General features: G+C 42.2%; 2 long non-coding RNA genes across 2 annotated transcripts; one reads left to right on the top strand and one right to left on the bottom strand.

Moving 5' to 3' along the window:
* Positions 1-36,249: 36,249 nt before the first annotated feature.
* On the bottom strand, positions 36,250-117,676 carry LOC109146094. Its single transcript, XR_005604641.1, has 6 exons — positions 117,368-117,676; positions 115,463-115,604; positions 109,400-109,509; positions 83,286-83,357; positions 42,153-42,611; positions 36,250-36,344 (listed from the first exon to the last, which is right to left on the bottom strand). It is a non-coding gene; the product is annotated as an uncharacterized LOC109146094 (long non-coding RNA).
* On the top strand, positions 84,815-89,077 carry LOC109146095. The gene is made up of 3 exons (XR_002047892.3): positions 84,815-84,900; positions 88,060-88,174; positions 88,516-89,077. It is a non-coding gene; the product is annotated as an uncharacterized LOC109146095 (long non-coding RNA).
* Positions 117,677-144,179: the final 26,503 nt, after the last annotated feature.

The following is a 144,179-nucleotide window of genomic DNA, read 5'->3' as shown; positions in this document are numbered from 1 at the left end:
AGCTCAGGGCCTGGGGTCAGGGGTCAGGTGTCATGGTCTAGGGTTGGGGGGTTATGCCTTTGGATAGGAGCTTAAACACCCATTCTGATGGGTTTTCTGTTTGCCAAAACAGAGATTGTGTTGCACAAACTATAGGCGATCATGGACCTCTCCACTTTGACCAACACTTGCCGAATTTCTCAGCTTGGAAAATTGCTCTGAAGAAAGTTCAACATCTACTGAACTGCATCTGAGAGACATCTAAACTAGCAGTGAGAGAAAGAGCCTAGCAGTTTATCCCAGCTTCCATTTGAGTCCATAGAAAGACTCACAGTGTCTTCACTGAGAAATGGCAAGAGGCTGAAGTCTTAAACACGGCCAGGGGCTCCCAGTAGAAAACCTTGGCTTTGGGACAGGCTCCTCTGGCATGTCACTAACATGTTTCCTTTGGGATAGCCATACCATGGTGCAGAGATCTCACTGATCACACATATCTTGTGTGTAAGGGGTGCTTACTCCCTTCTCCCTCCATGCACACCATGTTGTACTCGATGAGCCAGAGCATCAGGGACTCCCATGACACTGCACTGAACGTTTGTGCCTTCACTGCTCCTGTCTTGTTCCCTTGACCTTGTAAAGATGGGGATCCAGCTCTCTCCTGCCCCTTCAGAGTGAGACTCTGCAGCATTACAGGCTGATGATGGGAAGGAACACTCTGGTGGTCACTGCCTTAGGAGGCAAAATTCACTGCATGTTTGAAAAATGCTGCTGGAGCCAATTTTAGAAATGAAGCTCTTAATCATCCTTCTCCGCTCCATTCCCCTGTGATTAATCAAAAGAGACTCAACCTTTCTCTTTGCCTCTGCCATAGCTCCAGACAAAAGACTTGTAAATTTCCATCCATCTGCACTTGGAAAGAGTGGAAAGTGCCATTTTTGAAAGGGGTTAACAAAACCTCAAGCCGACAGGCCAGCAGAACATTGGAAACCTTTGCCAAATCCTTGCAGGACAGCTGAAACACAAGCTGTCCCAGGGAAGCATTTTTACTGCATCTCTTCACGTCAAATGAAACACACCTCTGGCTAAGCTTGTGTTTTGGTATTTTTAATAAGAGCAGATATTCTACCCCTGCTGAAGAAACCAGGATCGTGCATTTTGGAACAGACTGCCAGCAAAAGGACGGGAGATATTAACGGAATCCTCTTCAGGACAAAGATGGGGAAAACTTCATTGCAGGGAGAACTCTGGCAAATCTGGGAAAGGAATGGGACTCAGTGACTTGGGTGGTAGAAGTGGCAATCTTAGCCTAGAAATTCCCATGGGATTAGATTGGAATGGAAAATTAGAGAAACCTATTTCACTGGGTCTGAGAGACGATTTCTTTTTTCCTGACTTGCTCATTCATTTCCTGAAATGATTCTTGTCACCTTACCCAAAAGTGCAGAAGAAGGGAGCGCCAGAAAATCAGGAGCTGTGTCTTGGGATCTTGACATACAGAAATCCCTGAAAATCTTACATCAGCCATCTTTTATTCGTCCTCCTGAGATCTTCTGGGAACTTCAAGTAAACTAATTGAACTGGCCTTATTCCCAAACCAGTTCTCCTGTGCATTAATTCTCCTGTTTCTCTCGCAGCCATGTCTCCTTTCCCTCAGTAAATTCCTGAACTGATCCTAAAGATAGACCTCCATTTTGTAATTGTTTTTTGAGCACCCCCAGTTGTGAGATTTTAAAGCAGAAATGGTCATATGTCAGTAGTACAAAGAGATTAAAGAGCTGCTGGATCCAGACATGCTTCAGGTTGTGTCTGCCTGGAATGTGTGGAAAGAAGAGGATGGCGTGCAGGAAGATGTGGAAGGGCTGATGAGATGGGTGTGCATTCCCAAATCAGGGTCATAGGTTCCATTCTGAAAAAAGGGCTACTATGGAAAGGGGAAAGCTGTCCCAGCATGGGATGCAAATATAGTGTATGGAGATCAGTTGGAATATGCTCGGAGGTTAGATTGAAGCAGTGATCTAGCTGAAAGGCTATGGTTCATTTTTCATCCTAAAAAACCTGCTTGAAGATCTCCAAGTGGTCACCAGTTTTGCTTTTTCCTCCTCTAGTTTTGGATCCCCTGGATTCAAGACACAAAGAAGCAGCAGCACCTCAAGCTGCAATGCTGCTGCATGGAGTGTTGCAAACACTGTGCAGGGAAACAATTTGCCATTTGGTCCTGAAAATCCACTCCATGGAGGCTGGGCTTCTGGATATGTATAAGCTGTACACGAACCTTAGGGGCAAAATGATGGTTCTTCCACAAAAAAATGTGCCACGGGCCAGCAAGTCTCTCAGATTTTGAGAGATTTTGAGAGAAATCTTAGGGATTATTGAGGTTGTGCCTAAAAGCTTCTGATTTTGCAAAGCCGTTGTAGGAGTCAGATAACCACCAGAACATGGAAGTACACTGGCTGTGGTCCTGTTCCCCCAGGAATTCCTCCTGCTCCAGCCGCACTGGAGAAGGCACAGTGCCACTGAGTCCTTGGGAAGTCGAATGAGCTTTGCCATGAGCAGAGCCTGTAAAATGAGTTGAAAACATTCCCAATTATGTCAATCCCTTAGCAACAGATTTTAAGTATTTGCCATTTTTTTCTACAGTATTTTAACAAAACTGGGAAGATTGCAGAATTCCCTTTCAAATGCATTTTTCATGACTGTGTGAAAAAGCCACAGTTAGTGTGGTGTTCATATTTTTATAGTAATGAGGGTACTGTTAAAGCCTGCCTGTCCCAAAGGAGCAGAGTGATCATCAGGCTCATTATTCAGAGCAAGACAATAGCAATATTAATGAGGCTCAGACATCTGTCAAATTAATCTGTAGTTTCAAGTTTAAGGAACAAAGGCAGGATTTAGATTTTCTAGCTGTGATTTCCCATTTCTGTCAAAATCGGAGTGGCTGTGAGTGGCTATACAGAGATTAATCTCTATTTGTCAGCTGTTTATACAACCCCAATAACGAGAGACCTTGGAAAGTTGATAGAGCAGGTCTTTAAAGAAAACTCCCCTTTATCTTGCCAGTGCAATTGGGAAACTGGGAGCAGCTCAAGCAGCAGAAGTTGCAGCAGAAATGAGGGAACTTGATTTCCATGGACATGCACTGGGTGTGTAGTAAAAACTCACACATATTCCAATCCAAGGGATGTGCCCTCTTCCTTTCCCACAAACAGGGAGTCTTCTCTTGCCATTCTACCAGACCTGTCACTCTGTCCTCTTGCCAGCACTCAGACCACTGCTAGGTGACAAGAAGAGCCTGGGACTCACTGCACAGTGATGGAGGAAAAATCAGAATGTTGTGGAGGAAGCAAGGCATGCTGAGGTGGTTTTTGCCTCACTCACACTCCAAGGTTTTCTTCTCTTCCCCGTGTTTATGTAAGTGTCCATCCTGAAGGAAGGGAGGATCAAGTTGTCTCCAGGGCCAGGAGAGGCTGCTGCGATGCACATTAGCACTGCCCAGAGTAGCCTGGGGCACTTGGAGCCAAAGGATGCTCCTGTGATCCCCCAGCAGTCTTCTCACAGCCTCCTGGGGAACAAGCTGCCTGTGCAGTAAAGGGATGTATGAATCCCGTCCCACTTGAGAACTTAGGGGGGAGATGGCTTGGAAATGGGTTGTGTGCATGGAGCAGGTCCCGTGCTTTGCTTGGAAGATTTGTGGCTGCCCTTTGTTTGCTGTTTCCTGGGCAGGGTCTGTCGGGTGTCGGGAGCAGCAGGGGCCGTCATCCCTTGGGAGAGGGGAAAGTTACCGTGGGTGGGTTATGGGCAGCGTGCCTGGTGTGAGCGGTGCCCTGCTCTACCCAGCACACACCAAGATGAAGCCATAATCCCTGTGGGCTTTGGAAAGCTCTCTCTTCTGCCTGGATAAAAATAATGGGTTTACCTTAAGGTCCAGATATTTAGAAAGAGCAATGCCTTGAACAGTGAATGGGATTGGGGAAGCTAAGAAACCAATGGGCAGCTTCTCATTGTACAAAAGATGCTTCCCTCTCCAACTCTTCTCTCCTCCAGTGCTGAGTACCCAAAACAGCAGTGTGCACTAAATCAACAAGCCTTTGAAAACACTCCCTTTGCTGGTAGGCATCAATCCACAAATGATGAGAATAGTGCCTGTTTCAATAAGCAGCAGTAAGGATATCCATACAGGAACTTCTGTGTTCAGCACTGGAGGAGTTGACCTTGCATGCACCAATTCCTCCAGCTTGTACCACCAACATCCGCAGCAGCACTTGAAGAATGCTTTAATGTCAGGCCGGTTGTGATGACTGTCAGTGCAGTATCTGCCTCTTTTTCAGCCCTACTCCTACTGTGGTTCATCTACCAAAGCCTATGGAGAGCAGTAAGTAACTCCAGGCCACAAGAGCATTTTGTATATATAAGGAATTCTGTAAAAAGACATCAACTAATTGTCTAAACTAATTAAAAATAACATAAAAATAATCTAACATTCATAGGAGCTTGAGGACTGCAATATTTACAATCAGATACAGGACCACCAGTTAAAAATAAACTAATTATCTTTCTTAGTTTTTAGGTGCTTTTGTACACTGAGATCACCTGCTCTACTTCAGCATGATTTACTGAAGAGAGACACCATTTTTACACCTTTCCCAGCTCAAGAAACAGTTTAAATGTAATCCTCCTGATAAGCCAAAAGGCATAAAAATAACTCCTGGCTTACAGAGTTGTTGCCAGCAATCAGTAGCCTTGCCTCGACTTGGCAGTCAACACAGTTATTACTTTAACCTCCTCTTTAGCATATGCCCAGCTCCAGTTTTACCCTGTAAATGGCATTAAAAGTTGCATGTTTATCATATTTTTCTTCACAGAAATTATTTTTTAAAACACTCATTTCACAACCAGGACAAGTGGATCCACCAGTGAACCTATGATTTAATTACAAAACCAGCTAAATAAGGATCCAATAATTTTGCAGTAGGAAGTGATCACCTTAGAGCAACATTTACATGATTTTCCTGGAACGAAATCCTCAGTGTTTCTGAAAGTTTTGTCAGAAAAGAGGAGTTGTGCCCTGGATCCACACTTCATAAAGTGGGATCTGGCTTTGCATAAATTTCCCCAATAGCTTTAATGTATCCTGAAATATGAACTAGATAAGCCTACTTGTAGGTAGAGACATTTTCAGGAAAATTCAAACCAGGACAGCAGTGTTTCTGCTGTATTTTGAAATATTTAAATATTTAGCTGCTGTAGTAACAATGTTTGAGCCAAGATGATGCAAGGAGATAAACAAGGTAAAGTTTGTGGGAAGGGACATTAGGCTATTGCCTCTCTCTCTGGACCTTGCTCTGTTGAAAGGTTTTCACTTCTGAGTTGTTCCCATACAAGCACATCAGGCATAACCCATCCTCAAAAAGACGTCTGTACAGCTATCGGATGACACAGCCAGAAGACTCCACTAATATCCCTCTGCCCTAAATCATATTGTCTTCCACACCACCCTACAAAGGATCATCTGTCACTGGCTTTTTTCTGCTGTAAGTCTGTACCAACAGGTTAAGAAAGTTGCATTCAAGTGCCTAGAGACCTAAGGAAAAGTGCAAGTAGCTTTCCCAGTGAAAGTAGGTATTTTCAGCATCAGGCACACAGACGGGACTTAGTTCCAAGCACAACATGCTTTGTTTTCTCCATCCATGTTATTTCATTTTAGCAGAAGTCTTTTTATTTCCCACTCCTGTGACATCCAAGTTGCTGCCGGTTGGCATCTACATGCCACATACCTTTGTGGCACAATGCAAGAGCTTTTTTTAAGAGTCCGAGGTCATGATTCATCTCAAGGAGTTGCCTGTGTGCAGGGAGTCATCAGCCAATCACACCAGAGGAACTGGGCACATACAGCTCTGGTGCATGGGGAATTTCTTGCTACCTGCACTATTAAGGCAGATGCAAGGGGTTTCATCATTTGGCCATTTGATAATCTGAGGATCAAAATGGAAGACAGAGTTTTCCAAATATGTCTTTTTGTCCTCCTTTCTCCACAACCTACAAAAGTAACAAGGGAGCACAGTTCTTAGGGACTCGCAAGGAGGTTTGTGCCCGTATGCCACTAAGGGGCAGATCCACACAGAAAATGCTTTTGTGACGCTTGTTCCCAGTGAGTTTTGATATGTCTCCCTCCATCTGTGTCCTTCAGAGATCCTTGGACACTTAAAAACTGAACTGGATCATGAGCTCTTTGGTGTCATCTATCTTGCTAATCACTGTGATGAGGTGTCCTCATCCTCGCTCCCTACGGTGACTCCACAGTTGCTTGTTTTCTATGTGACCTTCTTGGATGTGTCCCACAATCCTGCAGGCTGACTCCCACGGGGCTTCAAAGTAAACATGCAGGAATGGGCACCGTGATTTATAGAGTGCTGCTTCGATTCCAGGACTACTGGCAAATGACTAAGCAAGTCTGTTGCAGAGGGAGAACAGAGGCAGGGCAGGGGAATAGGCTTATGACCCTCGGGCAATGTGTCATGACCTATGCTTTAAGAGCTTCTGTCTTAAAATATCACTGGAATCCACAAGGTCTCAGTAGGTATGTTAGAAGAGATAGAATGTAGTAACATGTTGGCAACAGGGAAAGCAGACATTATCTCACACAGGAAAACATATTGAAAAGAGGTAAGACCACACCTACATGCACTGCAACTGCTTTTGCTTCTTGAAGCTGTCTTCAAGACTTCTGTTGCCCTGGGTGAGCTTTGGAACAGGTTCTTCAATAAGGAGATGAACCCCAAGAGCTCAAGGAGAAAGAAAAGGAATATTAGGACGCATGACATTCTGAAAAGTTTGAATACTGGGGGGAAAAAATTAAAATTCTGTGGTGATTGTACTGACTAGAGATGAGGGTTTTCTAGAATGGCAACAGCAATTCCTTAATTGTATATGCCATCCTGAACTTTGGTATTGTCTGTGTCTGGCTTTGAACTCTACAGCCCAGGGGAATTTCCAATTGCAGGGATCCAATGGTTTCAGTGAAAACACATCCACCTACTGCTCAAAGTGGAGAATGTAGCAGATCTTCATTGAACTGATGTGGAGGATTGGAATCTGCATGGGATGTCTGTGGGATGAATATATATTCAAGCAGCAACTAGCCTAAGTGCATGAGGAGAATCTTGTGAGGTTGAGGTTTGGAATTAAAGACTATGATAGATCCATTTCTTGTTTTACCTTCTACCTTCCTGTGTATTTCAAATGGGGAATCCAAGGGCAAAAAATATCAGGGATCCACAGATGATCACAATTTTTCTGTGCTGGCTAAAGAAAGCTTTCGTTCTCGCAATCAAATGCAGTGGCCTTAAGCCGGCTTGGTACTGTGTCATGAATTTCCTTTGAACTTCCAGAGGCAGTATTATACTGACATTGATACCAATTTCTGGTTTTGGTTTTATATTTTTGTATTATCATCAGGGCAATTTGCTAGAAATAGGACAAAAGTTCTTTGGACTGTGAAAGACTGAATTAATATTCCCTTTCTTTACCTCTGGACAGACTGTAACATCCACATCCAATTATGTAGTGTTAAAGTGCTTCTGTAATTAGTTTGTAATTTACTTTTGGGTTTCTAATGCCTTTGTTTTAAATTATTTTCTTTCTCACAGAATTTGCAAGTCTGCCATAGTTCTCTAAGCATAGCTAATAAGCAAGTTTCAAAGAGCCATGAGAAATTCTGTGGAAATACACAAAAGCATACCGTAAGTAGTAATTGCATTGATATCAACCAAAAGGATTTTTTTTTTTTGCAATGGATCTTCTTTGCATAGCTTAGTGAGAATGTCTCCAGCAATTTTTATTGTATTTTGTGCTTTGTACTTCCTGTGGCACCTCATTTTTTGGCCTCTTGCCAACCTAATGGAAGTTGAATTTTTCCATATAAGAATACATGGAAATTGAATTGAGGTAAAAATGCACAAATATACATTTATTCATGTTTCCCCAGCCATGAAAAAAAGCTCTGGTTACTGTCTGTGCACAGAGATGCATTTAGAGTTATTCTTTCTTGAAATGGAGCATCTGCACTGTGAGAATGATCTAATTTGAAGCTCACCTAGACTGAGGAATGATTCCATCCACTAACATGGATTTTAAACCAGCAGCCTCCACACCCTCTACTTTCCATTTCTCTGCTAGCCTTATGCCGGATTTCCTCTTTGTGAAATCACCATCTCTGGTGTCTCCAGAGCAACGCCGATTGCCCTTCTGCTGGGTCTGCTTAACTCCAGCATGGTTAACTATGCAGAACATTGTGCTAAACAGGAACTCAAGTGACAGGATCCATATAGTTTCATTGAATTTTGAACTTAAAAATATTCACTTTACAGTATTCATTCATCAGAAAAATCGCATCTCTGGAAGCCTAAGAACCTAGTAATTAATCCTAATGAGATATACTTCCGATTATTTATTTTAGGTTTCTGGACCTAGCCACACTTTGATGTATTTTATTAGAAATGCCATTACTCAGAGAATCAGGAAACACATTTTCATGATGCATTTGATACCCACGGTGAGCAAGAAAAATCTGTCTCATTCCCCGTACATTTTCCGAAGACGACAGTTTCGCATCACCATGTGCAGTGGGCCAAACTGCTTATATTAAACATGTAGGAAAATAACATTAAGATGTATTTTTCAGCTACATGACAGCAAAAAATACCTTCAAAGAACCCTTCCTGGAGTTTCTGGTTTTATCAGGGCATTTGGTCTCTCTGGTTCAGTGCCTAGTAAAAATAGTCCAGCTTTAATAAAGCACAGATGTTGACATATTCACTCACCTTCATCATTGCATGGATGCATTTCATACTGAATTTCACCTAAGGAATTTCAGACTTTACAGATAAAAATCAAAAACACGTCTTGCTTCCCATTGGGATCATTGCTGTTTTTTCAGATCAAAGATGCCCCATCAACATAATGACTTGAGATGGAAAGTTGTGATCTTTTTTTATGTACTAATGGAAAGATTATTGTGGCTTAAGTATGGTAAGTTTAGCACCTTTGTCCCTTAACCTTGTTTAGCACTTATGCCACTAGAACATATTTTTGCAATTCTTTCCTTAAATCCTTCTTTGTCCTTTGCTATCAGCAAGGGTAGTCATCTATAATAAGGTTAGGATTCAGTTTCAATATAATTAAATATATTTTCTGGCTGAATACATTCCCAGCATTCCTTGGAAATACTTCCTTTTTCATGTCGAGAAAGCCCAGTATGTTTGAATTTCAAACAGTACCATTAGTGCCCAACGCAGTACTTTCTTTCTAATGATACATCAGATCTGGAAATTCCTCAGCCAGTTCAAGACAGGCAAAGGGGCAAGTGTTCAAAGTAGCAAGCTGGAGGTACAGCCTCAAAATCCATGTAATGGTTAGCAGATTTTTATACTTCAGTCTGAAGATTTATCCCTTTCATACTGAGCATACTCTGTAGACCATAACAGATTGTTAGCACTGATTAAAAATAAATCCTTTTCCAAAAGCTTACTTACCTTTAGAAGGAAGAATGGTTTCGTGTGGATATTTTAATGGACAACTCTGTGAGGAATATCTGGAAAGATAAAAAGAAATTATCCACTTCTTGAATGATGAGAGATTTGGATGTTTTACTCTCTGTTCTATTAATCCCTTGCAATGCCTACATACTGAATTAGAGGAATACCCACGAGACAGTGGAACAAAGGAATAAATACGTTAATGACTTAAGGGTGTGGACGTGGGTGTTCAACCAAAAATAAAGTGGACAGTGAAAATATTTTACAAATGTGTATTTGTAAAAAAGTGTGTGTGTGTGTGCATGAAAGGAGCAGCACTGGTGGAGTGTTCTGTTCTGGTTTACCTGTGGACAGAGTGGTTTTGAAGGAAGCCACAGCTGCAGCACTGATGCTATCACTACCATTTCTCACTGGAGCATATGACAACTTTGCTCATTTTCATTCTTTATTGCTGTTTTTACAAAATTAATAGGCTCTACTGACTATTTCTTGGCTCCTTACAAAACATGTTATGTTCTGTGCAGCATTAGGTTTGTAATGCAGGAGACCACAGAGCCATGAAAGCTCAGGAAACTTTACCATAGGAACATGGAGATTTTCTTTCTCTCATGCACATTTATTGCAGAGACCATGAAGGATCCAGAGAGTCTTGAACAGACAGAGATTCTTTTTTAAAAAGCAATTCTCTTCTTCTTTCGCAATTTTGCTGATGTGAGGAATGAGACAACTCTTAGAAAAATTAAAATAATTTATTAAAACCAGAAAAATTGAAAAATTATAAAACTTAGAAAGATATAAAAATTTGGGATCCTAGTGGCCCAAGAGGTATGCCCCAGGAGCGCAGGGATTTGAGATCTTCAGGCTTAGACAGCACTGGACCTCTGGTGGAAGAACTTGCAGAGCTGGGCTGACTTTTAGCTAATCCAAAAGTCAAGAAAAATTATTATTAAAGGCTCCTTAACAGGAGTAAGGCTTAAGTACTCAGCACAGCCACCCACGACAGCTAAATCTGCAGTGGTCTGTGCGACGCTGAAGCTTGTTCTTTTATAGTGCCTTTGCTCCGCCCCAGTCCGCCCACAGCCTGCCCACAGCCCACCCCTTTGGTTCAAAGTGATTGGTACTTTCCCTTTGACAGATCATCTCTGTCTACCAATAGCTCGTCGTTGTCGGGGGGTAGTAACAGCTGAAACAAGGGTGGTAACATGCCCTCATTAAGATTCAGGTTGCCAAGGAGCTTGCCTGCAGCATAAGGGTGATGGGTCTAAAAAGAGCTGTTGGCTGTTAGAAACTGGGGTTTTGGAGTTGGTCCTGGGTCTAAGGCGCAAAGTAGAAACCCTTAAAAAAATATTAAAATACGTCTAATACATCTTAAAACATTTGTAAAAGTAGACAATGAACATGGGAGAAACAACTCTTACAGTGTTCAAGTGGTTTAAAGTTTGAAAAGGGATTTTTAACTGGGAAACTTTTAACTGGGGGATTTTAACTGGAACTAGTGCAAATAAACTGCTTTGAACCATTTAGAACACTAATAACAGAACTTGATTTCTGTTATGGGCTGATGGGTTAATTTTAACATTCAATTAAAATATATTTAACTCAAAATTAACTACTTAAAGCACTTAACATGCAAAGACCAAGCTAATTAGGGATTTCATGTATGACAGCTGATTAGGAGTAAAGATTAGTAGTTCCACAACTAGGTGAAAGTTGACTTTATGACATTACAATTGAGAATGTATCATTAAGTAGAATCTTCATAGGTCACAATGTTACATGGACTTCTCTACATATAACAAGACAGGTAGACCCTAGCACTAAATGCAAGACTCAAGTCTACCTTCACTGTACCAATGCTTGACCAATGCAATATCCTTAAAATAAAGAGACAGATATTGTCATTTTCAGACGTTGGTTTCTCTCATATGCTTTCTTTAATTTTTCTTTTGTAGGCTGAAATACAAAGTAAAACAAAACAAAGGTCTCAGCCTTCAAACTATTGGCGTTGAAGGGTCTGACACAACTTCCGGTTAATGGAGTTCTTTGGGATCAGTCTGGAAGTGTGGTATTTCATTTGTTTTACTTATTATAAATTTTTTCTGCCTGTCAGCAAGGTCCTACCACTGCTATGGCATCGCCTCAGCAGAACCAAGAAAGCATTTGGATGGCATACTTTTAATAGCATGCAGCATTGACTCCAAGTATATTCAAGTAGCAGTAGTAATGACAAAGAGTAAAGGCTATTATCCAGCATATGAAGTTCAAATAAATTAAAAGAGTAATAAAAAAACTCTACAGATCACATGATCTTAGAAGATAGAGTTGTGAGTGCCCTTGGGAGGTCTCCTTGCTCATCTCTCCACCTGTGGCATGATCAAGCTCTTCTCAAAAACCTGTGCAGAAAAATACTCCTCATGTTTTCTTGCAGGCAGTTCCAATGCTCTGCTACCTTTCCATGAGAGAACCCACGCCAAGGTCTGATCTGATTTTGTTGCTGCAGCTTAAGCCTGCTGCATCTTGGTTTAGTATTGTTGGAAATGGAGAATGGGCTTATCCCTCCTGTCACACCATAGTCTTTCACATAGTTGAAGGCTGTTGACTCGTAGTATCCTAGTCTGCCATCCCCTTCCCACAGTTCTCATTTCTTTATATGAATTATATTTAGACTAATGACTTTTGTAGCTTTCCTGTGGACTCCAAAATTTATCTGTATCTTCCTTTAAGTGTAGTGCCTAAAACTGGACAGAAGAACCCTTCTGGGTCTTCCCAGTGCCAAGTAGAGTAGAAGAATTCCATCCTGCACCTTGAATCAGAATATTCTTTTTTTTGGTGTTCCTTGTAATTGATTTCTTCCATTATTTTGACAACTGAACAAAACAAAATCTATATCCATTTTTTTCTCCTTAAGGAGTAGGAAACTTCTAATGAACTATTAAAGGTTCACATGCAAGAAAATTTAATAGCCATACTCTGTTCCCAGAAAAGTCTTTAGAAAATTAAATATTGTCTATAATGTGAACAAGATTTGGCCCCGAGTAGACATTAGTGCTTGATAAAATAAATTAGTTCCAAACTCTGTAATTAATTGAAGTGCACAGCAGTTTGCAGGCTCATGTCTAACCTTTTGTCTTATTCCCCAAGAAGAAATTGAAGTGGGATGTGAATATGTAGCTCACAATAGCATGCAAGTCTTGGAAGAAATGCCTTCCTTCTAGGAAAATTAGAATAGGTCTGTTTGAGAACCAGTCATTTCTGCTTTGCAAGGAAAATCCTAGCCGTGGATCTATAGGCTGTCCCTTGCAAAGAAGCTTAAATTTCCCTGACTGTGTAGTCCTTTACTTTGATCATGTTCCATGTGTACAAGACAATCCAACCGATCTGTCATTTGCGACTTAAACCTTGAGTGTTATAAATAAATGCTGTGCAACCGCTGGCTAAAGGACAAATCAGAACATTAGGACGATTAAGAGAAAGCAAAGCATCAGTCCAACTACAATAAAGCTAATATCATTCAGTCCACTGTAATTTAAACCAGCTGTCAGCTAGTCCTGGCTTGTGATATAACAGGCCAAATTCTTGGACACTGAGTTATTCTTAGAAATATGCATACAAGCATTGGCAACTCACGCTGCAAATTGCCTGTTGCCAGCACCCTGTCAGTTATATGTGCCAACAGATATAAAAGCTATTGTTCTAACTCATGAAAAAGAACTTAAAGTTTTTAATTTCAAATTACCCAACGATTTTGGGGACATGGGAGCCAATGAATTTTAAACTAAACCTCACACAAATGAGAACTAATTTCGCATTGTTGTTCAATTCACCCCAAAAGGTAAAGGAGATTCTGCTCACTCCTTGCAATCAGCAGTGTGACCCACTGCCTGGCAACATCAAGTGAGGGATGGGATAAAAAGAGAGAATAGGACAAAGCCGCATGCCCCAAGAAAGAAAGAAAAAGAAAATCAGTGCAAAATAAGTACGAATCATGGTTTTCATAAAAGTCATAATACATGTTATTTTAAGTCTTATATGTTGAAATGTACACTCTCACCTATTTCATCTACCCTCTGTTTCAAAGATCCATGCAGCTACCGGCATTTCCTGTGTAATATCACTTAGGAAAGTGAAAACATAAGTGGAATTTTCAATAAAAATGTTGTTTGATATGAAGCTCAGTTATTTCCACATTAGACCACGCTTTTAGCCTCAAGAGCAGAACCACTGCCCTATTGAAAATTTGTATTAGGGGTTGGAACTTGTGGAATATACTATTCTTCTGTTCATGGAAATGTGTGATTCTCACCTTTCTCTCTTTTCTTTACTTTTCCCCTTCTCTCCTGTTCCTTAATTGGATGCCCATACTTTCACAGATGGTGAATAATGTAGTTAATTTTGGAAAGAAGGATGGCAGGAACATATATCATCATAATGTTCACAGGGCATGTTGATGAAGTAACCCTCTATTCAGGAACATTGCAGCTTTTATTGAATTTTACATGTAAGATGGAATGGAAAACTGCACTGGTTGTTAAAAAAATAATTTGTTATCGCATTTTGTGAGGAGTTCAGACCTCTTGCTTATGTTAGGAGTTCCAAAACTGCTCAACCTTATCCTTTCAATAAACAGAAGAACACAACAGGATCTTTAGGTGTGCAGCAGATGGAGTGGAACTCAGTCCTGTCAAGGTTGTGACACCCAAGTGCATGTATGGGAAAGTCTTAGCTCAGAATCTGCGGGGCTGTTGAAGTTTAGCCACCTTCCTGGTAGGCAGTGACTGATCTGTGGTTTTAGGGGTGCATTTTACATGCCTAAGTCCTCCTTTGTTGCTATGTCTAAATGCCAATTGAGTTGTAATAAAATTCTTATGTCAAAGTAAATAAATGGTTTAAAAATTATTTTCAGTGTATCTAAAAGTTGGTGGTTTTTTGCACAGGTTTGTAATTACTTCATGCTTTGATTGCTTTGGTGATTTCTTTGCTCAGAGTTGATGAAAAGCTTATCTTTTGTTTTCATCTGTTTTGATCAAGGTTTTAGTTTGAGCACTAGACTTGAACAAAACAACTCACTTGTTTAATTTCATCTGCTCTTGTCTTCTGATGGAAATATTTCGTACCCCAGTGGTTCTGCAAGAGTCATAAGCGAGTTTGTGAGTTATAGTACTGTCAGGCTAAGAAGAAGAATCCTCTTGTGGATGACTCAAAAGTCAGGTACAAATCAATTAGTTGCTCCTATTGTGCTCATTTTATGGGGCTCCATCAGAGGCCTTTGGTTCCTTACAAACTGCAGTACAACATACCAGGGGTCACAAAGAAGCTTATTTTTCAAAAGGAAAGAATTTTTCTAGATGTAGAGCTTGTGATTGAGCAAGATCTATTTGGAGGTGGAACAAATGTTAGCAGAAGTTGAGTTATTTCTATTTTATAATAGGACTGACAATTAGTAAATGGCCATTTACACCACTGCCCTGGGGAGCCTTACTGCTTCACAAGTGTCTGAAATAAGGCTCATAGCATAAGGTATTGCTCCTGTTTTGCAGATGGAAGAAACTGGGGGTAGGGAAGTGCTCCCACAGGAAGCCTTTGGCAGACCCAAATAATGAGACTTGATTCATGGCCTGTGCTATGGTTGCTTGATTGCGTTTTCCTTTTCTTCTTTCCTTGTTTGCTAGTGAATCATGATAGTGGGTGACCCCAATTCATACTGCAGATGGTAACATTTAAATCTCATGGAAGTCTTGATCTAGTGAACCTTTCTTTTCAGCCTCATAATATCTTTTTACAGAGTTTTAACTGAAAAATAAGGAACTTCTGTGGAGAGTATTAGGATCTACTAGTTTTACAGTTTGAGCTTGGCTAAAAGAAAAAGCTGGTTTTAGAAGTCAAGAGTGGGTTTTTTCATTAAGTTTTGTTGGTTTGTTTGTTTGGGGTTTTAACCCTCCCCCCCCCCCCATGATTGTTCCTCCAGCCTTTGTTTTCATTCTCAATTTTTCATATGGAAACCAGAATTATGGTCAGCTTGTGCTCTGCCCATGTAATGTTTTAACACTGAATTGCCCAATTCATTTTAAAATCATTTTCGTTCAGTTAACAAGAGGATCTTGCGATCGCCTTTAAGGATTTGTCTCTTTTTTTCCTCAGCTATTGGTGTAGTAACAGTGAACTCTATTTTAACTTCCAGTCTGGTGGATTCAGCACTATTGATGACAATTACTCTGATTTATAACTCCTAGGTGAGAAATAGTTTTTTCATAACCTGTGAGTAGCAGGATGGTATCGGAGCTGATTCAGACTGGATCTAAACAACAAACAATGCTTACTACCAAGATGGAAGTGCACTCACACCGTGGATGCTTCCTATGAAGAGTGCAGGCTACTTCATGTTCTTGCTATCAAAATCCTCTGGTTTTCTTTGGTAAAAAAGGGGGCTGTCTATTTACTTTATAAAACCTATGAACTTATTGCAAAGAGAAAACAAATGATCAGTGTGGAATATTTCTCAATAACTTAGCTGGAGAGAGTTTTTCCTCCACAAAAATGTTTTTTTTTTATGGAAATCTGCAAGCCCGATTGCAACATAACCACAGCGTGGAGCTAGTCTGTGGGAATGCTAATTGTTAGCACCATTCAAACAAGGTGTTGTTTTGTCCTTACAGTCTTTCTGAGACATGAGGATAAGTTCTTGTTTACTGGGTGTCTGAAAAGCCAAATGAGCATATTGGCTGAACCAGAGCCATGGGGCACAGGAGGGTTTAAAAGGAGAGGGGCCGCTCTGAAATTACTGTTAATTAGGAAATTCCCTGAGATAAAATGACCATCCACTCGCTTTCTCAGTTCTTGTTAAATTCACAACCTGATGGAGAGAACAGTGGACATTGGGACATTGACCTTTACTGTGCCAAAACTCTGCTTCTGAGTGCAGAAGATGGGAAATATTCTGGGGAAAGAGAATTTCCAAGGAAACCTCTGGGCTGGGGACACAGTTTGTATGGAGGAGCACTTTTTGGTGAGGAACAGAAAGAGAGCAGGAATCATTTCTCCTCTGTGCCCTTGCAGCCAAGAATTTTAATCGTGACAGGCCTGACTCAGATTAGACACCAGACAAAACTCTCCAAAGGCCAAGAGACCATGACAGGGGAATAGGTTGCCCGGGGGTGTTGTGGAATCCTGTCTGGAGGATTTTTGAGCTGTTAGACAAGCCTCCGTTAGGAGTGACAGTAAGCTTAGCTGATGCTGCCTTGGGGCAGAGGGATGGGTTAGCTGACCTCTCAAGGTCCTTTCCAGCCCACGTGGTTGTGATTGAGAGGAAGGTCCAATTACTTATGATGAGAGTGACAGAGTGAGTTGACAGCAGAGGAAATGCATGATGAATGGTACCTTATCTGGTTCCCTTACTGCTTTCTCTGCCTGCAGGCATTTCAGTACAGTGTGATTATACATTTGATTGTAGTGCTTTATTCAGCCACCATAGTTCTCTTTGTTTTACATAATCAAACAGAAAAAGTCACCTACTTTATTTTTTCTGTAGGTTTTGGGGTCATGTTTTACTTTCTATGCTAAACATCTTCCGCTGCAGCTGATGTATCATTTACTTTGAAACTCTGTTCCTTGAGGCTGTTAGTCGGGGGCCTACAGAAATGTACAAATTTGTAGTAGCTGATCAATGACACTGAAAACTTTAATAGTTTTCCTAATCCAAATAAGTGTAAAATTAATTTGAAGACATTTATTTTATTTCTCTGAAGTTATTAATAAACAAGAAAAAGACATCTAAAAACCAGGCTTTGCTCTGTAACTTTCCTTAAAACTTCTCTGAAACACAGTGTGCTTGAGAAAGAGAAATCTCTCTCTTAAAAGAAATATTTTTCCAGCATTTGCAAGATGTCATAAACTGTTTTATGAAGAGAGAAAAATGGAACATCTGTGCCATTCATATTTATTTTCCCAACATAACTTACCAGAAAATAAAAGAGAAGGGGGAGGGTTTATTTTGCAATTTCTGTGCAGCTGTTTGTATGACTGTCAAGGGCTGCCAAAAAGGAAACTAAAAGAAACAATCAAATAACTTCTAAGATTTAAACAAAATGGAGAAAAATAATTTAGAAAGGAGAAGCCAACATTTGTTTTCTAACTTCTTGTGTGATTTATCAGAGTGACTGCACAAGCCAGCTTAACTGTCTGTAGCACTTTCTGATGGAGTGTGGAGAGCAATTCTGAGGAAGGTCTCCAAAGAGATGACTGAGTGACCTTGGACCTGCAGATTAATTTCTAATGTTCCCACATGAAAGAATTGTCAGCTTAGTCTTCCCCATGCTCCCCGAGCCCTCACACCTGTGATAACTCTATTACAGGGTTGTGGTGAGACAGTGCCCTCCTTGAAGATTCCTCAAGCCTTTTGATGTTAACTGAAAGGATTCACTGAATTATTCAGCAATGAGATCATCAAGGCAGAACTCATGTTGTGTTTGGCAGTTATATGTGCTGTCCATGGGAAAGTCCTGCTTGCACAGTGACCTAATTCCAACCTGATGGCTCTTGTGTCCACTTTCACACTGTCTTGCTAAGGCCTCAGAGAAGTGAAGCTCTTATTATTAGCTCTATAGCAAACTGTGGCCTTCGGTTTAGAGCTGGACTCATCCCATCACATGGAGGAGAAGTCTCTGACTTCTTCTTGCTGGGTACGGGCAGGTGAGAAACTGGCTGGTGTGAATCCCACCCCCAAGCCAGAGCTGGCTGGAAAGGAAGTGGCCTCCAGCATCAGCCCTTTGTTCAGTGGCTGGACAGTGGGACCATGAACACACACTGGAATAGCTTTAGTTGACAAAGGACAGAAGCTGGAACTGTATGACAAACCAGCCCTGAGCAGGCATGTCTCTTGCACATCTGTAACTTTACACCTATTTTCTTTCCAGGTAAGAGCAAAGGCAGCATTTATGTGGGGTGGGAAATGGCTATTAGATGTATTTCTGAACCTTACCTAAGTAATCTTACCAACAGTTCAGGAGCTGATTTTGCATCCAATAACACAATAACATTCCTGAAGTCTAAAATAGATAATCTTAGAGAATGACTCACTATGTCCTCTTGTGTAAAAATTGAAGAATAAAATAAACATGCCTTGAGAAAGAAAACAGCACCTCCTCAGGGGCACACCAAGAAGGAGGAGAGGTGGACAGTGTAGAGTCCAGACCTAGAAAACCAGAGGTGGTAAGAAATAGCAGCAAAAGAAGCTTGCTTAGCCCAAGCTAGCGTAAATTTTCAGGAACAGAGAAAGAATGAGGTGACAAGACTGGAAACTGAGAAGCCAAAGTGGGAGCGAGAGGTTGTTTCTGCTGTGACTGAAGAAAAGAGTTGTGGTGACATCAGTGACTAAAAAATTGCAACGGGCAGGAGGGGAGAAAATGAAGTAACAGGAGTTATTTTAAATTACTCAGAAATGGGAGAAATTAGTGGAAATGTGGAGGCCAGATGCAGCTGTACTGCAAAGAAACGCTCGTAAAAATGACTTTTTGGTGCATTAAGGCACCATTCAGTACTCTAGCTGGCAACAACATCATGGATTCAGGCTTCTCCCCGAGGTAAGTATCTGCCTGAACTGGTCTGGTTAACTGGTATTTTATTAGAAAATACTGTGTTTCTGAGGCTGACATCCTGAGGGTGAGGCTTTATATACTGAGCTTCATACAGCCCTTCTCCAGGGGCATAAGGGAGGCATAAGGTGGAAAGTAAAATTGAAATTTGGCATTCTGTTTTGTTGATCTCAGTGACAAATTTCTGTTAAAAGTGGGATTTGTGAGAAACTTCAAGGATCTCGTTTGTTTTTAGGACAGATGGTGGGATACACAAGCCAGCAGGTGTGGAGCATATGCATGAAGCACCATTGCTGCCTGCATCAGCTGCTCCAGGTGCAGGGATGCATAAAAAGGAGGCCGCATCACCCATGGGTGGCCAAGTTTCCTGTATCCAGAGGCAGAAGAGGGATGGAGAAGAGAGAAGTAACTGTTTTCTGTTCCCACGTTGCACAGACCACTGTAAGAGAGTTGGAGCACCCCGGGTGAGGTGGCCCTTGCACTGTCAGGCACAGGTCTGGTACGGTGATTATTCCTCTCCAAGCAAAGAGCAAAAGCAGGTGCCTCTGGCTGCACTGCTGGCTGCTCAGTCTTTCCCTGGACACTGCAATGCCCAGGGCTTCAGGCAAAGCCACACGGTAGCCCCAGCTGTGCCAGCCTGTTTGCCCTTTGTTTTCATGGGATCTTCACACAGGTAAAGAATCACATCAGATGATGCTCTCTACAGATCTGGTGGTGCTTTGTCTTTCTGTGTGGTAACCTGCATGTTTAGACAAAAAGTCTTAAAGAAATAGACAATTTTCTTCTCTAAAAGCTTTAGTAATAGGTCCTAGATATTTCTGAGTGATTAAGAAACTTTCTGCTGCACTGTAAGGACAGGAATAGTGTGAAGCATTTTACAGCACCGGGCAAAACCAAGGTCCCAGCCTTGTAGCTGGGGTTCCAACACTCATGTGGCTCTGTGAGCTCACAGAGAGGACCAATGGCTTCAGGCCGGTCTCTGGGCAGGGAGTGGATGTCTGCTCTGCCACAGGGCAAAATTTGGCTTCATTTCTCTGCCTTAAGAAGACTGAAATGAGGGCCAAGATGAAGATGATGTAAAGGAAGCTGAACCCACAAGCTGTGTTGATTGAAGTCCAGGGACTGATAGGAAAGGAAGCGTCTGATAGGAGTGGGAACATCAGCAATGGGAAGAATAAATAATCTGATCACAGCAAGGCTGGGATCTGCAAACCACACCCAGCCATTCATTCAATCGTTTTCATTAAAGGGTAATTTCCATTTTCGTTTTCTGAACACAAACCTCACCAAGGCTGGTCATCAGCAGAGTCCTGAGGGGGAATATGTGTCACAGGCAGAGGAGCGGGAATGGTTTGGTTCCCACACAAGGCCAACAGCACCAAGGGGGTCTGACCCCACTCCTCAGCCTTACCTGTCTTAAAATTCAACTTAATTTCTCTGAGGACAGCTTGAAAAGAAACCCAGCAAGAGGTTTTAGCGCTGTGTCATTCAGCCTTTCAGCTGTTTAGTTTTCAGAAATTATTGCATGAGGAAGGGGGAGATTAGGTACTGGCAGTCAGCCCTCACCCTGACACAAAAATGTTGTTATCAGTGCTTTTAAGGAGGCTAATTGATCACTTGTTAACAGTGGCCCTGACCATCAAGGTCTGGGAGGGGCAAACTTGTTAAAATGCTGGCTGCTGTTTGAATTTTTAAATTTTGGTAGATAAAGCCAATTTGCCCATGACACGGGTTTAACATCATATTGTTTTGAGAAGCGCTGCGGGATTATTGGTGACCTCCAGGGGTCAGACCATGGTCATTTTTTCATGTCATCTGACAGGGACAGACCTCATTAACACACAGTCCAGGCAGCTTCTACCAGCATGTTAAATTAATGATGATATGAAGGCATGGTGCGATCTGCAAAAGGCACGTTGTCATTTCCTCAGACTTGTAGTTTCCTTTGCCATTGCCTTCACAATTTTCTTTAGCCTGCACACATGTAGCAGAATCTGCAGAGGATTTTTTGAAGTTGGGTTTGCACTCTTGTGCTGTCCCTTTGTGAAGTTTAAGGAAGATTGACAGTTGGGGGACTGCAATAACTGGTGGTTTTCTCCTCTTCCCTCACCACTTCTAATTATCTGAATTGTCAAGTTTGGGATCCTTCAGTCTGGCAGAAGTGATGATCGGAGGGGAGAGGCTTAACAACTTGCTTACATTTAGCTCTCCAGGCATAATCAAATGTTGGGTTTGCTGTATCTTTTACATGTTATTGTTTTACCCAAAACAGTGGTCATTTAAGTTGAAAGCGGTGGCTTGAAAACAAATAGAAAATAAGAGCTGTAAACTGACCTAAACTCCTCCTCTTGACTCCTGGGTCATCCCACCAGCCTCCAGGTGCCATGGGCTGTTTACGTTAGACTTAAAAAATGAAGGCGAGAGCTTGCGGGGCCCTATCTTTGCATCTGCAGCAGTGTTTGACCCAGTCTGCAGCCTCTGTTCCCGGGGTCAGACAAAGGAGAGTGTTTAGTAACACTAGCAGTGGGCTTACATTGCTGTGCCTGTGTGACAGTGTCTGAAAAACACTAAAAGCTTGACAGGATTATACTCAGATGAATCTTACCATAACAGAGGCCAAGTAGTCGTTCTCCTGCAGTCACCACTGTCAGTTGTATACAGAGTTTGATTTTTATGCTTGAAGAGGGAAGGTGAGAGGCACGGGGCAGGGGTGAATATGCAGAAGTCTGTCCTGTGGTTTCAGGAGCTGGTGAGAAGTGCACAATTTGGGGTCAGTGGCCCTCCTTCTCAGCTGCTGCTGGCTACACAGATGTGATGCAACAGAAACTTCTCACCTCTCTCAAAGCCTCATGGAGCCTAAATCAAGGAGGAAAGTAACTAACACAATTACAGAAAGGACAAAGGACTCACCTGTGGAGTAGGAAGAGCAGGAAAAGGCAAATCAGTTATCATATGGGTGAGGGGAGAGAAGGGAGCGTGTGACTGGTGTTGGGGGCTGGGATATGGCAAGGAGGGAGGTGGAGGCAAGATGGGATGGGAGGTGAGATGGAGAAAGAGCAGAGTAAAGAAGAGATCAAGCTTAGGTGGACCAGAAGCAGAAAAGTCAGCATCTGTGGGCCTTGTTCTCTGTTGCAAGCTTATCCACCAAAGGAAAAGAAGCTCAGCAGCACCCTGCTGCTTCACAGCAAGGGACAGCACAAAGAGCCTGGCTACTCCCCTGCTGATGACTCACTTAAAGGTCACAGTGATTCCACCTCCAAATGTAACAGGCCTGAGAGGTTATCTGGACCATCCCTCATGCTCTGGCTGGAATTCATTGGTATGCCTGTTTTCTCAGATAGTGTTTTAAAAGCTCTGTTAAATGCACACCACATATCCATTAGAGGAATGCTGTGTTTGCTGAACTGTGCTCTTTTAAATGAGTCAGTTATTACCAATCTGCAGCCTGAGTGCAGATCTGGGGGAGACATTCTGATGCAGTCTGTACCTACAAGATCATAGAGGTGCCAGTTGGGTTTTTGGGGGTTTTCTTTTGTATTGTTAAAAAATTCTAGCTTGCAAATCCAGGGCCATGGCCAGAAACTCAAGCCATGTCCCAAAATACAAATGCTTTAAAGCTAGTTTCAATTACATGGTACAAAAGGGTACACAAAAAATATTAATATACAGAATAAATAAGTGCACTTCCCTCTGCCAGGCTGATTGTGTGTCTCATGTCTCTCACGTCAGTACATAAACAGTCCTGCATGGAAACATGGGCTCCTTTTTCAATAGGGGACTTCCCACCAGAGCTCTGCAAGACTGTGTGTCCTTGTAGTGCTCTTTCTGAACAAGGACTGGCAACAACAGTTGCTAGCAAGCTTGGACAGCTTTGTTAAGGGCAGGTATTTATGCTGCAACCCTTAAAAAGAAAAATGTTACTGCAATGTATGGGAAAAAAACGTTGCAATTATTCTGTCAAACTTGCGCTCACTCTATGGACCATATCAGTGAACTAAGAACCAGGCTATATTCCTGCACCATGTCTCAGCTTGATCTCTTGTATGTGCTGGTCCCAATAAAACTTGTGCCTCTGTCAGATATAATAACAGCCTTTGCCTTCTAAGCTTACTGGGTAATCATTGCAAGACTGAATCTCTTGGGAATCCACAGTAAAGCTTTGCAGTGTCTCCTTTCTCCTCTGGATTGTCCAGCTGTGGAGAAAGCAGGGAGGAAGTGCTGAACTCACCCTTCTGAGATCTTGAAATGGCCTGCTGTGGGTTAAAGTACAACTTTAGGGAACAGCAACCCAGAAGAGGTGCCAGTGATAACCCACACAAAAATAAAGGCTGACTTATAAGCAAATCTGCTAGTGAGTATCAAATGTCTGGGACATGTGAAATGCCAGGCCTTAAAAAAACGAATCAAGCCAGGAGTGTTTAGTAAGATACGCACTCTGGTAAGATAGGTAGGCAATGAAACCTTCATTGAAATGTCCATCCAGGTTTGGATGGGCGGTTTGGATGGGGTTTTGAGCACCTGGTCTAGTGGAAGGTGTCCCTGCCTGTGGTGGAAGGGGTGTAACTAGGTAATCTCTACAATGCCTTCCAACACAAACCATCCTGTGATTCTGTGATTGAACCTGCAGGGTATTTCAAGATGCAGTAACTGTTTCCTTGCTTCTGGAAGACTGGTTGTTATCTTTCTAGTTCACTGACTTAAACACAGATATTAAATGGACCAAAACCAGAGAAATGCAGACACTCTGGAGACCAGGACATCCCAGTCACTAACGTGCCATTAAGAAATGTAGATGGTAACTACAATACTTGCTTTGGTGAATATATGCTCATTATAGTCCATTACGTGATTTCTGTGTCTCACTGGGCTTCATGACAAGTGCTGGGTATTTGAAGTCTTTTAGGAAGCTCATAAATCACTGAATGCTGTATTGTACTTGTGAGTCAGCTCTTACCATTGTGCCCCCAGGCCCATCATTATACCTTTGGAAAGACAGGTTCTTCCTTCCAAAGTCATGTACTTAACCTTTTGTTTAGCATGTCCAAACACTTCAGCATCACAGTGCTTTTACATTTTGGGAAGGGTTATTTATAGCTCTCCAAACTGGGCAAATCTTTCCCTGTCTGACAGCTAATATTTGTATTTATTTTCATTAAGGAAACATGCTCACAACCAGCTGAATGATGTATGAACAGCAAAGAACCTTCTCTACATGTAGATAGAAGCCAAGCTCAGATCTGCTAGTGCAAGTTTTTTCTCTGGACAATCACCTCCCTCTTGCTTGAACTTTCCTGAGCTCTGTCTCCTGCTTAACACAAATGGTCCCTGAACCTCTTGCGGCAGTAAAGCTGCTGCCCTTCATCCTTCTGATAACAGTTTTTAGGGAAAGAGGAGGATATGACTGGAGGTGCAAGGAGGTGGTAATGCTGCAACCTTCTTCTATCTCCTCATTTGATGACTGCAGTCACTCACAGAGTCCTAGAGTCACTGAAGTTGGAAAAGATCATTGAACCCAATGATAAACTTAAGATGGCCAAGTCCACCACTAAACCTAAGCACCACATCTACATAAATACCTCCAGTGACTCAACCACTCAAGGTCTCAGCGTGACAGAAGAAAGAACATTTCTATTCTCTTTTGTATGTCCTTAATTTTGTGGAGATGAAATTATGATTCCTACCCTACTTGAAGGTATCACAAGGGGGATACTTGCAGCTAACTTCACACAGGCCTCCTTCAAACTAACCTCTAACCATGGATTTCCTTGCAGAGAACAGTCTTCTGTTTCGCTGAGGACAATTATGCGGCCCTGCTTGGAGAGGAGGGTGGAAGGTTCTGCTGTCCTTGCTACAGTCTGCTACTCAGGGATGACCTTAATAGGGATGTTGCAGGGATTAAAACATGAAAGGATAGCTCTAACTGAGACACTGATAGAAGCAGACAGCAGTCTGAAGGGGTGACAGAGAGGCAGAAGGTCAGTCAATGGAGCAGAGATTTAGGAGAATTCCCATTAGGGTTGGGAGGACGTTACAATTTAAAATGAGGAATAATGTGGTGATGCAGCTATCAGCTGAAACTAGTTCTGGTACAGTGATCAGGACAGCTCTATCAGTAGATCTGTCATGGTTCAGGGTAAGGAACTGCTGTGAGAGTGAGGATGTAAGGTGATGTCTTGAGCAAGAATGGAGATAGAAGAAATCATCTGTGTGATGATATCTCTTCTCATCCAAAAATCTCTTCTGAGAGACTTTCATGGTCAAAGTCACTGGCTCACTAGTGAAAACTTGGTAAAAACATTGGAGAACAATAATGGATGAAGGGAGAATTAGCCTGGATCAAGAACAATGTTCGTAAAGAAGAATGAGGGCGGGAAGTATTTAAAATTAATTCCAGCAGAACATCTCCTATGAGCCTGGAGGTTAACTGTGCTGCATCCTTGTGGGAGATTCAGGTGGATCTTTCATGACTGAGTGGTCCAGTTTTGTTCCACTTTCTGGTGTTTCTTAAGGTATCTTTAAACTCAGAATTTATGGAATTTATGGCAATGTAAGTGACCCTTGCAAATAGTGTGTGGAACACTTCTAGCAGCCTGTCAGACAGAGCTTCATTCTCAGCTGGTGCAGCTCTGCTGGGCGGGAGGCTGCTCTAGAGGTGGGATAGCTGGAGAAGTTACCTGTGGAATTTCTTAAGTTTTACAGTGGAGGTCAGATTATGGGCTTTCAGTGCATTTTTTAAACCCTCCATTTGACTGAAAGGTCTTTGTTTTCAGAATAGCTAAATGGAGAAATAGGGAGTGCAGACAACAACTTTTGGTTGCCTCTGGTTAAGTGGCACATGTAGAACTTTAATGAGGGCTTTTGGGGGGGCACACCCCTCCTTGTTTCAGCTTCAGATGAGTTTATGACTGCAACTGCTCAAGTGAAAAACAATTAGGCAGTTGAGAAAAATTTTCCTTGTATTATATATGAGACCTCAGTAAAGATTATTCTGTCTTCCTAATTTTTGATGCTTTAGGTAGATTTGCACTGCTCTCATCCATCTGAGCATGGCCGTGTGCCTTCTCCAGCACAGCAGCTTACACACAGCAGCCTGTCCTCTGATCCTGCAAGGTTCTCAGAGGCCTGCTGAGAGAGAAAAGGACTTGTGACTACTTTTGCTCACAACTACCAGTGCACAGTTAGGCCTACAAAGCTGACAAAACGAGTATCCTCCCCCTTCTCAGGATGGTGCCTGAACTCGGTGATGTTTGAGGAGCACAATTTGACAGAGACCAGCTGAGTTACCGCAGACTTCTTGTGACTGTCAGCAAGATCAACATCTCGAGCTCGGTTGATAATCTGTTGTGCTTTGCCTTACTTGTCATTTTCAGTTATCTGTACCAACAACTGATGAGAGCACTCAAAGAGCCTGTTTGGCAAACTGATAGTGTATCTCAGAGGAAGCACTTACGAAATGTGGTATCCTGGCAGAGATCCTGGGATAAGCAGTTCCAGTAAAACATATCCCTCCTTGACATCAAGCAATGGATACATGGCAGGCCTGGATTTTGCCCACTGGTTTCCTTAAGTGCCATATAAGATTTCAGGGTGAATTCTAGGTTTTGTTCTTGTGGTGATTTAGCCAGTAAATTGCAATTTGAGGGTCTTGCAGAGATGGAAAAGAGAAGTCTGCTACTAACAGAAAGCAGTCAGACAGACTCCTGTGACTTCCCTGTGCATTTCCCAGGTAAGACTGAAGGGGCCAGTCTATGTCTCACTCAAAGCTGGCAGAGCTAACACCTCACTCACAGGGAAGAAACAGTCCTAAATCAGTATCTTTATGTAAAAAGTCCCCACCCCACCTCATTTAGCTGTCAAAAGTTTTTACAATCCTCCTCGAGTGTGAACTGCAAGAGCCAGTTCATGTCTATCCATTAGTTAGTCAAAGGAAATGGGGTGTATTTTAGAGTTTCCATTGTCCTTCATTCCTGCATTAATTTGTCTTCCTCTGCAAAGCCCTGGAAGTGATGGATAGCTTGTTGACTTCTGAACTTGAAGATAACTTTTTGAGTTGTACCTCATGTTGGAGGAAAAGCATGTGAAGGGGAGCAGAAGAGTTCAAAGACTTTGTGCAGTGGAGGTTAGCAGCAAACCATTAATTACATGCAAAGGAATTATTAACAGATAGATAGGCTTTTAATTTTATATTATTTTTCTCCCAAGTTGAGTTATTGATCTGAAATTAATAGTTTCTGCAGAATAATTGCAACCCACGTAACCAACTAAGATTTTACAGTCTTTGTACAAAGGTATTTTAAAAGATTGACACAGCTCTGGCAGGATACATTAGTATGCTGGGATAACAAGGCTCCTTGGAAAGTTTTGGAAACTTCTTCCCAAGCCCCCATCAAATTACCTCCAAATTCTTATTACTTACAGAGCACATTAAGCACATGCTATGCATTGTAACAAAGCTGTGGTCCCTGCCCTGAAGATTTTACAAGTCTGAGACTTTGACCTAGTACCTATTTAAACCTGTGGGAGTCTTTGCCTTGATATCAGTGTGGGTTGAGTCAGATCCTCATACAGCACTTAATGAGGATTAGCAACTGTTCTTGTTATGTTCACTCACAGCAAATTCATGAGCAGTTCCCTGCAATGGCCCTGATAAATTCAATGGGGATCTTCACTTGTGAGTGAGTGAGCACCTACCACCTGGGCGAATGCAGCCCTGCTGGGTGGGAGCACAAAGACCGGAAGGACAGAGGTAACCATGCTGGTTTGCTCCTGGCTTTTTAGCATCAGGAGCAGCATGCATGGCTGAAAACCACACTAGGCTAAAATTCCTTACCCATGCTCTCTGCCTGAGCACGACCGGTGCAGCCAGCCCCTGTGGAAAATCTCTGAGGATGTGATTCCCTCCACATTCTGCCACAGCCACCTTCCAAGTGAAAGCTGTGCATACACAGTCTTTGTCCCAACTTAGTTAACTACTTTGACTCACTCCAGCTTACCAGGGTGAGGGGAATTTAGAGCCCCTTTTCAGCTACCACAGCACCAGGCCTGCCAGCATTCAGCCTGTTGTGGATGCCTCTGTGTTCTTGTTTGGAAAGGCTGCTTGTGTGTAGTTTTGCTTCAATGCAAATGCTTTAGGCCTCAGTGCAGCGAAGTAATCAAGAATATGCTTGACTTTAAGTCCATGAATGATCTCTGAATCTGGGCCTTTGTACTCAGAACAAAACCCGTTAAATAAAGGAATAGCTTGAATGCCAGCAGCCCAGCTGTTTTTGAACAACCCTCCAATAGGAAACCCAAGAGCATTTGCATTGGTAGAAACAAAAGTTGGATAAGGAGGCTGATTCACTGTCTGGCTTCTGGAGACATTTTATAAATAGCTGCAAGAAAAACACAGGAGTTTTTTTTTATTATTATTAGTTGATAAAACATGTTGACAGAATCCTTTTCAGGATTGTAACTTGGGGGCAGCATGTCTTTTTGGACAGCAGACACATGGCAAACAATTTATTTGCTGAAGAAAGCCAGATGCTCTGTGTCCTTGGCAGGCGATTTGTAAGATTAAGGAAAATCAAGCTTGTGACTAGAGTGTGGCAAATAAGTAAAATAAATAAATAAAGCAGTCACACTGCCCACAAGAAGCTCTTCTGTAGTTTTTGGCAGGACAGCTGGTTTTCAGCTACTTCTCCCCATGATGTGTGACTGACAAGGAAGAGCAGGCCACCTGAGGGGAGAAGTGGTTCTTGTTTGTCAGCCACTGCCCTTTCAGCACTGTGCTGCTGCATGAACAAGCTCAGATGCCTCTGTGGACTTTCACAGCATGTCCCAGGCAACATTTATGGTCACAGTGATGATCGGCTGAGAGGGTGAAAGACACACATGAAAGTGAGTACAAGGGAACATACGTGTTGAGCATCCTCCATCCAGCAGTTGCCCAGCCTGCCTTTGAAGCTGTTATGCAGCAAGCAGACACCTCTGGCAAACCTACGATGGATAATAACCCAGAGACCAAGGGCTGGAAAACAGGAAGTACAGTACGTCTCTTACTTGTAGGGCTTGATCCATAGCTGACGCAGATCAGCGTCGTGCCATTGGGAGAAGACTCTTTGTATAGACTGAGACCAGCTGAACATGAGAATTTTCAATAAAATAAAGTAGTTCTGTGAATAAACAAAATATTAGTGGAGGAAAAAACAGACATGATAAAGTTTGTGTTGTTTATCCTTCACACAGCTGGTCTTTTCTTAATTTTTCTTCAGCAGATGTTTGTGACGGCACAACTTAGAGATCAAAATATTGTACTGCTTTCAAGCCATATCAGGGAGAGGGCAGGAGTGCTATAAAATATCCCCATGGCCATTAGAGTTTATGAACCAATGAGCTAGAGAGACCATGCAGTAGATTTTTGAATGTCAGTCTGAAGCCTCTGAATTCCATATGCTCTTACCCCCACTGTGCCTCCAGGTATAACATTACTCCTTCTTTCATTAGGCTTACTCCTCAATCGAAATACTGACACTACTTCGAATACCATTTGGATAATTCCTCTAAAATGAGGAACATGGGGAGGATGCCCCCATTTGCTGTTCTCTCCTATGTACACTTTATAGGTGACAGTGTCCAAACACCTTCCAGTAATGCACTGTGATGTGCATGTGCATGTGCATGTGTAGTGTCTGTTACTCAGAGTTATTCTCTCTCCTTCACTCCCACAAGAGACTTGTGGGTGCAGTGAAGGTGTAAAAGCAAGTGAGAGGACTCAAGGTAAAAGGAAAACTGTCCCCTGTCATGGGGCAGCTTGTTCATACTAGTCTTCCTTCCCTTCTGTGCTAGTACAGGCAGCAAGGAGAAATGAATTACCTTAGTGTCATCACATGAAGGTAAATCAGAAATATTTTTATAATTGTTGTTATTATTTAAATGACATGTAGGGGACCCTGAAACATTTTTGATTTAAACAAAGAATTCCCTTTCCTGCCCAGACAGCTAAAGCCTATATGGACAAAAGAGAGAGTGACGTGTACCATGCATTACATGGTGAGCAGCAGAGTTGCTCAATGCTGCCTAAATTTCCCTAAAGCACAGGAATTCGGAAGAAAAACGTAGGTGGCCATACCAATGTGAGTTGAGCCTCTTTCTCAGGAAGCTCAGACTCCCTCCACCTCCTCAAATAAGAGGTGTAATCTGACATTCCTCCTGTGTGTGGGTGGAGACCTCCCTGTACCTCTTCTGGTCTGGCAGGGTCAATGTGCGACCTCTCGCAGCTTGAGGATGACAACACATGAGTAAAGGCAATGAGTGTACGAATGTGTGGGAGGGAGAGGCCAGTGGCTGAAGCCCTTGGAAAGACCTTCATTTTTTGAAAGTTTATTTTTAATGACTGTAATATTCTATTAATATTCCGGGGAGATATAATTAGGACATTGTTTCTATTTTGAAATTGTTTTTGTCTGAGTATTGGTTTGGACTGCAAACCAGCTCTTTGGCAAGCTCCTGCTTTTGTGTGTTGTGAGGCAGCAGTCCTTGGCTGTACCTAACGAGATTAGAGTCAGCACTGACTGGACATGCTCACCCCGTCAGCTCCAACTGGACACTTGGTGGGATTTTGGGGAGGCTGAAACCATTTTGTCTGAGGCTCAAGTGTTTTCAGTTGCTGGAACTTAAGGCTAGGGATTATGCAGCATCAGATAAAAGAATACAAATAGTCAGATGTTGGGATTTTGAAGTGTGCTTAACGCAACACTTTAAAAAACGTGTATGCTATTTCATAGTTTTCTCTGATTTGTCCAAGACTAATCTGGTGTGGGCAGTGTTTTCTTTAACTGTCTCCCAATAAAACCACCCTACATAATCACACACCAGACTATTTATTCCTGGGAATGGCTTGCATCACACATGAAAGAATTTAATAATGACACTTGGATGGAGTACTGTTATTTATGGAGGAAAAGGTCATGTTCTGTGCCTGCACCAGCAGTGGGTGGCTGCAGCCTTGGGTAGCACAGTGTTCGATCACTGTGCTGCCAGCAGATAGGGGAGTGTGCCTGACAGCCAGCTGCTTTTGTCATTGGTGCAGAGCTGGGGCATCATGCTCCTCAGTTCAGGCTTTGTTATTTTTATCACTCTGTAAACAAAACTCCTGCCTTTTCCTTCTGATAAATAGTGAAGAAGCCAGTGCAAGCTAACATGAATGGGGAAGTGAGTGTATCATACTGTTGATATATATGGTATCCCCACATCCTCTGTTATGCAAGGGAGAAATTGGTGGCTGTTTTTTGTTTTTATTTCTGGAAAGTGATTGTTTTTAATCCCCAGTCTTTCTCCCTTTGCACCCAGCTCCCATATTACTTGCCAAGTTTTCCTTTCAGATGTTCTAGGAACACCCTCCCGGCTGCAGGAAACTGCAGGGCTGCCAGCCATGCTGTGCCTCGTGCCCAGCTGGGAGCTCATCTTCCCCCACCCTGCTCAGCTGGGTGCTCCCTGGCTCTGCAAAGCAAAACAAGGATGTTCTGCTCCTCCTGCCTCTGCATCTCTTTCTACCTAATGCTTTCTCAAACTAACACTGTGATTCCATTTCCTTTTGGCATGGGCCTCTAAACTGAACTTCAGCCTTTTCATTTGACTATTCCATGCATGTAAATTTATAACATAGGGTATCTGACACAAATAGCCTTGTAGAGGCACACCATCTCTTTCCTCGTGGCTATTTTTAATTGATTTTTTTTTTTTTTTAAGGAAATGAGGAAACAATATCAAAGGAGATATCGTGCAATTTAATCTTCAGGGAAAGTTCAGGTAGCAAGAAGAAAAGAGAGCTCAGTCTTAAAAAAAAGAAAAAGAGAAAATATTTGCCCTTCTAGAAGTGCTATATATGTCAGTTATGCTGTGCTGTGGACAGAACAGCAGGTCTTCTGGAAAAAAAAATAGCCATGTGGGGTTCTGTGTTTACAGGGCATTGCCAAGCCTGGATTAAATGTGGTAAATGGAGAAGGGTAGAGGATTTCTGTTTCATTCCCTATGCTCACTCCTGTCACTGCCAGTCGTGTTGGCAGAGCGTTGCCACTGACAGTAAGGAGTCTGCTGGTCCCAGTCTTTTCTTGGTTCCAAACCCCTTTTCTTTGGATTTTTGGAATTGACTGTCATAACTCCATTGGCTGTCCAGGGCTAACAACAGCAAAACTTAATGCACATATGGTTGCTGGGGTAAGAATGGTAGGTACTGAATGTTCAGGGAAAGCAGATTTTTTACAAATTCACTCTTCTAAGTGAAAGGGAACTTCTAGGGGAGAATTGATCCTCCCAGTTGTCAGCTGTGGGGATGAAAAAGTCCATGCTTGGTCTTGAGCTCTGAACTGACTCATGCATTTGTGTGTGTGTGTGTGTGGTCTAGACTCTCCTGCAATTTAGTCATAGCCTAGCCCTGATTTTCCCATTGTTTTACATTAAAGGCATGCTCAGAGCTTTCCAATCTTTTTGCCTTTCCTCAGCAATATTTGTAACTTACCACCTAAAAAAATGATAAAGATTTTAGAGTTTTCAGTTTTCATCTTTCCTTCACTTCTAGGTGACCTGATGGAGTACAGCCTTGCCATCACCTTATAAATCAGGTGTTTGAGAGGGGGGAAAAGGGACTCTGTAGATAATTACTCTGAAAAACTTGAAATGATCTATGCCTGAAGCAGCTGGGAAGACTGTTAACATGCAGTAGAATATTTTGTGCAAGAGAAGCAGTGAAGGGTTACACATATCCTTCCTCCTCTTCCCAAACACTTGCGGATGCTTGTCAATACAGAAAAGACATCTTGGAGTTGTCGTGCATCCGCGTGGGGCCACTGGCCACTGACAAGTCCTCTGAAGTGTGACAGTCCTTAGGAAACCCCAGGCAGGGGAGGAGTGCCCCTTTGGGCCCAGTTGTTACAGCTTTTCAAGGTAACAAACCCCATCTGGCCCAAGCCCCATGTGGGAGTGGTGGGGCAGTGTCTGGGTCTGCCTGGCACGCCATCCCTGTGCCCAGCTCCATGTGCTGCCCCACTGCTTCACTTTGAACTTCGATCCTACTTTCTCTTTATTTTCTCAGTGATTGAGTTAAGGGCAAGGATTTAAGCTAGTTGATTTAAATTCAAGCCATATGAGACAGAAGTGATTTTCTTGGACAGGAAAAATAATCTTGGGGAGTTTATAGGACTTACAATTGCTCTGTATTTTCATGGAGTATGAACACAATTTGTCTCTCTACTTCTCAATCTCAATGTCTTATTGGATCTTATTGGATTAGCTTGTTGTTCTTGGAATTTCCATGTACTGGCATGGGCTCAGCAAGCCTTTTTTCACATTTGGTTAGCCTGGAGATTGCAGCCTTTCTTCAAAAATGTGAAATTGCTTGTACAGATGATCCCTGCTCATGTCTTTCTCCTAACTGTATTCAATACATGTCTCTCCATCCATGCTTCAGTCCTTCTTGGACCTGGGCTGACCTAAGCTAAAATCCTGGTACAAACCAAGCACAACCAACCAGAGGAAGACTCCTGTCATTTGCTTACAAGCTGCAGTTCCACAAAGAACTGGACATTGGCAAGTAAAGAGCATGCCAAAATCAAGAACAGTGTGGTAGTGTGACTCTTTGGGATTTTTATGAAGAATTAAGAAGAAGCCTCTGAAGAACCTTTCTGCTTTCCAGGTATCATGGTGAAGAAGCATCTGATCATCATACTAGAAAATTCCATGCTCTTATATTCCATACCTTGAGTGAGACACCAGTCCTGCACGACTGCATCACCATCCTCCCCCCATGCCTGCACAGCAGAGTGCCTGTAATTCTTTGCACAGAAGTCAGACCCTTCTAAAACCCAGACATTCATATTCCCATCAAAATCTGAACAGTGGGGTTTTTCCATCAACAGTTTCGGGCTATCAGCCTCAGCTGTGAATGAAAAATTCATCAGGCAAAGGCTAAAGAAGTCACACCTGTCAGCCTGACACACTGTTTATCTCGAAGACTTTACCTCAGAAAATATAAACAGTAGAATATTTATTTTCCTTCCTGCCATCTATGAGGTTATTCAGCAATTTGAGTGTACTCACGCACAGCTTTCATGAGCCAACCTTAATTGCACAGCAATGTGCCATAAAAACAAAGATTAGGCATTATTATCTAGGAACCAATTTTACATTTTTCTCCTCTGACTTGAACTGTTTAAAATATAGGGCACTATCTCATTTTGGCTGTACATAAATATCTCAGTTGTCAAACTGCCCTTACTCAACCAGCCAACTTTTCTTGGTGGTTGAAAATCATAGTGTTTAATTGTGTCAACCAACGTGAAAAATGTTATTGGTTCACCACCTGGCTGCACCATATAGTTAAAAAACACTTAAGGAACTGAGTGTGGAATTTAAGGGACTGCAAAAATTTTTTACCCATTAAGAAATGAGTATGATGCAAGGACAGAGGGAAGAAAATAAACAGATGATGTGTTTCTTTATCCAGGTGCATTCTTGCTTTCTCCTTACTAGCTGACTTTGAATCTTCCAAAGGGTGTGTATATAAATAGGGTGTGATAGGGGCCCAAGGCACCTGGAAGAGGCTTCTGCCAGATTTGTATAAGCTTTCAATTAGTCTGTGACTTTACAGTCTTGAAATTGTTCAACAGTCACTGTCACCTACACGAGCAGAATTGACAGGTAAAAAGCATGATGGATCAGCATGAAATTCAGTTTTTCTGGGCTCCGTATTTACTGTAATTCTGGTGACCTCATCTGTCTTACAACTGAGAGGAAAGGTGTTCAGTGTAGAAATTCATAGCACATTCCTTGGGTGCAGGGTAAAAAAATCACATATTAATTTTTAGCATCCACTGAATGCTCTCCATGCTGGACAAAAATTTTGGCAAGCAGTGTAAGCCATCTGCTCCTAGGAATAGGTTCCAAGGAGGTGGTTTATGGTTCATGGTATTTGAAATCCCTTTTGTGTAACTCTTCATCAATGAAGAGTGCAACTGTGGCATTAGCTTCCCGATCGGAATCTTGCTGAGAGAAAGCTTGGAGGGGAACACTGTCCTGTATCAACTATCATTTACAGACAATTGATTACCTTCTGTGTCATGCACATATAATGTGATGGTGCTTTTATCAGGACAAAAGCTACTGAGGATTTTTTGCTAGCTGAGCTACCTGAAATCTCTCTCCTTTATCCCACATAAATGTAACCAGATGTGCAGGATCTAGCAAGTATAAGGTGAAAAGACAGAATTAGATAGATCCATTAGCCTCCTCTCCTGCATAGTGTAGGGTATGAGGTTTTCACTCAGTACCTCACACTCTAAACCAAATACTTGTCTTGAACAAAAACAAAAAGCCTCTTTTATGTGGGAGGCAAATGGTGGGATGGACTGAACTAAGTACAACTTGCATTAACTTGTACATAGGTGGATGAAGTGCATCCACATCTTCTTCACAGTCTCTTTGTTTAGGTGGGAACACTGCTGGCTCCTTAGGAAATTTTCAAATGTGAACCAAGAAGGCAGTTATCAGGATGCAAGGTAAGGAAAGAGAGCTGTGATAAGCAATCCTTTGGCCAAGGAACGAGATTTAAGGAGCAAACATTGATTCCCAGCCCCTGTCAAAAGTTTGCAGTGAGGCTCAGCTCTGGATCTCAGAAGAGGGTGAGACACCAGGTATAAGAGAAATCCTTACAGGAAGGTGCAGAGCTCACTGATCCAAGCTAAGTAGCCTTTGATCTGTTCAGAGACACTTTTATTTGAGGCCAGTGGAGAAAAAGGATGTGGAGACTATGGATTGACATGAGGGTGGCACTCTTTATCTCCTGACCTTTATTTTTCTCTAGAATCCACTTAGACACTCCCTATTTTGCCCAAGAGCTGTGGGCACTGCTGAGGTGGCATTCTGAGAGTGCTGGCCATACTTTGTGAGTCCAGGTTCTCAGTGGACACCAGCCTGTGAGCTTTGCTCACAGCTGCCCTCTCCTACCAGAGGCTTGTCTGTGGGAGGGGCCTGCCGCAGTGGTCCAGTCAACCAGAAGGGTTTGCCATGGCTTGAGTGTGCCAGCAGATAACCTGGTAATGTGCAGGGGCAGAGTTATAGTCCCAACTCTCTTATTTTGTAAAAGAAAACCACTTTCGTTTGCATTCTCTGACCTCTCCTTGGTAAATTCCTCTTCTCTTCCTGCCTGTGTCGTATGCTGTGTGCCAGCCCAGTGGAACAGAAATCTTGTTTTCCAGTCCTAAGGCAAGTTTTGCTGCGAAATGAAAAAGAGATTGCCCAGCTTTAATTTCAGCATAATGTGCTAGTAACAATTCTCTGAACTCTGGCATTCTGCTTGGTCAAAGAGCATTTCCTGCCCTCCCTCCTCCCTCCTTTCCTTCCTCCCTCCCTCCCTCCCTGCATCCCCACTAGCCTCTTATGAAATTAATAAACATAGGGTGTTTGTTGACTGGGTGGAGAAATTGCATTCAGATCACATAATGTCTGAGGCCTGGCAAGTCTTGGTGAATCTGTTCTGGTCTTTGCTAAATGGAGCAGGGTGCCCTCCAGTCTAGTAGCAAATATCTTAGGGGGGAAAGAAAAAGGCAAAGAAAACTCCACTTTGTATTGCTAGAGAACCAGGTCAGTATGATTTACAGACCCTTGACCCTTCTCATTTTTTATTTTTATTTTTTTGGATAAGAGATTGTGGTCCTCATCATGGCAGAAATATAAAGTCTGTGGTTGGAACCACATTACATAATACTCACCAAAACCTGGCACTTCTACAGGTCATTGTAATGTGATAAATATGTCTGGGCAGGAATTTTCTAGGGTCTTATGGGTATGCACATATCACCCATCTCCCTTCTCAGGGAGAGATGAATGCATCTGAACACAGATGGGCTCCCAGGCCAAAAGATAGAAGCTGTAACAGCTCCAAATATGTATCTCTCTCAGCCACTGTGAAAACTTGCAACCTTCTGCTTCTCCCATAGGAGATCTTGAGCTGTTTAATGTGTCTGGGCTCTCTCCCCAGGCCTTGCCCCCTACATTTGTTGTGAAGGCAGTGCTGTGCTACTGTACTGGATCAGGTTTCTCTAAGACTTGTCTGTCAGGGCACCATCCTCAGTAGGCCTGACAGGTTATGTCTAAGCAGATGCCCGGTTTGCTGCTTCTACCAAATCACACCATTTCCCTTGGGCTGCTATCAGACTTCAGCAGCACATGCCTTCCTGTTTTTTATTTGTGTGTGTGTGTGTGCTTGTGTGTGGCTCTTCTAAACACGGACAGGAATTTCCTTTCCTGAGTCTAGACATCAGCCACTCACTATTTCTGTAGCTTGCTAACAGACTGTCTGCTGCCCTGGGCGCTTTGATTTTTCCCATGAGAGCAGCAAATTCGCACTGGGCTGATAGAGGAGGCCTTGTGTGATACTCTGGGTGTGCAGCCTGTTTTTTGCTGGTGGTGTTTTAACTGCACTAACAATCACTGTAAACCAAACCTGGCACCTCGTGGGGGTTGTTTCTCTGCCTCCTGCTTCAAGGTCTGTCCTTGCTACCCTGGTGTTGCCAGAGCACTTCTGCCTCAGGGAGAAAGAGTGATGGGGTGATCCCAGCCCAGACTGGTGTGGCTGTGAGGCGCTTGGCCAGATCCACGCTCTGGAAAACCCATTGTGCAGGCAAGTCAAGGTGAAGCTCTTCCCAGGCTGACAGAACTGTCGCCTTCCCACTGACTGGAATCCCCTCAGTGGCACCCTGGGGCTTTCTGCACTGATTTTCAGCTGCAGCAACTCTGGGGCTGTGCTTAGTGTAGTATGGTCCCAAATGAAGCTCTTGGGATGCTTTCTGGGTTTGCAGACTCACAGGGTGTGAGCTGCTTCAGACGAATCTCTCACAGATTTCAGTGGTCTTTTAGAGCAAATTAAGCCTGTCAGTACTTTCCTGAGACTTGCTGAGAGCAACAGATGGAGCCTGGGTACACTAAGCAGTCACTTTTTTGTAGCTTTTCTCAATGGTTCCTCTTACATGAATTTACCAGGACAATAAATCTTTCTAGAAGAGTGACTACCAGAAGGATAAAAAAGCTGGTAGGGTTTGTCTCAGTGTGCATCAAGGGTGAGCAGCCAGCAACTTCACAGCAGAGATTGTAAAGTAGAGGAGAAAAGATTGGTAAGGTGACTGAGAGCAAACTCCCACAAGACAAATTATTTATCTCCTTCCCTTTTTAGTTTGTGACTGTCCATCTGTGTGAGTGTCTGCCTGCCTGTGTGTCATTCCTCCTCCTCTCAGAAACTTTTGAAGTGGTTGACTTATTTCAGCTGAAGTAGCTGAAGGATAAACACCTCAGCATTGCTAAGGTCCTGGGATTATCTGGAAAGCAGACATCTGATTTGGAGCAGGAGACTCTGCCAGTGCTCCTCATCTGGAGGAGAGGGTGCAGGACTAGATGAATATGACATTTTGTGGGGTTACTGTGGGTCCACAGGCAGGCAGGATGGCAGAAAACCAGGCTTTAGTGCTCCCAGTTTTCAGATATGCTTATTTGTGCATCCACAGGAGCCTGCTACAAATACAGGTTATATCACACTGCAGGATGAAAGAAAAGTAAATGTCTGCATGTGAATACAGTCACTGCTGATGTGCTATAGCTTTGTCATAGCCATGCCTGTGCTTCCCCTGTGAAACATGCCTGTGAAGGTCACATCCCAATGACTCTGGGAGCCTGTGGAGCCAGTCAATATGGAGTTTTTGAGAAGTCTGTCTTTGGACTCCATTTTCCAGCCAGAGCCTCTCAAGGAACATAAGGAATTAACAGAAATAAGGACATGAGGATGTTGACAGAAATAAGAATTCATTACTGTAAGCTTTCTCTTGTAACAGAGAATATACTAAGCTTCCAGGTGAAGTGGCATTTCCTGGGAAAATACATAGCCAAAATTATATCCAGAGTGGCAAAACCGTGCTATCCAGGAAGCCCAGTGGTGAAAAACCACGCTTTTTAAGAGGAGGAATGAGAGATTAGGCAGACGAGGAACAAACACTGCAGACTGGGTGAGGAAGTAGTGTGTCCTGGGAAGTGGTGACAAGGTGCCACCAGGCAGAACAGTGACCAAAGTGGTCTGAGGTGGCAGTGGGGCCAGGGCAGTGAGACAGGCCTGGGTTGTGTCCAAGAAGAACTGCTCAGGAGCAAATGTGTCCCACCCTCCCCAGTTCTACTGCCTGCTGTACTGGTTTCTACCCTCAGACCAAAGGCTGAGAACCTGTGGAGATGTCAGAGAGGAGTTATCAGAGAGAATTTGGTGTTAAATCCAGTTCTGACAGCTGAGGATGTGAGCAGCTCTAGGTGGTGTGTTTATCTGAGTAGGAGACAGAGAGGCCTCCTGGGTTTTGCATGGCATGAAGGATATTAAAGAGACTTCACTGTGCCTTGAACACAGCAGGACAGAAGAAAGGTGAAAAATCAGAAAAATCCAAATTGCAAATGTCCTAACCATGAAGGCAACATATGACTGGAATGGATGACCAAGGATGTGGTAAATTCTCCAGAGCTTGGAATCAAAAAAAAAGATACCCTGGAATTCCCACAAGGTACAAGGCTTGATTCAGAGATCAGAGAGTGAAATGCTGTGGTGCATGTTATGCAAGAGGCCAGACCAGATGATCATTCTGGCTTGCTCCAGCCTTCAGAAATATGAAGCATTGTTGTAGCAAGGATCTAGGAGAATTACCATGAGACAAGAAACAGAATAATTAAATAACCACGGTATTTTCAAGGGCACATATCAAAGAGTGGACCTTTTTTTTAAGCAGCAGCAGAGACTGGGGGAAGATCATGGGGAGTAAGGACGTTGCTTTGTTTTCCTATTTGGAAACTTGCCCACTGCATGGCTTCGACCCCAGAGATAAAGTTGGTCTTCTGGAGGTTCATGAGCTCATTCACAGACAACATTTACTGGAAGATTAGTGGAGTTTCAATGTGGACTTATCCTAAAGTATTACTGGCTTCCAAAATGCATTCATCAGTCTTCAGGGTGCAGTAAGGCATGTCTTGCACAGAACAGATTTACACAAATGGCTTATTAGCAAAATCAGGATTAGGGCCAAACAGATGTCAGTATGACTGATTAGCTCAAAATAAACACAGTTGTGAGATAAGAAATAGCTGTGTTTTTGCTTCATCTTCTTGTGGTTGCGTATTCAATAGATGATGGGAAATGACATGTTAGGTATGAGGTAAAATGACTTACCACTGCTACAACTCATAGAAGGCCAAACAGAAGAATCCAGGAATTTTCAGTCTATGGGTATAAAATAAACAATGGCACTGATCCAGGAAACTCTGCCATGGACATGAATCCCCCCAAGGTGTGCAGCCTTCCTTTCTCAGAATTGTGCAGGTGTGAGTTTTTATTTTGGCAGCTGAATCTCCCTAAGCACAGAAATTACTATAATTTTCATCATGCCACATGCATTAAAGTTCTGATAGGCAAAAATACTAGAAAAGAAGTAACAGTTGTTCTCTCATGAGATCTTAAATATTAATTGATTTGGCCAAATGAGGAATACAAACACTTTTAATGGCTTCTCAGTGAGAGGAGAGATCTGTGTTACCTTGCTTGGTCCATGTCATCAGCATGTGAAGTACCAGGAGATGTACAGACCAAATCTAGTGCTAGAGGTCAGAGAACTGTATTAAACATGAACTGGCCACATTCTTCCATGCACATTGAAAACTGTTGATCAAGTTCATTTGCTACACTGCTTTTCAGAGAACAAGGAAGTCAGACATGAGGCATGGAGATGTAAATGGCAGCAAGAATTCTTTTTTGGCACTCCTTTTTGTGCAAAAAGTGATGTCTTGCTCAAACATGGAAGAAATTCCCCATTTTCTAATGTTCTTAATGAAAAACTGGGATTTGCATTACAAAGTACTCTGCTTTGATAACTGTACAGATCCATGAAAGCAATTTCTAGTCATTCAAGCAATTGTATTATTTTACCATTTGATAAGTGAAGTATTTGGATTTTTCAGATGGATTTTCAGTGCTAATTTTTCACTTCAGTAATTTAAGAAGTTAATTATCCAAACCATTGCTGAACAAACCATTGTAGTCAACCTAATAAAATCATTTCTCTTCTCAACATCCACTTTTCATTGTGAAAGTGAAGCAGCTAGGGAGAAGGAAGAACTGTTTCTGATCAATTTGAAATTAAAGTATTCTTGATTAATACTTTTTACAATTTCTGTTACCAGTAGGTGAAGACATCAACACAGCAAAAGCTCTACACCTGGGCTTCTTTGAAAACCTGATGCTGTTTTTTGTGGCTTGCATTCTAAATAATTTAATTAGCCTTTCAAAACCCTGCTAGGATCACTTTGCATCTTATTTTATTCATTTCCAGGCTGAAGATGACTCTGTTTGTGCTACAGGAGCATTGGGAGAATAACATTCTCTCTTGTGTCTAGTGGTGTGATTCCTCATGTTATCCAAGCAAAGACACATGCAGTAATAATTCTCCTCCTGCCCTACCCTGATCTGTGGTCTGGCTCAACTACTAACTAATCTCCAAAATCAAGGGAAAGGCTTTGTGTATTTTTTGCCCCTCTCAGTCTTGGTCTCTGCCCTTTTACCACAGTGCAGCCTCTGCTTTCCCTCTCTGCTTTTAGTCGATAGCAAGTGTTAAGAAAAAAGTTCATTATTAAGCATGCTCCCACTTCTCATTCTCCTTGGGACCTCTAAACATTTTCATATCATGCAGATGTTACTGAGAAGCATTTAAATCTAATCTAGGTTCCCAGAAATGCATGGGGTTATTTTTACATATTTACACCGCTTTTTATAAAATAGTCTTTCCTACGAGTCTGATCTTTGAGTTGGGGAAGATCTGCTTTCTTAGCAAGAATGTAAGCAGTCTTGAGGGGATGGGAAGAGAGGATTTAGTAGGATTAGGTTGTAATTATCTCATCCCCTCTTTAGATATCAAGCTGAAGTGTTTAATTTAAGCAACTTGTTGCTCTAAAGTCCTATCAAATCAAGAGGGATGAAAACAGAACATTCAACAGATAGTTCACTTCTTACCTTGACTCAATACCATCATTTCAAAAAGTAGTAGCTTGGAATGCACCTCCTTAGCCAGGTCTCCAGCTGATGCAAATGGTGGGTACCTCTCTCAAGGCTGGTGGAATTGTATCAGCTTTTGCAACTCAGGCTCTGTCCTTGCAAACTTTGCTGTGGATGAGATTGGTCCTCCTCATTTTTACTCTTCTCAGTCAGGGTGTTTTTGCTCCACCGATGCAATTTTCCCTCTCATGTATGGTATTCCACATTATGATATTCCAAATTCCCAAGTGTCCCTGAACCTGACAAAAGTCTAGGGTAACGGCTCTCCTTCGTGTGCCATGACCAGATTTCACACACCTGCTGGAAAAGGCTGAGGCAAACTCGGTGGCAGCAGAGGCTTGTTTAGCCCATGAAGGTGAGGGGCTTTGGGTGCAGTTAGGGCTAAGACTCAGTCTTGAGGTTCTCCTTCACAGGGTGCTGTCAGAGAGGAGATAAAAGTCACTATATGCAGGGCAGAAAAAAAAATGAAAGGCCTCTGAAAAGAATTTGTCACAACTTTGCAACCAGCAGTGGTAATGGTTTTTGGTCAGGGATTATCTCCATAGTTCTGTAAGTGAAGGCAAATTTTCCTTTCAAGGCACTGTATATTTCGTTATTTAATCAGGCGAAATCATTCCTTCGCTCCTCACCCACAGTTAGATCATGGCACAAAATTAAGCACAGCCTTTAATTCCACCTTTTCTTGCCTCTCTGTTTGACCTAGACTTTGGGGAGCCATTAAGTTGTCTGAGATATTGATTTAATAAAGGCAGGAGAATTAAAAAGGGCAAAGAGACACCTGACTAATTGGCATTTCCAAGAGTTTTTTGCAATCAGCCAGTGGGGGTTTTATAAGGTATGAAGTACTTGCTCTCACATAAATTTCTTCCACATTCTTTCTCTTATGTTTGCTTGGTAAACATTCTGGAATAAAGTTCACATCTTCTTCTTTGTAAGCTTTATACTTGGGAGGTAATTGAGTTGGCTCTTTGTTATGAGAGCATGTACTCATTTAATTGCACATATGTGTCTGTGAACACACTATCCCTGCTTCTCCCCTAAATTTGATTTGGAATGAATCCCACAAAAGGCTGTTTTCCAGCATTAATGGATAAAAGGTCTTTACCAAGGGGAAAAGTATTCAAACACTAAATTTAATAAAGTTACGTTTAAAAGTTGTTTCTTCGCAGGAATTCTCTTTGAAAATACGCAGTTTCAAGAATAATTATTTTGTCCCCACTGTGATTCAAGTATCTTCTATTGATTTTGTGATTTGTAACCAGTCAGTTCTTATTTTGGAAATATGGCATAATAAGATAGCAACTGAGTGACATATCAGTGACACATTTGTACTGTTGTCAGAGTTACTTGTTACATCCTGCCCTGCCAGGCTGTGTAGTAATGCAAAACCTTGGGAAGATAAGATCCTTACAGGAGATGAAAACAAACACTGTGGTAATCTTTTTCCCATTTCTGGACTTAAGGTGCTGGTCTTAAGGTGGTGACTCAAGCAAGTATTCATCTTCAGCATGCTGCTCTCAGGAATAGCAGAGCAAAGTGCTAGGAGGGAGGTGATATGAGGGCCTGCAGATCTGTCCCTTAGGCTGAGTAGTCACATTACTCAAAACATGTTAAACAGCATAGATAAGGTAAACTATACTTTGCAATGCAGTGCGTCAGTTTGATAGATGACTGTCCTGTGGGCTTTTTATCATTTTCCATTAATTTGGATTTTATTGTATGCCAAGACTTAGCAACTTATTGTTATGAGCTGACAACCTGATCTTTTTATTCAATTTCTGCTTCGCATTTGTTTAACACTAAGTCAGATAAAATTGCCAAGAACTGAGTTCTGCTTGAAAAAGGACGTCAAGATTAGGGTCAGCTGATTTCTTTGTTATTCCCTGGCTGTTAAAAAAATGCACTGTTCCATTTTCTGGAGAATTCAGTGTCATTCAATCAAAGACCAGTCTCTTCAAGAGCAGCACATTTCCACGTTTTCCATGTCTCAGGTCACCAATAAACTGGTTGCTAGTTGGAATTAATTAATTAAATAATTGGAAAGTGGTATTTTTTGAAGAAGATGAGGATCATCTTTTATAGTAGTCTGCTCTGGGTTATAACTATAGGATAGGCTATAAGGAGAAAAATGTTTATTCGTGTCTCTCTTTCAAGGTGTTGGGATTTATGTGCTAGACTAGATTCATGCCTTCTTTGAATCCTGGCTTACATCTGAGTTCTGTATCCATGGTCACAAAATGGCTACTGCTGAGGTATGAGTAATAAAGCAATGGCACAGGTTTCTTTTTTCAAGGTTTATCCAGGTGGAACCTATCAAAATTTTGCTTTATAACTTCCAACTTTGACAAAGAATTGGAGTTTCTGCAATATTTCACCACCTCTAAAGTGTCTACTGTATATGGAAGTGGTTTTAATATTTTTTTGCTCAGAAGTAAACTGGAAACCGACATTTTCAGTCAAAGATGATGTCACAAAGTGCAAGTGCTCTGAGTTGTATCACAAAACAGGTTTCTTTCCTCCTGAATTATTTTCTATGACCACATTTCTGGTTTAATTTGCTGATAAATTTTTGATATGCATAACAAAGAGCAATATCAGCCAGCTGACCTATACATGGACCTGGCACAATTCGGGAAATCAGTTTGGGAATCACTGCCTTGCCTAGACAGAGAAAAAAAATTAGAATTGTGATTTTATACCCCACCTGAGCAGCCCTGGGATGGCATAACCTCAGGACAGCAGGAGAGGCAATAGAGCCCTCCAGAACTCATCTCAAGGCTGCAGGGTCTTTTCTTTCTCCGGGACTCATTTTCATAAGCTTGATAAAGCTGTTAATAGTGATCTTGTGTCAACTGGCCATGGCTCTGTTTTGTCAGAGGAGGCATCCAAAGAACAAGATTTGTTCTTCCCATCTACAGTGACTGCAGAAGGGCCAAGACAATCCAAACTAACAGTGACAGCTTAATTACAGAGAATATCAGACCTTCAGGTTCCTGAAACCCAACAGTTTTCATCCAGAGAGTTCTGAAGATGGGAAAGATGCTTAGAGAGGGAAAATCCACAGTGCATCACTGATTTTGACGGATCAATGTCAATTCACGTCAGCGAAGAATCTCGATCTTGTTCAGTGCTATCAGTACCAACATGGGCATACAGTAAGGACTGACAATTCAGAACACAAGGCAAACAGAGGGTCTGCTTATCTGCTAGGCAGTGCACACCTTGTAATTTATGCAGTGCAAAGCCCAGTAACAGAGCTGGGGAGCCAAGTACTTCCTGATAACCGCGCCTCCTGGAATTGTGCAGTGCCGCGGATAATAAATCTCAGTGATGGCACAAAGCTAAGCTGGGAAAAAATTAAACCAGCCACTCGGGCAGCTGAACAGCCATCTCAACTGTGCTGATTCACCCAGAATGATGCACTCCACGGGGTTTTCACCGCCTAAACAGATGTTCCCCTAGTACAGGATGCTTTCCATTTTTGTATTGTTCATGCTGGATTTGTGTGTTGCAGATCAGACCTTCAGCTGCTGTAACCAGACCTGTCTAGTCAAAGGCTGTCAGGACAAGGCTGATGCTCCCAGACCCCGTCTCCTGCTTCCGTCTGCGGTGTGGGCTCCCCAGCTGCTGGGGCTCTGCCAGCTGCATGGCGGCCCCAAGCTGGAGCAGGGCCACGGCGCTGTGCAGCATGTGGCACTGTGTCTCCAGACAAGCTTTGCTGGGAGGCGTGTCCCAGGTGTCAGGAACATTCCCCCAGCTGCTGATACCCACTGCTGGTGACGGTGGGGTTGCACAGCTGATTCCATGTGGCCTTGGTGCCCTGAAAGTCAGTGTAGCCCTGGGGGTGGGACAGTGAGAAACACCCTTTGCAATACATCCATGCAGATATTGCTGCCTAAGCATCTGCTAGTTTTATTATTTTGGCTCTCCAACACCCAAGTTGATCATGCCCAGACAGTCTTTTGCCCTGCTTAGCTCTGCAAAGAAGACATAGTCTTTTTTAAATTTTTTTTTTAACAAGTGGGCAAGCGGGGCATGCTGAAACAGAAGAGAATGAAAAGGGAGGGCAACAAAATTACTGGGCAGGTGATATTGCTATGGCTCATTGAATTTATCCTACATAATCTTTAACTTTCTCTTCATCTCATGAGAATGATTTTGTATTTCAAAATTTCACAGAACAGCCTGATATTTTCCCTTCACAGATACTATGTTGGATCATTACTGAGAGGTGGACGGAGTAGAAGAAGATCATGAAGTTTAAATTTTAATGCAAGTGTGAGACTACAATGCCAAGTATGCTGAAATACTAATTCCTGTGTGAGATTACCACTGCAATACAATAAATAGCATCAGTCTTTACTCAGTAGCAATTCCAGATTTCTGTCCATTTAGGAGCAATGCCTTTTAAATCAATAGTATAGTCTCTTCTTGCTTTGGACTGTTCTGCTAGATATTAGAGAGGTCTAGTCTGCTACACTAGAGATTAGAGAGAGTTAGGTCTGTTAGGTCCACCATAGCCCTATACAGAGCATGTGGGCAAATATAACCTTCTGTTAGTGGAAAGTGCCAGGCACAAATTCTGAACAAAATGTGAAAGTGCTGTTCTTAAACTTGGCAAAACATACTGGAAGGTATTATATGTGTGAAGCCAAATGAAGATCTATATGCTTAATTTTGGAAGTCAGCTGAAATGCAAGCTGAAGTCTCACCCCTGAGTTTCAGTGTCATGAGAAGAAGGATATGCCACTTATATCATATAGAAGAAAGGCTGAAGTCTACACTGAAGTGACACTATGAATAGTCAGTATTTAGTAGCGGCTATCATACAGTGAGAGATACTGGGATTTTCCCTAGTCTAGATATGGGAGCTAGGAGGACTTAAGAGAGAAGTAAGTGGAGCCTCTTAGAGCACCCTGATCACTGGCAGATGCTGCCTCAGCTGGTTGCCACTGTAGCACTAAATGCAAGCTGTCAGCGTCCTGTCCAGGGGACTAATGTGCCAGCATGGCATTTGTTATGAGGCCAAGGATTTTGCTAATGAGATCAAGGTATGAAGTTACTGTAAGATGAGGATTAGACCATTGACACCTCTGCTTCTGCTTTGATTATTAAACCATAGGGAGGGGTACTGTGGGGGAAATTTCTTGCACACAGTATCAGTGGAAAGTCTCTCTTCCCCCCTACTGCATTAGATACCTTTCTGGCTTCAATGAATCCTGAAACTCAAAGAAAGACCTGACCACAACTGCAAGGACACATCTGCTCTGTACTGGAAGCCAAGGAAAGCCATTAATCATTCAAGATTTGCTGAAGTGTTTATGAACTGAGCACTCCTGAACCAGAACAGGCTTTCTAGAGAAAGGTAAGTTTTCTTTTGTTGCCTTCTTTATGGAAGTTTTTTTGCACTAACATCCAATTTATGTAAGTTCTTGATGCTCAGCCTTTCTGTAGCCATCTCCTACAGAAAATGGAACCTCCTCCTACTGTGTAGTGATAACAGTAAGGGTAGCACTTGATGGTACCTACAAGACTGATGAAACGAACAGTGAATAACAGTATCTATGAGTTTCCTTCATGTCCCTTATTGATGTGACTGGCATATAAAATGTTCAAAAGGGATATTGGTCTTTATAAAAGACAGCCTTTTTCTGTGAGAGTTCTTGTAGTCTCCTTTTGGTTTAAAGAAAAACATAGAACTTCTTTATTAGTTGGAGGAGAAAGTAAAAATCATCATAGTCCACTCAAGTGAATATTCTGGAGAACCAAAGTTTCCATGTTATTATAGGAAGATAAGCAATGTCTTTCTGCAGTGTGCAGCAGGACTCTTATTTAACTTACAATAATAGAACTAAAGCTCCTTAGAAGTTATTTTTAGCAGTGGATATTTAACAAGGTTCTTCTTACATAATTATATACCTAAGCTGTCCAACACTGACAGATGCTGACACGTAGGAAATTATATAGTAAAGCCAGTGACCATCTTCCATTAGAAAGGCAATTATAGCTATACATTCAGAGATTTTTAAACCCAGGATAGGTTATGGTTATCCTCTAGTCCAACCTCCTGTGTGACACATCTACAAATTTTATTGCAGTACCTCATGAATTTTCCTGTCCATAATAAAGGACAGCTTTTAGTCTTTCTGTAACTACTGTGAGATAGACAATTCAGTTCATTGTATTCAATCCTTATGTCCTTCACAGTTTAGAGAAAATATATGCCCCAAACTTGAATTTTGTCCAGCTTTGGCTTCTACCTAGTGGATTTTATTATGCCTTTTACACTAGATATGACACCTACAGTTACAATTTTCTTTCTCATAGTTGTAATAGTTACTCTACCATCTGGGTGCCTGTGAGCTGTGATCATATTACTTCTTAAACTTCTCTGGGATAAATCAGATTAAACTTCTTTAGTCTCAGTCTGATTTCCAGACCACAGATCATTCTTGTAGCTCTTTTCTGAATCCTTTCCAAATTTTGAATGCGTTTTGTAAAGTTTGGATGCCAGAACTGCATGTGGTATTTCAGCAATATTCTCACTAGAGCTATTCACTGACTCTTTCAAACTCCCCTGCTTATTTATCTAAGGATCAGAATTGCTCTGGAGGGTCATGTTCAACTGATTATCTAATGTGACCATGAAGTTTTTGCAAAGTTAATTGTATCTGAATCGCTGGTTGTAGCTTAAAGTGTGACATAAAGCTTTTGTTGCAAGATGTATGACTCACATTTGGTTCTGAAAATGCAATTAATAGAAATGACAAGGAATTAATCCTTATAACAAAGTTGTTTCCCCATCACTTTTATCATCCTACATCCCTTTTGTGTTGTCTCAAACTTCTACCACGGTTGTTTTGGTTTTGTCTACACTGTTGGTATGTGACAGAAGTAGCCGACACAAAGAATAGAACCCCCTCTAGACTCCAGATGGAACACCTCGCTGAATGAGAGTGATTCTGCTTAAAATACTTCTAGAAACACGTTCATTAGACAGCTTTTAAGCCATTTAACACTAATGGATTGTTATGTGGGAGGGAGTTAAACACCTTATAAGATCTAAATATTTTTCCTTTTTGCATCTACTCCTGTCAGCCAAGCTGGCAATCTTCACCAAGACAGTAATCAAGTCCTGCAGGTTTACAAATGTTATTAACGACTGCTGTTTAACATCATCGCTAATTGCCAGTGGAACAGTAACTATCAAGTGAGACTGAATATATCGTCTTGCTTCCTTCTGAATCTAAACCAGAAACATTTGTCAAGTACTTCTCCATTTCCCGCATTATGAATGATAATTTTGCTATTCTTTACTAGTATTGGATCTGTCCCATACAATCCAAAACCAGCTCTTCCACCTGAAAATGATGCTTCTCTGGAACTTGTTGAGAGAATGTATCTGTTTCAACTGTAACATTGGCAGAAAACCTTCCTAGTTTGGTAGGGGAATTGCAGGGAAGGAGAAAGCGAGTCCTACTCTGGAGATGCCTGATGTCAACTTCTCAGCTTTCTCCAATTCTGGTGGGAGACTGTCTGTGTGGGGGCTTCCATGGTGGGGTGAGGCGAACAGACATGCTTGTACATCGGTTCACATGATGATTCTAGCACATTGGCTGGATATGTGCCTTCCGATGGGTTTCCTTTCAGAGCAAAGGCCCCAGATGAGGCAGCTCCCCCAGAACTGGCTGAGTGCTTCAGCCTCCGTCCCACGCCTGCGTCACGTGCGAGAGCTGATCGATCTGCCAGTGCTTAGGAGGTTTCCCTGGGAAGTGCATCCCCAGGTTCAAGTCCTTGCTCTGATTTGGAGTGGTTCCCTGGCCGCCAAGCTGCACCGGCCATTTCTCTTTCTTCCAATGAATACTTAATTGAAATCAGCTTCAAATCAGACAGAGCAAGAACTTGAATCTGCAGCTCCCTTTTATCTCCCAGGAACTTCCTAACCACTGGACTGCATACTCTCATTCTCTGTAGCTTGGTTTATATGTAATTATTTACATGAAGTGGAGAGGTTCCAAGGAGATGGGGGCAGAACTGAGAGAGAGTTAACTAAAGGAGTGTGGGGGGCAGGGAGAAAACCTGGCCATCCCTGGCCTTCTGGTGGAGGAGTCCAAGTTGCTGTCCCTCTCCTGTCTGGCTGGGAGCCAAGTTTTCCCCTCCAGAGGGGAATCACCGAGGCACTGGCCTATTTGTTGCTTGGCCCCTATTGTCTTTCCTTTCTGGGCCTTATGTGTGAAAGTTTTGGAAATACAGTGGTTTTGTTCTGGTATGTAATGAAAACAGATTTTAAAAACTTAAAATAAAAACCTCTTTCTTATTTCTCCTTCTGAATTATGAAACAAAAATTCTTGTTTCATGGCCAGCCCCGAGTATCAAATCTGAGAGGCAGAACTTGCAGCAGAAAGACCTATGAAGTCAAACCTGACAAAACCTGATTATGCATTCCTTTGCCATTTGTCAGCAGGCTCTTCTCCCTAATAGACAGAGACTTTTTGGACTATGCTCATGCTTAGGTTGAGGTATATTCTTTCATTCATCCCCTTTAATCGTGCTGTGGAAACACGGCTTCTATCATTTCAGCCCAGTCTACTTCCACACCTCCATGTTCCCAGCCTTGTGCCCGGTCTCTTGCTGAAGGATAGATCAGAATATATCACAGAGAGTTGTTTAATGAAACACAAATCAAATCTGGCCCTTCTGTATGTTCACTATGCACCAACCATCTGGTTCAGACATGCACTTTCTATTTGGAAGTGCTACTTTTAGGAATCTCTCTGTAGGTTGTGGGGGACAATGCTGCAGGAGGAGACACAAGATGTGGAAGAGAAACAGCTTGAGGACACCATTCTTCCCATTGATGGGTGTTGGCAGGCCAGGCCTGTGGTGCATATTCACAGCTTTGATGCACTAAGGCAGGTCAGCTCGGCCCAAAGGTGAGCCACCAGCTCCAAAGCCACTGACTGGGATGCTGAGTAAGCACCCATGGTGCAGCACTTTTCACATCACCATTGCAGCTCTTGATGTAGTGAAGTTGGATTTGCACAGTGAAGAAAGAGTTCCTATTGCCAGAAACTTGAAAAAGGATATTTGAGGGTCTCTCAAAGCAACACAAACCATCCTATGCAGTGGCTTCACTGACTTTTGGGACTTTTCATTGTAGGTTACAACTTTCATGTTTCACACTGCAGTAACCATTAAGGCTGCAAGTCTATTCCTGTCTCTCTGTATTTTGAAGAATACCAAAGGTTTTCAAAGGTATTCAGAGTGCTGACAGCGCTGCTCTACCTTGCCTATAGCAGAGACTGAATCACTGTGCTGAAAAACTTATCATACAGAGGTGCCCAGCAGCAAATATCTGCAATAGGAGCTGCATCAGTTCTTTCGTTTTGATTTTCCCCCCTGCTTTATTCCTTCCCCAGAGTCTCTACTCTCTTCCCAAATGCATTCTTCTTGCTTATCCTTGTTCTACTAAATTGACTTGTATTAGTCTATTTAACTGAATTTTCAGTACCACACACACCTTTTGAACACTTACTTTAACTATGTCAAAAGATATTTTTCTCATAAAAATACTTCTTTTATTTTACATGGCTGATAAGGGTATAGAAATAAAATTGCTGAGTCAACCTTGACAAGATGAGTTAAACGGAGTTTTGAGTCTACTGTGAAGAAGCTGCACTAAAAAGGAAAAGTTGTAAGATCATATTTCTTAACTGCAGGGCCATTTTCACTCACTGAAAGAACTAGATGGAGTTTTCAGTTTGCACTAAATAAAGATGGTTACAGTGAATTCACTGTAACTCAGTATCATGGAGTAGGGAGATTGCCATGGATGACCTACACTGTTAATCTTGAGGGACTCTTTTTCCTTCATAGTTATTGTAGCAATGCCATAAATCTGGCATTGCTTTGAATAAATGCTGGTATAATGCTCTGGGCACAGTAGGTGGTGTGCATGATCCTTGGTGACAGGGGTGATATTATCGTGAAATCCATCTTGTCTGGGCCTGTCTCACATCCCTAAACTTTCAGGACTGGTAGCAGGTTTTGCTTGGAGACAGTTATTTTAGCAGCAACATAGAAGGGTTGCCTTGTGAAAGCTGCCCTTATTCTCAATGTCTCCATGCACCTTCAGTATAGTGAGTGAGTTATGCTGCATCCAATGCAGAACGACTGGAAATCAAACCAAACAACTCAGACTTGGAGGCTGATGATTTGGTTCCAGGCATTGTTTTATTACAGAGGAAGAAGCAAATGAAAATTTCACTTTTGTGCTGAAGGCATCCTGTAGCCTGGTTAGTAGAAACCTTCAGTGCATAAATCAAAGCTTAGCTCAAGCAGAAGGTTAGCTTTGCTATTGAGTTTTAATATTTATAAATGCTTTTTGCAGCTTAAATTATGTCAGCCTCAATATTTATGGAACTGTGGAAGTGCTGAGTCAAAAGCATTCACATTAATAAGGAAGTGCTGGGAACCACTGGGCTGATGCCAGTGTCGACCAGTGTTATTAAGCTAAGAAGTTCTTTGGCATGGCTGAGCTAGGGAAGATATAACCAAATTTATCTCTTGTGGATAGTCATTTGATTCATGGCTTCTGATTCATGTCTTTGTCTTGGACTGAAACTACCAACTTTCTTATCAACCAGCTAAGAAAAACTGATTTTTTTAGAAAGGTTTGACCATATTTTCAAGAAGGGCCACTCATTTATCAGGAATGTATCTTAGTAGCAGCCAGTGCCTTACTGATACGTTACTGGTTTGCATCTTGCTGGACACACCTCCTCTGACTGGTGAGAGTTTAAATAGTGAGATTTATTTCTCTGAGGCCCTGCACAGATTAGTGAAGCACTACAGCTGCACTCTTGTACTAGGGGGTACCTGGTAGAGATTGAGTGGTCACAACTCTGCCTTTTTTCCATGTGGTGCTGCTGTGAAGATTTGGGATCCTGGGCAAGTACAACAGTTAATTTGCTTTGCATGTCCCCAGGTGGTGCACTAAGAGAAAGATGTCTCCCATGTATCTTTGGCATTTCCTCATCAGAAAAACATAAGAATATGAAGAGAAGTGGTTTCACCAGCGTAGCTTTATGTAAAATAAAAATTTTAAACATAAAAAGTGACCCTTTTTCATTGTTGCTGGTGATTAATATGGGATTTCTTCCTTGGCATGGGAGATGTCTATTTACTTATTAGGGTTGCTATAAAGCAGCTGCAGTTTCTGGGTGACAGGCAACTTACTGCTCCCTTTTGGATGCACCTCCATCATTGCCCACATGTGTTTTTCAGCAGTCACAAAGCTTTGTGGCAGGATGCAGTAGAAGGTATTATTATTGCAATTTTGTAACGCAACTATGGTCACACATGACTGGGACAGATGGAAGCTCTCTGAGGTTTTTCTATTAGTGTTTTGAAGGTGGTATACTCCCTAACCTAACATACTCTGCATGTCTCAGCCAGAAACATCCAAATGAGAAATTAGGAATATCAGTTTTACCTACCAAAGCTAACTGAACAACCATTTAAAGCAAGTCTTACTGGTAACCACATGGATATGTCTAGAAAACCACATTCACAAGACGACCCTGAAAGGCTCACTAAAACCTCAGGGGTTTGTGTTTGTTTTCTTTTTCCCCAGTGGTACACAGCATTTGGCTGAAGAGGCTTGAAAACACTGTGGGTTTGGGCCTTCTTTACACTTAATACATCCTCGGGTCCCTCCACCCTGCCAGGAAGTTCCTGGGCAAATAAACTGTGTGTCAGATGAGCAGGGAAAGAGCATAAACTTTATTGTTATAACTTTTAAGCAGAGATTTGTTTGGGAAGGGAGGAAGCCCAGTGTTCTGGGGAGAACAAAAAAGAAGTTTTGGTGAAGTGGTATTTGCCACAATTACCAGGGAAGACTTCTGGGGTTGGATTCAGCTGTTGCGTGGATGGGTGCAAGTACAGGCTAACTGCTGATTACAGCAGAGTCGTGCCAGATGTGTATCAGCCTATGAGAATATGCAGTTTCACTTACAGCCTTTTTATTCCTGCTCATGGCAGGCTGCTTTTTCTCTTCTTTCAGCTTTCTCTTGCTAATGTTTGTGATGAACAGTCGTCTGCTCCTTGTAATTGGAAGGCCATTACAAGCCATGGATGCCATTGTTGCGGTAAACCACTTCCTTCTCATGGCTCTTACGTCCTTGCTTTGTAAGAACCGAATAAGCTCTATTTGGCATCTGAGAATAGGATAACATCAAGCTTCTGCATCTGTCCAACTGAGCATCTGCAGGGTTTATTGTGCAGATGCATTTAACCTGGCCTGGCACCAGGAACATTATCTCTGTCCCTAGAATGGCCTGGGATGCAATTGGATGTCAAATCCCCATACATTACACAGACTCAAGCAGACTACTGCAGTTTGCCACAAGCTTGGATTGTCTACTCACTTTAAAAAGAAATGCTAGGATTTTGCTTTGTGAAACTCATCACACCCCTTACAATGCAAATCATACAACAGAAACATAGAACGGGCTGGGTTGGAAGGGACCTTAAAGATGATCTAGTTCCAACTCCCCTGCCATAGACAGGGACACCTTCCACTAGATGAGGTAGCTCAAAACCCCATTCAACCAGTGTTGCAGTGGCTAAGTCCACTTTACACCACCCAAGTTACCCTAAAAGTGATCTCTCCCTACAACGCTGTGCTAGAAAGTTCTCCCTTTGTCTAGATTCTGCTGGTCACTGGCCCTCTCCCCCTGCCCATTCCTTCTCCCATTGGCCCTGTTATGTCACTCAACCTTGCCTCTGCCCCCTAGCCCTTAGACTATTGGTTTTGGATGCTCTGCCCGCCTTTGGGAGCTTTCGGGATAAAACTGGCACGGGCGTTCAGTTCTTGGTTCTTCTTGCCTCCGTTCCCTTCGGGGGTGCTGCCATTAAACGCCTCGGAATTGCACGCAGAGAACCCCTCTCGCCTCTCTGTCTCCAGTTCGTGCACAGACTGTGTGTGTGAGCGGCTGTTCATGACCACCTGCGAAGGTGAGACTGTGTGCACACGTAGGTGCTGGCAGAGTGTTGCCTAAGCGGTCCACGAGGGACCCAGCAGGGACAAACATGCCCTCCAAACATGTCCACCAAAGCTCTCATTCAATAAACCAGGCCTTGAACACTTCCAGGGGTGTGGCATTCACCACTTCCCTGGACAGCCTGCTCCCATGCTTGACAACCCTTTTGGCGAAGAAATTTTTCCTAATACCCAAACTGAATCTCCCCCAGTGTGACTTGAGGCCATTTTCTCTTATCCTATTTTCTGTTACTTGGCAGAAGAGACTGAACCTCACGTCACTAAAACCCCCTTTCAGGTCCTTGTAGATGAGCCATGCTGTGAGCTCTGTGCTGACAACCAAACAACCCAGTACACAAATGCATCAGAAGAGAGCACATCAGCTCCCTGGCCCTTCAAAGCATGGGCACAAGCCCTTGAACAGAGTTTGCAGTGACACAGGGACTCACCCAGCAATTATAAGCCCATTTTACTGAGTTGCTCAATAGAACTTCAAAACATTAAACTGTCTTCTAAAGACTCTTTAAGAGCAGTTATGGGCTGCTCATGTGGTCCACAGATCACAGCACAAAAGCTGTGCTGCTAAGATAATATTTCAGTTCCCCAAAACACAAGTGACAGGGATACATCAACCTGCTGAAGGCTGGTCAAGCCTCAAAGACCATTCGAGTGAAATTAAATGACACTAACGCTTTGCTTTGGTTCTCGGCAGGGTTTATCTCACCTCCCTGATTTGTGGAAGGGTTGCATGAGTAAGGAAATGAGGCTGACATAAATGGAAGATCTGTCCCTGGGTCCCAGTCAGTGTTAACTATGTTGCCCGCACTTGAGTTTCTCCCTTCCGGTTCATCCATCTTGAGTGTCACCTTAGGCCAGGCAGTGAGGTGTCCCTCTCCTTCATCACATGGCACCCCTGGGGCTCACTCTCTCTTTCTAAATCCTGGGAGAGCTGAATCACACTACTGATTCCCTGTAGAGCATGGAAAAGTGTTCCTGCTAGTGCTGGGCACACAGGGAGAGCCCTGGCAAGACAAGACAGGGCTGCTAGCACTGGAATGGCATTTGTGCGTGTGCACCTTCTGACAAGGGTATATTGTAAGGTGATGAGTGGCCCTTAAGTGAGCAGGACCCTGGACCAGTCATCCGTAGCTAAACCACAACTGATTATAACTTACAGAATGCAGTTTAGAGGTAGCACTTAATTTAATGGCATGTGCTAATTGTTAGTCATGTTGACTTTACAATGCAGGCAACATTTCATTGATGCTCTTAAAAAGAAGGGTAAATAAAAGGCAAGCATAAAGCCCAATGTAGCAAGACTAATTCTGCAGAATGGGTGCTGGCTTTTTCATTTCACCAGTGGAAGTCTCTAAAATAAACAGAACAACCAATTTAAAGCAGATGCATGGAAGAACAATCAGGTTTCGTCTCTGGTTTTAATCTTTTTAAACCACAGTGTTTGGTTCTCAGAGCTCAAAGGAACTGCAGACTGAATCAGAAGTTTGCTATAAGTTAGCAGCTTGGAGGAAGCAGATTTGTGGCTGTATAACAGGGAGAGATGAAACATCCCTGTTTAAATAGCTAAATTATAATAAAATATGCAAGTGATGGAATCTGGAGACAAATGAACATCCAGAGTTCCTGGTTGTGAACTTGTTATCAGCTACAGCTTGGGGACAATAGAGCAAAGCAGTAAATGGCGAGCTCAAGCACTGCTTCTTAAGTGATGAAACAGTAAATTCACAATTTTTTTTGGTAGTTCCTATCCTGTGTGCCACAAAAAATGAAATGTGGAGTAAATCAATGTTGTGTGAAAACAGGGTTTTATGACTGAGGAGTAGTATGATCACATTTTTACTTCTCTTGGTGATTTTTGGGAGGGACTACATAACAAAGTAGCAGATACAAAAAAAGCCCTCTGGAAAGCCACATGGGTCTGATTTCCCATTTCCCTGCCCACTGTGTCATCATTTACCTCAGAGGCTTTGCATAACTGTGTGTGACTACCCACAGCTTCTGATCTCGTGAGACTGAAGTCATTCTTCAAACAGCAGTCAGCTTTTAAGGACTTGGTGGAGGGGGAAATGATGCTGGGCAGGACAGCTAAGCTAAGACAAAGAAATGTTTTTCAGACAGGGGAGAGAATGCTAGAAATTCTCTGGGGACCGGTCTTGTGACACTGCTGCAGACAAGTTTTCAAAGCTGTGGGTGAGGTGGGTGCCTCTTGCCAGCCTTGCTCAGACAAGCAAAGCAAAGCAATGCAGGGGTGCTTACCTGTGTGTGTTTGCACAGGGTTACCAGGACACTTGCTGAGAGCATAAAAAACCCAAAATGGGGCTGGAGGGAAGTTTCACAAACTTATTGCAACCTCGGTAGGGTCATCTGTTTTGGTTTGGTTTTCTTTCATGCAGCTTGAAGTGAAAACTTAGACATTTCCCCACTGGCAAGTGTGAGCTTCAAAATCTTTAAGACTAAATCACCCTTGGTCCCAGGCTTCATTGCAGAAGGGCTGTGACATCCCATTGCTTGGTGTGAGGGTGACCAACCACCTGTGCTGAGGAGAGCACCATGGGCAGAGGGGAGACAGAGATCAGGCTGTGCCCACAGGTGTTGCCCTCAGCAGCAGTGCCCGTATGGATTTGGAAAGGCAGGTTATTTTACCTCTCTTTGCCATGTTTTGTGTTGCTGATGCGGAATCTCCCAGATACAGGGGGAGATATGAACGAGAGAGGCGATGTTGTGGCTGCAGCAGGCAGGGAGGGATGCAGCTCAGGAGAACATGCCTAATGCAATGATAAGGATTGGAGTGCTTTGTTTTAAGGTAGGGTCTAATCCATTACTTAGCAAAAGTGTTTTCTCTCATTTTGCAGTCTTCCTCATGTTTCTGCTTCCTTCTTTGCCTTTTTTTCCCATTATGAGTTATTTATCTTTAAGTAATTTCTCTTAAGGGCCCCTGTAAGTAGGCATTATGTAGCAGTAGAATCTGCAGGCATCTATGGCATGGTGCCTGGTGAACCACCACTAGAGCTCAGAAAAGACATCTACCTTGTCATGTTCACTGAAGGCTTGTATCCTAATGCAAAAGATCCGACTGATCTTTTTTCTCCTTGGATTTACAGTTCCAGACTGTGAGATCACAGGACAGCCTGATATTTGTTAAAATTTCCAAATGTGGAGAGAGTACCTCCCTCCCCCTCTTGCTACTCACATATGTGTAATTAATTTGTGTTCACAGCTTCCCATTCTGATCTCCAGCCATTTTTTACAACGGCCGTCCTCCTCCCCCTTCTCCACTCCTTATGTGTAGCTTCAGCATGCTTTGGTCTATTTCTGTGTAAAAACACTCAAAAACAGCACCAGAAATTATGAAACCACTTAAGCCTTCAGATAAAAAAAAATCCAGAACTGTTTATATTCACAAATGTCACCTATTTAAACAGTTTTTGCAACTATTGCTTCCTCTGGTAGCAAGTTTAATTTAAAAAATTTTGAATTTAATTCCAGAAGGATAAATAGGACAGCAGATATTTACAGAAGAATTGGACTGTTGTTATGAAAAGAGAATTTTCTCCACAGCCTTCCAAATGGGATCTAAACAACATCTTACAAAAGACTAAAACAAAATCTATCAGTCCAGCACAGAAAAAACAGAACCCCAAGCATTCTTGTAATAACAAAACACTACCGATAAACAGACTAAAGACTGCAGGGCCATTTTTCTACCCTCTATTTCTGCTGTATCCTATTAAGCTCTTTCTGCAGCACAATGAGAGTCAGTGTTATAAAATGGGCAACTAAATTCTGCATAATATATGTTTAAATGCATTAATTAAGAAAATACATGTGCTTTGCTGGTAGAAAAGAATCTTAGTCCCTAAGAAGCATAGAAGAAAGGTGAAAATGTGGGATGATGAGCAAGTTGTCCAGCCCAGAGCTTGCATGCTGCAAGCCTGTCCCTGTAGGCTCCCTTTGAAACAGCAGAAAATGCTCCAGTGCTGGCAGGAGGCAAGCAGCCATGTGGATGTTTGCATATTTTGATGGACGTGATGACAGCCTTGGCAAATGATAGGAGCTTTACCCTGAGTCCTGCTGAGAAATACCAGTAGTGAAGGACTACAGTATTCAGATGCTACATGAATTCATTTCTCATCTTCTTTAGAAGCAATTAATGCAACTAAAGACAAGCCTGTCTTCCTGGTTAGGTAAAATTGGAAGGAGAGTAAAAGTCATCACAACTTCCAAAGCAATGGGGTGCAAAAGCAGTTTGCACCTTTTCCTGGCTACAGCAAACTGCAATGATTTATTGATGGATTCCACCCCCATATTTCAATGTTAAATTCAGTTTTCTGCTTGTTTTCCTTCTCTAGGAACTGAAGTATCAGACTGATTAAAATATGAGAAAATATACAAGAGATGTTTTATTTAGGCAGCTCTTCTATCAGGAGAGAAATAAATGGAAAAGAAAAACAGTAAAAAGTCTGACAATTTATCATCACACAACTATGAGCACGATGATACATAAAAATAGTTTGACAAAAATTAAAATGCCCTTTTATCCCTGGTGATTTTGACCACTTGCAAAGTCTTTAGGCATCCATAAAGTGTGGCCTTGTCATTAACCCAATGTGCCTTTGACAGAGAGAGGAGTGTCTTCATTGTAAAGGCATTTGACCATCTTACACTCAGGGCTGATCCTTGTTGCACCTCATGACATCATTCCAAATGTTTTAGTGGTTACCAACTGTTTTGCTGGACAGTAAAGGAAGCTGATCAAAGCTCAGCTCCACAGACATGTTGATGATATCTACTTTTTGTAGAGCTTCCCCCTAACCAAGCCCTGCATTCTCCTCCAGAATCAACACGGGCATATGCGCCACAGGTCTGCAAAAGGAAATGGCTTTGGATTATTTTTTTTCCAAGGAACTACCTTGCTCTGAACATATCTTTGTCCTAAGCACAAGAACTAAGTGCTAAATATTGCAGCATGACACCCTGCTTCTGCTGGAACAGACTTCACAAAGGGAAAGGAGGGCCTTGGCATTCTGTGCATTCCTTGTTTGCAGTCAGGTCAGCTTAAAAAGATAAAGTGCAATCTGCTGCTTGCTATCCGTCATGAGAAATGAAGCCTGATAACTTCAGAGTGATGTTTAGCTTGTCATTCTTGGGGCATTACACTGAGTTAGGAGTGCTAGAAGAAGGGATTTATTTCCTTCTCTCTCTCTTACCGTAATAAGTCTCAGATTAATAATGCTGCAGGCTTCAAAGTCTGTTTTGTTCATGGCTGCTGGCTGGGGAACGGGCAAAAACAAAGATCAGATTTACAATGATCTGGGCATTAAATCCCTTCAAAAAGTGTCTTTTGGCACCATGGTGAAGAGCTATTAATGGCATTCCTGGATGACTGCAGAAAAATAACAAGTTTTTATAAATGGCTATAACATCTTGGATTAGCTACCTGACAAATAGGTGTTTTCAGTTGATTTAGGTCCCAGATCTCCCTTCTGCCATGGCCTTTTTCCATTGCTGCTTTATAGGAGCATAAAAGGGAATCAGGACCCAGTTTAAATGGGAATGAGGCTTTTGGGATGCAGCCGCCTTCTTGGAAAATAAGGCAGTGTGGATCAACCATGCCCAGAAATAAATGGGAACCAGCAGGTGCAACATTTGATTGCATCTGCAAATACAGCACATTAAAAAAAAGAAAAAAAAACAAAAAAAAAATGCCAAAAAAGTTAAAAATTCTAGAGAAAAAAATAGTAGGTGAAGCTGGGGACTCTGGCTGGCTCAGAGTAAAAAATATCTCTCAGGTGTGAGTATCCGAAGTATAGGAGCAGGCTGCTGTGTTAACCTCACCACTTGCTAATGGCTGACCTTCCTGGAAGAGGACCACTCGCTGCTTTTCCCAGATCAGTCAGACAGAGTTTTAAAAATCATCCTGGAGGTTTCATTTTCAAGCTTGCTTGAGTTCTTTTAACTTTAGAGACATCATTCCTTGTGTCTAAATATAGGGAAGTGTGTTGCAACATCAAGAACCGTTTGCTGAAGCTTTTCCTGTGACTCACACGTGTGCTGTTTAGGTTACTACATTCATTGCAAGTGCCTGCTCCAGACAGAAACGGCAACGAGGGTTGCTTAAACCAATTCAAACTTTTCAGCTTTGCAGAACATCATCCAGCGTGTTGCTGGGGTGTTAGGTGCTGACTCTGGGAAGCATCACTCCCTGCTAACAGGGCAGTGAGGGCAGTACTAGGTATGCCGGTAGTAGTTTTCTGAGTAGACAGATATTGAGAGCAAGCAAGAGAAGTGGGTAGGGAATGAGCTGTCTCAGAATTTAAACCTTTCCTTTTATGTTTTGCAGCATCCAGAGATTTCAAAGCCCTCGGGGATAACCAAAAAGGAAGAGGGAGCAATATCATGCAACTCCTTCCTTTTTTTTTTTTTAAATTCCCAAATGATGCTGGCCAGGCAGAGCAACCTTTTCATTACAGGAAAAACTGAATTTTTGAATGTGATCTGTGTACATGCAGTGAAACAATTTATTACCAAAAAGCACATGTGGTCCAACAAGCCAATTATTTCAGCAGAGGACACATAGCAGACCAGAGTAGTCACGGGAATTAGGAAATTAGGACACAGTTCAGAGGGGAAGTTCTGGTATTGCCCGTGGCTGAGTGACAGCAACTGGGAAGAGCAGCCTAAGGTCACAGAATGGTCAGTTTTCTAAAGAAGGACATGCCAGAAGCACAAAGCCAGACAAGACTTACTGAGTGCACCCTCAAAAGATTCTCTGCTGCAGGAATTCTTAGTGGGGGGTAAGAAATTTCTTGCCTCGTCTTACTGGAAAAGGTGGGAAGCAAGGACGTTTGTGGGAATAAAATGCACTGCCTTGATCTGATCATTCCCTCATGTCACTTGTGGGTCCTGTCTAATCCTTTTCTCTGGCAATATTGTTGTCCATCTGTGTTTATTTCTACTCTGAGTGTCCCATCGGCTTTTAAATTTGTGGATGTGCTCCAGATTCAGTGATGAATTTGGACTTTATGATATTTATATCTCCACCCTTCCTTGACTGTTGCATAAGATTTCATGCTGGAAATTTTAACCCCAGGTTTTTAAAGAGTTGTCATTGATTTAGGGGAGGAAAAAAAAAGAGAGCTTGCTTTCTTTTAAAAATGTAGAGAGGAATAAAGTTTAGGAGGTGATTAACTTTTAACTGTTTTCAAGAGAGCTCACAGACTGTGAGATCTGTGAAGTATGACAGGATGAAAACATTTTCCTATGAAAGTAAGTTGTTGCAATCAGGAAAAGAAGTGTGAAACAAACCCCAAAGGAACATGATCCTGAATTGGGGGAAGCAAATCTTTGACCCATTCCTAGCAAATAAAAATTCTGGAGCTGGTCTGTTGTTTGTATATTAGGTAGCAGAAGAGAAGAGAAAGTGAATGGAGATGGTGTTTTCCAGATGAAGTATGTCCATGTGCCAAGACAGTCTCTCTTCTGACCTCAGCTGCCCTGCAAGGACACAGTCCGTCCCAAGCAATTTGTGCTACTGCCAGCCATGACTGCTCCAGGGCCCTTGGCAGCTTCCCTGAGATACAGGTGGAGTGGGGTTGCCCAAAAGGAGACTATCTCCCTTTCCTTGCAGCTCCCACTGCACCCTCTGTGCTCCTGGTCCTTTGGTGGCGTCCCACACCCCTGCAGTAGCAGCTGCACATCCTCCCCCCTACCACCCACCCCAGGGCTGCAGTCCCGGTTCTCCTCCCTGAGCAATCAGGGGAATGAGCTTTTACTCCTGCAGGACCATTAATCATTTCTTGCACTGAAGATAGATTTAGGAGATGAAACCATGACTAGCAGTTACAAACTTCTGACTGAATGTTTTCATTCTTAGGCTGTCACAGACCTCTATTTTTAGTCAGCTGGAATAGTGGCAGGATTATTAGCATCAGTAATTTCTGGTGTTTGTGATGCATTTTCAGAATCTTACCCAAAAGGAAGAATTCCCAAATGTTTTATTTAATCTATTAAAATAATTTAGTGAAGTTGACCTTTCATTTTTAATTTTTATGATGTTAAATTGCCAAAGCCAAGAAAACCACCAGCAATATTTATTTGGTTGCGCTTTTTTTGGTGGTTTTTTTTGGGTTTTTTTGTTATAGTAGAATATTGCAAGAATCAGACTGATCAACAGCAAAGAACAGGACTTTTTTTTTTTTAACAGTACTGAGCAAGTTGCACAATAGTTGGCATCCTTAAAGGGACTGAGCATACTTCATCTGTTAAAGAAATTAATGAAGTTTAGAGCTTAACAGTACTTTTGAGGATCAGACCTTGTATCTCTCTGCTTTAGTTTCCTTGAAGTTAGTTGCACTTTGATTAAACTCTGGGGTTTCTTGAACTTGACTACATCCTAGGGGCATTACAGGAATTCCTCTGGGATGCAAAACACCTGATTGCTTTTCCCTGAACAGGGGCTGACTGGCGAACAGGGGGTGAGGAGCAAAACAAGCAGCTCCACATGGCATCAGCTTTCCTACACAGGGTTTTTGTGATTACTCACCTTTGTGCAATACATGGTGTTTTACAAATGGTAAACACTCTGCAAGAAACAGATTTTTGTTGTTATCTATAAAGGCAGAAAGAGAAAAATGGCTACATAAGTAAGAATTAAGGATTGAATTATTGCAGCCAGATTTAATGAGAATTTGGGTCTCTATCCTCAAACATATTATTTAGTTGGATCTAATTCTTAGCTCCAGCTGGATGAAACTGTGTTTCTCCTATAAAGCTCCACATTAATTTAAACTCTGGTATAATCATACCATTTTTTGAACATTTGGTCTGGCCCAGTGGATAGTCAGTTGAAAACTCCCATTGAATCCTAAGAAATCTTGAAGAGATGGTAAGATTTGCAGTGAGAAAATGATGACTAATTGACACCCAAGTCAGGTAATCTGTTATTTACTAGAAAAATAACATAATTAAAAGGAAAAAGCACAAGAGAGCACAAGTGTGAACATGTGGACATGAGTCTGCACTTGATATTGGAGTGTTTGTAACTTCCCCATCATTTTTCATATGATTTCCAAAGCAGAATAATTATACTTAGTGAACTAGACACAAGGAAAATATGATGCAAAACACAACAAGCAAATATTTTAAGTTAAAACTGCTTTTGCTTGATGTCTCATTTTGCTCTCAGTATGGCAAAATGTTAGACAAGGCAGCTGTCAGTAACAAAATCCTTGCTCATAAAATGGACCGATTTTCCTCTGACTGATGACTGATGTGTATTTCATGCCATTAAAATTCCTTCTCTCTCACTTTTTACTTTTTTGGCTGACTTTTTTTTTTTTTTTTTTTTAGATATTCTACCATGCTAGAATCTCTGCAGTTCATTCATTTCAGCTGCAAAGACACAATGTGATTGTCATGTGCACTCCTCTGTGGCTGGTTGCAGGTGCACAGCCTTTCTCCAGTAACTGTAAGCAAGGACATATTTATTACAAAGCAAGACTAAGTTATTCAAGGAACTCCAGTAAAAACATTAGTGACTAGCTCAAAACCACTTGAAAAGATATGTGATTATGAGTAGATGCCTTTTCTGGAGCCACAACTTCAAGAACAGTTTTGACATAACTTGTGCCATGTGGCAGCATTTACTACAGGCAGAAGGCATTAGAGGCAACATTCTTGAAAGTAAATCCAGAAGTTCCTTCCAAAGAGTCCCCTTCCAACCCCACTGATTAGGGGGGTAAATTCTCATCACACACTTTGCATTGACACCCCACACTGTTGCTTTCACTTAGATGTGCAGCCAGCGCTTTGCATTGATTGCATTTCTGCAAAGTGCTTTGCTGGGAATGGCAGAAGTAAAAACCCAGCAAATCTGGAGAAGGAGCCAGGCTATTGAAGAGTATGGGCTAATGTCAAAATTATTTTCTATGGCTGCCCCTCCCTCTTTGAGGGAAATATAAAGTAGCAGCAGTAAAATTCGAAGAATCAGCAGCAACACATAGGTGCATACCAGCAGCATGGGTATTTGTCATCTATACATCAGGTGCTTAAAATACCACAAGAGACAATGCAGAAAACAATGCAGAGGGCTCACTGTTAATCCAGACTGTGGCTTCTTCACAGTTCACTGGCACTGAAAGGAGCAGCAGAAATGCCGAGGAAAATGTTGTCCACTAGAATCACAGCTTCTGTTTTACAGCCCAGGGTTTATGGGTTGCAAAACAGGCACAAAATTTCTAGCAGCAATTCAAATCACTTAGAAGTCGTTACAACATTCATACCAAAAATAATATGGGCTGGTCTACTTGGAATTTAGTTAAGCGAAATAGAGTTTTCATTCCACACAGATTTTTAACAGCGGTTTCAGAAGTCTTTCATCAGGCAGGTCCACCCCACAAAGCAGGGCACAGAGCCCTGGTCAACTTCTGAAACTCTGATCTGACTCCATAGAGCAGCATAGGGATGCATGAGGGTACTGGCTCCTGTCCCAGATGCAATATAGATGGCTGCACCCTTTTTTGAAGCAAGGCCAGTTACTAATTATATAGCATTCAGCTCTGGAAATAGGTGTCTCAGGGCTCTTTGCCTCAGTACTCCCTGCTGGGTGTAGACAAGTCTTAAATCACAGCAGAACACTGAAAAGGCACTGACTCTTGTGTTGTTTTTTTAAGTTACCTTTGAAATCATGATGGGTGTGTGTATCCTTCAGTTTATTTAATTTTCCATTGAAATATATTGCTTGAGGTCCTTCATCTTATCACATTGTCCCTGTCCAACAGATGAGTCATCAAGGCTTCCTGTCTAGGAAGCAAATGGAACTCTCCTGATTCACAGGCACCCTGATGTTGCAACGAGGCACATAGGCAGGTGAGCCATCACAATAGCAGATCCAAGAAGGAGCAAGGCCACCCAGGTAGGAGAGGAGAAGCAGGGCAATTTGCTCCCAGTTCCCTCTTTTCAAGGTTAGAGAAGGGACCAGTTCCTTTTGCTGCAAACCACCCTCATATAAAGCATGACCCAGTTTCAACTTTTGCTCTAGGCCTCTGCACGCTTTCCTTCTCTGTAGTTGTTTCCCCATTTTTATTTTTTTTTCTGATTTCCCCAGGCCATCAGCACACCCACCTCAAGAAGGAGGTCTGTGGGCTGGCTGAGAGAAGCAGTGCTCGTTGCCAATGCTGCGTTAAGCTGTGCTGCAGGGCTGGGGAGGGTCCTGCCTCAGCCCCCAAAGGCTGGGAGCTGGCTCAGCTCTTGACATCTGTTCCTTTTCCGCAGTAATCACTGGGAGGGGCCTTTGCATGTCAGGTCCCCTGTTACTGCTTGCAGTTTTGCAGTGTTCCCACACACATAAGCTATCTGATTATTTTAAGGGCATTCACACATGCAGTTCCTACATTGTCTTTTATAGTGTGAACTTTTAGTCTAAGGGAATAATCTGTCTAAAATTGCTCTCAGCTTTTTACCAGTGGAGCTGAAAATACTCCTTGTGTAATTGACTGAAAGATGCTACATTTTCTGCCATTGTATTTTGCTTTCATTGGTAAAATGGCAAAATTATCTTGATTCTAGTTACACAGTTACTGCTGCCACAACATTGGCTTTGCTCCATTGATTTTACTTATTTATTCCTATGCCAATTGTTTTGGGATTCTGTTCAGTCAACAAATTTCTGACACTGAATTTCTGGTCATTTCTGCATAGTTTACTACTGAGTGTTCTTCACTAGCAGCTTTTGAAATTGCTGTTTCTATTGTTGAAGCTGTTTAGATGGGAGTTTTCTCCTTCCCAGCCAGTGTTCTCCCTCAGCTCAGTGATACAGGGAACTCCTAATCCCGTGTCTCTGTCTCTGACATCACAGCCCATTGCCATGGCAATGTCTGAGAGCTGTGCAGCCAACAACCTGGTTTTCTGCAGGAACTATGTATGTGAAAGGATGAAATCAGAGGGAGCATTAACGCTCATGGGCTGTGCACTCATGCAAATGTATGAAAAAAAAAAAGAACTGTGGAAGAATGCAAAAGCCAGAAACCCAAAAGTTACTTGGGTTTTGTATTTAAGGTGTGGGCTTGAAGCCGAGAAAAATTCTACTTTGTGTCTATCCTAAATTCCTAGCTCTTGGTCTTGTGCTGGACCTGGGTAGCATGACTTTATCCAGCCAGCATACTGCCAGTGCCTTCTCTTCATGGATATTAAACTGCTGGTTGGCTTGGTTTGAGGTTGTTGTTATTCATGACTTTCCCGTGCTTTTCCCAGATTTAGATAGCTGAAAGCCAAGAGAACAAGGCTCAGAACAAGGCTCCTTGTCTTTTCCCCTCTAGATGTTCTGTGGCCTTAATTTTCTAGCAAACAGAAGAAATCACTAGCCTCTGGAATGGTTTGTTCAAATGATATTGCACTTTACCTTTCTTCAAGCTTTCTTCAGGTTCCCACTGAATTGAAAATATTCTGTAATGTACTCTGATTTTTAAGATAATTTATTTTACGCTGCACTTAAGTGTCCTTGTCTGAAAAGCACTATCTGTCATCTAAGGCAAAATGCTTTTGCTGAAACCTGCCCTGTTAGAACAGAATTTCCTTTGTTAAACTGCACTGATTTAATTGACTGTGCTTAAATGAAACCTATTGCAATTAGCAACATCTCATCCATAGTTAATTTATAGAAGGAAAGTCTTTAGTCACTTGTCATTTGGACATACATTATGATAGTGGAGCTGATTATGTATTACGGTTTCCTGATTCACAATACAAACTAATGTGCAATCTTTGAAAAAATTATACTTTATTTTTGCACTTGTGAAGAAGTCTTTGCCTCTAGGAAGCTATGGAAAAGGGCAAGAAAACACTCTATACTTTTAACTCTCTTATCATGACCAATGTGATCCTATTTGACACTGATATTTGAGTGAATCTCCTGAAAATGAAGGGTTGGAGTACATGACCTGATGTAAGACAGTTGCATAAAATACACCTGGACACAGCAAAACTGATTTCTCCTTAAATAAAAAGCCAACCTGCAAAATGTGCTTTCATCTGGTAGGGCAGCCTACTCTGCTGCAGGAATTAAATGCACAACTTCCTTGATGACAACATTTTGTTTAAGGTGGTGAATTACTCTCTGCTTTGCCAATTTATGACACTATTTCCCTCTGGGCATCCCTTTAGGCTTATCTGCTTCTGCCAAGATATGTGAATTGAATCATCTGGTAGTACTTGAGCTGCACATCTCACCCCAATAACTGGCCGATGGTCAAGCTGACTCAGCTGCTGCTGTGTGTTATACCCCTAAGCTTGTTACATTTACTTAATTAATTCATTCCTGCTTTCAGACTTTGGAAGCTGATAAGGGAAGGTTGGCCTTAGCTCAGTTACTATTTCTTAACTTAAACATTTGATTAAATGTAATAATAAAATTACATTAGTCCTTTGAACTCATATCTACCCATGATTCAGAGGATTAGAAGAAGTTAATCCTATCCTTTAAGGAGGTTTTTGAAGTTTTGAGATTATCTTTTATCTCAGGGACACACATTGTTGTGTTAGCCCCCTTTCTTTGTCATTTTCTGAAGGTCACCGCTAGCTTTGCAAGGCTGGAGGGAACGGCAGCCACCTCATCTGCCAGCTGCCTGTCTCAGGTCCTTGAGCTGAGCTTGCCCATGGGTTCCCACATTGGAGGGGCTCATTCTGCCTTTCTTTTTAAGGAGTCCTCCAACAAAGCCCCTGCAAAAGAGCTGTGCTGTGGAAGACAAATATATCATGTGCTTCTTCTTGCTTATGTTCTCTTTCACTCCAGTGGACTGACAACCGTCAATAAGCCCTGCACCTCCGTCCAGTCCACAGATGCCACCGAGGTCATATTGTGTTGGCGAAGCACAAGAGGTTGAATATCCCTAAATTCCTCAGATGCCTGATGAATTAACACAGACAATTGACAAAAGAGAGACCTTTCCCTTCTCCCACCAAAAGTCACTTCAAAACCTGCACCTGGCCTAATCTTTTCTACTTGAACTAATTGCTATTTGCAGTGGCATATAGTTAAAGGCTCCTTTGCCCAATAGTCATATTTCAGGCTACAAAGACATTTCATATTACTTGTTCATTTTGGGGACTGCCTACACATTGCAATGACTTTCCTTTGCAGGAACTGTGGTACTCAAAAAAAGAAAAGAGAACAAATAGCAAGTGACTCTGAGAAAGCAAGGGAATTTTCATATTTAAAGCTTCCTGAGAGAAGGACCAGAGAACATCACACTTTGCTCATCTTCTTGAGTAATTCACATATACTTGCACAAAAATCTGAAGGAGTTTCTAGTCTATGTGGGCAGTGTGTAAAAGTGGAAGCTTTATTTATTTTTAAGTAGACTTGTCAAATTGAATTTCCTTTTGATACACACAGTATGTGATGTTGTTAATATTTTACCAATAAGCTTTGAGAAGACATTTGACTGCTGTCATGGCCACTAGGCATCAATGCTATCAGCCTCTCAGAAGCCTGGTGTAGCATAAATTGTTAATCTGGAAAATTATGCAAAGAGGGAAGTAAAATCTCCAAAAATGTTCATACAGTGACTTATTATGCTTATGAATGGTTACGAAACCATTCAATCTTTCCATGAAGATACAAGGAAATCATGAATTTATCTTTATAATACCCTAAAAAGTGCTGTTTGTGGCTGTTGTAAAACAGAATTTACCATGCTTTCCTTACCCTAACATTCACCTGCTTTTTTTAGAGAAGCAGATTCCTGTCCTTGTTCATGAACAGCTTGGAGATAGCAGGTCTTAGCAAGGAACATCCAAGTCACTCCAGATGGTATTTGGCCCTGCAGCTCTCATCTCCTGGACAGAGACTCTGACCCGCATTTGAGCTGTAACAATCACAGTGTCCTTTGTGGATACATGACAGTGTGGGACATAAAAGTTCCACTTTGTGTAGACAAATTCAGGGGTTAGTGGATTAGAGGCAACCTCTCCTCTTCTCTAATGTGGCTTTGGTGTTTTTTTCAGGAATTGACTTGGGTGGGAGATTGGAAATCCCTCTTCTCCTCATCCATTGGAGCTATAACACCATGGGGATATAGGGAGCCTCCTGCTGTGCCCAGCCACTGTTGAAATAGTTAAGGAAAATAAGACAGGTCTGAGAAAAGGGGTAGGCAGAGCCTCACATGCAATGGTTGCATGATGGGAGTGCTCACCCAGGGAGGTGGGTAGCATGCACGCTAATGTCCCCAGGCAGATGCTGGAGCTGTACCTGTTCCCTACAGGAACAGAGATTAGATGTGTGCCAGGGTCATGGTTAAAAAGCAAGCAGGATTTTTGCCTATCTTTTGAAAGACAAAAGCAGCTTTGTTTTGTGAAATCGAAGAGCCAAAGTCAGCAATCACTAGCAAAGATGGGCACTTCCCTGTGATTTGGTTCGAGCTGGCCAAACACAAACAGTGGGGCTTGCTTGTCAGGTCTTCGTTCCACACAGGCAAGAGAGGTTAGCATCATAGTGCTGCACTTTCTATAACTCCCTCTACAGGAGTGTAACTATAGGGGCATCTCTTGGAGTTGGTGGTTATGGTTTCCTCAGTGCAGAGCTCTTCACTTTTTCTCTGTATATGGTGTCTATCTATCCCAGGGAGAAAACACCGATTTGTGAGAAGCAAGCTTGCATGGTGAGCTATGCTGCTGGCACCACACCCTGCTGTGTAATGCACCCTGCCACTGGCTCACCCAAGAGGGACAGTGGCACAAGGGAACACAACAAACCATGCCATAATCCCTTTTTCTGCATTATGTGGTCTAAAAAGCCTCTTCCAAGTCAAATTGCTCTGAATAAACACGCACACAACCAAACCCTGCTCTTCATCCTGGGTGCATGCCTCTCCCACATGGAACACTGGACACCCATCTCATGGCATCCCACCAGATTGCCTTCTCTCTGCTGAGCTCTACATCTCTTACCTACCTCAAGTAAACTTTGACTGGCCAGCTCTCAGAGGCCTTTTTATACAGAGATAAGAAGGGAGAGAAGGGCAGAAAGTTTATCCCTCCAGCTTCGCCCTGGATTCCCTCCCAAGCAGGATATCTGTCCCCTCTGCACATTGGAACAATTTGAGTTTAAAAGGCTGAAGTATCCCTTGTTGTGCAGCTAATGTCAAGGCTGACATTACATACAGTACAGTACGACATACAGTACAACTAATATGCCTTTTTGATGTAAAACAGATTAGTCTGATTTAATTTCCCACCTTCATTACAACGGCTGTCCAACCACCACACAGCACTCCTGCATGGCGCCTGAAATCCTTGCTGTAGTAATTACATACAGCAGTGACTGGATCAAATTTGCTATTCCTATGATTCACCTGTAACAATGATCTTTGCCAGTGCTTTCTTTTTGAGTAGATACATCATTTAAAGCATTACCTAGGCCATTTGACCTGCAGAGAAAGAATACTTGTCATCATTAAGTTACTATCAAAAGGGGAGGGCTGATAATATAAAGATTATAGATATATCTTTGTGGATTAGGGCTTAATAGAAAAAAGATCACAGAATTCCTCACTTGTTCCATCCCCAGTCACTAAGCAAAGGCACTAAGCAAGACCGTATCTTGTGGAAATTGCTCTGCACAGGAAAAACGGGAGACAATTTAGAAAGCTTTGGCACACAGCTCAGTTGAGTGTCTGAAAGGGAATGGGATAGGCTTAGTGGGGCTAAAGAAGCAGCAGAAGAATTCTGGTAAGCTCATGATCCACAAAGAGATGGGGAATTAACATGTTTTAGAGGTAGGTCTTTAAATCCCATTTGAGTATTACACCATGGGTGCTGTTTTTGTTCAATGCCCAGTGGATCAAAAGGAAAGGTTTTTACTGACCTCACTGGGCCTTTAATGAGGGGTATAACCATTGGATATCTTTGATGCCTTCTTTCCCTGCCTGAAAACTGTATTTATTAATGGCAGCTTCTTTTGCTCTCTTTTGTAAATATAAATGTGATGATTGAAATAGGTTCGTATATAACAGCGAGCCCAGAGGCCCAAAGACTGATAAAGAGAAAAAAGAAGGCGCTGTGAATCCTGCTACAAACCTGTTTTCTGAATGATTTACGTATCCTATGGCAGCTGTGGAAAGCTAAGACAATCTTAGAAACTCTGGTTTGATAAAGCATTTGTATGAAGAATAGTTCTTACAGTGTTTGTAGAAGATTGTCATGGCTTAAAAATGTAGTGGCAGCCCAAGAAGTAGATTTCAGTGTAAGCATGAGAATCCCTCTGTTTAAAACACCAATGGCTGTGCATGAGGAACAAGGCCAAAAAGCATCCAAAATAGTAATTTGAATAACAGCAGGTTAGAAATGAGATCAGATTAGAGATAAGGAGGAAATAAACACAGGGTGAAGAGTAAAAACAGAGGAATTCAGAGGAGGCATCCAGCAAAAGAAACTTCATTTTAGCAGGATGTCACCTTTTGGTCTGAGGGTTATCTGAGGTAAGTGCAGCCACTATGCACTGTGATTGCACGTGCATAACTTTCTACAAACTATGAAAATAATTCTTTGCATATTTCTTTCTAAATCTATTTCACTGGAAAAGTATTGTTTTCTGGGTTTCTTTCAAAAAAAAGTAAGACTGAGGACAGCAGTTTTATGTTGGAAGTTTAGTCTTGTGTCACCCAGTAGCTACATGCATCCTTCCACGGACCTTGGCTGATCAGACTGAAATAAGTAACGAAACAAGAGTACACAGCAGATACTGTGCAGGCAGACACCCAAAGGCCCCGGTCTCTATAGCATCCACAGATGTGCTGGTGTTGTCTTTCCTTCCAGCTCAGCAGCATTTCAAAATCACATGTTTCTGTCTGGTCAATTCCCTTTGAGGTAGCACTTTGGAATTCCTTTAAAATATCTCATTCAACATCAAGCTCCATGCAAAGACAAAAGATATTGCTTTTTGAAGGAAACAGTTTTTCACTAGGGGATTATATGACTGCTGTTATTACCTCTCCTCCTACAGCTCTTTCCCAACATCATATTTCTTGTAATGTTTTAAGGGGCCTGAAATGCTAGTTTCCACTTTGACGTATTTGCAAAAAAAGTTGATGCTATAAATCTTTGTTCACGAATAATGAGATCATGAGACCTAGAGAGGTACTCCTATGAAAATGTCAGATAAGATCAAGGAGATCTACGGGACCTGATTTTGGAACATTTTTCTTCCTCTTTTTAACAAGGTTAAAACCAACAGAAGTTAAAATTTGACACAAACTCCGAGGAGTTAGTGTAAGGCATCAACTGGCAATAAAAAAAGAAAAATCTCTCTCTCTGGCAAAGACCTGGTATATATAAATTGGGTGAAATCAACAGACAATTGAAACCAAACGTGTTGTACATAGTTTCCACTGGGTTTTTATGACTGAACTAGCAGCACAGCTGAGTTCAGAAGTGAAAAAGCTTGAAAAACTTAGTATCTGCCCTCACAGATTCTTTTTAAAAGACATTGTGCAATCATCACAGTCTCCTATAGCATCTTTATGAAAGAATCGTTGACGGGGTTTGGAAAGAATTACCTGGCAAAATATTACTGCAAAATAATATCATTACACTCACTAAAAAAAGAGAACTTTATGTTCCACTAGAAAGTTCATGTTGTCTACTGAACATGTTAGCAGGACCCTTCTTGCTTTCACCATCATCCTGGTGCCTACAAAGCACCAGACCTTACCTCAGACCTGCTAAAAGAGTTCCTGCAGCCAGTTTCAGTGTTATCTGAACACAAAAATCCATCTTTCAACATTTCACTGTGATGCTTTGCGGATGGTAGGGAAGCATTGCAAGCCAGTTGATACCTAGCTGCTGAGAGATGGAATGGTCTTGCCACCAGAACAGGGCTGTGCTCTCAGAAGGAAATGTCATTCTGTTAAGCAGTTGGGTTTTCTGTGTTCTTTTAACAGAGTTAATGGGAATTGAACACCACCCCCTTTTCAATAGAAAGATAAATGGGCCAACAGCTCATGGCCACTGTCATGTGGGAGTGAGCATACACGAGGCAGACATTTACAAATGATATTTGTAAAAGTTATTACACGGGAAAAATATTTTTCTTCATAGTTCTAGACTGGTCAGTGTTGTTTCCTTCCCTTTCTTCCTCTCAACAAGGACTTTACTTCAAACACAGATGGCACATGTGTGTCTATATGGCTTTAGCAGTGACCTATCTTTCCATGTAAATCAGCAATGCTTTGAGTCAGATCACATAGTTACAGTTGGATTTTTTTACTCAAAACTAGTTATTCCTGGAAAAGCTGTTGGTAACCAATAATCAGGCATTCCTCTTTTTCAAGCCATAGAAGCTGAGAACTGCCATAAATCAGAGGCATCAGCTTTTATCTGAAACCGCCTCCACTCTGAAAAGCCATGATAGTTTATTCCAAATGTAGGCTTGTCACCATAGAGATAAGATGAATTCAAGGATTTAAGACTTGCCAGAAAATATCATGTACCATATTTAAGATAAAGCTTTGTTTGCTTAAATCAGCAGTGGAAGCTGAAACTGCAAACCAGCATCTAACAAAGACTGGCCAAAGCAAAGAAAGGATTCATATTCTTTAAATAAAAACTATCTGTTTCTAACTAAGAAGAGTGTAGGTACTGAAGCTATGTTTGTCCTCAGACCTCTTTAACAGCTATAGTTACTGTGTATTTTAGTGACTGAGACACGTAAGTATTTGATTTTTTGGGCATTTCTTTCTTCCTTTTTCTCCACCTTCAAAAATAAATGTTCATCTTTGTTTTATTTTAATTTATCCCTTAACATATTAAAATCTATCTGGCCTTTTTCTCAGGAGCAAATGAAACCTAATCAGTTCTTTCTGATGATATATAAGGTGTTGTTTGAGATGGTTTTTTGGATGTAACAGTCCCTCTGTTCCTAGAAATTACTTTACTGCACCCAGATTTGAGCTAAGTATCCCTAAATCATAGATATACTTCTCTCTCCCCTATTACCCATGAAAGAACAGCTAGAGTTTTCAGACATGCCTTGGGAACTGAGACACTGCTGTAACTGTGACTCATGTTTTTGAAGCCTATTCATGGCTAAAACATTTTTGAAAATGAGCTTTCTTTTTTAAATGATGCTTCTGAGGAAATTCGGTGCTCTGGAAAATGTTGCATCATATTGTCATGAGGCATGCTGCCCCTCAAAGTTGAGAAGAAGCTTTAATGCAACATTCCCAAGGAGGATCTGGGAGAGAGAGAGACAGCACCATCTGTCCACCACAAGAAACCTCTGGTACCCCCCAAAAAGCCACTGCGCTCAGTGGGGATTGCTGCAGGCTGAGAAAAGGTCAGCTGCCCTTGCAGACGCTGCCTGTGGCCACACCAATTGCTGCTTGCCTACACACAGAAGAAAATTAGGGCGTCCTGGAGCCAGTCCCCTCTGTCCCGGGCTCTTGACACAGTATTTGGAGATTGCCCATCACCCCCAGCACCAACTGCTTGGCCAGAGTTATGGAGAAGGGCTGCAAAGTGAGCGGGCTCACAAGGGGGGCTTCTGGGCTCACAGGGCTTGCTTGCTTGGTGTTACTGTTACAAGTTAATAGTATCAAAATTAATAACAATAACAAAAGGAATTCAAATTTGTATTTTTAGCGGTTACTCATGCCACAGATACTATAGCACCCAACACCAAGTATGATGAAGTCCCCACATCAGAACTAGGGGCTCCCTTTTTAATCACAGTAAAGCCGTTTTAACAACCTTTGGCAAGCTCAGCAGCAATGCAAATACTCCAAGTGGTGCAATATGTGTTTAGGAGAGGAGAGAAAGAGCTTAAAATTCATTTAAATTGAAAAACAGCAGTCATGCATTTCTCTAAATGATTGTTTTCAGTACCATAAGCCACATCCTTTCAAATTTCCTCTGCTTGGCCACATTATTGGAATGAAGTGTCATACTTGGTTAAGTCACTTTGACATCATCCTGATGATGTGTCAAGCACAGGAAATTTGAGAGGACAGGGCTCAGTAAGGTCTTACTCTAACTTGCCTTCTTTTGACAATTCCTCTCTCCAACCCCACACCCTCCCTGCTCCTTTTTTCAAATTCAGTGTTTCTGAGATTGGTTAACTCTTAAAATCCCTATGGTGAGGCTAATACTGTCAAAAGTGCGGAAACAGCACTCTGCAGGTCTCCCACCTTCCTTTCAAAGCCAGCATTTTCAAGGTGTTTCAAATACTTATGATGATGGGTCATAAAATGCATCAGTTACATTGAATTTGTCAGAAAAAAACTGCAAGTGAACCTCAGCTGTGAAGATGCGTGTGGCTGCAGCTCTAGAGAGTAGGAGTGGAAGAGATCCTGCAGGCTGTGAGCCTTCAGGCCAGATACATCAGGCAGCTGGTGGAAGTAGAGTTAATTGCATAAACTGATTCATAACAAGCTAGTGAGGTTTTTTCCTTCAAATACAGCTAGTGGGAAACTGCTCCAAAAATTCACATTTCTGTGTAGGAAGCAGTGTACACAGCTCTTGTGCCAGAACTGTCCGTCAGCTCTAACAGCTCTGATGCTCTGGTTTCCTCTCCACACCCACAGTGTACTTAGGGGAAACAATCCCACCTCTTCTCCAGCTTCACCTTGATGACCTAAGTGAGCCTCGTTACATTTGCTCGGGAAGTAGTCTCTCCACCCTTTTGAGAAACCATTCATTTAATTATTATCAGTTTCAGTGCTTCTTTCTTGATAATAGATGAGCAGGAAAGAAAAGAGTATTCCCTGTTTCTGAAGGTTCAAACTAGCCAGACAGATGGAGGCAGACCTGTGTCTTTGCTCCCTCTGTGCAAGGGTGTTGCTCTCAGTTCTGTTACACATGATCTCACTTCTAGTGCACCAGTCCCCAAGGTTATCTATTTCTTTCTTTCCAATTCTTTTAATGCTTTCCAGTTTTATGTCATCAGTAAATATCTCTCATTTGCTACTTTTTTCCATGCCAAGGTCACTAATGAAACTATTAAGTGAATAGGTCTTAAGGTCAATCCATCAAACAATAGATTTCCTCCCACCTGATAATTTCCTTTTCAACAGAAGCTGTTGAGAGGTGCCCTTTAGGCAGTTCCCTGTTGACTTACAGTTATTATACTTATTCTCAGCTTCTGCACATAATGTAACCTTTTTCCCTACGGCTTCATATCAAATGTTTACCTGAAATTCAGATTAAATGCTGCATTTCCTTTGTCTACAAAAGCATTTTTATCATCTAAGAAATATACTTGCTTGTTCTTTCATGATTCAGTTTTGTTAAAGCCATGCTCCATTTTCTATTGATTTATATTTCTCTCGACTTATACTTCCTTTCAAATTCGTACCTATGTTTTGTACTCTACTGAAGTCGAGTTAGTTGTCAATGGGCTACTTCCATCTTTTCACAAAGACTGCATTAGCTATGCTCAACTGCAATGCATGATGCCAATCCAGTGTAACCAATACAAACATTAATACTCAACCCTCAGTTTCTTGTGCCAGGTCTTTCACAGTTACAGGAGAGAGATTGTCTGGTTTGGAGATTTCTGCTTCAACATCAGCTGTGTGTATTTTCAGCTTGAGGCTCTCACTTCCATTATCCACCCTACTCCATTTCACTGTTTTTCTTAAAAACAAGGCAGAGTTTGGAAACTTTACCTGAATTACCATTGATTTCTCTACCATCTTCACTCCAGTAGGGCTTTACTTTTTCTTCAATATTATACATGTAGTTAAACAGCTTTTTGCTTGTTGTCTCAAGTTTTTTTCCCCAAGGTGTAATTCAGATTGAATTTCACTGATTCTCACTTCACCTGTGTGTTTCCTGACATCTAATGTAGCTCATTTTGCTGATCATTCAATTTCCCATCCTGAGAAGACTTTTTTAAAAACCTCAATATATTCTTCAAGGTGGATATTTACCACTTTCTGTCCAGAGTGCTTCCTCACAAATTTACAAAGATTTTTCCTTTGCTTATGATACAGAGTCCAGATAGGCTTCATCCCTTTGACTTTGAGTAATTCTATGTTTCCTCTGCATTCAGGTCCTTGATTTCTTTTGGATAGCTCACTAATGAGGTACCTTCATTTCTGAGCCTTTATCCATTTGAAATCTAAAACCTTAATTACAAAACTGCCTTTGTTTACAGTTAAATTGTATTTAAACTGAATCAACCCACGATCCACCTGAAACAAGTTTTTATTTCTTATCACTTATAAAAACAAAGTGTAATTAAGGGTGCCCTCTTGTTCAATGAAGTTTATCTTAATTGATAAAGAAAATTGTCTACTATCATAGTCAGGAAAACATGGACCTTACCCTTAATATTAATATTTATTTTTCATCCTATATTTTGGCATAGCGTAACAGACTGTACATGTACTCCAAATAATTTTATCCATGCTTTGTGAATGCTTACTCCTTTCTGGTCTCTTACAGTATAGCATATAATGTTACTCCATCTCAGGTTTGTCCAAAAATATATATTTTATCACAAGCACTTCAATATCCCTGTTCTCTCATCCTTGACAAACCATCTTAGATTTTTGGTGAAAGGTGATTTACGATCCTCAGCTACATATTCTGTTTTCCTTTTTTTCAGGAACAACTTGGACATTTGAGTTATCCCTTAATTTTCACTGGTCTAGCAAGTGAGCGAGAAGCTGTCCTTTCTCTAACAGTGCCATCATTCATGTGATTGCTTTCAGTATGAACTTCCTAATTTTCCTCCTTTCCATTTTCTCCTTCAGAGGCTGGGGAAGGTTGCTGAGTATCTTTCCATTTTTACAACCATGGTCTTTAGGCCTGGGTGCTCAGAAACAATGGGCCTGTAGCACATAGAGCATTTTTCTCTTGTTATCAGCACTCCTCAGCTCAGCTCCATGGCCACCTCAGGGTTTCAAACAAGTGACTCCCCCTGGGCTTGCTCTCATCCTGCACTGATCCACTGCTGCTGTGTTCTGCTCCAGACTGGCATTCACTGACCATGTATAATCCCATCCTTCTGGGTTTATATCCACGTACCAGCTGGCTTTTCTTCAATGGTTGACTGCATCTACCATCAGCTCAGCAGAGTACCCAAAACAGCCCTGACTCAAGGACCTTTCCAGACACAACCAAGTGGAAGATACCACCTACACCACCTTCAATGCAAGAGATGGACAGTGGACCAAAAGATACCTTTTTTTTCCTACTATTTTCTACTCTTTACACCACTAGTTATTTGTAATTTTCACCAGTGTGAGAGGTTAGTCAGGGCCAGTGTTTTCAGACCTGACGAGAGACACTGCAGACTCTAGTTAGAAGTAAGAGATACCTCTAGTGTAGCTTACCTCTCTTTCTCTAATTATTACTAATTACACTGTTAAATAATTTTGTTAAGCAGGCTACATTCAGCTCCTATATTCAAAGTGCCCTCTGCCTGAACCCTTCAAACCTGGCACAGAAATTTCTAGTAAAGTTTACAATACAAATGGTTTATGGAAATAAAGTGGCACTAGGAATGTTTTGACTAACTGTGCCAGTTCAAACCCACATAAGTCATACAATGAATCGTTATGGTTTGAAAAGAGCTGTTTGCATTTTATTTTTTTGAAGCATTAATTAAATGATATATAAAGCTACCAACATCTTAGGTCAGGGAGAGTGCCAAAATGGACATTATAAAAATGTTCACTTTGGTATTAATTCTGTGTTTATGGGGCGTCTCATGTCTCTAAAACCTCCCTAGACCGCTATTAATCATAACATATCAAGTACATTCATCACATATTTTTCCTGTCACACACTAAAGAATGTCTTATTAATTAAAGGGGTGAAAAATTGGAAAGGTTCCTTTTCTCCCCTATTGTTTTGTAGAAGAGGAAATGATAAAGTTCAAACCGTAATTCTGCTCCTTTCCAGAAAAATGTTCTTATTGGGAACGCAGACTTTTGTCACATTAAAAGCAAAAGAGTTTTGCAAAGTTTGGCCCAAATCTGGCTTGGGTTGCTTGCTCATCTAGTTCTTCTGAACTCAACTCACTGCAAAAGCAGGATTTGGCCTTATAGCACTTGTGCTGCAAAACCCATGACTGTTATTAAAGGCATTTTAATTAAACCCAGCATTAAAACTACATTTTTCTTTCAAACCATCTATAACCAACAATTAGCAGCAAGGGGTTTTTCAAACCTCAAAAGAAATTGTTTGGGTGATATGCTACACATGGTTTATAGATTTAAAATCCCTGGGGTTTTGTTTTCTGGGAAAGAGAAGACAAATCTCCGTCTTAGAGTTAAATGGGTTGAGTTTTCTGTTCATTCCCTACTGGACAGTTGTCCACGTCTCAAAAGCTGAATGTAACCTTAATTCATGACAGCTGTTTTCTTTACAATAGAATTGAATTTTATATAGCTTCATTCATATTTGAGGTGTCCCAAAGCATTCAACAATAAGAAGTCATTGCCAGCTTTCATGGCCACTACAGCATGTCAGAGTTTTGCTTCAGGAAGGTCCCTGGGATTTGGGTCTTTAGCTGTGGGTGATGCTCTGGGCGTGGGGACCACCAGAGTAGAGGTTTTGCATTCAGCAGCCCCTTTCTCAGCCATGGGAGGTAACACTGACTGGACCCTGAGGTCAAGTCTGTACCAATTCAGAAAGTACAACAAAAATCCCCTTTCCTTTAATACATCTGGTGCAATGACACCCTTAGCCATTTCTACAAGCATCACTCTGCTAATTTCTGTGCTTTGTGTGCTTTTTGTCCAAAAAGTGAGCCAGCAGCCTTCTGCCTTAGATCTGCTGCAAAGGCTGTCTTGCATTAGTCTGATTGCATCAGATCTTTGCAGTAGAGCAGGCTGAGCAGAGCAGGGCAGGTAGGATCCTTCCACCCTGAACAGTGGGGATGCCATCATACCACAGAGAAATCCTGGGTTAGTCACTGGCTGCTTATCAGAGTCCGTCCATGCATATCTGCTAAGCATATCTGGGTCTCCAAGATGAAGCATCCATCTAAATCCTTGTCAATAGATAACAACCTGAAAGCTGCTGTTCTACATCTCACATGCTTCATTTTAAGCACTGCCTTAAAATGGGAACAGCAGAAACATGTATGTAAGTCTTAAGGTTTGAAGGCAAAATAACTCAGATAACAGGTTCAAAGAAATTTCTCTTAGATGCATGTTTACTTCTAATTAGGAATTCATTGTAGTATAATAGTTCTGTGGTCACACAAGGGAATATTCCACAAAAGAAATACCTGAGAACACAGGTAATGAGTTGCTTCTGAGCTCACCACCAGGCCCTTGTTATTGCAGACAGTCACATTACAAATCAATTGTGCAAGTAAGGGAGACAATAAATACCTTCAGAAAGAATAAACCAACCTATCTGCCATCTACCTACACACTGCTTTCTAAAACAGAGGATTGCCCCAAACCATCTTTGGTTGCTGTCAGCTTATTCAAATCATAATGATAAAACTGAATTAGTCTAGAAAGACGTTTTCCTACGAAAATGTCACTAATGACTTTTGCCTTCGAAACAATGAGCTTTTCTAGACACTCAGAGTGGGGTAGGGCAAACTCTTTCAAGATAAATGCATGAAGTACGGACTCACAAATTACATCAGAGGGTTTCAAAACAATAAATGAGTTATACCAAGCTGTGGTCTGGAGTAGCATAAACCCAGGGGATCTAAATTCTTCCCTGCTGTAATTCTGTGAAATCAGTGAAGTTGCACTAAGGCTTTGTAATACCAGTTTTATTGCATAGGAATAGGTTCATCTTCTTTAGAGGCCACAGATGAATTTGAGCTATCATGAAAAAAGTAATTTTCAAGAATGGATATCCAAAGGGAGCTTTCTGCAAAAGACCTGAAGAGAAGCTTGCATCATCATTACATGTTCAAAATAAATCAACATGATAAGGAGCATGATTAAGGGTAAGTGCAGACCTCATGGTGCCAAAAAAGATTTGGAGACCAAAGTCACATGTGAGCATGAGATCATGAGAAGGAGGGAAGAAGAAAAAGAACATACAGTGAACAGACACCAAGTAGTTTCATGGCTGGAAGAATCATAATCTTATTACCTGACCTCCAACACAACCCACTGCAAGAATACAGTGGGGAAAAGCAGAAGTGAGAATGAGCTGGGATAAAAAGAAGAGGAAAGCTCTGAGTAAATATGGTAAGAAGAAAGCAAGGTCTCAGCAAAGGCATATGCTAGAGCACCTTCCAAATACACATATTGCCCAAGGCTGATGCTGTTTTCTAAAAACCTTTCTAAAAACATATTTCCTGTGTTAAGCTGAAGGGTGCAAAATGCACTTTTAATCTTAAAAGGAGCCACTTTTGCTTCCAGGAACAGAGTAGTCCAAGCTTGGCTCAAAGACTGTGAATTCTTTTTACTTGTCCTGTTGTAGGTAGGTTTTAGGGGGTGATGACATTCATCTGTTGTAGCAAAGGATAAGTAAGATTGTCCATTCCTATTTTTCTCACAGGAAGGAATCCAGATGTGCATTCTTAGTATTATCTTTACCCTTATTCCAAAAAATTCCCATTCACCTCAAAAGCTTGCTCAGCCAACACGGGGTAAGGATCCAGGCTGTGTCTTAACAGCAGTTTAATGCTGCAGACAAGCAAATGAATGGGGAGATAGATGGAAGTGAGCTGTCACGTCACTTACTGCAAGGCTCTGCTCTCCTTTGCAGTTTCCTACTCACTTTAATCACTGACTTGTTCTTTAGGACTCATAGTTTTGGTCTCTTTGGGTGGGGTTTGTCACACTAACTGAAATATGGTCATCCCAGGCTCTTTAAAATCTCTCCCCAGAAATCCTCCCCGTCTGTGGAGGGTGAGTCACCCCATTCCACTGGAGATAGCTGGGATACAATGCCTTCTGGGGGTACTTATTTTTCTCTACTGCTAAGGGAAACTTGCATAATTCTTAGATATACAAAGCTGGACGAGATTAATCCCAAACTTTGTAAGCACATATATATTAATACAATCAAGTGAAAAGTAAAAAAAAGTTTTGCAGCTCTGCTATACATACATTTCTGTCTTTTCCTGCCCTTTCCTTGGCTTCTCATCTCTTTGGTGCTTACGTTGTAGATCTCAACAGCTCCTGTGGGAGAAAGGAAGAAGTGCTGATGGTCTCCTAAACAATAATGAAATTCACAGCCAAGCACCTAGTTTGTTAAGCATCCATTAAAAATGACAGTTCACTACAACTTCTCTGTTGTACGTAGAAATAAGTGGCCATCTTTTCATGTTGTTTGAGACCTTATCCATGTACATGAAGTTTTCTAGTCTCGTCAGAGTTGCTCACAGGTTTTAAGGCATTCAAGGACTAGGGTAATGACCACCACAGGCCGCTGAATGTGGAAATACCCAGTCCCACAGCTTCGTGGCCTTTTAAGCTAAGATCATAACCTTATTAATTAAGATTAATCTTAAACCCCTGGAGGAAATGGCAGAGGGCAAAGCAGCAGAAGTCTCCCTGTTTGCATTTGCTCTGCCCATGCACTCTACACTGGCCCTTCAGCTCCCTGGCATCTAGGTCATAAATAAGCCTTTCCTCAATCTGAAGTCCCACTGAAACCAGCTGGCAGGGATGTCCCCAAGCATCTGCTACTGAGTGTTCTCATGGGCATTGCAGGGGATGGCTTGGACTTCAGGTCTGACTCAGCATCAATGCTCTTTCTCTCTGCTTTGGATGAATTTTGTTGATTTAGATCTTAAGGGTGCATATTATGATTTACCAGCAGCCAGTGAGGGACGTGTTCTTCTTTCACAGTGAGTAATTAAAGTAATTTTTCTAGCGTAAAGCTAAAGTTCTGGATTAAACCCAAGTGGCAGCCAGCATCATGTGATGTAACTTAATTATCTTACTGCCAGCTGTGCTTTGCTAAGCATCTGGCCTTTGGTCTTTCAGGTTGAAGCTCCAATTACAAATACCATCAGGACCGAGATGTAGCCTAATTGCACTTACCTCCTAAACATTGTTTAATTGGTTTGGAAACACTAATCTATACACCATAAAGTTTATGTTAAAGTCATGTTAATTGGCTAAATCCGTCATTGGAAAGATGGAGGGAGCTGGCTAATTTAACTAGACAATAGAATTTAAAAATCCAATGGCCTGATAATCCTGTTGTTGATGTCATAAAGCTCTATTTTACCCTTTTCCTTTTAAAAACATCTTTACAATTAAGATTTGTTTACAATTAAGGCTGATTACTGTAAGGCTGATTACTTTCAGTGCTGCAGAGAAAGGTTTTCCTCTCTCCCTCTCTTCTTCCACTGAAGTGTGGCAGAGGCAACATGAAATGCATTTGTGGATTCAGAAATGTTTATAGTAGGCAGAGCCTTCAGATTAGCACGACACATGGAATTTGTGAGCTTTTAGATTTGATTTCAAAGCATTAGGCTAGGATTTCACATTTTGTTTTTATAAAATGCAAATAGACTGCAGTTGCTTTGTTATTAAGATGGATTTGAAATGCTAGTCAGGGAGCAGATACGGAATTCATATCCCTTACACAAGTCTTGCTTCCTGGAATGGATTTTTTTTTCCTTTTTTCTTTAGAACTTCTCCCAGATGCTAAGTAAACTGCTACTGTGAGACAGGCCAACTAAAAAGCCATTCCCAAAAAGGAAAGAAAGAGGTAAGGAATGAATGAATGAATGAATGAATGAATGAACTCAGAATGAGGGCACACAAGTTATTTTCCAAGAACTTGCATGAAGGAAGAAAAATCCAGCACACAGTGGCTGCAGAGCAGTCACTGGTATATGGAGAACTCCACTGCATTAGAGCTTAAGGCAAATGAGATGCCCTGTCTGGCAGCAGAGATCCTTCTCACTCCTGGTGCTCACACCATGACTCCCAGAGCTACGTGCAGGAGCCATTGCTGGTGTAGGTAAAGAGTAGAATCCTGGTGTCCATGGCACAGGGAAGCCAGGGAGCTCCAAAGCACAGTGCCAGCATTATTGACTGTCCTGAACATTATGGTATTCCTCTGGCTATGAGGAAAGGACCTAATGGTAAGTGTGCCTGACACCTGAAGGTCTCCCCAAGGCCAGGCTGTGTGTGTCCTGAGAGCAGGCATCCCCATGGATGCACTGCAGGAAGGCATTCTCCAGAGGACAGGCAGTCACAGGAGTGAGCACACCCAGCAGCTCCTTATCCTGTCACACACATCCAAAGAGATTTGCAGAAGTCTCCCACAAGCAAATGACAGACTGTCAAACAGCTGCAAGGACAAGAGGTGGGGAGGTCCCATTAGCTCCTAGATTGAGCTGGAAGATGGTGGAGTGGCCTTTACAGTTACTTAGTGCTGTCATCATATTTCCAGCCATCAAACTGCAAGCAACATCTCAAATGTCATTTAGGACTTCAAGTTAGCTTCTAACTGGAATCTCTGAGGCAAAAAATATCTCAATCTGACAAATAATTACATAACCCAGTTTTCTAACAAAAAAAGACTAACATCTGCTATAAAGAGCCTTTCCATGGTTGAAACTTTTAGTCCTAGCTTTAGTCAAATATTATGGGAATGCATGCACACATCTGTGGATTGCCAGGAATTTCAGAGAGCTTTCAGCACCCCAGGTTACCCATTGTAATACGTGATAAACAGGAAAGGTAGAATGATCAACTGAATTTCTTGATAATTGTGCCTATAAATAAAACAACAAACACTTTAAAAAAAAAAATCCTCCCTGCATATTTCAGACATAGTGTTGTCTAAAAAATCCTGGACCAGCCAGTAAGGCTTGCTGGTGCATGCTGACATGCCTGCAGTGGGTTAGGAAGGAAGCATGACTGAGCGTTTCTATGGAGATTAGAAAGAACAGGCCTTGTTTCCTTGGCATAGCCTTAATTAGCAAATGCTTAAAGTTAGGAAGATGTGTTGTTTCTACAAGGACATTTTGTTCCAGCAGAGGTTGTGTTTTCCTCCATTTGCTCAGTCTGTGAGAGGCTGAGAGGGCAAAGGAATCCAGAGTAAACAAGAGCTTTCTGTCTTTCACATCCACAACACCTGCCGAGAGGTGCCACACTGCAACAAGACCTGGAGTCTGAGAATGCTGCTTTGGCACAGCAGAATCAGGAGAGATTACCCCAGAACAAAGCACATCCTTTCTAAATCAAGTGTGATTTCTCAAAGTAGAAATTAAGTTTTCAAGATATATTTCTTTGGCCTGAAATTACCAAAAGGAGAGATAAAGGCTAAATGAAATTGAGTCTGATGCATCTATATATTTATAGATACTTCTGGAAAGATGCATAGATCTATATGCAGATACAGCCTGTAAAATTAAGACCATAACCCTGTAACTTATTTCCCTGGCAACATCAACCAACATTTTGTTATCTGTTTTTAACTGTTAGTCTTGTTAGCATGAGCTGTGCTGGGCTGGAGCAAGTGATCTGAGGAAAGGGTGTCCCTTGAAAACTTGATGCAAATCTCCTGAGCCTCATGGAATGGTGACAGCATGTCCTTAAACCTGAAAAATTCTGCTTCCCACTTCAGCTGTGGTTTATTAAACCACTTTCTGATGCTGGGTCAGGATGGAATTGGTTATGTTGGAATGAGACCCGTTTTCAGACAAAACTTTTAGTTTCTCCATTTTCCCTTTCACAGCAGATTTACATCCCCAGCCTTTAGCTTGATAAAATCATTTCTGCCCTCTTGCTTGTGCCTATAAGGAGGCACTTTCTCAAAATTCAAGTCCTAACTACTTTTTATAGCTTCAAAATGCAATACAGATTCTACTCCTGAGCACTGAAGTAATATTTTAGCAGAGTGGGGCAAAATTCCAGTACTCAAGTGAATTAGAGGGATGTATGTGTAGATCCAAGCTGTTTGTATGCTCTCTTTGAAGCGTGCTGAGACCAAGCCAGCCTCTCCTAGCTGTCCTGTCATTTCTCTTACACTTTATACCCAAGCTGAGGTATGGAAAATATTGATATTAAAAGTCTATAATGGCTCTCATTGTTACTTCAAAAGTCCTACCTTTCCAAAGTCTTCATGTTCAGCCAAGCTTGAAAGATATAGATGTCTTAAAGAAAAAAACTATCCTATCCTTTCCTTCCGCTTCTTGGCTGCATTTTCTAACTGCTTTTCAGAGAAATATACTATTTCAAATATTCACAGAAAAAATATGACTCCTCCCAGACTCCTGAGGCTGCTCTCACAGGTTGTCTGTGGATGCTACTGCTCCTTGAAGGGAGCTGAGCAGTGGGACCACGCTGACTGACCCAGCATGAAGCAGTATCAGTTAAGCCTCAGTTGCTTTTATAAGGGGGTGGTTTTGGACTTCATGGCAGACCACTCAGACAATGGAGCAAGTAAGCTTGTCTAGCCACATCCTTTGGCACTGACAGTCATCAAGGGACAAGAATGTTTTTGGCTTCAGTCTCTCAGCCTAGCTCGTATCCCTGTACTGCTTTTGCTGTCCTCTAATGGACAGAAGTCTATGAAGTTCTGCACAGGCAGGATCTGGATCTCTGCCCATGTCCCATTCCCAATATCCTTTAGCCAGGGCATCAGTGCTCTGTTGTGATCTAACAGTTGTTGGCCCTGGAATGCAAGGAACTTCCTGCTGTTTTTTATGGGACTCTGAAGAGAAGCCCTGCTGCAGGATGATAACATTAAAGTGGGATTCCCCAGGGACATTGCAGTCACAAGTGCCAAGTAAATGACCCACCACACTCCTACTTGTGCGATAAAATACTTTACCTGTGAACTTTTCAGACTGCTTTAATATTTCCTCTTTCATCTCCCCCTGCTTTTTCAAAGCTATGTGGTTTACCTTCACAGGACATCTGTGGCTGGTGGGTGGCCTATAAAGGGCAGGAGAAAATGCCTAAGGATTACAGGACTCAATTCCACTGCCAGCACAGATTTCATCAGCTGCAAAGCCAAAGCAGCAAAGGTATAAAACCTTGCTTTCTTACCAGTGTTCAGGCATAGGTGGGATCTGCTGCAACTTTATGTGATTCATATTTACCTTTCAGAGGTGCACAGGACCATTGCCTCCTGGTCTTGTGTCCAATAGACATAAACCCGCATAAGAGAGGAGGAAGTTTATTCACATTCACTGCCCTGAGGTGCAGAGGATTTTATCCTGGCTGTATTCTGGGCCACAGCTGGGAGGAGGTGGTGAAGGGGAAATCACTTGCCATGTGGCAGAGGATGTGTGCAGCACTGATTCATGGACATTTTCCATATTCTCTTTCTCATGCAGCACTTCTGCTTTTCTTTTCTTTGTCACAGGTGCAGGATCCTAACAGCACTTCTGCAAATACAACTGTTATGTGTATTGAATGCCAAATTCAAAGAAAAAAGGCAGAAAACTTCGGTAAATTTCACTGGTATTAGTATGACATTGAGGACATGTAGCTCCAGTATTGCATCAATATGTGCAGTATGTTTAAGGAGAGAGCTCAGGGCAAAGGCTTGAATGCAGCGCCTCAGTCTGTGGTGTACTGTGAGCTGGATTATGTCTTGCAGGAAACTGTCCTTCACGGAAGATACTGCTATAGACTGCTAAGCACATGTTTCCACCCAAAACAAAGGCAGCTCAGGAATTTGAACATTGTGGGATGACTGGCTTTGTCTGGGTATTATTTTGGGAAAGAAATATGTGTGGGTAGATGAGAGACAGTTCAGGTGGGAAAGGAAGGAGAGAGCATGCGGAAAACAGGCAGTGAGGCGGAGCTGCAGCACAGCCAAGTTGCATGGATGCCTGTCCTGGGAGAAGCCTGAGAGGCTGGAGAGCTGGCTGGCAAAGATCTGCTGCTGTGAGAAGAAAAGTTGCCTCCAGTGGTTTGTGTCCTACTGTGTTTATGAGAGCAGACTCTATATTGTTCTACATAAAAAGAGTTGCATCAAAAATGCTGGTCTTTGCTATTAATATCTTTACTTAGAAAAAAACTTGAGGGCCTGAATTTTGTGCAGCTGGAATGGTGTGGGATTCTGTTTAATTTAATGTGGCATGTTTTCTCCTTTTCCCTGCCAGTTCTTACTTGTGGTTCCTGTTGTCTCTGCTTCTTGGGAAAGGCAATAGGTCTTAGGGTGGGCACACCATCACATTGAGGAATCCTCTTCTATGTAGCACAAACAGTGGAGTCCTGCCTGAGGGCAAAAGTTGGTCCTGCCCTGGGGCTCAGTTCTTTTGTGCTGAGCTGGTGTTGACACCTACAGAAGATGCCGAGCTTCAGATGCTTAATTCTCATCCATCCAAATCAATGTAAGAAGTCTACCTGACCAGCTGTGCTACTCGTGGATTGCTTTGTCTCAGATAAATGATGTTTAGAGGGGGGATGTCAAAACAAAGTTTAGTCACAGGGCTTATGAGCAAGGATCACCCTGCAGCTCATAATGACAGTCTCTTAGATGAAGCATACTTAGACTGGAAAAGTAATTTATATAGAAAAATTCTTCCCACCTCTCTGAGTCCTGATAATGTTCTGGGAAGTGTCACAGTGTTTTCTGCTGAGATTTTTTGCTGTTTTAAAGCAAACTTAGTAGCAAGAGAGGTCACCTACTAATGGGGATGCCACCTCACTGGGCTTCTCTAATTGCAACCAGCAGTCAATTTGTTGCCATCCTGCTGAGTCTCTAGCTGCAACTGGCCGGGAAAATAAAGCAGCAGCCACTGAGATTCCAAGAGCTGTGAGGGATCTGGATTGTGCATCTAGACAGTGTTTATTTAAAAAAGCTATTATCTACCAGCTGTTCATAAACTATGTTATGCCATGCAAGGGTCTTTGTACTATGTAATTGTCCCGCCTCTCTCTAAATGCATATTCCTCTGGTTTGAATTAGCTGCCAGCTCATGGTGATTATGGTCGTCATTCATTTAGAACAACTCAAATCAGATTTGGAAGTGGTGACATCACTCATGTACAAGTAGTGTCTACACAGTAGGGGCATATTGTCCCCAACCTAGGCCAAACCTGTCTTCTGTTCTCCTTCAAGTGTCTTACAAGAACTTATGCTGGAAAGTCTTTCCCCCTTCCACTGTGAGTAACATGTATTGCAGTTAGTGTTACTTGGGAACTTAGCTGCCATTCTAAAACCCATGACCTTGTGCACACACACCGAAGTAGGTTTGGTGTTTAACCCTGTGCGTTTACAGAGAGTGTGCATCGAATCTGTTACATCTGTGGACATCTCCTTCTTAACATCTGGGACACATTATGTAATGTGTCTTCTGGCTCTCCAGTAAATAGGAACCATATGAAGGTTCAGTGCTGATGTTCCCTCAAACCTGCCTAATACTGGTCCTGATGTTAAGGTTGGAGAACTCCCAATGAACAATGGAAGTAAATAAATTATTGATACAACTTGCACATAGAAGATCTCTAAGTTCATTTAAAGAGCAACGGGCATAGCTGACTTTTTGGTAAGATGCTATATACTAGTAGGAAAATTGGTAGAAATCTGCAAGAAATGTTGGCAGACCTTCATAGGATTTTGATTTAACTTTATTAGCACATAGATGGGAAAGTGTTCTAATTACTATTCTGTTTCTTAGTATGTTGGCTGTGTTCTGACAATTCGGATGTTAAAAAACTCAGCAAGATCAGGAAAAGATCTTTTCTCATCATGCAGCAACACAAGTCATCATGCAGCAACACATGCAGCAACACAAGTCATTGCTGAATCAATGGCACCTATTTGCAGTACAGCAAAAGGATGTGTTTGTAGAATATCTCACACCTTGCAGAAATGTAACCCATAATGAAAAGCCGTCTTCTGGAAGGTCAGCATAGTAAGGAAAACTTCTGGTAATGGGGGAGAAGTTCAGAGTGAACTGAATCCAGTCATAAAAACAGTAGGCAGGAAGAAAACAGGGAATACTAATGGATGTTAATGCAATGGTGCAGGTAATGGATTTGGAAGGATAAAAGCTATCTTAAAAGGCTTTAGCAGTATATTTTTAACACTCACTAGTATGCAGAGACACTTGAATCTCTTTTCTAGAAGCCTGCTTATTTGGAAAGTGCATTTGAAAAAATTTTAACACCTTTCCAGCAATGAAGTGAAAATATGGTATCTTTATCTAAATATCCAAAGAGTAGAGCCTTTCCACGTATGTGTATATCAATGTTGAAGGTCCCGCTGAACAAAATTATGTTAGTCAGTGTCTGCAAAGTAAAAATCAAAATAAGGACCAAGTTTTTCCTCCAACTGAGTCAAGTTTAGCTTGAGTACTTCTGGAGAAAAGTTTCCCAGTGTCAAAGAAATAAAAAGCTGGATGTCCAGCTTCTGCTCATTTGGCTTGCCACAATCTACTCACGTAATTAGACAGGCTCATTTCTCATTTGTGCAATGAATTTGTACAGAGCAAAATGAAAGCAACCAACAGAGGTTTAAAGTTCCAGCTGTGAATTTTCTCTTTTTTGTTGGCTTCTATCGGAGCCAGGAATATATATTCCACAGCTTTTGGTGATTTACAAGAGTGATATTCACCTCCTGCAGAAGGCCTCACCTAAGTCTGTTTACATGTCTGGGTTTACTCAGGTAATTCAAACAAGGCAAGTCTTGTTTTCCATTCAAAGCCATTCTCCCAGGAAGCAGAAGCAAAGCCACCCGACCAAGCTCTTATCAGTGAAATGTTGTCATACAGCATCAACCAGAGAATAGTCAGCCATACAGCACTGTAATAAAAAATGTATCTGGCATTTCCTGGTCTATTTACCATTTTATTGAATACCACACTCCCCTGAGTGGCGACTGCAAATTCCAGGGGACAATTCAGCCCCCTCTCTCTTCAAGACTGGAATTTTAATGGGTCCGATAAGAAATGGCCCATCTTTCATCAGATACTGTGGTGTCTATTTTAGCTTTTTGCCTCTTCTGTGGCAACTTTGTACGCACACAGACCTGGGGTATCAACTGATGACAGTCAGTCCTTTCAGAAGCCTCACCAAGGTACTTGAACCATCCATTATGCAGGGCAGTGTGAGATAAATTTATCAGAAACATTTGCACAGGCCTTCAGCAAAGGAAGTGGTGTTCTCTGTGTATTTTCTGCAGGCTTGGTTGGGAGCACAAACAGGGTCAAATGATGGAAAGATTTGGTTTGCAAGAAGAGGTCATTCCCTCATTCAGGTTTGCTTGAAGTTTCATCAGTGCAAAATCAGTCTATTGTGAACTTGGTGCCTCTGCATGCATGTGGATGTGGGCATGAAATGAGTGAAAACTCAGCTGTGTTTAACTTTGCTTTACTTGCTATATTTCTTGTCTCTCAGCTTCCTGGAGTTTAACCCCAAAAAGGTTAATGTGGTTGCCTAAGCTGCCATTCCACTTGTAGCCCAGTTCAGGACACTGAGACGGAAAGAACAATGTGTACAGATCTTATTTTTACAAACATTGGTCATTTGATCAAAGGTTATACTATTTGCAACTTCTCATATTTCCAGCCCAAGAGCCGAACTGTCACATATCAATGTGTGTTTTCTTCTTCCATAAACAGACACCAGTTTACTATGGAAACAAGTTTTCTCTTATTCTTTAAAGAAGACAGAAATACTGTAATGGGCAACCCAGGATGTGCTGATAGATTTGTCATGAATTTTCTTCAGCACATCTACCAGTGCTTCCCAGACAATTGGCTACAGCTTCAACAGTTGGATGTGACTGTCACTTAGACATCCAGTGCTCTGAAGCAAGTGCTTACCTTTGATCAAAAATATGTATATACTCATGATTTTTGTGTTACAATTTGTGTGTCTGACTCTAGAAAAAAGGTGGAGCCAGTGTCCATGGCAGGTAAGTTGTTTGTTGGGAAAAGCCTTCTCCCAAACTGCTGGTGGGAATTGATCTTCTGGTTTTTGGTGAATGGTATCTTATTGCACTAGAGTTGTTCTTTCTCTGCACATAATAAATTCAAACCTGCTCAGAACAGTAAATTGGCCCCTTTTTAAAATGCCACTGTGCTGAAACAAATGCAAAGCTTCCCACAGCCCCAGAGGGATTTTCTTGGAGTCTACAAGTCTACTCATGGCCAAGATGCAGGACGCAAAGATGGGAGTCAGCTGGGGTCTGGACAGATGTTCTCAGAGGTTGGGTGCTTTGCCTCTGGGAGCATCTATTGGCCTGTCATTAGGGCCTTTAAAGATTATGATGATTATATCCTTCTGGGACACTTCTACCAAGTTGCACGGCGGAAGCTCTGGCAGGGTTGAAGTGCCTGCTTTGGCTGAAAGTGGCCTCTCCCCAGCATTCCTGAGAGCCCTCCATGACCACCACAGGTTGGAAGAGCCCCCTGCTGACCCCGGCCAGAAGCTGACCCCTGAAGAGTGTGCACTCACAGCCCCAGCAGCCAGGGATTTGGGTCTCCTTAGTGTTATTAGTAATAGTTTTCTAAGTCCTCAGGAAAATACTAGAGAGCAGAACCAGAGGTTGGACACCTCATTTCCATTGACTTTTAACTGCAATACTTGTCCTAGCTGTTTCTTTGGAAAGTTCAGCTCATAAAAACTAGAATTTCCCAGTGACCCTAAGCAAACGCAGAACTTGTGCAAAGAGCTACATTTCTGTGGTCCCCTGGAAATCCTCTGTTTGTTTTGCTAACAATTTTTGTGATAATTTATGTTTTCCAAACACTGGCATAGAAATCGTAAGAAAAATACAATCTGCTTGATTTTCCAGGTGGATTTAAGCATTGAGTGTGTGAGCCATGAACTCTGGAGAACACTCCCTGAAGGTCAGCAGCACCGGGTCAGGCTCTGCAGAGCTCACCGTGGGATGTGGGATGCACGTCAGGTTAATGACTTGCAATTGCACGCAGCCTTCCCTAAAGCTGCACATGTAGTTAATGCATATCAGAACTCAGCAAGACTATTCAAATTACCTCAATTTCCCAATGATTTATGATGTAGGTTTCTGACATCGTTGGTTATTTATCTGTCCTCCTAGTGTTGCGAGCCAAAGCAAAGAGGGGAGAAACAGATGCAGTAAAATTATGTTTGAGCAAAGGGTCAGATGTGTTCAGAGACAGTAATGTTGGATAGAAGGGTAGTGAAGGACTCAAAAGTCAAAAACCTAGACAAGACATCAGTCCAGTCCAGAGTCAAAGAAAGTGAAAGGGCCTTTCCTCATTCTTTTTCTACAAAGGATCATTTCCTGACTCTGGAACATGGATTCGGTTCATTTAAGTAGTTTTCCAGGGTGTATTTTATATTGCAGACTGGAAGTTTTTTACGATATGCCACTTATAACTTTTCACAGCCCTAAAAAGTTAGGCTTTTTAGTAGGAGAAAACCCACTTCAGACACAGCACTTACAATAAATGGGCCAAATTCTGTTCTCAGTTACAGCTGTGCAACCCTCATCCTTAGTGCAAGAAGTATTTGAGCTTAGTAGAGGTTGCGGATTAAAGACCTGGGGTTCCAAAACACACCCTCAGATGCATGTGTGTGGCTAGGACTGAAACCAGTGGGACTCCCATGTGTACATCCAGGGTAGACTTTGGCTTGTGATTTTTATTGTTTGCGCTATTGGATAAAATTGATTCCAGCGTTACATTTCTCAGTCAGAGTTATTTCTACATCATCATGCATCAAAATGTTGGCTCTGATCTCTTCTTCTTGATGGTAGCTTTGAGGAGTATTTGTTTTCTGATTAGTTTGGGCCCAGCATTAATCATTCTCAGGCTTCCTCTAACCCTTTTTTTTTTATTATTTTACTGATGGCAGATTTAACTGTTGGCTCACCTTTATTTCCAAAACAGATGAGTTTTATTAGTCTCTAATATTAGCCAGATCCAAAGAGTTGATAAAGTTAGACCAATGTGGGCCAGATGCTCAGCTGGGAACTGCAGCCCTGTTGATTTGGGTATCCTGTCTGGGAGAGTCTGACAGGGTGCCTGGGCAGGAGGAGAGCCCCAGCTCACGCATGCAACCACGTAGAGATGAAGGTCTGGTTCCTGGGCTCCTTCAGATGCTCTCAATCAACAAAGAGACCTATTAAATTCACTGCTTTGCAACCAGAAGGAAGATGACCTTTCAGGGGTTATGTTTTAATAGTTGGAGAGATGTATTCCATAGAATTGTTAGGGTTGAAAGGGACCTTTAAAAGTCATCTAGTCCAACTCCACCCTGCAGTGAGCAGGGACATCTTCAACTAGATCAGGTTGCTCAGGACCCTGTATTTCTTTATGTTGGTAGAAGAATGATTCTGAACAAGACAATAAAATCTTTGGCAAGGAGCTGTTCTTGGATCAGGAGCTTACATCTCCTAACATTTTCTATCTTTGAAACTTGTGTCAGTCTCTCATCTAAAAGCCAGGTATCAGATTCAGAAACACATGTAATTTCATGAAGGGTGTTTCTTCTTTCTTGTTTTGTTTTTACTACTGCTTTTCCTTCTGTTAGGGAATGAGAGTCGCAGTTTGTGCATGGCTCTACGTCCGCAGGAAGTGTTCAGCTGTGCCGTTTGCAAGGATTGTGTAAAGGCTCATAAATGAAAGGGGAAATGGGTGCCAAGAGGAATTTCATGTTGCCACGAGGAGGGCTTATGGAGGCTCTTCTGAGAGGATGAAATATGTGAATATTTAGGAACACCTTCTCTAGCAGCTTCAAATGCAGCAAAAGAAGGGGTGCTACCTCTTTCAGTGCCTCTTTATGTCAGTAGCTGTTACAGGTGCAGCCTACTGCTGAGCATTCATTTGAGCACTTTGAAGAAGGACAGACAGACCTGAATGCTTTTAAAGTAGACATGATGCTTATTCAAACTAATTAAGCTGGATTTATGAATTCCCAGTTCTCAAGTAATTCTTAATTACAGGATCACAGGAGGATTCAAGTCGGAGAAGACTTCAGGAGGTCTCTGAGCAGGAACCTCCTGCACAAAGCAGGGTCAACTATTGTCTGGGTATTTGGAAAAAGTAAAGATGACTGAAAATACTATCTATCAAATTTAAGTTTTAAGTCTGACTTGTCTCAGAGCTCATATAGCCTTTAAGAGAAAGCCTAGAACTCAATCTAACGAATTTATTTGTATTTCCATTCCTAGAAGTTGTTTTTTAGAACAATTTGCAGCAGAATTGCACATCTTTCACCAGGTATGAATTCAGCATCAGGCCCTCAGTGTAGGACAACAGCATTCCATGGCCGAGAGCTGACAGGACAGACAACAGGCTTCAAATTAAACAGCAGCATGGCATTGGTTCTTATATATTTTATGCACTTGTTACCTTCACTCAGGAAGCCCAAGGCAAGGCAGAAGGACACCATTTGTCCTGGAGTGCTGGATCTGCAGGTTGCCAAGGTAGTGACAGGTTCTGTAGCCATACACAGCAGTAATTTTGTTATCTGTAGATTTTCCTTGATGTTTACTGGTAGTGAAAATATTTGTGATGTGGAGATTAATTCCTGCAGAATTAATCATAAAGACATCTGCAGAGAATGGTTTCTCTCAAAGTGGTTTTGTCTGTAGTGCACATAACCATTTCCATTTTCCCTGAGAAAGACAATCGGCTCTTTTCATTTCCCCAGTTTATTATGGGTTCTTTGCTCTGTGCCTCGTTCTGTTTGTGTAAAGTCTTACAGATCTTTGTCCATGGCTTCTGAACTGAGCTATGAGGTCAGATCATAGACTTCTGGGGAGAACAAAAGGTGCTTTACATGGAAGAGCCCTATGTTGGACTGTTTTCCTTGTGAACGTGGTAGCGATGTGCTGTACAAGTGAGCTTGGTACTTGTGTGTCAAAATGCCATCAGGCATGGAGAGATCTACTATAATATGAAGAAAAGACCTAGGGAAAAAAGATCAAGTTTTTTTTGGTCTGGTAGAACTGTTGAATTGGGTATACAAACTTGGCCACAAAATTATCAAAAACTGTAGCCTTAGCTCAAAACTTTACCTTCTCAACAGGTGTTATTAAGCTCCGTTTCAAATGGCACTGCTTGCCTGTGACACCCATCATTGTTAAAGAAGGATTGTGGCAGGAACAGGAACCAGTTGTGAGACATTTCAGGAGCAGCAGCTACCAGCATATCTACACTGTGCTGGCCAGACGCTCAGGGTAACACCACGGTGCCTTCAGGGTGCACACCAGAGCTGTCCTTGCACTGGGGCTCCTGTTATGCCTAATTATTTATTCAGGACACTTGCTGACTGCATACAGAATGTTTACAATGCTCATGAGGGTTTTATCTATAAATGCAAAACCCAGAGAGGTTTTTTTTTAATTTTATCAGGGGAATGCTATGAGACTAACTTGTTTCCAACCTCAGGTACTTCTAGAGCCCAGTATTCCAAGCATTGTAGCTGCCACTGTACTTGAATGACCAGCTTGGACATTTTAATATATCCTTCTCCACAAGCATATCAATGGAGAAGAGTTTTGCATGCCTTTACTTATCTCAAAAGATTTAATCTAAAAACACTTACAACTGAGCAATATCTTAATGTTTATGTGCTTTAAAATCTACCAAAAAATAATAATTAAAAAAAAGCAGGCTAATAATTATACGCAAGAACTATGCATGAAGTTATCCTCAAAAAATATGCATTAGCTGAGCAAAAATGACCTTGTCATTCAGCTTAGCTTGGTGCCAGCATTACTCAAGCAATGATAGATCATATGGACCTTGATTGTATCTTAGAGAATTAGGTTGCCCAAAGATTATCTTTATCCTCTGTCAATAGGGAATGAGAACTCAGGCTGTATAAATAGTGCAAAGGGAGTGCTGCATTGGACAGAGTAATTTGGAAATAAGACTTGGAAATAAGTTGTGCACACATGGATAACCAGGCCTTTTCAAAATCCCATGGATGAGCATCATTGTTCTCTCATTGCATATCCTGCACTGTCCCTGGTAGGCATATGGAGAGAAGAATACAGTAGCACATACCATGTGCGTGAGCAGGCTTCCCTGCTGCAGTGTAATTCTGTCATTGTCGGCCTCCTTTCAGTTCTCTTCAGAAGAATTCCAGAAAATCAGATGGATTTTAAGCCAGTGGACTGATTACACAGCCGCCAAGTCGTAAGGGTAAAGCACTCCATAACTATCCTCAAGAATCCATTAAACCCTGCTGAAACATGATCTACCACTGATTAAAGGCGATTAAAAGGGGGAGGGAGAGGTTTTTGAATTGTAATGCACTGAATGAAAGAGATCAATAAATGAAGTGGGGTGATCTGAGAACCAGCCTGTTGTTGCAAATGTTTTAGTTCAACTTCACTGGGAGAAACTGCACCTGGACTATTCCCATCAGCTCCATGGGAATCAGATCAATTTAATGGGTTTGCAGGGAGGGTGGGGAGGTTAGCACTGTTAATGGAAAAATACTGTCAACTGTATCAAATGCTGCTGTTAATTCGAAACACTAGCAAAGTCTTCCGAAGTAATGTTTCACCTTAATTGCCTTAGGGAATAATTTAGCTGTAATTGGAGAGTAGCTTAAAGTTATGTGCATTTCTGAAACTCAAGAAGGAAAAGGAACGCAGCAAGGAAGAAATGCCCATCTATTCAGTCTATAAGGAAAGCATGAACTTGGCAAAAACACAGGTGAAAATTCAGTGATTGAGCAAGCTGGCAGCATGGAGTCAGAGAGTAGGGGAATGGAGAAGGGGGCAGTGAACCAGCCTGGTCTTCAGAGACAGGGTTTACACTGAAACTAGTGTTCTACTGGTGAAGCACAGCAGAAGCACTTGTCAGACAAGACAAAAAAGAGCGATGAATGGGAGTAACAAAGAGGCCCCTCAGAACATCCAATGAATTGTGAGAGCTCACAAAAGACACGAAGGGCTGAATGAGGATACTGAAGGAAAGTTATCCTAAGTCATGTGTGCTGTTCTTGCAAGGTACAATCAGCCCACCAGGACATCAGCTCTTGCTGCCTGGGAGATTGCTTCCTTGCTGAAGTTTTCATTTTGTTTTGTGTCCAAGCTGGGAATCCTGCAGGGAGCCTGTTACCCAGGGAGCTCAGTGCTTCCTAGCTGTGGACAGTATCTGTGAGGTTTCTGATTTGGGGTACCCAAACCCATTAGATTCTGCTGGAAAGCAGCTACGTCCTTGTAGCTCAGAAAGGAAAAAGGACAATTCAAACCAGTATTGCCCAATTGCTTAAAGTCATCAGTTGGGCTTGACCTGTTTGATAATAGTGCTGGCACCACAATCAAGGAGGACTTATTACTGCAAGGGCCTATTTGTTGATGTAGAAAATGTGAAGGAAGCTAAGAATGACAGAATGTAATTTTTGATGGGGCATTCGGTAATCTGGGTGCTTCTCCTACTTTTATTTTTGCCTCTTATGTACTGATGCTGGTCACTCTTAATGAGCAAGACATTAATAAGATACAACAGCACTGGAAAAAAGCACTGGGCTTTGCAAACACACATGCAGTCTTTAACCTAAAAATGTAAGTGTTAAAGTTATGAAGCTGGCCTTGCAGTATACCAGATGAATTTGATTATACATATTTTATTATACACGGTGTCTTTTAAAAGTGGTGTTTTCTACAAGCTCAAAAAGAGAATCAACAGCAATTTTACATGGAATAACTAGAGTAGTAACTACTTAGCAGTTATCCTAAAGATTATGCCAGATGAGAAAGTGATGAGATGGCATAGGTTTCTTAATATTCTGAAAAAATCCTGAAAAGAGAGATCAGTGTACAACAGTGTGCTGCTGGGATTATTCATCATTCAGCCTTCTACGAGAGATAAAAATTGCTTTGAGAACATCTTATCAAAGAGATGTCATGTCATTTCTATTCTTCTCATGTTCTTTTAGTGATAACTGCAACTGCTTTGAAAATAACTACTCTTAAATGGGTAAGATTTTACATAATTATGTAACTTTTTAAAATCCAAAATGAGGGAAAACACTGCAGAATGACTCCTCGTTATTTTAGACCCTCTAGGCCCAAAAGCCACTGCCAGAGGATGTGCTGTTGCACTTCATTGGTTACAGCATCAGCAGCGACCATCCCAGCAGTGGGGACACAAACCCAGTGTCACAAGCTGAAATCTGTTCAGACTTTTCTCTCAGGACTGTGCAGACTCTTTGAAATTATGAGATATGGAAGTCAGCACATCTTTCTAATTAATTCAAAGATCAAATTGAATGAATTAACCAGCATATTAATGAAGATATCCTTTCTTCTCCATTCTCATATGGCAACTAGAGGATTAGGGTGAATGTGTACTGAAAGCATTTGACTTTGTACACACACAGCAAAATGAAATGATGGGTAGGGTTCCTGTTCTCTGTTACCCTGCCAGCTTCTATGAACTATCTTCTTTTTTTGTTCGAGCCCAAACCCCACAAAAAGACAAATAAGGCTGCATTGCACAAACTTGTTTGAAAGATACAGCACAAGCCAGGAAAGCATGCAGTAAAATAAGCTTAATTTCAGGTTTAGCTTTAAATTTCTAAACCTCCTGACAACATTGCACAATCTGAATTAATTTCCCAGTTGGAAAAAGACGTCCTTAGTCAGATCCAAGCCAGGAACCACGCAGATTTGACAGCTGCACAGGAGCCAACAGAGAGTGTGCCTGAAAGTAGTCTGAGGCATTGAAATTGTCAAATTCTTCCAACAGTCCTATAGCCTGGTCTGACTTCAGGTAAGTGCCAACTTGTTTCACATCTAAGTGGCTGTCAAGGAGGTGGAAATTTGGCAGTTTTGTTTCAACATGTGCTACTTTTTTGCATCCTTTGGCAGTCTGGGAGAAGCCCCATAGCAAACAGAGATTAAGATGGCATCTTAAGTCTAATTGACTTGGAAAATTTTACTAATGGGACCAACCCAGGAGACACTCAGCAGTTTGATATAAAAAATGAAGCTCATAGTGTTCTTTTCTTTCTCAGCCTTTTCATCAGACCTCTAATTGATTTAAATATGTTAAAACTTTTGTAAATTTGGACTACTACTTAATATGAAAAATGCCTGAGACACCCAGGAATGGGAAGTGATTTGTGATTACCATGCCAGGATTCTCTGCAGCATGTGCTCTTCCAGTGGCACAGGGCTTGTGTAATGAGAAATCTTCCAAGGAGTAGGAATGGGTGAATGGATCACCCAGAACCACAGCCTGTAACCAGTTCTGATTTTCTCTTCAAGGGTTTTGGTTTTGTTGTTGTTTTGGGGGTTTTTTTAGGAAAAAAAAAAAAGAAAAATCTTGGCCTCAGACTTGTCTCCCCAAGAACATATTTGTTAATCTAAAATACCAGCTGATGACACAAATCCAATTCACAACAGGATGCATTTTCAATCAGTCAGCAGCACAAGAACAACTCAGGTATGGTACACACCATTATATCACAGCCAGTAAACAAATGCAGAAAACCATAAACAAGCCTTAGGCAGGTGAGTATCAACCACTTTACAGAGCAAGCACTGTCCCACGGTGTGACACCCTCCACGGCATGGTGTGGATCAACCCCATTTACTGGGAAAGAGTTACGCTGCCCTGCACCAGCTGAGGACTGGGCAGTGCAACCTGCCCAACAGCTGCTAGAAACAAAAGGAGAATTGACCACATTTCCAGAAGATGAAGTGAAAAATCTGTTGAAAACACAGATACTTACATGACCAAATTCAGACAAGAATAATTTCAGTCTTTGAGAGAGAATTGCAAATAATGGTGATTTCAGAGTAGGAGTAATCACCTAGGAGACAGCTTCCTCATGGGTTTGGAAACCAGCAGTGGCAATGGCAGCAGTAGCAAGAGTTTCAGGCCTCTGGTCCTTGATGTTTGCAAGCACTAGAGGACACATCCTTCTTTTTTGCTGGCCATTTACATCCCACTAACTTAGTGGTGTGCCTTTTGTCTGTCAGTCTGCAAACCTCTAGGTAGCGTGCTAGTTGTATTATTTCCCAGAGATCACTGCAAGATGAGCTATACAAATACAAATCCCAAGGAGAAATAATCGTAGCTGCACAGAAGAGAGCACATTTCAGAATTATTTAAGGACTTTTAGTTGCAGAGGGGTAGTACTTGTGGGTTTCTTATTTTCACTGTCAATCAATTTGATACCCAAATGGACTACTTTTTTGAGTAAATCTCTATATCTCTTCCACAAAGGAGAGAAAAAGACTCCTGAAATGCCCTGAAATGATACATGCAAGGATGTAGTACTTAGTAACTGCTTACTTAGTAACTGCTATCTAACTTAGTAACTGCTATCCCCTCTGTGTAGATTTGAAACTGTAATGAACAGTTACAACGAGGGAAATGCATGCCAAGTAATGTTGGGAAAGAGCATCTGTGGGATTCTCAGGACAGTTTGGCATTGCCTGGACACAGTTTCAGTGAACAAAGAAACAGATGAACCAGTGTCAGAGGGTGCATATTTCTTATGGGGAGTGTAAATTCTGTGTTGAAAAGGGTAAGCACGATCGAAAAACAGCAGTCTGCAGTCAACACAGATGAGAAAGGAAATTGTGACTGCTTGGGATTCCAGACATTTAAACAAATGAGAATAACATTTCTAAGCAATAGAGAGCTAGAAGAACGAAAAGCATGAGGAAATGGCATACTGTGATTTAAAAATAGCCTGGCGCAAGGCAGGACAGCCATGCTGAGCATGGAGGGAGCTGTGCAGCTGCAGGATCACTTCTGCCTTACATGACTTGGGGCATGCGCCAGAACTCCGGAGCTCTTCCTCCATCCCGAATCTGGGAACTTTAATGGAGCGTTACCGATGAGGATAGAGGGCCAAGTTATGTAGTTAGAGTCAAGACACATGTAACTTCAGGCTCTCCAGGATGGAAGGGGAAGAGGGTGCAATTTCAAAGGAATCACTAGTGTGGAAAGAATATGTGGAAATTCCTAGTTCACAACTGGAGCTATGTAAAACTTGGCCCTTGTTCTTTTCAGAGATTTGCTGTTTTCTCTTTTATGTCAGCTCATGCAGGCTTGCACCCTCTGGCTTTTCTTTTGTGTTCTGGGAACTGAATAAACCCTGGAAGTAGTGAGAATCATCAGGTCTCACAACCTAACCATGCAAAATCCCCTGGCTGGAGTGGTTTTGATGTGAAATCATAAATCAGTCCGGGTCCACACAAAGGGCTTCTGAGCTGCAGTAAACTTTAGACAAATGTGAATTTGGTTTGCTAGTACTTTTATTTAAGTTTTCCTCTTAATTTCATCCCTTCTATGTTTTTTTCATTAACAAATACCTGGAAATTGCATAAGCTATATTAATGGATGATTATCTTCTCCCTCTCTCCCCTCTCTTGGTGTATAATTAACTTTTCTTTCTGCTCCCTCCTTTTCTGTTCCACACACAAATGCACTTGAAAAAAGCCTCAAGGAAGATTGTTGTAAGAAGAACTACAGTAGCTTTACGACTCAGAAAAGAATGTATTCACAGGTCACACCAAGTAAGGAGCTGGAGTACCCCTCTCTGTGAGGTCTAATTTTGGTATGTTTGAACTGTTAACTGATCTTATCACGAAAAAAATAAATACTTATATTACAGTTTTGCATGAAGGTCATAAGGAATAAATATATTCCTTTAGGTAAACCATTGACCAGTCATTAATTTTATTTGTGCTTTTCTTATTGCCACAATTCCATCAAACTCAAAGCTCAGATGCTTATTTTGCACATTCAAAGAGCCAAAAGGAAAAATGTGGTCGATCCAATCTAGCCATACTTTTAAAAAGCTTTTAACAGAGACCTCCACAGAACACTAGAGATGCTTAGAGAGCTTGAGGTCTGTGAGAAAACACAGCATCAGCAATACTGTTCCAGTGGATTTAGAAGTGATCTGGTAATGAATTGTGTGGGGAGAGAGTGCAGGGAGGTGAAAGTGGGTGGGGAAAAGGCAGACACTAAACTGCCAGTGGCTCAGTGCTGGGCCCAAGCTTTCTGTTGCCTTTCCAAATGCTGAGTCATATAAACAAAATATTTTTGTTGACTTTCTGTGTGTTTTTAAGCACCTGTTATAGATTTTATAAAAATAAGTAACATAGAAAAATTTATAGCTGTGAAAACATATTTTTAATGCAAAATTTCGGTATATCAAGATCTCTTCAGACAATCCAGTGTGTCTTATAGCCATTATGTTTCTATTAGTCGGACATACAAGGCTGGTGCTGAGATATAAAGAGGAAGAAGAGTAGATTCCTGTGAAGAGCAGCCCAGAGCCAAAGTCCTAGAGATAGTGAGTGGTGATAATTTTTAGGACTGTGACAGGTGTCAGTCATTTGCAAGAAGCACTACAAATCTCCCTTCTAAGAAACCCTTTCCACATCTGTATCTGTAATGGTTGTAGGTTCTGTAATTTTTTAATGAATCTATTTCATCATGTTTGAGCAGTTTTCTCTCTCTCTTTTCCTATTTGAAAGGACAGGAGCAGAAATGTGTCTGGCAAAGGAGGATGATACTTTAACAGAAAAACCAAATGATGCTTTGAAGCTTTGTGGCTTAGCACAGATTTTTCATTTTATAAGGAGATGCTATTTTTGTATTACTGGTCAGGCTTATATTCCTGGTTGTTGGGCAGGGCAATTCAAATTCCCTTTGATTTTGTATTACTTGATCTTTAACTACCAGTTTTGAAAGACTGTTGGGTCCTGTAATTTTTTCTCTTTTTTTGCATTCGCTATTATTTCTTAGCCATTGTGCATTATGCTGTGAGGCACAATCTTCCTCCACGTGTCCCCCCCACACTTCAACAATGCAAGGACAATAATCAGGATAATATCTTCCTTCTTGCAGTAGACTATGTCAAAGGTGATTTTCTAACCTTTCCAAGTCTGGCGGGGTGAAAGAGTAAAGAAAAAAGCTATTTGGGGTAAGACAAGCCCTACAGCCAACCTTATATCTGTGTGCAGCAATGGGACCAAATCAGGAAGAAATGGCTTGGAAATGCTGGCACAGAGAAGCCCTTCTCTGTATAATTCATCCTGCTTCACCAGCAGCTTTCAGCTCATGTTTGTTGTGGCTTGTCCTAAGTCCTCCCTGCTTTCTTCTTGCCTGCTAAAAAAAAGTAAGCCACTGGTGGCCACAGAGCTCTGCTATGCTGAAGTGTAACAGCAACAGAAGCATTCGGGAGCCTGTTGCCTACTGTTGTTTTGGAGGTTTTTTAGCAGGGGTGGAAGGAAAGATTGCACACAGTCTGGGAGTTAAACTGGGCTCTTTGTGTTGCTAAAGCATTTTGAACCTTCTCATTTACTTATTCACTGGAGGAAGACACAAGACTATACCTCCAATAAAGGCATTTATAACACATGTCAGACTGCCCAGGGAGAGTCCTTCACTTTTCTCTTTGTAATTCAAAACAGCATTTGCATCCTTGCTGGAAGTGGAGCCCTCCTCAACTTTCCCTCACTCTGGGGAAAGGAAGTGCTGAAGGATGGAACAGTTAAGCATACATGAACCCAAGCATCTCCTGTGCTGGGAAATTTCACAGAAGAAAGGCATCTGTTGTGCTGAAATAGTTGCTCTCCAGACCTGATATTTAAAGCTGCAGGCTGTCTGTCACTCGTTTGAGATCTTGTTTTTCCTCTGAAGGAGCTAACACCATCCTATAACCCAGACAACAAAGATCTATGTGGGGTTTACCATATATTAAGTGCTATGCAAAGCTGTTTGCAAAACTCTTCATATGCATATTGATTTTATTAGAGTAAAAAAATCCTTTTACAGCAGGTTTGATTTGTTCCAGTTGTTTGCTTGTGAGCTGGTCCTTACTAATGCCTTAGTACATGAGCAGAAAGAGAAATACATTTTTTTTATTTATCTTGGACTCAGACCTCAAGCTCAGTAATATTAATATTACTTCATAATGGTAATATTGCTTAATTGGCCCAAGTACACCTGGATCAGGGGCGCATAATATCAAAGAAAAACATCACTTGCAAGTAGGTATGAGAGTAAGAAGCTCTCTGAGCTTGTCCTACCTGTGCTTACATGTCCAGTCCAGTCCACCACCAGAAGTGCATTGGTCAAGCATTTCCCACTGACTAGGGCAATGCAAAGAGCAGTTATGTCTCTCACTTAAAAAATCACCCACATTTCCTCTATCAGTACTGATGGAATTTAGGTAAAGATTAGTGCAACTTGTAATGAATTAGGAAAATCTATTCCCTCTGCCCTGTCAGACAGGGTATAAAGGGTTGCCACACCTTCCCAGTGCTGAGAGTTACCTGTTTATATCCTCCTGTGTCCTGCATTATCAGATTTGACTTGCCCTAGTCATCTCTGCAGCAAAAGTTATTACAGTTCAAAATTATCCATTTCTTCTTTAACCTCAGATGCAACATTTAGTTCAATGACTGATTCAATTTACCACTCAATTTCTCAGAATGGTTTAATAACAAACTGCATGAAGAAGCAATCCACTTTTGTTGGGGCTCATTTATACTGATCTAATTACGTCAATATTCTCCTTTGCAGACTCAGGAGAAAATCATGTAAAGGAATTCATGCTTCTTGTTTTCAGCCTCTGATCATTTAGAATGTGCTAGTCAACCTTCCTTTTCTTTCTGAACAAATCACTTATATTTTGCATCCTAATATGACGGCTCGAACCATGCATTTACTTTTGACTTCATTGCCATTTCACTATAGTATCTAGCCTCTTTTATGGTTTGGTTTTTGGGGTTTTTTTCAGTTTAAATAACCAAGACCCAATTAACGCATCTTTTAAACTTTAAAGTTACTAAAAAAAAAAAAAAGTAATATAGTCAGTGAAGATAATAAGGTCCCATGAAAAGGCACTCAGATGACAGTCAAGAAATTTAGACTTAGTTTAGCATCTTCTATTGACCACTCAGCTACCATATCTTTTTGTGCTTGTTTCTTATTCCACTCTGAAGAGAAACTGAGGCATGGTTGTGGTTTCTTTCATTTTCCCTACACTAAGTGTGAGGGAACACAAACCTTTTCTGTGGTTTTGTAACGCAAAAGAGCAAAATGTGATAGTCCAGTGTCAAAATAGTCACTTTTCTCTATTGGGAAAAACAGTGAAGAGCCAATTATGTTGTACATATCACTGTACATGTGTGATTAACAGGACCAGTACAAGCATTCCTGGAATAACATTTTTCATGTCAGTAACTCACAAGCCTCTCAATTTTTAATCAGACAGTCACAAACTTCCTTGCAGTAAATTCCACCTGGTCTTGCTTGGCCTGGGTCTCACCATGGACCTCAGAAAAGCTATAGCATGAGCAATGAGCTGAGAAACAGACAGAAGGTGCAAGTGAGCCCAGAGGAGCTTGGACCCCAGGGCTGTCTGCCTGGCAGCTCACAAAATAAGAGTGTTCTCTGCCAGCAGCACTGCAGAGAAGAGCACCTGAGAGCAGGTCTACTGGTGGCTGATAAATGTGGGGATTTGGGTTACCGCCCCATCCTTCCTTCCCAGAGTTAAGCATTGTCTCTCTGCTTTGGCTCAGTTCATTGCACTGAACCAAAGGGACCATTTTTACCATAGAATAATCAGTTAGTAGCAGCCACAAAAAGTCCTTAGAAATCACTGTTTGCCACCTGTCATGGCTGGCCCTTCTCAGGAGGGCACATGGGCTGGGCTGGAGTTACAGGGAACCTCCTGAGCTTCACACAGGTTTGTGCCCTGCAGTCCTCCCCTCCAAACGTGATGCTTTGTCAAAGCCAGGGTGAGGCCAAGGGCTTCCTGCCCTCACATCCTCTTCTGAGCCTGCAGGTTGGGGGCTGACCTCTAGGTCACTGCTCATGCAAGCTTCAGGAAGCCTCGCTACCCTGAGCAACCCCCTGTTGCCCAAATCCCAGCTGGTGACCTGTAAGAGAGAGGTGCTGCAGGGGGGAGCTGGGGAGTCGTCTACTGCCGCTCTGGAAAGGGGATCTCCTCTGACCAGATTAATCTCCACAATCTGGGAAAACATGGTTTCAGTTTTCTCTTTTGTAACAGCAATCCATGTTGTCAACTTAGATTATAGACCTGAATGGCCAGATTATGCTGTCAAATGCTTATTTCTTAGAGACTGTGTTGAACGGGCCAGGTGTCACACCTCCTCTTGTTCTTTCCATAGCTCTTCTAGATGATATTTTACACCCTGCTAAGACTGAAGATGCCCTGAACCAGACTTGAGCAGCAGAGAGAAGGACTAACATGCCTCCCAGAGTGAAGGATTGCTGCTGACTGGAGCTGAGGTTTTCCCACCAAAAGCAAATTTACAGAGATATATCTCTGAACCACATGCTGGGCTTGGGACCAAGCAACAGAAATAGCACCACTGAGGTTTTTCTCCATTTGGCCATTGAATTGAGATACCTCGAACTTCAGGAAAATTTGAGTTTGGATTTTAAACACCTTGGGATCTGAAGCACCCTGGACTACTGGGAAATTATGTGGTGAGTCCAGCAGAGAAGTGTGCAGTCACAATGAGCAGGACTTGTGGTTTCCAACAGGTCCACCTCCAACCTTTATGTTGACGCCTAATGAATTCAGCTGTAGACAATATCTGCTCTGTCCTATACCATTTCATAGAGCATTGCACTGTTCCAAGGCTCATTTGAGCCTACAGTAATATTTTACCCGTTGGAATGGGTTTTTGCTCTAGCTAGTTTAAAGGCATGTTGTGGCAATGAGTAGGTGAGGGTGTATTTAGCTGTAACGAAAATATTACCATTCATGATCTGAGCAGCTGAAACAAGAGGAACCAGAGAGAGAGAAAACCATCAAATGGGGCAAGGAGGGGGGCAGATGAGGGGGAAGAACAAGCGTTTCCTTGATGAAGGCATAATGAGTTTACGATTCCAAAAGAAAAGCACTTGTGGAAAGACAATACACGGATGAAAGGGCATGGATCCCTAAGCAGGATGACTCTATACAGCTGCCACATTGCTTACTAAATAATCACGACAGAAAGGTTACCTAGAGGATTGGACAATGGCTGCTGCCCAGTGCTTCCTTTGCTGGGTCCTAGCAAAGGAAGCACCAGCATGTAACTGGGCTTGTTGAGTCGGGAGGTTCTAGGACCCTCAGAACAAAAGTGGACATTGCCCATTGCCAGGCAACACAGCCAAAAGATTTCAGATTCCCAGGTATCCCATTTTTTTATTTTCCAAAATAAGTTGCCAGGCTGTTACACTCAAAGGTTTTATTATAATCTGTGGTATTTAGCAGGGAGTATGTCAGATTCACTGTGAAGAAACTGTTTCAGAGGTCTACTGTCCACTGTATAATTTTAAAGCTTTTACCTTTCATCTCACAGCTGGAAAATGTTTCCAGTGAATGCCAAGAGCCAAGGGCTTATTCAAAGAAGGACACAGCTGGTTCCACTGCAAAACATGTGAAGCAGAGTGGTACACTACAAAAGGAAAAAGAAAAACCAGTGGGTTAAACATTAACTAGTTAGTGCTTATAAAATTATTTTCATTTCTAAGTGCTTTGGAGAGGAGTATCTATATGAAATGCCGTGGCTGAAGGAGAGACACAGGAGACATGCTGGCATCTGAGACAACTCTCATCAAATGCTGACCATGAGAAACCCCACTTCCAGCTTGCTGTGTGCAATCACCCACTTGTAAGTGCCACAGCTCCATGCAGCAGGGCATGCAGGGCACGAGGCTGTACATCTGCTTCACAGGGAGGTTTGTGTGCCTTGGACTTGGGAATCTCAGCATTGCTGTGCCTCTTGTGTAACAGCTGCTCTCTCTGAGCAAGCAGAGCCCTCCCTCTCTCCCATATGTTTGGTTGCTAATTGCAAACATGAAGGACAGACGTACTGATGCCTGCTTTTTCAACTTCCTCAAGTTCATACTTTCAGGCAGTTTGCTTCCAAGCTGAACTGCCTTCTTTTCATGGATGTTTCCATGTGAGTAGTTTAGATTATTTCACCTAGCAGCTTTGATAGATTTCGATGCTATGGAGACCCATTATAGATCTTTTTTAGCCATTTATTTAGAATGATTAGGTCCACACTCATTTTGGAGTGAGCAAGAAGCAGAGAACATACAGTGTGCTGGACACTTAGCTGTCTTTGCCTAGAAGCATGCTAGGAGACCTCACATCTACTGAGGGCTAAGACCACACATATTTACAGTAGGTTAATCAAGTGCTATAATGCCAAAGAGCAGATTTTCCTCCGGGAAACTTGTTATTTTGTCATGCTCTACTCATCCAGCATAAAGCATTGGCAGTTTGCCCATAGAGGGTACTGATATTAGTCCTGTTTGTTGCTTTCTTTGTGAGAATTACTTGGCTTTAAAAGGATGCAGTTGTTTGCCCACTTCTGCTTCCCTCCCCATATTAACAGTAAGTGCAGAATAAGCCAACTATGGCAAAGCATTGCCTCTGCAGCCCACAGGCTAGCAAGAAAAACATGTTTTTTTTTGTGGCAGCTGGAGAAGAGACCCCCAAACAAGAAGTTTTTGTTCCTGATTCTTCCAACTCTCCTGCCTTTCTAAAGCTAGGTCACATTTAGTCCCTGACATGTTTGTCACTCCCTCCACCACATCAAGCTGTTGTGAACATCCCTTGTCCTAGTCAGTTAAGGGTCTCTAATTAGTGACATAATAGTTAGGCAATGAATGAACCAAACCTGCATCATAATGAAGGATAAACATCGCTAGTGAGTCACTCTGCAGCAGGGATCCAGCACTGCTGGAGTGGTTTTTCCCCAGCAAGCTGCAGCTGGTTGTAACTGGGGTGTATCTTTTATATGTTCTGCCTCAGGGGCAAATTGCTTCAAACAGGATTTTGCTGCATGGCTGGAGAAAAACAATCACTTGTTTGTAGTTTTCCTTTCAAAGGGATGAGTCTAAAATACCCTTTTCTGACTGAAGCAAAGTAGTACCTTCAAGGCCAACCCCTTTCTTGCAGTGGTAATTTTCAAAGGAAAATCTCTGCTGGATTTTTCCATGCAGGGCACTCACTGAAAGGGTTGTGTCTGTGCCCCAGCCTGCAGGCAGCTGTGTGCCCACAGAGTGAGCAGGGAGCGGTGACAGGCACTCCCATGGCACCCACCACAGCCCATTTTGCCATTACTAGTGGAAGGCACAATGTGTATTAACACCTCTCTGATTGCTGGATAAAGCTTTTCTAGGGTGAGGCTCAAACCAGTAACACTGTACACAATTGACTTGGGTTAGTGGTTTACCTCAAAAAATGGAGGAAATCACTTAGCTCTTTAACCAGAAGATTACCACAGCCATAGTGGTTTTGCAGCAGCATGTGTTTGGTGGATATTACTTAGACATGGAGAAAAGGGAAAGTCCTGTGGCAGAACTCAGGGATTTTCCATCATGGCCTTGAGTGGGCAGCAATGTTTGCTGGGTAGTGGGGATGCCAACATCCACAACCAGGGCATCCCAGTAGCAATTGCAGGAGAAACCAGTATCTTACCCACCTACATGTTTTTTCAGCAGATGTATTTATAGCCTGAAGCCGTCTGTCATCCAAACTTCCTACCATCCAAGATGCAATTTGAATGAGATCAGTCAGGTTTGGTGCTCTGGGGATTGCACTAGACACCCCCACAGAGGGTGGAGGGGCTGCATGGCAGCAAGATGCAGCGGGTAGAAAGTGAAACACTGTCCTGTTTCCCACCTTGGGAGACTCACTTGAGCAACAAGCAGATGCCTACCAGTCCTGGCAGAACACCACCACCCTGCAGATTTTGAGCGTGTGAGAGCCTGCAGGTCAGGGAGAAACGGGACTCACAACAGATATCTTTGTCTCGGTGACAGGTATCTTTGTCTCTTTGTCTTCTCCTCTAGTTGGCAGAGAGTTAGTGTTCTCTGTGGAGAGATGCAAAGCAGCTAAGTCAGGTGCTTACTCTGAACCTTCATGTAAAGGGTGCCTGTTTTCTTCATTAAACTTGAGGAAACTAATCTCGCAGGGTTTTCTGGCTTCCATTTACATCCCTACTATCACCTGAGTTTCAGGCTGTACATGCTTCATGTATCCTCTTGCATGTGCTCCAGGAGCAGGCTGGAATTTCTTGGGATTTGAAAGGTTTTACTGTGTTTTCACTTAGCCAAAAAAGCTGAGTGTTGCCTAAATCAAAGGGTCCGCAGACACGAAGGAAATAAGCTTCCACATAATGCTGTGGAGACATGGATTGTGCTCCACACTGACATGGAAACCAATTACAGGGTTTGTAAACAATGGCACTTTTTATGCGTGATGATAGTGTTTTAGGGAGGCTGTGACAAAGTGGCCTGTCCCTTTACGAGTCCATACAATTGGCATACACATGGCTGGCCCTGCAAATGGGATCTCTACACAGAGGGTGGAGAGAAGGGCCTTATGCAATTTGGAACACAGAGTAAGAGACACTAGTGAGCCTATAAACTCCTTAAGTATCTCTCCATCTTCAGGCCATACATTTAAGCCTGATTACACATTGCAAGGAAATGGCTGAATCATTCCTAGAGGCCTGCAAGGACAAACCTGAAGGAGGAAGTAAACCACTGCAGCAGCCCTGACTTACACAAGAGAAAGGAAGGGATCTCCAGATACCTGCTGCACGCAGAAGCAAGGTCCACCTCCTATGATAGAGAATAGCACCCCTGAAAGAGACTCTTGGGTCTGGCAAAGACAACAGTTTCCATATGGGGAGAGCAGCAAGAGCTCGCTGAGGCTTCAGGGGATCCTCAGTGATTGAGAAAGGAGGACACTGTAAGCCCACAGAGTATGCTTACAGTCCAGTTCAGTAGAGACACAGAAAGCAGATCCCATGGCTGTATGTGGCTTAAACACTGCCGAGATTTTGTCTGTCTGTCACTGAAAATCTTTGCAGAATGAAGAAAAACTGAGACATTTAGTCAAAAGAAAATTACCTCCAAAAGGTAGGCAGGACACATAAGGTATGGTCCCCATAGTACCAGCTCCTGTCATAGTTGGTTCTCATCCAAACTAAAAGTGGTCTAGTATTTTACAGGAGGAAAAAAAAGGAATTTCCAGGGAAGTGAGAAGATCCTTTAAGAGTCCCTCTGGAACAAACATTAGTTGTCTCAGCCATATGTGGTGAAAAGGATCCTACCTTGTCCACCTCTGCTGTATCATCTACCCCGCTCTAAAAATAGCCTCCCATCACTGAAAGAACTCCACTTCTGTTGTCAATCCATATGGTTTTCCTGCCTTGAATTTGTGCAGTGCTGTCACCTGTGTCAGATGTGCAGGCAGAGTGAAACAGCCATCTGTACTGACTGGCAGAGGGAATTAACTCTTAAACAAAAAATGCTGCCTTCCTTTTCTCAGATTTCCATTTTGGTCTTGAGTTAAGCTGGGTAACTTTACTGCTTACCCAACTTACCAAGCTTTGCAGGTAAAAAAATATTTGCTCTGTCAGAGCAGAGAGCAGCCACTGTTTGCCACAGCCTCAATTCCTTGAAAATGTTTTCTTGTGTCTTCATATTCTCATCTCCTTCAGCTGAACTCCATCACAATAAGCCTTTGTACTGCAAACACCTTGGTATGACATGTTAGGATCTGTTCCACAGAGCCAGTTTAGACAGAAAGCATGCTTGTAACTGTGTAATTGAACTGCGCTGATATGCATGTGCTAGGGAACATTAACTTCTTCTAAACTCTCAATAGTTTCACATTCATGGTATATTTCCAGATGGATTGTAGCTGAAACTGTATCTTTAATGTCCTTAAGATCTAGCACAGCAACCCATAAACTTATTGAGCTCCACAGAGCATTGGGTGGAAAAGCATTTCCTGTGCCAGATTTCTCCACTAAGTATTTCTCCTGACAGTGGCATGTTGAAAAACCATGTAACTGTGAGATCTGATAGTTACAGAGCTTTCAGAAAGAAGAAAACTGAACAAAGGTTAACCTACAGTGATTGATTTACTTAAGTTTTAAGCAGTCACATTGAACCTTTGGATAAATGTTTATTTAACATTGAAAACATGTTGTTTATTTTCATGACACAACAAACATAGTTTCTGTACTTGCTGGGACATAGCAAGGCTAGCTAAGTTCTCTGCCTTCAAAAACAGAGCCCTAGTACTAGGGAAGAATATGAAAAACTACTTTGCCATTGAGTGGGATAACACTTCAGGTTAGTCTCTCACTTATGGGTTTGTTTGAGAGGCTGAGGAAAGGAATTGTCCCAAACAAGATGAGAGATACAAAAAAGTATTCACCAGAAAAGTCTAGTACTTTATAGGCCTGGTCTAACATCCCCATCTTAGCTGAATGTCAGTGTAATTAATCAACGTGTTAATTTTGGAAGGGAGAGGTTTGAGCGTTATCTGTGTCCCTTCTACTTCTGTCTGTCCAATCTCCAAGCTGGGTAACTGAGATGTTCCCCTTGATGCCATCAACAGGGAAGGGTGCTCAGCACCTTCACACACCAAGGATGCAGCAGAAACAGTCTGTCAGAAGGATTAGAGGGTGTCCTGTGCTGTGAAGGCACCAGGGAGGATTGAGTGGCCTCTCAGCATTGACTTGCTGTGGAATGGGAAGTTCTGTGGCACTGGAAAACAGAGGCAGTGAATTTAATGCTGCTACAGTTGCCATTGAGTGCTTCTTGTATCTTCACAGCTTTTTGGTGCTGTTTGTTTGTTCCTTTTTTTGTTTTAAGGCAAAGAAAAGCCTTGTCAAGGTAGAATGACATACAGCTGTCAGGATGTTGACACCTGTCAGGATGAATACTAAAGCATCTACCAGCCCACAAGAATTTTAGGAACCTGACCTAGGGAACTAGAAGACCATTTTCCAGGATCAGTGGGGCCAGAGTCCCTCACGAAGTCAAGCGCTCCTGATATAATCTAGTGTGGGCACATGCCATGGTCAGACTATAAAGTATCCTTTTGACTTCACACTTTCACCACCTCCTTCAGGATGGCTGGAAACTGTCTCTGAAAAAAAACATCATGCCTGGGAAATTAGAAATCTTACTCTCCTCCAGCTGCTAGCAAATTGCAAGGTTATCGGTAGTTCTGAGGGGGAAAGGAGGAGAGTTCTCTTCCGCAGAAGTGTGTTCTCCTTCTGTTGTCCATGTTCTTCAGTTTGAGATCAACTGGGAAGGAAGGATAGGTGTCAGGGCTGGATCCTGATTCTTGTCCAGCAGGACAATTCCTACTGGACAATTATGGAGCAAGAACGTTGCCCACAAGGCCCCAGAGTTGGCCGGTGACTGCACTGGATCCAAATGCTCCCCCCTCCCAAGTATCTGCAGTTGTTGCCTCTTTAGAAAAAGTCAGCCTCTTACAGAGCTGATTTTAAATCAAGGGTCAGTGGGTAAGCAACTTTCAAAAGGTGCATGAAAAATAATGAAGAAAACTCTTTCAACTGACAGTACCTTAGCAGATCTGCACTTCCCTTGGAAGTTGTCTTGAGCTCTCCACATCAAGAAAAAAGTTGAAAAATCACAGTTCTTGAGAGATTTTCTGTAACATCTGGATTACAGGTGTTCTTGTTCCTGCTCTTTTTAGAGTCCTCTGCTGAGGGAAAAAAAAAGGTAACCTAAATTAAGGTATCTGCAATAAATCCAGTAAATCCTTTTTAACTTTATATAAGACCCATATTTCCATTTAGGCCATTTTACATTCATGAGAGTCTACATGGGATTTACCTAATGAGTAAGTAGAGAAGAGCACAGATAATCCCTCTGGGCCTTATTCTGAAGTTCTTATTCAGGCAAAACTCCAGTGACGTCAATGAGTCATTTCACCATGTAAGGATTTCAGTAGTGGGCCCTATCAGATTAAATAAAACTTTGCCCAAGATTTTACTCTATGAAATTATAGTAATCTCAGGCCCTGGATCTTCTGACTACAACTAGGGTGTAGAACCCTGCCAGTTTAAAAGCATAATCATACAAAATCTCATTGGACCTGCATGCGATATGCTTGTCTTAGTGTCTTAGTGTGGTACCAAGCTGGCTGCCAAAATGTTCATGGTTTTGGCCACGTGTCTTCTTTAGTCAGAACGTTGCAATTATGGTAAGTTTTGGACTAGTTCACCATTAATTATGAATATTTCATACTCCACTTAAATAACAACAGCTATGAGTCCTCTATTTTTTAATTTAGCCAACTCTATAGGTAATCTGGAGTGGTCTGGACCATTTATTTCTTTATAAATGTGCCACTTGTGGGCTTGGAGTTTCAAGAGGAAAGGGAGAAGATTAATTACCCCAATGTGATCTCTTCGATACCAAAGAACTGCATTCTCCGAACTGCAACACAGTTTTACAGAAAACCTGTCCAAATTAGGACAGTGACATTGAATTCTGAGAGGAAGGAAAAGGATTGGGTAGAGATGAGCCTGCCTTTTATGAGTGTGTGATCTGCCTAGTGGAGGGAACATTGTCAACAATTCAGAAGATGTTCTTCAGGTCAAAAGCAGTAATGAAGAAGAATATGTTTCAGTGGTCAGTCAGACAGATCATCAGTCTTTCCATAATCCAAGATGTACAGAGGAATCTGGCAGAAAGGTCAGGTCTAGAGAGACTCTGTTTTTGTTTCCCTTCTGATTTTTAATAGGTACTCCTTTTCACACACTTACTTAATCTTTCTACCATATCCCCATCCTTAGTCCAAAGTTCCACAGGAAAAAAAAATAGCTTTTTTCAATGTGCGAAAACTCATATTAGGATGGAAGAGGAAACAAACTGCAAAGGCCAGATGCCCTGAAAGTGAATATTTAAAGCAAACTTTGCTGGGCACAAACCTTAGTGATTGGATGGATCCTGCAGAAACTATTTTTTAGCAGTCTGGTCTCACCGGCACATAGGTCCAAAACTGTGTCATCTGAGATATTTTCTGTATGAAAAATTAAATGTGCTTGATTTTTTTCTTGGGAGTTTGAATTATTTAAATGAAACCCTATCAATCAAAATTCTGGAAATCTGTAGTGAGGGAGGAAACAAAAACCTTGCAAACCAAATAGGAAAATACATTCCTTCTAAATCCCAGCTAAACTCCAGTGTTTACTGGGCTAAAGTCTTGGAAACATTCCTTTAGAGAAGATAAATCTCTGGGGTCTGGGACTTGTCCTCATCTATGTCGTAACACGATGAGAGCATTGTAAGGTAATAAGCAGAGGTATGCTAATACAATGGTTAAATAATGCCTGGCATTCCCAAGGATGCTAGTACAGGAATCTTTCTTCCACTGAAAGAGCAGCTTGGGCTGACGGACAAGAGCACTGCTGTGTCTTCCACAGCCCTATTCACTACCAAGTCACAGAGAGTATTTCATACCTGAGAAGCCTTCAGAAGGTTGCCTGATCCGACAACCCCAGCCAAAGCTGGGCCAGTCTTGAGATAAGATGACATTTAGGTCAGCGCCATCGAGGATGTGAGTTTCAATCAAAGTTAGTGAGGGAGCCCATGATCCGAAATCTGATCCGGCTGCCAAGAGGGTCTCCTGAAAAGCATTTTAATCAGTGCAAAGGCTCACATTGACTTCAGTGGGAGCTAGGTCAGACATCACTTCAGTGAGACTGCCTGCCACAGTCAAATCATGGGATAGTACAACTGAGCTTTTGTTGGCAGCATTCAAGGCGCCAGATTGTGTTCTCTCCTGTATTGGTGTCTATCCAAAATAACTCCATTCACGTCACTACAGCAATTCCCTACTTGTTCCTGTGTAATTAAGAGGAGGATATTTCCCACTAGGTTGGTGAAATCACTCAGCATTAGGGATAGGGATAATCTGTACATGTTCGTCACTGTCAGCATGAAAAGATTTAGGATCCTCTGCAGGACTGAACTTTTTTCTGTGGGCTTCCACATTAAAGTCGTAAAAACATAAAGGTTGCTTTTAAGGACTTTTCAAAAATTAACCTCACCTGGCTCTGCATTTTTACCCAGTTTGGGAATACCAAATTTTCACAGCCTTTCTCAAAAATTGACACATATTGACTATGTCCTGACAGTCCTGACATCTGGGAGCTGTACTGCAGCAAAGATTTGAGCTTGTGTCCAACTCTGATGTAGTAAGTACTGGAGACAGGGCAGAAGAGGTCTGTCCTTCCCATGTCTCCCATTACAAGCTTTATTCCTGTGATATCATATAGTGGATGTTGTAAGCCAGAAGAAAAAATTTTACAAGCTTTAAAATGAGAAACTTCTGAGAAAATCCAGATCACAAGCAGAGCTAACAGTATCATAGCTAATGAAATCACCGTGACATAGTTCCCTGAGGAAATTTTTCCCTGTGACATTTTTCCCTGAGGAAAAATCTCAGAGGAATAGGGAAGAGAAGAGAGCTGGAAATGTCAGAGGAAAATTTGGAGAAGTAAGAAAAAGGCAAAAATCCTTTCGAATTTGATGTCAGATTTCTCAAATATTATTACACATGCTGTGAGTTTAGAATCATTGCTGCTATGGATGACAAAAGTGCTGAGCATTTTTGGCAGCACAGAATTTCAAAGCAATGCCTCTTTAAAAGGAGTCAGTCACCCAAGAGAAGTTGCATGGTGTCGTGGTTTAACTCCAGTCAGCAACCAGGCACCACACAGCCACTTGCTCAAAAATGTAGCCCCACAACAGCCACTGTGAAGAAAATCAGCTCAACTCCAGCTGAAACCAGCACACATGGATACAAACCTTCATTTGCAATACAAGAGAAACTTCTGTTATAATCTACAGACTAGATATTTTTGACAGTTAAATTTTGTCAGAAAGAAAAATACAGAATAAGCAAGGGTGGACAGTATGATCCAAAAGGGAAACACAACTGTGGCTGCAGCAGTGGGAGAGATGCTCAAGAGCAGAGAAATCACATCCTCACTGACTGTGACCCAACTCGCCCAGATCTCGTCTGAGCAGTCATGGGTAAGCAAAACAGGAGTCTCTGGGACGTGAACAGCGCTAACACAGGGACAAGTGGCTTCATTCATGGTGATTCATGTTTCTCCATGCAGTGTAATGGGCATAACAAGGTCGCTCTTGGATCCAGTGTTTAACTTTGTGAATACCCCTTTCCTCTTGATCAATATGAATATCTCGGCATAGCAAGGCTTCTAAATATCAAAATCCAGAGGATCCTGTGAACAAACTGCCCAGGCAAGTTGTGTTCTTTAATATTTCATGAGCACTGGGTAAGCATCAGCTATAAATTGATGCCAGAGGCTGACCCTTTGCAAAACTTCTTTTTAGGACATATGCACCAGGTGATTACATTTCACCTGGGTCACAAGACAGTAAATACCCTACTTAACACAAGTCACAGCCAGCGTCTCAAGTTTTGAGGCGATGTTTTATCCTGCTATTTGTTTTGCATCAAGGCCAAGTTCTTGTTCAAATCTCATTGCATTTCTTAAAATGTTCCTAGGACATCATGTGTAGGTATAATCCTATAATTGCTTGGACCACTCCTTAAAACATCAAAATGGCTAATAAACCACATTTTAAACCAAAATTCTTTGTGTGTGAGAAAAAAAGACTGGGCACCAGCAGAAGAATAAACCTGCCACTCATTGTGTGAATTATTTTCCAGCCCAAGATTTAAAGCATATCATTGGTTCAGCCTTGAATTAGGTCTGTGATGTGCATATGTAAGTAATAAGTGCCTTCTAATTTTCAGAATCAAACTACTTTGGTCCTGATTTTCAAATGTTCTGCCCAGCTGAAAAATATTCATCTTAATCTGGAGTTTCAAGGACTTGCAAAAAGTCAGGCTTAGGGCTTTGACAGTAAGATGCAAAATAATGATCACTTATTTGAACCCTCTTGATTGATTTGAGATGACAGGAGAGGCCAGTGGCAGAACCTGGAGCTGAACCTGGGTGAGCAGATTTCATAATCTTATGATGCAATACCTTTCTTACATAGTGCATCTACTTTCTTACTGAGTTTTTAGGGTTGTATCATAGCTTTGCTGATCAACTGGTCAGCAACATTTTTAATTAAAAGAACACACTATCACTCTCTAATCATCGAATCAGACTGTTGAAACTTCATCTTTCCAACTAGTATAATTGAGTACAGAATCAAGCACACAATTTCCATTTTTCTTCAACTTCTTCCACATACTCTGGCTCAGACATTAGAGCTCTTCTGGAAGCTCATTAGGTTTCAGACACATGTGCGAGGCTGTCCTTGCTTTGTTGGTTTTAGTGTTATAATGACTCTTTAACTTGGAATTTATTTCACATTACAGTAGTAGAAGGGTGCTAAAAAAACCCGTGGAGGAGAGATGCTCTTTATTTAACTCTTTACAGATGTCACATTCGTCATAATAGGTAAAGAACGTATCTCCTGGCTTTACTCTGAGCTGTAGAAAATGGCTTTGACCCACATCCTCATAAATTAGGATGTAAGCAGAAACTTACACAACTACACCTTACAAACGTGTAATGAAAATGAGAAAATGAAAATCAGACCCCTGACATGTAACAACTCTATATATCCTCTGTGATACCCTTTTGTGCCTCTCAATTATAGCCATGAACATAATGATTAAATTACACAGAAATTTTCAGTGAGGGTTGGGCTTATCTAGTTACTTGTAAATAAGAGGATTTGCTTTTCACACTTTAGTACAATTTTATTAATGTCTGAATTGTATACTCTGCTTACACAGCAGTAATGGCCAAACAATTACTCTTGAGAAGCATTGTGCTGCCACATGACTTTTTTATTGCATCATTGAGGGCTTGACTCTACACCTCTGAATTTAAAAACCATGTTATTACCATAGTACTACCACAGAAAATGTTCACAGATCATGTCTTGGAGGCCTCTTTCTTTCCTACATTGAAGAACTCATACAAAAGACATGATTCTCTATCCGTAGGTCTTCTGTCTAGTTTCTGGAATAAGTATGATCCAGAACTATCTGCTTTGCAGGGAGGATGAAGATAAAACTAAAGCAGCAGAACTTTCTCCCACGTTTCTTTAGCGCCATGACACAACTTGCCAGGCATCTGCTGTCTACTCATTTCCTACCTGCCCCAATGTAGCAGAAACCATCTGCAGGTTTCCCTGCAGCTGGGCATGATGTGATCCTTTGTTCCACAAAGCCTGCTCCAGGACAAGGTTATTATCGGTCCCTGCATCTGCAAGGAAGAAGGTGGCCCCAAGAGAGTGGCTGGTTTAACGCCCAGCTTCTGGGTACCCCACGTTTTGTGGTTCTGAGGAGTTTAGTGGAGAGGGATCAGCTCTGCTCTCCTCCACGCACCTACTCAGTAGAGTATGATGGTGAACTAGACCAGTGCAACAGTTTAGGAAGGACAGACAAGTTGCTTTTCCCAGAGTTTCCTTATTATCCAGACAATACTGAAAAACTACCGTTTGCTCTATTTGCTGTACAGCTCAGAGCATTTCCTAACAGGTGTGACTAAATCCAGTCAATATCTGTTCTGTAAAGTGATGGGGCTTGTTTGCTGTGCTGCCAAAGGATCAGTTTACCAAATCGATTGTCCTGTCAGCTCAGGAGAGAATTACCAATGCTTTCAATGATTAGTTTCTCTTCCTGTTTAGTGTCCAGTTACACTTAGAGCATAAAGTTTCCTCAGTAGCAATTTCACTACCTACATATATTCCAGTACTGCCCTTAATGTTTGGCATGTGTTTCACTGCAGGAGCTCGGTTCTGGTTTAAGTGGAAGACACCAAATATTAGCTTGGATGAAAGCCCACTGAAGCCAGGGAGCAGACATTGGTCTTGAATTTGGCCTAGAGTGTGCAGTACTAAGGAAGAGGGCCACAAATCGAATTGTTGATATATGTGCTTGCTAAATGGTATTTTCACCTCAAAGCATACTTGAATCTTAGAAGAATGCAACTATTTCAGCTTTCTTGGATGATGTGCCAATGGTACAGCCTGCAGTTAATATGGAGCATATCTTTCTTTTAGTTATTCCAGCACGATTTTATTGACTCAATGTGTTCAATGTCTCTGCTATCATGTTCATTAAGAAGAAATATCACAGATTCCAGATTACAGCTTTTGGAATCAAATCCTTAGCAGTGGAAAACTAGGATGAACTGCCTGAATACCCAAGTAAACCTATAAACTGCAGATCTTGCTGTGTACCTGCAATGTCTTGCTATCTGTTTGTAGTTATGCCATTGCAGCTTGAGAACAGTTACCATGAGAAGAAAACTGACATTACTGTTCACTCAACCACATGGCGCAAAACTCACTCTATCATGTTTTAGGTGATCAAAAATGGAGAAGGCTAGGCAGATGTTTGCTGTCTACAACAATAAGGGGAAAATAGAATTGCATTGCTTAATAGCTGCATTATACATAATATCTACACTATATAAAAACACACAGGCAAAGTGATAAATTAATTGCAGATGGAGTACAGTAAGCTCAGCCTCCTGAGAGTTAAGCAGTAATATACAACAACAACAACAACACTACAGTCTCCAGGCCATGAATCCACCACCCACATCCAACACAACTCAGGGCTTCTTAAATAATTATGCCAAATTGTAATGCAAACAGTGTACAGAAGGAGGAACAAAGAAAATAATTGACGTGTCTACCCTAAGGCTCTTCCAAAGATTAGAGAGAAAAGCCCCAGGACTGGCATGTTATTTTCTTTGTTCTTTATCTTTTTCCTGGCTGTTTGCATTAATTTTGGCACTGGATGATTTAGAGCACCCTTAGTTTTGATGGATGCAGGTGGTGGCGTGTGCATGATCCCTTAGTAAATAAGATTACTGATGAGGGTTGCTTGAAGTGGCTTTGCTATCAAGAGCTCTGTCTTAATTTGAAAATACATCTAGGTGATTAAATAATGTCTTAGAGTAAGATTCATTTGCCTTCTTTGATTTTCGTGGCGTTCTAATTAAAGCTCCAAATACTTAATTATATGAACCAGAACAGTGAGCAACTTACTTTCTGTCATTACAACTTAACACATGGTGAAGACACAGGGAGGAAATAATTTCCCACACAGGAGCATTGCAAGAGATTGTTGGTTTACAGATAGCAGTTGAGCACCACAGGACTCTAAACACCCAGATGTGCAGTTTGGGAACACCTGCACCTGTTCTGGTCACAGAAGAGCAGGGATGTCACCATCACAGTCACAACAGCTTTTGCCTATGGAAGAAGGGGTAGCCTATGGGGTAGGTCTATAAGAAGTTTAAAGAGAAATGTATATAGTGGTCAGGCTGCTGCCTGAAGAGTACTGAGTGGAGGAAAAGAATAGCAGCAATTACCAGAAATGTGAAGGCCTTTAGAAGAAAGTTTGAAGGCACTGGCTGAGTGATGGTAGGAGGAGAGGTGTGTATAAATATTTGCAAGGGCTTAGCACTCAGTGGAGAGTGGAATTACTTATCTAGGAACAACAGGATGAGCATGATAAAGTAGCCCTGTAAATGTGATACAGAGCAGTGCTGCAAGGTGGTATGTACAGCTCTGTTGTTCAGCGAAAACAGGCACCAGAAACAAGAGCTGCTCCTGGAGGATGGTGCTCAGCTTGATTAGGACAAATTTTAACACACCCGAGTGAGGAAGAGGAGTTGGGAGAGGGAGAAATGGTAGCGGCTTCAAAATTCCCCATTATACCTATCACCTCACATCAGAAAGACCACCCAGGTTTCCACAGCACGGGAAACCCCAGAGACTCACTGCATTCCCTCTTGCAGGGTTTTTCCCACATAAAGTGGGGAATCTTGTCCTGCACACAGATACCTACCTGAAATGCACTCATTTCTCTCCTGTATAGCAGTAGAGAACTAAGAGCATGCTGGTGTATGGAGGCAGGAGAAAGGGTAATGGGAAGAAGCATAGGAAATGCTTTGAGTCTTATTTCCTACAGAGTATGTAGAGTTTTAAGGTCTTTCCAGATGGAGATGGCAGAGGAGACTAAGAAGCCAGCAAGAGAGAGGAAAAGATGCCCATACATCCCAAACTGCATGAACCAACGGGGGGCTTTTTGTCTTAATGGGTGAAGGATTAAGATGATCTTTCCTTATTCTGCATATAAAGATATGGGCATCTCAAACCATGGTGTCATACTGTTAATTTACTTTCTCCAGAGAGAGAAAGATTAAAAAAACCCAAACAAAAACAATAACAGCAAACCAAAAAACCAAAACAGTTCTGTAAAATAGGGGTTATACAAATTGAGTCCAGAATGCTTATACTCTCTCAGCATACTAATTCAAAACCTTGTAAATCTAAGAGTGTTGATGGAAATACTTCTCACTCACACCCTATACAAATCTGGAACCAAAAATGTTAGGAGAAAAACAAATATTTATCTCTATCACCAGCTGATAAAGAGTGGAAAAAAAGATGTATGGGACAATGGGGCACAGTGCCTTCCGGGGACTGCTTTGTACTTTCCACAAGCATCAGCAGCAGTGTCTTAAGGCATTGTGCAAACGCAGCCGTTGTGATGACACACACAGTCGTTTACGTGATCCAAAGGCACGAGATTGACATGAACATTGTTGCTCACTCAATATGGTGATGAAAGCTCCCGCCTACAATAATGATCCACTGATTTCTTAAGGAATTTTCGAAGGATGAGAAAAATGCAAAAGACATTTATAAATTATTCAAAATCTCATGAGAGGCTTCTGGGGTTTTTTCTCCTACATTTTTTTCTTTGAAAGGTAGGGTTTGTTTTTAAAGGTGCTTCGTGGGAAACTGCTGAATACCCCATCCTCCTTCTCATTCAGGTCCTTGGAATGAGTCATCTTCAGCTCTTAACTTTCCTTCCTTCCTTGTTCCTGAGCCATTCAGAAATGCTGCTGTTTCTGCCTACTCTGTATTGTCTTATCCAGGGTGACTCTTTGTATCTAAGAGCATTCCAACCATTAAAATACGCTTCCTTTTTCCTCTCTTTCCTCTCTTCAAAGACTACCAGTTGGTGTCTTTCTTCGTTTTGACTGCAACATTTGAAAGGACATGTTTTAACTTGTTGACCACCTGTTCTGAGCTGAGAGCCTGGCTTTGCCGAGCTCCATTTCATGGTGCCACTCAAGTATTTTCCTTGTAATCACAGAATCATTGCAGAATCATAGAATGGTTTGGGTTGCGAGGGACCTTAAAGATCGTCTAGTTCCAACCCTCTGCCACGGGCAGGGACACCAGATCAGGTTGCTCAGAGCCTCATCCAACCTGGCCTTGAACACTTCAGCTTCTGCTCCTCACACCAGCCACAAACCCCAGTGGACTCAGCATGGAAACCCACTCATGTCCAGGAGGACCTAATCCAGATCTCACCTCAGTCAATATTACACCTTTTTCACTGGCTGTGTTTTACTGGGTGGGAAGCAGGGAGAAGGGTGACAGAATCAAGGTCCTGGTATGCCTCCCACTGCTATAAATACCATTCAGTGCAGCACAGCACAGTTTTGACTTTATTTCAGTCTTTTTCATAAGGCACAAAAGTATGAGATCACAGCTATTTTGTATGAAAGTCTGGCCTGAGAGGTGAACTTTGCTGTTAGCAATATCAGCATTCAGCTTCCTCCTACTTTTATCTCATCACCAATGAATTAATCTAGTAGGGAAGTCTATAAGAAAAATAAATTCAGGCCCAATTCCTCTGCTAGTACAAACTGATATTATTCATAGCAGTTAACATCAGTAAAGGTCAACCTTTTTTGATAACACTTTAATGCTTGATCTCATTTTCTTTCTTCTTTTTTTTTTTTCCTGAAGGCCTCCCTTCAAAATGCAGTTGCTGAGATCATATTCTTTGCCCATCAATCGCCCACTGTCAGTTCCTCCTGTCCTCTTTGATTCACTCTTCAAACTCCCTTGGCTTCAGGACACGAAGGTCAGGCTTTTTGTATCCACTCTGAATGCTCTCCACAGCCTGATCTTTCTGCCTACCTGCCCTTATAAGGCCTGCACTGTCAGAGGGTGCCTGAGTTCCCACCATTTATGAATAGGAGCAAGCAGAAGATCCCATTGCCCTCTACTCCTTGGGGACCTCCAAATATACAATGAACCAAGTCAAACTAACGAACCAAACCAAATCTCAAACCCAAGAGGTCACCAAACAAACTCTGCAGGATTCCTGTAAGAGTTTGTTATGGTCTGTGAACCTGAAACTATTTCTAAGCATGAAATACCCTGAAAAACCAAACCTATGGCAAAATTGGCCAAGGAGAGCTCAGTATAGCGCAGAGCAATCTTGACGATGTGTGGCGCAAATGCCAATGAGCTACCCATTTTCAGCGATTTTCCCTTTTTTCTTCCTGAAAATTGAAGTAAAATTTAGAAGATATAATAAGCTCATGCAAACCAGAACTAGGAGACAAGCTTTACTGTGCCCACAGACACTGTGCCAGCAAGAGCTGCAGATGCCCCAGCACAAACTTCTTATGCTTTCCCATGCCCTAGGAAGGACACCAGGCTGTGTTTGGAGGGCAGAGCTGGGCAATCCCCCTAAGTGCCAAAGAGCAGAGGGCCAGCATATCCATAGGATACTATGGAAGTTCACCTTCGTAAAGCTTCACCTTCCCCTGCTCTCTGGCCTTAAACCTGAGGCCAGCTGAGTGTGCCTGGCTCCTGGCTGGGCCACAGGCCTGACTTCTCATTACATGGAAATCAGGAGATAGGGATGGAGTATGGGAGGGAGGGGATGGCCCAGGCAGTTCTTAGCCATACACAGGTTCTAAGCTAATATCTACACCACTGGACTTTCTTTCCTTCTAGATGAAAGACACAGATTTAGAACAATGAATGATTTGTTAAAACCTCTTCTGAATGAGTCAGCTCAAATCTGTTCTCTTTTCCATTCTGTCTGCTTCTTGCAAAGGCTCTGGCTTTGTTAATTGCCGGAGTTTTCCCCCTGCCCTCACCCGATACTAGATCATTTACCAGGCATGAAGAAAAATGTCATTTGGTTGCCCTTTAGACACTAGCCGGAAAGTGACAATAAATTTAAAGCAGAGTTTTGGGATAAAGCAAAAACTATTTCTGAAGAATGACAGTATGTGCTAAGTATAAATCTTGAAGCTTAGCAGCTGAATTCCGGACCCATGCAATATTACGCTGCCCTGTGTCATTAGCAAGCTGCCAAAATGACAGCAAACTGGATTATCTCCTTCATAATGTAGTCTGTTCAGCACAAAATAAATGACTGCTGACTTTTAACAATGCACAGCACCATTACAGTGAAACTGTGTTGTGACCAGAGGCAATCCTATGTGGAATTACCCTGGAAAATGAAGCTGCAATTAATCTTTTCTAGCTACACTTTACCCTAGGTTCTTCTTATCAAAATCATCTAATTAAGCACTGCATTATTTCCAGTTTCATACAAGCCTAACTCCCTTGATGTTATTGGAGTAATAACACTACCGACTTGGAGAAGCACCAGAGGAAAGCAAGGCATATTCCCCACATATTCCCCAGCACAATCACATCATCATGGTTTCTCCCACTCAAAGGGTGTCTCCAACACACTTCCTAGTCACCACCTTCCAGGAGAAATTCAAAGTTTAATACTGCTGCTCTCAGACTGCAGTCCCCGAAGCTTATGCTGTCAACCAAACCAGCAGAAATATTTGTGCCAGAGGGGGATGATGACAGATCTTTAAACAGCTACTGTCTTTTGGTTTACAAAGTCTCTGTTTTACACTGAGTCATAAAGAAATTCTGTAGAGATATGATCTTCCAGATGATCATGAAACTGAGTATGAGAATCCAGCTGAAGTTTTTCCAAGGCTTAGCAGAATAGGACTCCTTTTTACTCTTTCAAGGTGAAAGATTTAAGGAATTGTATGGTCAATAAGTACAACATCCTGCAAGTGTCTCTACTGAATTTCATCCTACTTTCTCCAGTCAGTTTTCCTATGGTGATGAGATAATTTTAAATTCCATTCCTCACCCTGATGCACCACAGATTTCCCAGATTTGTGTCTTCCTCAGATCAATCAAACACCATCACTACCAACCTTCAGCATCACTACTGAAGACACTGAGCTATGCTGGAGCCAGAGCAGCCTCCCTCCTTCAGGGCATCCTTCCAGCTGGGCAGTGACTGTGCCATCAAACTGCCGCTTCAAAGCTGCATTTCCCTTGCTAACGTGAGATGGCACCTGAAATGGTGCAGATCCTCAGCAGCCCTGAAGGAGGGTCCCAGGTATGGGTGTTGACTGAACCTTGGAGAGCATCTCGGTGGGAACCTGCATGGGTCACCTGGGTCTGTGAAAGAGTGGGGCAGAAGGATGGGTAGCTCAGATGGTCACTATACCTGGTGTCTTGGCCATCTATGGGAAGCCCCATAAATGTTAATGGTGTTTTCTCCACGGGAATGGGAACAGTTAGCAAGTTCTCCAAAGGTAACCACCAACTGCAGTAGTTTTACCTTTCTGAGACAATGAAGGCAGTGGTTTTGTGCAGGAGTTGGGTGTGTCATTCCAGGCAAGCCCAGGCAGGTGGGCCACTGCCTTTTTGGTCCTTCCCTGCAGCACATATGCACGTGGGCTGCCTGTCACAGGGTCAGCCAGGCCACAGCTGCCTCCAGATTTGGAAGGAGCAGGCTTCTGCCCACTGAGCGTGTGCTTCCAGCAACCCAGCCTCTTCAGCAAGGCAGGTGCTTTGCTAACTTTCGGTGTGCATCTCCACAAGAGCACTCAGCTTGCTTGGCTGCATCCAAACCACCAGCACCTTGGAGGAGTCACAAGGGAGAGGCTGCCCACCTCACTGCCGGCTGCCTCATCAGTCCCAACTGTGTGGGACCCCCAAATAAGAACTCATCATGCAGCAGAGCTGACATGATCTGAGAAGGGATATAGTTGCCCAGAGTCAGCCAGAGGCGTTCTTCCTAACCCTATCCCAGTTTTAGAAGAAATACCTGACTACAGAAGACTCCAGATCCCAGCTCTTTATCTCTTTGACTGGAATCTGAAATAAAACCCCCAAAGAGACTCTTAGATGATCTAGATTAACATCTCTGATATGTTTATTTAAATTATAAATTCTGGAGGATTAGAGGTGTGTGTGAACAGAGCTTGGGGCAATAGGGTTTTGTCTGTGGTGGGGGCATTAATAAAACACAGAAGTCCAGATTTCAAAAGCAGTTAGGTGTTTTACTAGGAGTTAAGAGTAGATTCCTGTGAGCAGGAGGATTTCTGGCATCTTTCTGGGTGGCAATGAAAATAGGGTTTTTTTACAAAAGGACTGTCCTCTGCCCCTATTAAAGGTATTTCTGCTTTGCTAAAACTCCACAATGATACACCAGAAGATGTCACAATACAATGCACTGAATTCAGAGGTGAGCACTGAGTGTTGATCCTCATGGTACATTATCGATGTATCGATGTTGCTACATTTCCTCATGCTTGGGGTAGGTACTGCATTTTGCTGTATTCAGTGGGAAATTGCAGGTAACATGGGGGTGATTTGGCTAAAAAGGATGCTGTGACTTGCCTGGTTTTCCCTGGATACAGTACTGGTCATATGCATGTGCCTGAGTTTTCAGCAGAGGAGCAGTCCTGTTACAGACTGAGCTGCTGAGCCAGCACCTGAATTAATGGAAATTCTTTTCACCCGTGTCATTTATTTAGTAAAGCTTCATTCACATCAATGACTAAGAAGGTATTTTTACTTTTGCACATTTGCCCTTGATCTATTGAATATTTTTATTCCAACTACCAGTCACCAAAAGGGCATGTGTCTGTATGTGTGCGTGCAGGACAGTTTTGCCTAAATAGTTACCATGCTGCCTTGATGCCATTAACAACAACAAAAAAAAATTAAAAAGGATTTATTGCTGCAGCTCAGAAGTCTGAGGGGCTTAATGACAGATGTGAAACCCAGAAAGATTGCAGTCTGGGCTCATGAAAATATTCTTCATGCATATTTCATATACAAGCAATTTTCCATCTCTTTTTCCCTGCTTACCTCCCAGCAGTCACCCGAGGAATGCATGTTATTCACTGAGGTAGAACCTACATTATTTTTAATGTCAGGTGCTGGTTTGATGACAGAGAGTTGGGATAATTCCTAGAGACTGCACTACCCCTGAAAAGCTGAAAGGTTGAACCACTGGAGTCTAAGCTATGGATTTGAGGTGTTCTAACTAAAATGCCAAGCACCTCACACCTACTGTGAAATAAATAGCAAGGAGAGATCTGGATCACACACACACACAAAAAATACTTGGTGATAGTAACAGAGCATTCCTTGGATAGCACAGGGCTTCACCACTTTAACATGACCACAACTGAAGGATCTGTGCAGGAAAAAGTGCCCCCTAGAAGCTTGCTCTTCAGGGATTAAATGGATATTAGCTCTCTCTTGGTACCAGGAGACTGGAGAACTGCATAATGGGGCATACTGAAGAGTTTCTGAAGAGGAAGTGAGTCAAAGTTTGTTATTTTCAGTGCAGCCAGGATTGTGTTTTCTGCCACTTGTAGCAGGGGGGTTGGTTTACCCAGCATAGTTGTGCTACAGGAATCACAGCCAGGATCAAGAGCAAACATCTCAATTGCGACATCCTGGCAAGAAGCTTGTTCTAACAAGTAACTATTTTGAGAAGAGGAAGAAAAAACAACAAAAGTTGGCAAAAAGAGCTGCAAAGGGCTGCACTTCATGCAGATGCTCCCTCCTGCTCCCCAGACCTTGCAGACCTGGCTGTGCTGTCCAGGCTCCTGCTGCCTTTTCTCTGCCAAAACAACTTCTCTGTCTGTCTCGGAGGCACTCCTGAACACCCACGGTCTTTCTTAACTCTGTCTCTCTGTTCTTCCTGATCCACAGTTCCCATCCAGCTGCCGGCACTCCCGTGTGATGATCCTGCTCAGTGTAGTTGCAGGCAGATCCAATCCAGTTTTGCCCACACTATTTGTTCCATAATGCCTCAGCGTCCAGGTGCACCGAGGGGTATTGCACCACATACCTCAGGCAACACTGCCTGCCTGTCACTACCCACAAGATCTGAGATATTCATGTAGGGCTTAACTTGCCACTGCCAGGCCTCTCCTTGGGTCATTTACATCTAGGCAAAGGAAATGCAGTGGCTGTGATACAGGACCAAAAGTGAGTAGCTGTAATTTGACAAGGACCATTTGTCACTGTTATTAACCCCCTGAGTCACACTGCCTCCAGATATTTCCTGTGTTGCCGCTATTTTTATTTCTTCACAAATAAAGACTGTAGATTTCAGTTTGCTCCTGCTCACATCAGGCTTGACTCAAGGCTCTGACAAGGAGAATGACACAAGGAAACTTTCCTCAGCACAGGCTGAAAACTGTACCCTAGTTTCTGCACAGTTTTGAAATTATTACAAAATGTATGTTGGTGCTGGAGTACTAATCAGCATAAGGAACTAATGTGATATTAACAGTCTCTTGTAGACAGACTGTGAAAACAGACTGTTATCTTGAATATTTCAAAAAGATTGGATTCTAGGTTCAGGGTTGGCTTTTCTTCTTTTTTTTTTTCCTTTTCATTTACTCACTTAATGCTATCTAACATCAAAGGAAATACTTACAAGCATTATCCCGAACAAATCTCTGCAGCTGAGCCACCGCAGACATCAGTCAGTGCAAAGTGCAGTAGCCTTGAAATGTTTGAGCCATCTGGACCTTTGACATTAGCCTGAGGTTTGGTATATCACCTACTTAGATGCATGGCAAAATGCTTCACACTGAAACAGCACTCAGTTGCTTTCCACTGGCAATTGATGGCAAAATAATTAGTGTTTGTTATATTTATACAGAAGACTTTTAAAATAGGAATAGACAGGATTTGGTTAGGACTAGTGGGAGTGTGCTTGTGGAAGCAAAATTTTACTTTCTCTCAAAATCTTACAGTACATTTTAAATTTAAATTGAGAGCTTTACTAATTAGCATTTGCTCTGAGATCCCTAGACTGCAGACTTACAAATGTGAAGACAGAGAAAATCAAGATTATTGTTCCCTCATATAATGGGCTTCAGATTAAGCAAGCCAGGCACACAGTGAATTGCAGTGACCTGGAGCCCTTATCTACCTCCAACAATACAGCACAGCTCTGACTAATAAAGGTTTCTCAAACTCGGGCATTGAGTACTTGGTGAGACAATGATAAAGAGGGCGCCAGGACATGCCTCAGATATACCAGGATCACTAAGTCACAGGAAGGCATAGCAGAGTGTTAGTGACTTGGGTTTACAGTCCTGTGGTTATATTCACCTGCTCAAGTGATGTTCTTCCTTTCCTCAGAAATGACAAGTGACCTCTTGTCAACTACTGACCATATGGGAAAAAACATCTCAAAGTGGGAACCCCAAAAAAAAGAGAATATTTTCACTCAGTGCTTTGGGAACTTGGCTGAAAAAAGTCCACAATGAACATTCCCAGGACTGAAAGATATCAGATGAAAATCATCTAGTTATTTCTCTTACAGATAAAAGGGATTCTTCTTCCTCACCAAGGAGATTTAACAGGTCTTTAGAGATTTGCAGTCAATAGAAAATAGCTTTATAGAACTGGCAGTTTTCTGGCAAAATATTTTATTCCAGTTAATCATACTGTGCATTCTCTGGAAATCTGGTGTGATATCATGCCTGGCTATAGTTCTGGTTTTCTCTCTCTCTTGTAAAATACTGACACTGGCTATCACATCCACAGCACCAGAGCAGCATCCCTGAGGGATTCATTCAGTTGTTCAGCCCAGGAGTCATCTCTCTGTCTCTTCCCTCTAGGACTCCAGCAGCTGCATGACTGGTGGTTTTACCACTCTCCTTCCACATAATGGTTTATTTGCCCAGGTGGAGGGTCTGAGAAGTTAAGCCTCAGGTAGATACATCAATACAATCTGCCTGCACCCATTTTGTTGTGCCTTTAGCTGACTTTGTACTCAGTGTTTTCTTCAGTCACCCCTTTGAACTTCCTGTTGATGCCTGAAGTGTCTGCATGTCAGGCATGTTTTCCAGCCACAGTGTCATTCTTCTTCCTGCACCTATTTTTAAATTTTCTAGCTCCTTTTGATGGTGGGCACAGCATCGTTCAGTGCAGTAATGCAACAGCAAGAGGAAGACACAGGCAGATGAAGCATCTTTGTAATAAAGCTTAAGCAACTAAATCAACCTGTAGTTCCTTTGCAACATTTGTTCCAGGTCTTGGCCTCTCCCAAAGTATTCTCAAGGAAACCATAACAGGGTAAGATGTTGACTTGGCTCTTTATGTGCCAGTCCCAAAAATCCTAGTCACTAAGGGTCCTATATTTGGGCTTATGCTTGGTCCTTCAGGCAGGGCAGTCACAGCATCCAAGGGATACTCAGGGAGTAATTGTATACTCCTGGTGCAAGGAGTATACCTATAATTATGTATTCCCAAAGTGTACAATGCTTGGTAATTATACACGGTAGATCCAAAAATATCATTTAACACGTGTGCTGGTTTTTAAGGCAAAAATACTGGTGAATTTACTTTGTGATTATATGGTCCTTACCACATGCACTTTCTTCCAGTATTTGATACTTACTATGTCATTAAATGGTCAGCAATTGCTTTGGAGGCAAAGATTGCTTGGAAAATTGTTCTCTGCAAAATGGAGCATTATTTAAAAATCATTAACTTTTTTCACCACAGCATTTTTCCTAAGGAAAAATATACAAGTCTTGCAATTTGACTTCAGCCTACATTCTTCTGGAGATGCGTTCTGTTCCTATTGTTTTGAGAAAGCTCTCAAACTCTTTTAATCAATGTTTTTCTCTGTCCATTTTCCTCTTTAAGTCCTTCCCTCCTAAGCCAGAAATAAAAATTGAAAGCTGACTGTAATTTTAAGCTGACAATATCCCTGTTCCTCCTGAAGCCAATGGATGTGGCGTAGTTCCCACCAAGTTCCCGTAGTCCAAATTCGGTTTTAGGGATTCTTGCCATGTGGATGGAGTAACTCCACCAAGGTCAACAGGTTTGCACAAAAAATGCCTGGGCACAATAGCAGCACAACCCATCCTAGTGGTAGGAGGATCTCTTCCAATTTCTCCTGACCCAGGCATATCTACAGATGCCTGCACACATGCCAGAGTGGAGCTTGCAGTCCACAAGCTCTCTTTATGTTTGCTAGCATGGTATGTTATTTTGTTTGATTGCTGGGCTACAGCACAGAAACACAAATCAGCCCAACTCAGCCTGATTGCAAATGAAGGGAAATGTAGCCTGAAAGAAACACAGAGGCAACTCTAGTCAGAATATTCTATATCAAGACTTACAGGGCTCTAACTAGAGTAATTTTATGGCTCTTGATGTAAGGACTAAATTCCTATTTAGCTCTTCTGCTTTTGCTTGAGTTTTCTATTTCTTCCAAGGAGCACTGAAAATATTTAAGTGGTGATTCATAACAATATGACACCAGTTAAGTTCTGAGACTGGAATTCACTCATTTCCAGAGGACCAACAGAATGGCTGTACATTACTGTATTGTCAAAATAAAGCTCAAAGGAGACTGTGGTAAAGCACGTATCCCATTCTGGCTGCCCGCACAGGGGAGAGTTTCATCCTAGTTTGCAGATCTTTGCCAGCATGGCATTCTTCAGGACAAACTGTACCCAAAAGCAATGTGACCATGGAAGACATGACTCTCTTTAGCTCCTGTGGTCACGGTATCCATCCCTGCAAACAGGATCTGTTAATTTGTGATGGCTCCTACCGCATCTTGTTTTCAGGCCTGGTGAAAGCAATGAGTGGTTCATGGAAGCCAAGACCAGACAGCTAAGGACAGCTTGGGTGGAAAAGGAAGATAAGAACACAGCACCTTGGCCACAGAATTACTTGCTGGCTGGTAGGTGCAAACAAGTGATTTTAATAGCTACAATGCTGGACCACATGGTACAGTTCAAATGCTAAATGTCAGACCAAAAATGTTTTGGAGACTGGATTCTTTAATAATAATAATAAAGTATTCCTCCTCTGAAAGCCACATGCTTTCTTTAGCCATTTTCCTTTGGAGGAAAACCACTCTTTTTCAGATGTTTCTCAGCTGACAGATTGCTACATTGCCTGCCTTAGAAAATGGATGCATCCTGCCTGTGCATGCCTGTGTCAGAAGAACGAGCTTAAAAATAGCTCTCCCTACAAAAAAGACCTTCTGATTATATGACAATGCAAAGATATTTCAGGGGTTCAAAGCACCTATTCCCCTCAGGCATCTTTGTCCAGGTCCAAGTAATATCATAAACACTTTTTCCTGGTACTGCTATTTTAATTGCTCAGACAAGCACTTTTTTTTGGGAACACAGTATGGCCACAGAATGACTGCCCTCAAATGCTTGTTACCAGCTGAGATAAAACCTAGGCTTTGGGGCAACTGTATTTTATAATACTACTAAAAATACTATGTGAGGCTTTGGGTTTCAGCCTTTCCCAGGTCATAACATCCTGATTCTCTCTGCTCTCCCACAGAGAACAAGGTCTACCCCTGCTTAACCAGCAAGAAGCTCCAAAAAGCATCTCTGCAAGCTCATCTAGCAGCAAAGCCAGTAGATCTCCTCTGAAAATAGAAGCAGCAAAAGAGAACTGAGTGATGACTCATGGCTTAGCTCTGCTCTTGTTTATAGTGGCATAAAACAAGAGTAACTCCCTTGACATTGGTGAAGTTAACACCCTTCCAAGTAGCCACACTTCTTGGGTAATTTTAGATCAATCTACGCTCATTCATCTTTGATACTGGCTTGACTCAACTGGTTTACAATTCAGTGAGGCTCCAACGCATGTGATCAATCAAGAGTAATGAGAGAAGCTAAGCTGATTTGTAGAGGTGCAAATAGTGACATTGCTTGGGCGACACAGACCCTGCATCATGCAGTCTATGACTTCCCCAGAGAGAAGCTCCCCTGCAGTCACTAGACAGGTATTAGTTTAAATCAAGTGGAAAAGAGTGGGAAGAAAGTTTGGCTGACGGATGATCGAGAGTGCTTGTTGGTTTCTTGCATTTCCTTGGTGTTACACAACACAGTTTTTGCAGATATGGCTAGACTCCTACCTGGAGGAACTTGCTGAACACAAGGGGGGGTTGAGGATTTTGCTTGCCTGTTTGTTTTCCTCTGAAAAGCAGGAGGTTTCTGATCAAGAGTTTACAGGAAATTCAGTTATATAAAGGTGTTTCTGTTTAAGTGAAAATATTTACTAGGGGGAAAATGTTTCTCATCCGTCTGTACTGTGTACTTTCAGTTCCTGAAAAGAGATAAGAAAGGTGCCTGACCTCCTGTGGGAAGTCTCAAAAGAGGACAGTATCACATATGCAAAACAACCCAAAAAAAGTTTGGCAATAGACCGAGGGCAATCAGAAGTACAAGAAAAGCTTTAAACAGTGCCCCACTTCTGAGTTATCTATTGTCATTGCCTATGTAAATGCTGATGGAGGTATTCTGCTGATCCAGTAGAGTGTGCTACTCTCTGGCCAGACCCCCCACTTAGATTTCTGGGCCACCCCACAGCAAGCAAGAGAAGTTATCAGACCTTGTTGATTGTCCACTGAGGAGTGGAAATGAAAACAGCTAAACATCTGCTATTCTTCACAGCAACATTACAGTTCAGCTATGCAATCCACCTACCTCACTTCCATGCAAATGGAATGGGGCGCCAGCATTTCCAGTATTATAAATCAAGGTTACAACCTGAGATGCTGTTAGAGATCCTATAAATAAAGATAAGTCTATGTGGGGTGGTGGCAAAGATAATAAAAAAGATCCCATGTGTGTGGGGATTTGTGCTGTTGCTCAAACAAAGGGATGGGATTCAACAGACACAGCTGTTCCTTGCCTGTTGCTGCCTCCGCCCATTCATTTTAAACAATATCCAAATTTAATTGAGCAATCTCAATGATATTTTCTCAAGTGCTTTTGAAAGGTCTATTTGGTTCATTTGTCCTTGGCATCTTTATCCTCCAGCTGCTAATTTCCTTGTTACTGAGGTCCCTATCACTCACAGGAGGTCTAGATCTTGGCTGGTCCTGCATTCAGTAGATTTTAAAGCTGACATGGCAGGATATTATCCATTTTGATATAATGGTATTTTTAAAAAGTAATTACAGTCAACCTTTAAAGATGTATATGGGAAGTCAATGCCCAGGTTTTGTCCCCTTTGGAGCAGCAGCCAGCACCAACCAAGCACCATGCAAACAACGTTTTGTGCTTGCCTCCACACCTCCTTTTGGATTTGTATGTGCACTAATTTTCCGACAGCAGAAAATAGCAACTTATGGCTTTCCCTGCATTTGGCTACTGCACTGTGGAGCTGAAGCCTGAGAAAAAGGACAAGTGTGGGATCTACACAACTGTGTGCAGAGTGAGGTGAGGAGACAGGAGCTGGGACAGAACAGCTGCCTGTAACCCCCAAGGAGGGCCCTCGGCACAGATTGCGTGTGCTGGATAAAGGGGGCTCATCCTGAGTCTGGGCTACATCGCACAGACCTGCTCTGACATCCTGGAGGAGCCACAGCAGAGGAAGGGGAGCCCACAGGGAATCAAACCCTCACATATCTTCGTAACTTCTGGATGCTATGCCATAGTGCTAACCCACTTTAAAGTCAGATATACAGGGAGTGTGAAAGGCAAAGGAAGCCAACAACATCTTGGAAATGAAGCTGCTTTTACAATTTAGGGTTGCTTTCATTTTTGCTAAAGCCCTGGCCAGTCAAGTCTGGTCTGTGATCCCAACTCCAGGCATCAGTGCATATCAAGTTCTGTTCCCCAGCCAGCTCTTGGGAGGGAGGAAGGTGATGGGGGACTGCTGAGATATCCCAGAAAAGGGAAAAGCTGCTACCTGAAGCGCATAGTGCAGACACCCCAGTGTCTCTGCAAGTTGTCAACCTGGGTCATTCAAGCTCAACTCCTGGCAGGTCACCCATATTTGGGACTACCTGAGCCCAGCTAACAGGGTCTGGCAGACATTCCTGCCCCAAGGGCCCTGGCCCTGGACTGGGGAGGTTACAGAACACCAGCGAACAGGATGAATGAAGCGTAAGATTAGTGTAGATAAGTGCAAGAGATTGTCTAGTGCTCCTTAGAGGTGCATTGTCTTTGATAAAACCAATTAAGTTATGCTTGACAGAGTGTACAGTTTCAGGACTTGTTCTGGTTTGACTGAATACATTCAAACAATGGAAAGGAATCACATAGCAGTTGCAGACAAAGTCAGCATGAAGGTAACGACTTTTTTATGTCTTTAGTCTCCTTTATGGCTCTTTCCATCAATTTCAAAGCAGTTATCACCTCTTTGAAATTCAGTAGTGCTGAAGGGCATGGTCGAGCTGTGGCCAAGTAACAGGATAGAATTTTAAGGGGAATGAAGACATGAAGCAGTGGGACAAAACTGTTCAATCTGCTTTGCTTAATGCATTTCTGCAGGCAATGGATGTGGCTAACACAGATCAGAGGTAGGAGAAACATTTAAAACCTGTAAATTAAATATTTATATTAAAATAAATATACTTATGTGCACCATAAAGTATATAATTAAGAATTGTTTGCTGAAATGTACAGTTAGCAAAGCTCAGATGTAATTGCTATGGCAGTGTTATGTTCTACTTGCAATACCATTGCAATCCACTTAGTTTCCCAGGAAAAACTTGGGAAATAATTTAATGCTGTCTAGATGAACACAGGAGAATAAATTGTTTCTACAAGCTGGGCGTCTTTTATTACTCAGAACTAAACTGCAGTGTCACTGACATTTGTTTGATTTTGAAATGCCACATACTAGGAAAGTGCAAGCATAGGAAAAGTTACCTGGTAGATTTTGTGTATGTCTGCAAAGGAAGACTCCTTCTCTTTTTAATGGTCTAAAAAACCCCAAACCCACTCATAATCCCAAAATGGGATTGTGAATTTAATCTAATTATGCACTAGACTCTGGAAAATCCTGAGAGTTTCCTGTTATACTGTTTGGCTTTATCCTTCATCTCAGCTGAAACCTCTGAGCTCACTTTGAGACTCTGTGACACCATGGATCTGATTCAGCAGAACACTTAAGTATACTCTCAGCCCAAACACTTTGAGGACCTGCATCCTTGCTTGGCAGCACTTTTAAGCACTTACAGAATTTAAAGCATATACTCAAGTCCCTTCAACTTCATTGAAGCATAAGATCTACTTAAGTATTTTGTTTAATTAAAGTATAAGTGATTAAAATATCATGAATGCAAACGGATTTTTCTCTGGTTTGCACTGCTCACTTCTTTTTCAAGTAGCCCAGCTTGTCAGATCTATTTGTTTGTACTCATTTTAAATGCAGAACTGTGTGTGGGAACGCTACAATTAATTTCTCCAATCTGTTTGTTTGATTTTCCCTGCAGATGTAGGGTTCCCAGCATTTCTGGGAAGTGCTGTGCTGCAAAGTATTTAGCACCATGCTGAAGCCAGAGCAGAGCTACAAGTCAGGTTCACTGCATGTGGCAGAAGCAGATGAGTAAGCTAAGCTCTGTTTCAGCCCTCTTAGGCAGGATTTGTGCATCTTCGGCTCTAATCTTGCAAGCCACATATGAGGAAATAATCTTCATCCTCTCAAATACATCCTTGAGGTTGCTGGAAGCAGTCGATGCACAGAAGGCTTGCAAGGACTGATCCTTATTTAAGCCAAGAGAAGAGAAAACAGCGCAAACCCAATCTGAAAGAGATTGTGTGCATCTGCCACTGGAGTTGGTGGCAATTTAGCAGCAGCTTCAGCAGGCACAGTGCCAAGGGCAGGGCTGGACCCTTTGCTGTCTGTGCCATCCACAAAAACAAGCAGAAAGATTGCTTTTCCCAGACTGTTGGGGCATGATATAAATGAGCTCAGGCGAGACTGTCTATAAACCCTCTTCTTTGCAGGCTCTTTTATAAGGCTGGGTAATTACATAGGAATTACTTCTCAGGCTGATTATTCAATGGCTCCTGAAAAATACAGGGAAGATATTTGACTCCATCAGAAAGCAAGTTTGTACTGCAGAACTGTTGTGTTATGTCCACGAGAAGAGCCCAGACTGCACAGCCTATGTGTGAATCTATCTCCTGCTAGTCCTTGCCTTTAGCAGAGGAGTCCATCCTAATTTTTCCCTGACAAAAAGACACAGCTTGATTCCTAAAGCTACAGGACAACATGCCAGCTGCTGGGAAATTTTGCATCTGTGATGAAGCAGGAGGAATTTTGGCAGTGGATTGGGCCCCACAGGAGAGCAATTCTGCTCGGCAGCTTGGCCAGAGAGAGTTTTAAAGTGGGATCTTTTCTCAGGACATACTTAAGAGAAAAGCCATCTCAGAGGAGGTAAAGGCAAGTGGTAAAACTGTACCAGGTTCAATAAACTATGTTGACAGAGACATTGATCTCAGCACTAAAATGAAAAGAAGATTAATCTAGCTTTGGCAATGCTAATGCACTGGGGAATCAATTAGTACAAAGGGACTGCAGAAACCCCTAAAAACTCTCACTATACAGAATTCTAGTCAGAAGGTTCTTTTCTAAAAGACCAAAACACCCAGGAAACCAGCAGCTTTTAAACAGAGAGAGGCACACAGACAGAGAAAGAAATACTACTTTTTCTCTTAGCTTTGAAGGGTTTTACCCTTGAACAGAGCTGGTCAGCAATACCAAACAACACCTGTAAGAGGAAGGGTAGCTAAGCACAGGACACATCTCAAGGACACAGAATTTTATAACCATCATCTTAAACAGGATATCTTAAATCTGATTTAATCTCAGGCATCTTGAGTAATTTATCTGAAACACCCATAAGAAATGCTTTTGTGGTCTATGCTCCTTTCATAGTCAGGAGAGAGGTTGACTCAGCTCATCTATTCTTTATGTGCAGACTCAGGTGATGGCTGAGGGAGTCGAATCAGAGAAAGGCCTTAAGCCCTCTGAGTTGGACCAGGGCTGTTTCCTTGTCTTACCTTCTTCACAATGCATGATAATAACTCTTGGTCCTACTCTTCCTTTGATTTTTAGTATTTGATTTTGAAGATGGTAGAGAATTGTCACTTCTTTAGTATTTAATTTTCAGCCAGTGGTGGGGCAGGAGATGGAAGTCCTCAGACAGGATTGCCACAGAGTGGGTAAGCTGTCCTTTCCCAGTTCCCTTCAGGAAGAGTGGGAGAGTGGCAGGGACTGAAGCCTGGCTTCCCCTCCATCCTGTCCACCCTGCCACTGACCCCCCAGGACCACAAATCACATAAAGGACCTAGTTTTCAGAAATGCCTGACACCTGCAAGTCTGCAGTAGGAGCTACCAGTGCTCCTCACACTGGCAGGTCGAACACATGAGGCCTGCAGCAGTGGTCGGCTCCAGCCATGTGTGGCCAAGCTCTTGTGCTGGGGTCTGGTGGGGTCGGCACCTGTGGTCTGCCAGGTAAAACCCTCAGTATCCTTTCCTGCTATTCACAAGGGAGGATGTCCCTGAGACAGGGTCCCAAGGCAAGTCCCAAAAATGCCTGTGGAGCTGTGCCTCAGCCCTGTGTGGTGGCAGGACACCCTGACAATGTCACACGCCAGCCCGGGCCGCTGCTTGTGGGGAGGCCTCAGCAAGGCCCCTCAGAGGTGCCACAAAACCCCCCGACGTCACCTCGTCCTTCCACCCACCTGCGGCCAGGAAAGGCCCCCGGGGCTGAGCTTCTGCACCTCAGGCACTTCCACCACGGATGGCCATGGGCTCTCCAGGGCAAGCCGAGACACCCAGGGCTACCCAGAACCCTCCCCATTGCCACGCGTCCCCCTCGGCAGGCCGCCGAGGGGCTCCTCACGGCACGCGGGGCGGCTCCGAGCAGCCGTCGGGCATCGGCGCCGAGGCAGAGTACCTTATTTAACCCGGCTGAGGGAAACACCAGCTCCTTCCCCTCTCAGCATTTGTTTTCAGTAGCTTATCCAGGAAACACACGTCCTTTCTATTTACTTAGAAAAGAAGGAATAACAACCACGTTTCTCCTCGGCTCCTCCGCCCTCTCCGGTCCCCTTCTCGCTCCCCTCCCCACCTTGCTATTAAAATGGCAACCTCTGTGCTGCAGGCATCGCCGGGCTGCGGGAGCACTTAGGCAGCACCCTGTGAGCTGCAGCCATTTACTGTGTGCGATTGTTTCTGCGAGACCTAATAATTCTACCATTGTTATTACAACACTGTGCACTAATACAAATGAGCTTGTAAATAGGGGTCCAACTAAAATAAAACCATTATAATCACAGCCCAGGCTGTAAATCACAGACTAGTGCATTCTGCTGTGGTTTGACCCAGAGCCAGGCAATAGTCAAATAATCAAACTGCAGATGTTGGGATAGCAAATCTGCTTAAATTTAAACATTGGCAAAGATCCAAACAACGGGGGAGGGGGGGAGAAAAGAGTCCTTTGCACAATGTAGGAATTTCTCCCCCACCTCCCTTCTTGTTAACTGGGTCTATAAAGTAACCAGACATGTTACCCGATAATAGCGCTGCTCCTCGGCAGCTTGTGCTGCCAGCGCCGGCTCGCAGGAACGGTGCCCTGCAAAGTATCTGCAGAGTGACCGATAATTAGCACTACCTGCCAGGCTTGGAGGGACATCCCTCCCCACAGTCCCATGGCCACTGCCAATGGCGAGATCAAGCCTTCCAAGCCTTCCCAGGGGACAAGCTCGGGGTACCCAATAATGCTGTGTACCATGAACTGCATTAGAGTTACCCCAGAAATCAACAATGAAGAGTCATAGATTGACTCCCTCTAATTTCATTAGCTTCTTGCTATGAGTAAATCCTCTCCCTTCTCCGTCCCACTCTCAGATGACCCTATTTCCCCATGATACAGCCCAGGACACAGCTGCAATTTGGACTCTTGCTCAGGGGAGTTCATGATGGGCACTTACCACTGCATGCTGGGATGGGGGCTCATGTCCCTACCTCAAAGCACCCTTGGCCAGGGTACACAGAGAGACCTGCCTAGAAGTGGCACGCTGAGGGTCGTTTCACTGAGCAAAGCAGCATGAGGGGGCAGCTGGAACACTGTGTTGCAAATGTGGGGCAGCTGGGAAGAGGATCCACATGAGGCTGTCATGCTCTGCCAGCTGTTTCTACAGCTGTGGGAGGTGCAGTGTGGTTGCTTTTCCTCCAAGCCAGAAAGCAGGATCTGTGTCGGTAGTGCTAACAGGCGATGTGTTTTTTTCTGGAGAACACATGAGCCTTGGCTGTTGCCCCACGACATTTGAAAGGATGCTATAAGCTTCTTTAAGAAAAGTCCACAGTCATTTGTTTCTCTGACAGCCCAAGGCAAACAAGTTGGATGGGTCCTGTTGCTCACCACGTTGTCACATGTGGTCGCAGGAGGAGTCTCAAATGTGAGAACCTCCTTGATGTAACTTTAACTTACTAGGAAGGAATTTCTTATGGTTTTTTTTCAATGTAATATTTAAGCCGCTGCCAGGCAACAAGTCATAAAAACAGTCAATCACACAAACAGATGCCATGTAAATACATCTTTTAAGCAAGTAGCTCAAGAAATCATTGAGGGGATAAAGTAGTGATCTCTCCAGGGGAAAATTAGCAAAATGAGCTTGCCAGTCTTGGATTGAAGGCTGGACAGGATACAAACCAGCCATCCTCGTGAATCTGCTTCTTCTCTGTGGCACTGACACAGCAGCTGTGAATATTAATATCATTTCCCTAAAACCTTGTGACTAAATTCCACTAGCAGAACAATTTGCCCTTCCTGCTCAGGAAATATTTGCTGTTAAAATGACTTGAAGGCAACATGAACCAAGCTGGATGCACCCCAGAAGAAGATTTTGGTTATAAAAAGCTCATTCACTTATTTGGAGCCTTTTCCTTAGAAATTGAGAAACAAACTTGGATGAAAGTTCTCTTTCCTCCTTTTTTTCTCTATTCCTGGTTCTTTTTAAGGGACAGTCTGTCTCCTGGAGGTGGCGAACCTTTTTTGGCCTCAGTTTCCCTCCTGGAGGGAATACAATGTTAGAGGCAGAAAAATGTACCACTCCTAATATGTACTGCAAAGTTAACACCTTGGCATGCACTCCTTGAAAATTCATTCTGCTGCATCCAAATTTTCACAGGTTTTCCTGCTCCATTTGTCAAGGGCACCATTTTTAAAACGTGCTATTTTTTTAGTCTTTGATTTACAGTAAGCCCATTGCTCAGAGGAAGCCTGCAGAAAGAGACCGGTTTCCTTTGATGCATTCCTAAGTGTCTTGGTGAGAGGAAT

This window comes from Corvus cornix, chromosome 1A (assembly GCF_000738735.6).
Source record: "Corvus cornix cornix isolate S_Up_H32 chromosome 1A, ASM73873v5, whole genome shotgun sequence".
Lineage (NCBI taxonomy): Eukaryota > Metazoa > Chordata > Aves > Passeriformes > Corvidae > Corvus > Corvus cornix.
Note: the sequence above shows the minus strand (reverse complement) of the source record. Positions and strands in the feature narration are given on the sequence as shown.